At 44.9% G+C, this 144,179-nt stretch overlaps 2 protein-coding genes across 3 annotated transcripts; both read left to right on the plus strand.

The window, feature by feature from the left end:
• The first annotated feature begins 739 nt into the window (after positions 1-739).
• On the plus strand, positions 740-72,025 carry LOC148519378 (tight junction protein 2-like). Of its 2 annotated transcripts, XM_088476615.1 has the most exons (10): positions 740-879; positions 1,106-1,222; positions 36,834-36,887; positions 39,216-39,340; positions 40,634-40,736; positions 50,671-51,364; positions 51,449-51,552; positions 63,665-63,818; positions 65,209-65,272; positions 71,808-72,025. In XM_088476615.1, exons 2-9 carry the CDS (start codon positions 1,199-1,201, stop codon positions 65,259-65,261), a joined length of 1,311 nt encoding a protein of 436 aa, XP_088332741.1. In that variant the 5' UTR covers positions 740-879; positions 1,106-1,198; the 3' UTR covers positions 65,262-65,272; positions 71,808-72,025. The 2 variants fall into 2 exon arrangements, with proteins under 2 accessions (XP_088332741.1, XP_088332742.1); XM_088476616.1 differs by lacking the exon at positions 740-879 and having other exon boundaries at positions 908-1,222.
• Positions 72,026-108,044: 36,019 nt separating this feature from the next.
• Positions 108,045-119,225, plus strand: LOC148519379 (speedy protein 1-B-like). The gene is made up of 4 exons (XM_088476622.1): positions 108,045-108,137; positions 110,958-111,043; positions 116,784-116,943; positions 119,073-119,225. The coding sequence occupies exons 1-4, from the start codon at positions 108,045-108,047 to the stop codon at positions 119,223-119,225; spliced, it is 492 nt and encodes a 163-aa protein (XP_088332748.1).
• The last annotated feature ends 24,954 nt before the right edge of the window (positions 119,226-144,179 follow it).

Here is a 144,179-nt window from a genome sequence, read left to right on the forward strand (position 1 = left end):
GGATCCCCCTGGAGTCTATTTCGCTTGTTTTTATGTTTGTCCCCCAACTTTACACTTTTTTGCCCCGAAAACGAAAGTACTTTTTGGGAGTGTTCTAATGGATTTTTTTGGTTTTTTTTTTTACGCAGTTTACCTTTCGGGGACTGTCCTAACACTGCACAGGGGTTCCCGCAACCTTGCACCCCAAAACTGCACTTTTTTCCGCCTCCATTCAGAGGCAAATCTTTTCCGCCTATCTGAATGCATTGACTTTTGGCTTAGGCGAAAAGTCATTGCAATTGAATTGGGCGGAAAGTTTGCGACAAGCGAAATGACGTCATTGGCGAAAACTTTTCACCTGCAAATGAATACGGCCCTCTGTTTCTTATTATTTGCTGTTGGCAGACAAAACTATTCACTTCTACACAGGTAAATCATAATTTTACAAGGTGGTCGCAGTCTTCTGCTTACAAATGACAACCTTGATGACAGTTCAGTAAACAAAGTAGCAAACTCCAGTCACTGTGACATTGATATAAGTAGCAAACTTTTCCGTGTACAGTAACACGCCCTAATCCCAGATTGTGAGTGCTTTTTCCCACAGTTCCTTATAGAACACACAACTCATGCTGTCATGAGAGAGAAGTAGTGAGTCCAGGGGTTGGGGCACTGGGGGCAGAGCCGGAAACTGGGACGGCTGCTGTTAGTATGTGAAGTTGCTATTTGTTAGTTCTCTCTTACGCTGTTTTCCTTGAATATTTCTTCGGTCTATTAGCAGCACCCGGCTGCTCCCCCTCCTCCCTGCACTTTCACTGCCTGACTTCCCACAGCCTCCCCTGGGTTGTTCCCTGTGTGTGAGTGCTGCTCAGATCATATTACAGCGCAGAGAGCAGCGGCGAGGTGAGCACGTAAGACCTGGCTGGGAGCTGGGCAGGGCAGGTACATGAGGGGAGGTTGCTGCCTTCCTGTATAGAAAAGAGTTCCTTATGATAGGAGGCACATGATTTCCATAGGATAGTATCACTGCCGGGCTTCCCTCCTGTCCACACCCTGCTGCTGCTCCGAGCCTCTCTCTGCTAGGGGGAAGCGCACAGGTCTCAGTCCTATTATCTCACTCTATACACAGGTGCTGCCGCTGGAAGCAGCTGCTGGACTAGGAGTTACTCCAAGGGAGGACCTGGATTGTACTGACACCCCTGCCTGATTCCCCGTTCCTAAAATGGCTGTCAGAGCTCACTACCAGGTAAGGCAGAATCTGGGTCACCACTTATTTCTATATATATTATATATACTAAGTACAACCTTGGCAGATCAGAGTGTACACAGGAAGTCCCGCACGCACTGATAACCTTGCTTGGGCTCAAGTGTTCAGAGAAAAAACAAGATCAGTACATACACCCGACCTATAAAAAGTTTAGCTTGTATTTTTACTATAGTTCTGCTTTTTTATCTAATTGTGTACGATGGAATGCTATTGCTATTTTGAGAATTGCTGGTTTTTAGTTAGGGTGTATATAAATATCTAACATAGCTCCTTGTGTTCAGGGCAGCTTTGTTCTTGTGAAATAAAAAAGGTAAAAGTTATTATTTTGTGGGAAATAACATGACGGAATCAGCACTTTGGGGCCTATTTATCAAGGTTTTTTTTCATAAAATTATGTAGAACTGCAGTTTCTGCATAAATTTCTGAATTGTTGCACAATACAGGAGATTTCACGGAAATCTCAGGCAGAGTGCTAGTTAGCTTTGCAAATCGTAGTCCCCATTATTATCAATGGGGGCTACGATCTGACCCCTATGTAGTTTGGCCCCATTAGTTCACACCATCTTCAGATGCTGTAAACTGCTTTAAGCCTATGGAGGCTTAAGGTGCCCATACACGGTGCGATAAAGCAGCCGATCCGACGGATTGGTACGATTTGGCTGCTATATCATACCGTGTATGGGCATGATATCGGCCAGTGCGCGCACCCATGGGGCCGTGCCAGGGTCGGCTCCAGGGGTTGGAGCACCCTGTGCCGGCTCTTTACAGTGAGCGAAGAAAATGGGGGTGTGGCTTAATTACTATAGGCCACACCCCTAAATTACATTATTTGTAGGCGTGCCCATATGGCACGCCTCCAAATAACGTCAGGCTGGGGGAGCCTCACGAGCTGGGCTTCCCCAGTCATTTCCCGTCACTGATTGAATGCCGCGCGCAGCATCCATTCAGACTCCGGGGTCTGGCACCGCTGCGGCGGTGGGGGTCCCCAACCTCCTGATTTGACCACCCGCGGGCCACTTTGGCCCACAGGTGGAACCAGTGGCGGATCTAGATTTTACTTTTAGGGGCCTAGACAACTCTTTTGGGTCCTTGCAAATTTCCTCTACTCAGATACCAGTACTGCCAGCCTAACAATAACAACTCTCAGTAATACATATTACAAGCTCAATATACAACATAATATATGCCACAGTGACAGGAGCTAATACCAAACATAGACCTCTTATCCCTAAAACACAGTGACAGCCCATATAAGTATCCGTGCAACACATTGTGTCACGTGAAGCATAGACATCGTGCTCATTTCCAGCAAATGCCACATTGAAGGATCCCCCTTTCCCCACACACACATGCCAAAACCAAAAACAATCTACAGTAAGCATGTTTTAAAACAGGAACCTATTTTGTAGCATCACCAATGCTATCTGACATTCCAGTGGGATACATACAGTATATGCATACTTAAGATGTGCACATCATGTTATACCTTACATACGGTGTGCAGTCGGGAAGCCGGCGGACCTAATCCCGACAGCCGGCTTCCCGACTGTCATGGTCTAAAGACAGGCGTCGATATGCCGACGCCTTTCATTAGACATACCCCGGGAGCCTGACACCCGGCATTCCAATCGAAGGGATGGCGAGCGCGGATAGCTGCGGATTAGGTTTAGGGTTCTTGGGGGGGACTTGGGGTTAGGCACCCCCCGGAAGGTTAGGTTTAGGCTAGGGGAAGGGGGGGTTAGCGTTAGGCAACCCCCTGGGGGAATTAGGCTTAGGCGGTGGGGAAGGGGGGATTAGCGTTAGGCACCCCCCTGGGGGAATTAGGTTTAGGCGGTGGGGAAGGGGGGATTAGGGTTAGGCACCGATAAGGGGGGGTTAGGGGGTAGAAATAGGTTAGTTAGTACTTACCTTAGGACGATCGGGATTTCCTCCTCTGTCTGGATTCCAACCGCTGGACATGGGTCCGGCGGCAAATCATACAGATTCCTTACGTACAGACATCACCCTTAATACCCTGCATGATATATTATACACATTGACTCCAATTTCAGCCAACAGATACCATAACCCAGTATATATAATTTGCATCATGCAGGGCTGCAACTATATACCCTAAACCAGTGGTTACCAAACTGGGTGCCTCACGGCTCTCCTAGGTGTGCTACGGGTTGGTGGTCCAGTACGGAATATAAAATGTTTAGTCAGTGTGATGTGTGGCAAAACCTGTATTAATGACTGCCAATCAAAACAATATGTGGACAAAAAGTAGCGCAGCCCTATAAACCACCACATAACTGAACCTAAGGGTGACATAGAAGCACAATTTACTTCAGTTAATTTTTGTTGAGTTTCTCAATAAGAAACTTCTGGCCTAGGGGTGTCGTGGAAAAAATACTAATGCTCTACGGTGCCGTGATTTGTAAATGTTTGGGAACCACTGGTCTAAATAGCGAGCAGTTGAATTTCAAATCAAATGTGAAAAAAATAAAATGACCAACTGCACCAATGTGGTTGCCACTAAGCAAGTGATGTATGCATTGCTGGCCATAAGTCCTATAGCAGTAGAGAGGGGTTAATTAGAGTGGTGATAAAAACAGTTAAACATCACAAATCCATTACCAAGCCCTATCACTCACCTTATTTGTTGTACAGTCAGTGTTGTGTATGATTGCATTAATTCACTGGAATGAATCTGTCTGCAGACTTGAAGAGGACCCACCTCACCTCACCTCCCTTCAACCCCCAATACTCACCCTGCCCCCCCTTGGATCAGTCACTAAGTGGTCCTACCTGGCAGTGGAGGCCTCTCCCTCTTCAAGTTCTAAGCGACCTGCCATGTGTACTGTTTGGTCCCAGTCCCAGCTAGGTGGGGATGTCACTCAGGGGTCTATTTACTAAGCTGTGTTAGGAGAAGTGAAAAGTGATAAGGAGCCAACCAATCAGCTCCCAACTGTCATTTTTCAAACACAGCCTGTGAGATGGCAGTTGGGAGCGGATTGGCTGGCACCTTATCACTTTTCACTCTTCACTTTTCACTTCTCCTAACACTGCTTAGTAAATAGACCCCTCAGTCTCCCAATTCACATGCTGAGTTAATTTGCTCCAGCGGCGGCCATCTTTGCAAAGGGCGCAATGCCTCATGGGATTTGTAGTTTATACTTTACTGGTCAGAGTCTGAGCAGTAAAACAAAAACTACAAATCCCATGCAACACCACTTCCTTCTCTGGCCGGCCGGGTGCCTGACTCGCCTCAGCCCCGTCCCTAACTGCATGTAACTGGTGCGGCCAGGTCCCGATTGGCACCCGGAGCGCACCCCAGCCTCTGCTGCCTGCAGGATCAGTAGGTGGGCAGAGCTAGGAGATGTGTGTGTTACGGAGGACGATTGCCCTATATCGCCCCCCCCCCCCCCCACTGGATCCGCCACTGGGTGGAACAGTGGGACAGTACTGTCCCGCTGAAATCGGGATGTTGGGGAGGGGTGCGCCCTCTATGGGTGGCGCCCCTGTTGGACCGTACTGGTCGAACAACCCTTAAGCCGGCCCTGGGTCATACATCGCACCTCCAGATCTTTCTGCAGGTTCAGTTGATCTGGGGATGTGATGTGTGATCCCGTGCAGCGCTAGCCGGGGGGAGGGGGGTGCTAGCATATCGGCCACCCGATCACACCGTGTGTGGGGACAACCCGATATGCCGGCCGTTGGAACCTCCATCGCGTCATAAGGTGCATATCGCACCGTTAGAAGCAGGAGAGATATCTTCTGATCCCTCTCCTGTAGCCTCTGGCCGGTGGTGGATACTGACACTGGGCCTGATTCAGAGCCGGACGCTCTGACCAGAGCGCTCGCTCTGAATCAGGGCCCTCCTCCATTAAAATGGAGCGTCCCACAGCATATACGAGCGTCCAAAAAGATGGTCGCGATGGTCTTGACCATCGCGACCATCGGACTTGCGAGGGAAACCCTGTGGTAGGGTTTCCCAGCCACAAGCCCTGGAGTGATTTTGGCTCTCAGAGCCAAAATCACTCCCACTGACATCACTAGTGATGTCAGTGGGGCCGGCTTGAGACGGTAGGCGTTCCCATGGGAACGCCTCCGTCTGGCAGGCACGCCCACCAAAGGGGACGTGCTGTCAGTCACCATCGACAGCACGCCCCCTTTGGTGCGAGACCCGGAGCGACAGCTGGGCTGTCGCAGTCCGGGTCTCGCGCATGCGCACGACGGAGCTCCCTCCGTCGTGCGCATGCGCAGTGGGGAACATCGACCCACTTGCGAGCATACTGCCGCTTGCGAGTGGGTCTGAATGACCCCCACTGTGCGCATGTGCAGTATCATCCTCCCCTGGAGTATTTCACTAAGGGGTCTATGTACTAATTATCGTAGTTCTGCCGCAATTATTATGTACCTAATTCGCCGGGAATATTAAAATTTTTAATAAAAATACCCCGGCTATGTACTACGGGGATCTTGCAGGGACAGTGGTTGCGGTAACCGCTGTCCCCACAAGTTATATCCCCAGCATTTGTCAGCTTCCGGGACTGATCGGGCCCTACGGGAGAAAAAAATATCTCTCCTGCCCCTCCTCCATACGCAAACTGTAGTTTACACCATCTGAAGATGGTGTAAACTACCGGTGCTAAACCCTGAAAAGCTTAGCTTTTTGAAGTTTCTGACATAGGTGTCAGATTGTAGTCCCCATTGATAATAATGGGGACTGTGATCTGCAGTGCTAATTAGCACTTTGCCAGAGATTTCTGTGAAATCTCCTGCATTGTGTTATTAGTACATGGGATCGATACATAAAATTATGCAGAGACTGTAGTTTCTGTAAAATTTTATGTAAAAAACAGCTTGATACACAGGCCCCCTAAAAATTAATATTTTCATTAAAATATCCGCTGTGAAACAGACACTTAATAATTACAGCAGTTCCGCGATTATTAATACAGAGGTCCCTTTGTTTTTGTAAAGTTCTGAAACTCTGTTTATTAATGTGCTACCTGTACCCTAAATTTGCAAGGAAAATCTGTTTGTTAAATATAATTCAAAATACCATTATAATAGATTATTAGTAAAGCTTGGTACACACTAGGTACTGTTGACCTTTCCAACAATTGGTAAGTGTGTAAGATGTGCAGGGCTTGACAGCTCCACTGAGTGGGCATTAAAGTTTGCCCGCCAAGTTGAACTGTCAATCACAGCTGGGTCCCTGCAGCATGTGTATGGGTGATCAGCGGGTTGCTCGTACACACCAACATATGCAATCCAATTAGCCCCGAACATTGTTCGGGCGCTAATGGATCACTGTGGGGCTATCCAATTAGCCCCGAAGTCCGCCCGACGCTGGCACTTATCAGGGCTTTTTTCCGGGACCTGATGTGTCCCGAAAAATTATCTTTGAAAAGTGCCATGTTTTCGCGGTGAAATTATCACGGATCCCATGTGTTTTCTCCTGAATAAAAAAAGGGCGAAAAACTGGGATTACTGCCGAAAAATCCCTGTTTTTCGCCCCCCGAATATTTCGGGGATAGTTGGCTATCCCTCTTAGGGTGTAATGTTACTTTAAAAAAAAAAAAAGTGGAGAGTCCCTAATTTAGAACACCTGTGGTGATAATTGGTTTATGATCATCTAATGTTAACTACTTTCCTGGACCCCATACATCTCAAAATAAAATTAAGGTATTTTTTTCTATTTATTTAAAAAAAAAAATATATATATATTTTTTTTTTTTAGTACTCTTAAAAGTTTATAACAACATTTTAACAAAGCGGTTTTTAAAGTAACAGCTGGAGAATAAGATGTTAAAGAGTCACGATTATCAGTCTGTATTGTGATGGACTTTTTATTTATTAACCAATGTATCCCATCTGTGCCTACCGAGTACATCTGTGGAGACTTTCACATTGTGTCGAAAGTCTCCACCTAAGAATATTGCTGGCCATACACTGGACGATTGATCACACCATTTGGGCAGTTTCTACAGGTTAGGCAGACCAATCAGTTGAAAATAGTTGTATTTTGAGTCTTCTACGACCCCGATGCGCGTCCCCACCGTCGTCTAGTTGGATCGCAGATCAGATGGTTTTGCAGAGATACCTCAACTGATCGTGTATGAATTGACACACATTATGTGATGTGACTGATCAAATCGTATGGTCTTCTGTGAAATAGTTGCATTTTAAATACAAATCGTCCTGTATCTGAAGGGAAATCGTACAACTGATCTGATCAACTGTGAATCTCACCGTGTATGTCCACCTTATCAGTTGTCGGAGGTTGCGAGAGAGATATAGTAAGATCCCTCTCTTGCGAGAATGCCTACATAGGCATAAATGAGGCCAAACTCTGAAAAGCTATGCATTTTGAGTTTGGTACATAGGGGCAGTGGCGGACTGGGGCATGAAGGGCCCACAGAGGAACGCGATAATAGAGGCCCCCGAAGGGGTGCGGCCAGTCACTGGAGGGGGTGTGGTCAGCTATAATGGGAATATTTTATAGTCTTCTATTTTTATATACTAAAAATAGAATACTTTAAAACTCTCTCGCTCTCTCACTCCCCTGTGCATGGTAGTCCGTTATGGGTAAGGACGATTGTGGTGGGTACCGGGGGTCATGTAGGCAGTGTGTCACCACCCACAAACTGCACTATGGGTCGGTGTATCCTCTACGATCGCAGTCCCGATCGCAGCGTCTTTTCGCGCAAAAATTAATCGTCTGCGTGTGTTTAAGCAACTGCGTTCCTTGGTGAATCAGGCCCAGTGTTTGTTAAGGAGGGGGCAGTGGTCAGGGCTGGCTCGAGGCATGTTCGACCAGTGCGGTCGAACAGGTGCGCCACCCCATTGAGGGTGCACCGCTCCCAACCATGTCGATTTTCAGCGGGACAATCCCATTTTTCAGGGATTTCCCCGCTGCTCCACCCACGGGCCGAAATGCCCCGCCAGCGGTCGGGAGGTTGGGCACCCCCACCGGCGCAGCTGCGCGGAGGTGCCGGCCCCGGAGAAGAGGAATGGATGCCGTGCGCTGCATCCATTCATGCAGGTAGAGGGCTGGGGGTAGCCCAGCTACTGAAGAAGTGCTGGGCTCGCCGTCAGCCTGACGTTAAATGGAAGGCATGCCCCCAATTAGCGTCACTTAGGGGGCGTGACATATGTTAATTAGACCACGCCTCCTTTATGGGCACCCGCGGCTTTGCAGGGTGAGAGGGCGTCTGAGTCCCTCTCCGCACACGGCGCGGCAACACCTGGAGCTGCCCCTGGTAGTGGTGAGTATGGAGGAGTCAGGGAGGTAGTGCAGAGAGATAGTGTTTGGTAAGGAGGGGTCAGGGGAGTAATGTAGATATGTAGTGGTGAGTACGGAGGGGACAGGGAGGTAGTGGTAAGTATGGAGGAGTCAGAGAAGTAGTGGTGAGCCACCCAGTAACCCTTGCAGTGCTGGTAAGTTGTGGGTAAATGAGACCACTACACATGTACTAACATTATGCCACACTGTAGTGCCCCCCATATGCCACAGTGTATTCATTTTATACCACACTGTAGTGCCCCCCATATGCCCCCAGGAGCTCAGCACATGCTCCTCTGACACCTCTGCAGAGACTACTGAGATGGATTACCCAGTAGTGCACTACAGTGCTGAACCTAACTGCACTGTGCTCCAGTCCACTGCATGTAGCGTGCGGCTGGGTCAGTCAGTGGACGAGCTGCACTAAATAGAAAATGCAATAAAAATCCCGTTGCTGGGGTTTTACCGCATTTTCCATATGCACTATTGTGTGGGTGCCGGGGTTCTGATGCGGAGGGTAATGCCAGCTTTTGCTGGCGTTACACTATAAAAGCCTATGGGCTTCTACCGCATCGCGCTGGTATGAGGGATTCGATCAGATCCCTCCCAGCATGCCCCGCGGCCGCCGCGTCAATTTGTGCATACGCAGATGGACTCCCGGGTCCTATACCCAGAAGTCCACGGGGCGGCGCATCGCAAAAGGACAGCTCTTATCGGAAGAGCTGTCGTTTGCTGTACTGATCGCATATGTTAGTGCATATGCGATCAGTACAAGTCTGGCGGTAAGTACTGCCCTATGTTAGTGCATCCCGCCCACAGTCTTGATTACTGCCCGCCAAGCAGCTGCACTGCACCTGCTACAAACTAATTGCGCTGTAGGCCACACCCACCTTGATAGAGGGCGTGGCTACAAATCATCGGGGATTTTCCCAAATCCCTGGTGGCCCAATCCGAGCCTGCATAAGGGGTCAGACCTTTATTCCCCATTGGGAAGGAGGACTACGGTCTGCAGCACTAATTAGCCTTTTGCAGGAGATTTCAGTGAAATCCCCTGCATTAAGCTATTAGTACATTGAGGGGACGCATAAAATTAGAGGCCTATTTATCAAGTTTTTTTTTTTCCATAAAATTATGTAGAAACTGCAGTTTCTGCATAATTTTATGGTTTATGTACTAATAGCGTAATGCAGGAGAAATCTCTGGCAGAATGCTAATTAGCACTGCAGAGCGCAGTCCCCATTATTTAGGCTTTTCGGAGTTTGGCCCCATTAGTTTACACCACCTTCAGGCATTAAGCCAATGAAGGCTTACAAGCAGGAGAGAGATCTTCTGATCTTTTCCCACATCAGCTGGCGGCATAAACTGACACTGTGCACATATTCCCCGGAGGAGTCTTTCACATATGTGAAAAACTCCTATAAAATGCCGGGCTGCAACTCGCAGGGTTATCGCAATCACTGTCCCTGTGAGTCTTACTTACTACATAGCGGGAATATTTTCTGTGATACTTAATAATCGTGGTAATTCCGCGATTATTAATACGTAGGCCCCTAAATATTTTTATGCAAAGCCAGCTTGATGCCCCTGAGTTTTCTTACTTTATATTCTTTTATGACACCTAGGGGTATATTTACTGAAGGTCGATTTAAAATCGATCAATATCAATGTTTTGTTTCTGGGGCTAAATCACACATTAACTAATACTTAAAAAAAACAAATTTAAAAGTTGACTGTTAGTAAATGTGTTGTTTAGCCCAAGAAACACAACATCGATTTTTATCGATTAAAATCGATCTTTAGTAAATATAACCCCTTGTATTCTTAGTGAAATACAGTAATGAACCTTTGGGGGAGTTTAGCTCACAGGCTAAGTGCCCGGGAGATATTCAATGAATTCCTGCGACTAGCCCCGAGGCTGCATTTATCGCGGATTTCTGCTCACACCTTCCTGATATGTCAGCAGAAAGGTGCGTCAAGTAAGGCTTCGGGATTGGTCGCGAGTGCCTGGCACATAGAATCTGCTTAACGCGACTAATCTAGTGAATTCTTGCCTAAAAAATGTAATCGCCCCCTTTTAGGCTGAACAAGAGTTACATTTTTTTCTTCTTCACATATTAGAACAACTAATGGTTTTATATATGCTTGGATAACTGCTCAGTGATAGTGTTTTTGAAAAAATGATCACATTAAGAAATGCATACACACCATAACATTTATGCTTCTGAGAATTTAAATCAACTACTTCAGATTAAAATTTCACACCGCCAGTCAGATCAGTCATCTTCACCTGATCGTTTGAACTATTGTTGCTCGCACAGTTTTTTTTTTTTTTTTTTCTTACAATTTGAATAAAAATGGTCAGATTTAATTATTGGATTTTAAAGTTTTTAACGAGTTTTGAATTTCCTGTCAGATTATAGAAACTGAATCTACCCTATATATGATTCTCCACTGTGCCCCTTGTATGTGTACTATTAATGACAAAAATTTCTCAGAAGACTCTACAACATTACCCCCACCTTAAAACTCTGCAACATCTTAGTAACCTGCCTCTTGTGCTGCACTGCCACCTGTATAGTATTGTTCCTATAGACGTGACTGGTTCCTGGGATAATACTCGGAGGAGGTCTCAAGTGACTTGTAATGTCAACTTCTGCATTTTGGTCAGTCTCTGTAACCAGAAGGAATATTCGGTTACTCTTCTTTGTTGCATGCCAATATTAAAGTCACAATCCCATGAAAAACAAAATGACCGCAAGAGGCATATTGTTGTTAATAATTTTTCCATCTTATGTGGTTTTGATTTTCTTTTTCAGGCTGCTATTAATAATTTGATTCTGGGCTACCAGAAGGCTGCTGATCTTTGATGTAAGACAAATGTTGATAGCTATAGCTTAAAATAAAACATTGTAAAGATGCTATGTTAGTTTCATCCTACTTATGCTGTAAATGTGCTCTTACATTTACAGTTGCACACACAAATGAAAGGCTAGCATTGAACCGTTGGCGAGAATAAAGAGGTACTAACGTGTTTCTCCTATTAACTAGATGTTTGAGGTCATATATCAGCCAGTTTCCAGCATTGGTTGACCAGATTTCTTTTTTGTTGTTGTACTTGATCAGATACTGATAACACTGGAAAGCAACATTTCTTGGTGTTCTAGGCTAAAGCTGGCCATCCACTATACAATTATGTGTCAGATATCTGTCCAATCTGTCTGGTTGGAATGAAAAACCTGGTAATGTATGGGAGCAAATGACAATCGTCCATTTGCTCACAAACACTGGAAAATAGCCAAAAATGTTTGTTCAGACAAATTGGTTAAAATACACATTTTACCAATATGAACAATTTTTTTTTGTCCTTTTTTCAGTGTTTAAAACCAAAAGATCGATTGTCATTTGTTCCCATACATAACCAGTTTTTCATTCCAACCAGCCAGATTGGACAGATATCTGACAGAAAATTGTATAGTGGATGCCCAGCTTTATTTGGGTGTGCTGATTCCAATCTGAAATCGAAATTTACCTATCACATCAGAATTTCAAGTTGTAGACATTACCAACGTTTCAATTGTACATGTTTTATATAGTGTTTGCTATTTTACACAAGTGAAACTTAAGCAGCATTATTTTACTTAAACATTAAAAATGATCAAAAACACAGCTTGTGTTACATATAAAATATGTTTACACATTAGATGAATATATTTAAAATGCTTCGGGGACTTGCTCTTGCACTTATGTGTTGTATTTGTTTCCCTGTACAGAAACCAGCAAAAGTCACCCATCATATTGGGGTCAAAGCGACCTTGGTATCTTGTTTCCATTAAAGACATTTCTTGATGAAATCTTTCACCATGTTCATCGCGTCTGCACCTAGGTTAGGTGGGAAGAAGTTAAGGCATTGATTCCCAACCTTGGTCCTCAACAGTCCTGGTTTTAGTGATATCCATGATTGTGCACAGATGGTTAAATCAAAATAACTGAGGTACTAATTGTCACCTGTGCTCAACTATGGCTATCCCTAAAACCTGAACTGTTAGTGTACCTTGAGGACCGTGATTGGGAACTCCTGAGTTAAGGTGACGGTGGAGAAAATGCATTCTCAGGGACATTCTGCAGCCCATTTGCTTGTAAGTTGTAAGCATGTCTACTTGCTGAACATGCTGATCGGATCTGTTATTTCCAAGAAAATTCTTCACCACTAACACAAATGCATCACAAGCTGCCAACTCAAGTGTATTTAACTTAAATCTGAACTCTGTGGGCCAGATTCAAATAGAGGTGAAAAGCCCCGATTGGTGAAAAAGTTTTGCTTCTTGCAGCTTTTCGCCTGTTTCTTTGCGTCTTTCAATTCCGGGACCAATTCGCCTAAGCGGAAACTCAATGCACTGAAACAGGCGGAAAAGTTTCTCCAATGAATGGCAGGCGGAAAAAAGTGCAAAATCTATTTCTGGGGTGCAAAGGACAAATCTGCAAAAAAATAAAAAAATTACCTTAGAACACCCCAAGAAAGACGTAACTTTTGGGGTGAAAATGAAAAAAGTGAATGAAAACTAGCAAAATAGGTTTCTTGGGGGGCTGTATGGATGGGACAGGTGTTTTTAGGATTGCAGGTGCATGCAGCAGGTGAATTTTGTAAAAGTGCACTTTAGAGACACCAAAATATTCTAGCACCCATTTTCAAGTACCCCAAATCATACTTGCCAACTCTCCCTCATTGTCAGGGAGACTCCCTGAAATAGTAGCAATCTCCTTGTCTCCCTGAAGAGTCTAGCAATCTCCCTCATTTCATCCTTACCCCCATTATGTAGCTGTTATATTAACAAACAGAGATATATACATTCCAATGGGATCATTAGTGTAATTTCCTTGCATTGGATATTATAAGGCACAATGATCCCTATGAATTTCTGAAAAGTATTAGCGTGTTTTCATCAACAAACAGATATTACTAACTGCTTTTGGGCTGGTTTACATTTGGATGTAAGTCAGGTTTAGGACACGCCTCTCAGATTTATCAGTACACGCCCACTGTAATGCGCTCATAGGTGCTGCTTTCACAATCTCCCTGAAATGCTTTTTCAAAAGTAGGCAAGTATGCCCCAAATTTGACTGGACTATTTTCACCCAAAAATACAGTTTTATATCATTCTTCACCACTTTTTTACAAATATGCTTCTAGAAAGCTTTTAACACAACTTAAGGGCAGAAAGTACTTTTATTAGGGCTAATAGTACACATCTGTAATGGTTTCCAGTGTCATTGCATCTTATTTTGGGGTACAGACAGTTACCCCCAATCTATCCAGTACTTTCCGCCTGTTATGCATTCGCCTATTTGCGTTTTCGCCTGTTCTGTAATTGAATAGGGCGAATCGTGGGGATGCGCATGCCGTGAATTTGCATCTCAAACAGGCGAATGCAGCAGAAAGTACAATAGGTGAAAAGTTTCCGACTTTTCGTGTCTAATTGAATACAGGCCTGTATCTCTAATCACTTCACAAATCTGTGGTCCAATAAATACTCCTGCTTTTATCAGCATCAAATAGCACTGCTCAAATTTCTCCTTCAGATAGAGGAAGCCACTTCCATTGTGATGCATAGCCTTCACAAAGTTTTTTGTCAATCCCAATTTTATGTGGAGTGGTGGAAGATAAACATTTTGAGGATCTACTAGGGACTTGGCTTTCACATCATAATGGTGTTTGTCATCACGACTGTCCCAGGAGCACAAGAAGCACATGTTTTTGGTGTACACTAACTGCAGCCCTAAGAGCAAAGAAATCTCAAAGAAGTCACTGTACTAGCTATTGTATAATGTTTAAAACCTAATACAGTAGGATGCCCATAATTTTAGTTCTTGACGTGATGGGCCAATTTGGAGTTCGGAATCAGCACACAGAAATTCAATAATTGTTGTCTAGTGTAATTTTAATAATGATCACAGGACTATTCATAAGTTGATAATGTAGATTAGATGCTGTAACTTAGTGGCAGCCTAACAGATGTTCGTTTTCATCATCTAAACTGGAATATAAATATGGTAGAATCTGATTGCTGTAGGTTTCTTTTAACTTCATATTGTGTTACAAAGCATGAACCTGAGGGGCGTGACCTGGAGTAGCATGGCATAGGCAGCTTTTTGCCAGCTCTCCCGCGAATATCCTGTTTGTTTGGCAGTTCCTCCGTTGGTGTACCTGTACTGGTGGGGCATCCTCTCCTGCTTCCTTGGAATGCTGTGGTGGGCTGCTTGTGCGGTCCCTCTGCTGCTTCCCCTGTATCTGTGTGGCCAGGTTCTCTGAAGATTCTGTGTTCTGCATCCTGGTCGTTTCATCATCCTTATAGTCTGCTCATTTTTCTACTGAGGAAGCCTGCACTGCTCCATTGTTTCCTGTTTCAGCAGTCGTCTGATTTTTGCTCCTGGTGGATTGGTGGCTCCTGTGGTCCTTTCCATATACTACACCTCCTTAAAGTGAATTTGTAGTTCTCTGTGGTTATATATGGAAAACATGGATAACTCACTGCAACAAATTCTTCAGGCTATAACTGCTTCTACTCAGCGACTTCTCGATAAGTTTGATGATGTTAAGGTGAATATCCTTTCTACCTGTGGTATCTCTTGGAAGTATTGCGATGGAGTGGTGCGGGATATAAATTCGCTTTCTGAGTCTACAGTCCTCACGGCAACTGATTGCTTTCTGGATTCATACTTTCCAATGGATGTGATCGTACCAAAGTTTATACACTACTTCATTCCTGGATGTTTCAATGTAGTTGCGGTCCTTCAAAAGACTCGTTCTCAAATCATGTTAGGTGTGCAGAGACTGCAGGATTTGTGTTTTCTGTACCCTATGTACTCTCCTGCTAATCCTCGAGTGAGCTCGGACAGGATTGTCTCTGATTCCATCCTTTCAAGAGGCTGAGGCCTGGCCAGATTAGTGTGTTGAAGCCAATTATTATGCCTAGCCAATTGAGATGCTTTCTTTACCCCTTTCTCTTATCGCTGTGAATTTGTATATCTTTTTGTGTTTTCTGTCTTTCACATATCACTAATGTTCCTGTTTTTTTTATTTTCTGTGTTGTATATGTTTGTATGGGAGGAACTCAAATTTGCTTATAAAGTGGGAGAGCTGGGCCTAGGGTCATTCCGTTTATTGCCCTAGTCAGTTATGCTGTTTTACTATCCTTACCTTGATTTGGGGGGTTCTTGGGTAGATTAGTGTATTTGGATGAGGTAGGGTATTTAGGGTTCCAAGTTTGCCACAGTTGGGGTTAGGTTATACATGGTGGGGGGTTATGGGGAGGTTTGCTTTGGGTGTTTTTTATTTATTTATTTATTTTTTTTGAACTGCTGAACATGGTTTGTTTTTGTATTTCTCCTGCCTTGGCATGCGGTTATTTACTTTAGTTCTCTATATTGGCGGTGAATTTCTTTTTTTTAATATGCCCTTCCTTGGTTTCAGGTTCTATGCGCCCGAATGGCGCCTTCGGGTACTTGGCATACTTTATTTCTATGATGTGGGTTTGTGTATATCCTGTTTTGATTATTATTATCATAACTTTGTTGCACTGTCTAATGCTATCTAATGTACTGCATTTATTTTCCATGTCTGCAGCATTTATTTTATTTTGTTCTCTGTATATTTACTTAAATTTTTTTTTTTTTATTGTTTTGAACCTATTTGTGCTATAAACGAGCATACTGAGAGGTGTTCTAAAAGCTCTCTGCTCACTAAATCATATGTCTTGTGACTGATCACATGACCCTCTGCAGTCTGTAAATCATTAATAACAGCTAGTTCAAAAAGAACCATAATGTATTTTCTTAAGTTGAAACAGTGAATACTGTTAAAAACAATACAACAAAATAAAAAGAAAATCCCTCATTACAAAATGGCATGTGGAGGAGGGCTGATCAGAAGCTGCTATCACATTTTGGTGATCATGCTCACATCCCTTATGCACAGAGGTTCACAACCTCTGCTTTCGCCGGTGATGTGAGGTTAGTCCCTAGGAAAAATGAGTGTGTAGTGCAGTATCCAGAGAAAGGAGGTGGCATATTAGTGAAATTTAACAGTAGGTTCTAATGCCATTTCAAATCCAAGCATTCAGGGAAATGTATATTCTAAAAATCTCTTCCACATAGAACAATGATTCTTACAGTAAAGGCCCCATACACTGTGCGATACAACAGCCGTTCCGACGGAATGGTACAATATCGCTGCTATATCGTACCATGTGTGTGGCTATAATATCGGCCAGTGCGCGCTCCCGTGGGATCGTACTTCGCTCCTCCCGATCTTACATGCTGCACATAAGATTTGGTGATGTGATTTATGATCCCATGCAGCGCTATGCTGGGGGGGGGGGGGGGGGTGGCGCTCTGAATCAGGGCCGGTCGTTTTTTTTTTTTTTAGAACTGCCTCCTGGCAGCTCGCATAGCTGTGGGTGGCCACCCACAGCCACAGCTATAGCGAGCGGCCAGGGAGATGGTCGCGATGGTCAAGACCATCGCGACCATCGGGCTTGCAACGAGACCCTTGTGGTAGGGTCTCGTTGCCGCAAGCCCCAGAGAGATTTCGGTTCTAACAGAGCCGGAAGTTATCCACTAACATCACTTGTGATGTCGGTGGGGCCGGCCCCAAATGGTAGGCGTTCACATGGGAACGCCTCCGTTTGGGCAGCCACTCCCCCCCCGGCCCGCCCACCAACAACATCGACAGCACGCCCCCTTTGGTGCGAGACCCAGAGCGACGCATTACCCGTCGCTATCCGGGTCTCGCGCATGCGCACGACGGAGCCGGCTCCGTCATGCGCATGCACTCTGGGCCACCATCGACCCGGTTGCGAGCGCTCAGCGCTTGCGACCGGATCTGAATCAGGCCCAGTGTGCAGTTGGCCATCGGATCGGCCGTTACGTCGCTAAGTGAATATCGCACCATGTATGGGGGACTTAAGAATATTGAGAATAATCAGTAAGAATATTACTATATACTCTCTATGTCTCACTCATTTATATTCTTTCCAGTGGAGTGTAAAGAATGGATTAGTATTAACACCCCAAATCTGGCAATGGAAAAAAATATAATTATTTGCTCAGTACCTATTAAACGTTATTTTCATGGTTTATCCCTTCCCACCAACAACAATAAAAAAAAAAAAAATCACTCCTGAGCTCCGCCTTCCTACTCCCGCAGTGGATGAAGGGAGAGACATTGTGACGTCTCTCCCATGGTGCTAAGCGCGAGGAGCAGTAGGTCGGCGAATGCGCAGGGGCGGGTTTTCAGGTAAGTACAGTGGTGTGTGTGTCTGTGTCTTTGTGTAAAGGGCACTTCTACTGGGTACATTACATAAGGGGCACTACTACTGGGGACATTGCATAGGGCATTCTATAAGGGGCACTACTACAGTGGGCATGGTGTATAAGGGGCAATACTACAGGGGGCCTAGTGTATAAGGGGCACTACTACAGGGGGCCTGGTGTATAAGGGGCACTACTACAGGGGGCCTGGTGTATAAGGGGCACTACTACAGGGGGCCTGGTGTATAAGGGGCACTACTACAGGGGGCCTGGTGTATAAGGGGCACTACTACAGGGGGCCTGGTGTATAAGGGGCACTACTACAGGGGGCCTGGTGTATAAGGGGCACTACTACAGGGGGCCTGGTGTATAAGGGGCACTACTACAGGGGGCCTGGTGTATAAGGGGCACTACTACAGGGGGCCTGGTGTATAAGGGGCACTACTACAGGGGGCCTGGTGTATAAGGGGCACTACTACAGGGGGCCTGGTGTATAAGGGGCACTACTACAGGGGGCCTGGTGTATAAGGGGCACTACTACAGGGGGCCTGGTGTATAAGGGGCACTACTACAGGGGGCCTGGTGTATAAGGGGCACTACTACAGGGGGCCTGGTGTATAAGGGGCACTACTACAGGGGGCCTGGTGTATAAGGGGCACTACTACAGGGGGCCTGGTGTATAAGGGGCACTACTACAGGGGGCCTGGTGTATAAGGGGCACTACTACAGGGGGCCTGGTGTATAAGGGGCACTACTACAGGGGGCCTGGTGTATAAGGGGCACTACTACAGGGGGCCTGGTGTATAAGGGGCACTACTACAGGGGGCCTGGTGTATAAGGGGCACTACTACAGGGGGCCTGGTGTATAAGGGGCACTACTACAGGGGGCCTGGTGTATAAGGGGCACTACTACAGGGGGCCTGGTGTATAAGGGGCACTACTACAGGGGGCCTGGTGTATAAGGGGCACTACTACAGGGGGCCTGGTGTATAAGGGGCACTACTACAGGGGGCCTGGTGTATAAGGGGCACTACTACAGGGGGCCTGGTGTATAAGGGGCACTACTACAGGGGGCCTGGTGTATAAGGGGCACTACTACAGGGGGCCTGGTGTATAAGGGGCACTACTACAGGGGGCCTGGTGTATAAGGGGCACTACTACAGGGGGCCTGGTGTATAAGGGGCACTACTACAGGGGGCCTGGTGTATAAGGGGCACTACTACAGGGGGCCTGGTGTATAAGGGGCACTACTACAGGGGGCCTGGTGTATAAGGGGCACTACTACAGGGGGCCTGGTGTATAAGGGGCACTACTACAGGGGGCCTGGTGTATAAGGGGCACTACTACAGGGGGCCTGGTGTATAAGGGGCACTACTACAGGGGGCCTGGTGTATAAGGGGCACTACTACAGGGGGCCTGGTGTATAAGGGGCACTACTACAGGGGGCCTGGTGTATAAGGGGGCACTACTACAGGGGGCCTGGTGTATAAGGGGCACTACTACAGGGGGCCTGGTGTATAAGGGGCACTACTACAGGGGGCCTGGTGTATAAGGGGCACTACTACAGGGGGCCTGGTGTATAAGGGGCACTACTACAGGGGGCCTGGTGTATAAGGGGCACTACTACAGGGGGCCTGGTGTATAAGGGGCACTACTACAGGGGGCCTGGTGTATAAGGGGCACTACTACAGGGGGCCTGGTGTATAAGGGGCACTACTACAGGGGGCCTGGTGTATAAGGGGCACTACTACAGGGGGCCTGGTGTATAAGGGGCACTACTACAGGGGGCCTGGTGTATAAGGGGCACTACTACAGGGGGCCTGGTGTATAAGGGGCACTACTACAGGGGGCCTGGTGTATAAGGGGCACTACTACAGGGGGCCTGGTGTATAAGGGGCACTACTACAGGGGGCCTGGTGTATAAGGGGCACTACTACAGGGGGCCTGGTGTATAAGGGGCACTACTACAGGGGGCCTGGTGTATAAGGGGCACTACTACAGGGGGCCTGGTGTATAAGGGGCACTAGTACAGGGGGCCTGATGTATAAGGGGCACTAGTACAGGGGGCCTGATGTATAAGGGGCACTACTACAGGGGGCATGGTGTATAAGGGGTTCATTTTTGGGGGCTGAACGATGAACAATAATCGTCCAAGCGCTCTCTTGTTTGTAGTTCATCGTCCATTCTGACTGTCCAACATAACGATTTTCGTTCGGAAAATCGTTCATGTTGTACAGAATGAACGATGTCCATTCATTGTATGCATGATTAAAAAATCGTTCGTCGTTCATAAAAATCGTTGACAAAATAGTTTATTAATTTAGTAACCAACGATTTTTCTAAACGATTTTCGTTCACTTTTTCAAGGGAAAATCTCAACGAAAATCGTTGGTTTCTAAAATCGTTACGTGTGTATGCAGCTTTAGGCTAACATGGATAACCTCACTTTTTTCTATTAGTGTGCAGTCTGCATGAAACCAAGTGGGTGTTGATGCCCAGTACTTTGAAGTATAGGCAATTTAGATAAAGGGAAAAATAGCAGATTCTCCTATTCGTGTTATACCTTCTTAATATCTTTGGTGTGTATGTGTAGAGAAAAAAAAAATAAATAAATATATATATATATATATATATATATATATATATATATATAATATATAGAGTATTCTATAGTATTTCTGTGTGCGTGTGTGTGTTCTAATGACAGAAATCCCACCAACATGATTGGACACAGGATCTTACATGACCGTGCATTATTTCCCAACTTTCTCACACCTCCCAGCGTGACCGCACACCTGAACTACTTCTGTCACCAAAACCTCACAGCAGTGTCACTCCAAAGTGTAAACAATAGCATCACCCACAGAGAACCTACTCGGTGAAAAGCAGCACATCACTGCCTCACTAACAGAAATACACATTTCTGACAGATAAATTTCAACTGTTTTATTAATTAAAACGAATTAAAATAAAAAAGCCTATTCTGAACAATTTTTCTCCTATTCTGTTTCGGTTTCACCCTATTTCATCACAACAGGGGCTGTTTTATAAGATGAATATACCACTCTTGGGTGTGTAGTCGCACTCTGATATACAAATGCCTTGGCTGATTGAATGCACTAAGGTGTGCGTATATCAGAGCGTGACTGCACCATGCGTGACCATATTGTCTAAATGTTAGACACACAGGCCCTGCACTCGCCATAATAAAGCAGGAGTTTTAGTTCATGTTTAGATCAAAACATTTAAGCTTGCAGTCCCCTTGAAGGGACCCCAATTTTCTGCATGTACCTTCTCGATCACTCAGAATCATAAACTTTGTAGCTGCTACCATATCAGAAGGAAATCAATATATCTATAGCATATCAGTTACCTGATGGCTATTTATCCTTGCGCTTATATGTTTGTTAAAAGAGATTATTATTTTCACACTACATGCTGCTAATCCAATTAGCCAGTACCAGCTGGCTCAATTTAACCAAAAATAAAAAAAATGGATTGCGCCTATACGTGGATTTTATGTATAAAATAGTATATTGTATCCTTTGACTCATTCAATTCAACAAGGCTTCTCTCAATAAAATACTTATTTAATAGACAGACTCTTATCGTATCTAAAACACACATATCATATATCAAGTATGCAAATGTATTATATAAAAATTATTCATGAAAATAGCTTGAAATACCGTATATACTCGAGTATAAGCCAAGTTTTTCAGCACATTTTTTGTGCTGAAAAAGCCCATTACCCCCCACCCCCCCCCCCCAAAGATAATATACTCGAGTGATGCTCCAGGACCAGGGCCAGTTCTCCCGTTATGCAGCCGAGTAGGGCGCCACATATTGACGGCTGTCAGACTCTCATCGGCTGCTGCTGCTCCCCACTGCGTTAGCCATCTTCCGGCTCCCGCAGTGGGTAATGGGAGAGATGTCATGACGTCTCTCCCATAATGCAAAGCGGCCGGCGGAGCCGGGTAGCAGTGTCCAGGAGTGGGGTTTCAGGTAAGGTGTGTTTTTTTTTTGTTTAATTACCGGTACGTCTCTCTACTGCGGGGGCTGCTACTGGGGGCACTACCAGGGGGAAGATTACTAATGGGGGCACTACCAGGGGGGGATTACTACTGGGGCACTACCAGGGGGGGGTTACTACTGGGGGCACTACCAGGGGGGGATGCATTTCCCACCCTAGGCTTATACTCGAGTCAATAAGTTTTCCCAGTTTTTTTGTGGTAAAATAAGGTACCTCGGCTTATATTCGGGTCGACTTATACTCTAGTATATACGGTAATACCACTTTGGTTGCAATATTCAATTTAGTAGTATTTGTAAATGGTTACCCATAAAAATCCAAGTCTGTTATCGACAGAAGGGTACCCAAGGGCTGCTCCTGGAAGTCCTGATATACCTGTCTTGCCGCAGCGTATTGTCAGTCTGTAACACTGAACTGTGAGAATACCACCACCTAAAGCTAAAAGGCAAGTGACTAAGGAAGGGAAAGACCCTTTGATAATTTGTGCTTTATACACCACAGGTATTATTTCAAGCTATTTTCATTTATAATTTTTTTTTATTATAATACATTTGCATACTTGCTATATGATGTGTGTTTTAGATATGTTAAGTGTGTCTATTAAATATGTATTTTTATTGAGAGAAGCCTTGTTGAATTGAATTTGAGTCAAGTGATATGGCATACAGTATACTATACATAAAATCCACGTATAGGCGCAATCCATTTTTGAGAATTTTTTTATACCATATCTGTATCAAACTTTAAATATGCCTCCTGGTTTAAAGCTCACCCCTGCACATTGGCTTTTAAAGGTGAGGCAGTCTCCATGCATATAAGCCAGGGGTGGGGAATCTTTTTCTTTTCTTTTTTTTTTTTTTTCTGCCGAGAGCCATTTTCATATAAATAACATTATTCGTGGGCCCGATGCAGGCAACGCCCCCTCTGTGTGAGGTCACACGGCAGGGGCCACAATAGCCTTCGATTACAGCAATGCCCAGAGCATCCTGAGGATGCTCCGGGGAGCTGTAAGGGCAGCTAAGGGTGCAACAGGTGGTACTGCTGCATAGATTCTGGCTGCAGGGTGCCATTCTAGGCACCCTGCTAGTCAGATGAGGCTAGCAAAAAAAAAAAGCTCAGAGCCCGAGGTTCCCCATCCCTGAAAAAAGCCATAAAACTAGGAAAATAGCAGCTATATATATTGTACACAAACAAACAACATAGTAGCACAGACGGTATAATGGTTCGCTTTACTGCCTCACAGCACTGAGGTTGTGTGTTCGATTCCCACCACGGCCCTAACTGTGCGGAGTTTGTATATTCTCCCTGTGCTTGCGTGGGTTTCCTCCGGGTACTCCGGTTTCCTCCCCACTCCAAAAATATACTGGTAAGTTAATTGGCTCCCAACAAAAATGAACCCTAGTGTGTAAGTGTGTGCGTGTACATGTGATAGGGAATATAGATTGTAAGCTCCACTTGGGCAGGGATGGATGTGAATGGCCAGATCTTCTCTGTAAAGCGCTGCGGAATTTGTGTGCGCTATATAAATAACTGATAATAACATAGTATTGTATATTTGCAGTTTTATAGATACTTTAGTTTGTCTATGGAACAGGAGTGGGATTGCACCACGGAGGCTGAGTGATTATCTTATATAAGACTGGTAAAGACTTCCATTTTGACAGTTTCAAGTTGACAGAGTGTCAGTCCTGCTTTACGTTTCTCCAAAGATGGGAGCTTAATACAGATGTCTCTGGAAATCTGTGATAAATACATCTGTTTCCTCTTTGAAAACCTAAGGCTTGGGAGTTTTTATGGGGTGAGAAGGCATGCGTCTCAGGAATTTAGAAAATGAATTTGCTGACCCTACCTGCAATGGCTTGCAATTTAAGAATACAAACAAAGTAAGGGAAAATTGATACTACGGGTTGAATCTCTCATATCCAAATATTTCGAAATACGGATTTTTTTTCTAAAATGACTGAACCCTTTCCTTTTTGATGGTTCAATGTGCACAAACTTTGTTTAAGGCACAAAAATATAAAAAATAGGGATGTTCTGGTCTCAATACTGACAGGGGAATCCAGACAAGGGACTTAAGATAGGCGTCGAAATACTATGCCTATCTTAATCCCGACGCCGGAATGCTGAAGGATGCCAGCCTGAACGAGGTAAGTCCGGGGCGCCCTTAGCATTAGCCATGGGGTGGGGGGTGGAAGGAGGGTTAGGTTCGGGGATTGTAGCTCGGTTAGGTTTGGTGGGGCAGGGTAGTGGTTAGGCACCCCTAGGGGGGAGGGTTAGGCACCACTGGGGGGGGGGGGTTAGGGTTAGTCATGAAGGGGGGAGGCTTGGCGGCAACTGGGAGGGTTAGGGGGCGGGGAGAGTTAAGCTACAAAAAGGAAGGGTTAGGAGGGGGGGAGGAGGAAGGGTAAGTATACTTACGTGACCCATGTCGGGATAACAACCATCGGGATGCCGCTGTCTGTATTCTGACAGGAGGCATCCCGACAGCCGATATTACATACCCATTCCTTAAAAATTTTGTCTAAAATTACCTTCAGGCTCTATGTATAAGGCAGGGCCTCTACAAATTTTTGTAAAATCTAGGAGCCAGCTTAAAAGTTATTGGCGACTAGCACATACACAGTTGGAAGGGCAGTTATTGGCGAGTGGCATATATAAGGGGAGGGGGGGCAGTTACTGATGGGTAACACATACAGAACCCTGTACGGATAGCAATACCCAATACACAGGGTACCCAATAAAACAATGCCCCCCCACCCCCCAGGCTGCAACACCTGCAGTGGAATTGACGGAAAGCTCCCCAATACCACTATAGGACTTTCCCCTGACAGTCAAGTCAATGGAACAGGCTGAGGAATCTTGTAGGGGAACTACAAGTATCAGCAGGCACTGTAGAAGCCCCAGGGCAGGATTGCAGGCTTATCTACCACCTGCTGTGGGAGCTAGGAGGGCTATCAGCCACTTGCTTTCAAAGCCGGAGTCCTCGTCCCGTCAAGTTGATGCCGGAGGTGTTAGTCCGAGGAGCCGCGGCAGCCCCAGCACCATCCTGCAGCCAGCAAACTTATTCAGGTCCTGAGGCCTCTGGCAGAAAAACTCTACCATGTAGTCCTGCAGCAACTCAGTAATGCCAGACAGGCTTCATCCCCTCTGGCGGGCAGTGACAGCACAGTGGCTTGGCCCGTGAGTGAGTCTGTGTCTCCCCCCCCCCTCTCTCTTACACACTCAGACACTGCTAAGAGGCTGAGGCAGCTTCTCCTTCACCACATACACCTGCAGGATGGAGGTGGCGGAGCCAGCCACACTGATTAAATGTGGCGGGTACACACTCCTTCATTTATGCCCCGTCTACTCCTGTAAGCACCTTCGGACGAGCGTTTTTTTATTTTTATTTATAGTTCACTTTATTTGTAGTGTATCTGGATCTTGGAAAACTTAGTGGCCAGGACTAAAATCTTGGTCGAGCCCTGGTATAAGGTGTATATGTATGTACACAAACTTTGAGCCACAAAATTATTGAAAATATTGTATAAAATTCCTGCAGGCTGTGTGTATAAGGGGTATATAAAACATAAAGCAGTCTGTGTTTAGATATGGGTGTCATTCCCAAGATGATATTATGGTATGCACATATTCCAAATACAGAATATTCAGGTATCCAAAATACCCCTGGTCCCAAGCATTCTGGATATGGGAGACTCAACCTGTACCAAGCATTTGGACTTTGTATTAATTCAGCATAGATTGGTGTATATTTTGCTTCTATCATACTATAGCAGTAACCTAAAATATAGCCAATTTATTATTGGTTGTGATTAACATAGGGGAGTTGTAGCTGAGGGAAGTCCTGGGAATGGTAATGAAACTGATGAGAGTAGTAGTCTGCTGAGCTGTGAACAAGCGAGAGCACCAGTGCCCTTATAGGATTTTGTGCCCCAAGACCATTCCCATTCCTTTTGTATAATGTATTTAATGATCTTGTCATCGCCTCCTCCCATTATATAATTAATGATTCTTCAAAACCCCCATCCTTTATATTTTTACTCACAATGCTGCTCTTTCTGTATGTATTTAGTTAATCTGGCTGGGGTGGACTGGGCTCAGTCCTTCCAGAATTGCTTGTCTTCACAGGCAACCCCTGCTCCTCCACATCAGGCTCGTCTTCTTGGGTTGATGAGACGTCATGATGCCTCATCCCCCAGTATCACTACTGCAGCACTGGTGACCAAAGGAGCGGAGGCAGACAGGCACTGGGCTACTCGCGTATCCTTTGCGGCGGGCACCCTACATCTGTGGGCGATTTGGATTAGAGCACAATAGCCAGGCTGGCTGGGGGAGTGTAGTGGTCCTGCTGTCCCCTGGACATCGAGCTGTGGGCAATACCACTGGCCACACCTCAATTCTGTTCTAAAGGTCTGAGATCATTGGATGAACACAGTTGTGTGAAGAAGCTACTTATCTTAAATTTAAAAAGACTGTAATGTCTATGTATCTGTTCTGATCTGCATATTCTCTGCAATTTCTCTGCTTGCAACATTTCTGAGTACGTTCAGATTTCCATGTGGCCAATGCGTTCTGAATTATCAGCAGTCATTATTCCCCATTATATTGTTGTGGTCAGTGATGCAAATTTTATAACTGAATTAACAAGGTTTTATTAGCTAAAGCTAGCTACACACTGTCAGATTGTTTTGATCAGGGCGATTCTTCGGAAAATTGAAAGCCCCATGATATGTGCTACACATTATGCAATTTTTCCATAGAAGCTACCGATTTTGCACCACACCACATTAAGTTTGCATATGTACGCCCACAAGGATGATGACATAGTGACAGGAGAACATAGGAAATATGGGTAGATTATCGAGAATGCAAACACTGCTCCATATCAGGAATTTGAGGCCGAGATTTTCGGTCTTGACTGACAGATCAGATGATCGAAGGAAGATGTTTGTGGAAGTTTTCTGACTGTTTTATCGCTGAAACCATCGTTCATACACACTATACAATAAATTATGCCGATCACCTGATTAGTGGCAAATCGGCCCAATAATTGTATAGAGTATAGGCAGCTTTACTCTCATCATTTCAGTTGTTTTCATCAGCTGACCCGCATGTTCTGTTTTCAGTTATGATTCTAACTATATCTTACAGATATTCTAGGGGAATTCAATTGCTGTGAGTAGATGCATATGTGACTTCCTCATTACAGGCATGATTTTGCGCTGGACAGTAATCGGGCAAAGGCGTTCCCATATAGTGTGCATGGGAAAAATGTGTATATTCCCTGTATATAGAGTTGTAATCGTATTGTGGAATGCTCATCCACTGTCTGTTCAATGAGTTTACTACTTGTCATCATCAGTGCGCACTTGCACCAGCCTATACTAGTTAGAAAATATATGTCTGAAGTTCCATCTATTTATGCCTATGGCCAACTCTGCAGCAGGGCTGTAACTAGGGATATGCGACCGGTGGCACTGCGCAGGGCTCTGTGGGCAGCACCGTTGCTGTCTTAAAGCTCTTGCTTCTGGCTAGCAGGGTGCCTAATTGGAGCACCCTGCAGCCAGGATCGCTGCTGCAGTTCTGCCAGAGCGTCCATTAGACTCTACAGACAGGCAGTCTGAACAGCCGATCAAAGCGTCCTCCGGACGCTTCGGTGAATGCTGCACTTATTAGTGCTGCCGGCCCCACTCCCTCTGCACAAGGTGGTGACATCATGCACATGATGTTGGACACTCGGGGCGGGCCGGTACAGGGCGCATTTGAGCCTTGTTACAGCACTGCTCTGCAGAGCCCGTATTTCCATTTGTGCGCTCTCACTGAACCTCGACCTACATGCGAAAGCTCTGTTACAGTCCAGTTACTCCTCTTCATTTGTAAGTGGATGTGCAGTTGAAATATGTACAACTCTCCATCACGCCTTATCTTAAAAGTGTGTAAGCGCCTACTGTCCTGTTTTATTACAAGAAAACTGATCTCATCTGAAGATGACCGTTCTTTCCAATACTTCTACTGCCTCTCATACAGTTAGGACCTTTTCTGTTTCAAGAGATGAGGATCATAGATCGAATGGTAGTAGTAATAGTGTTTCTGTATGTTCATCTGTACTTTCAAGCGGAAGTGCAAATGTAAAAACCATCGGATCTCAAGTATGATTGCGCAAGTGTGTACCTAGCTTAACACACTGCACGCTGTTGCATCACCCCTCTGTGCATGTTACCCCTCTCACTACTTGACTAACTTCATTAACTTCTTTCCTATCTGTATTATAAACTGTAACATATTCAATCTGACGAAGTTAAAACACATCATTTAATCTGTGTCCTCTCTCTCTCGCTCTTTACATCCATTTACACCTCCTCTTGACACTGCCGAACAAACATACTTCCAATCTCTCATCCCTGCTTCTAATCCTAAACACCTTTTTGGATACATTTAAATCACTTAACCCGCCATCACCAAACCCAACAACAGTCATCCATGCCCAAGATGTTGCCTAACACTTCAAGGAAAAGATTGGTAAAACATAAAATGGTATTCCCTTTCTTGGCCAAAAAACCTCCTCAATTCCTTTCTTACTTTATCTTAATTTTTGATAATAATAAATGATCTACTACCTTTCCTCTTGATTGGATAGCCTCACAAATAAGTAAATTCCTGTCTCCTGTGCTTATCCCAACCTTCTCTTAAATCTATCCTTTCTACTGGTATATTTCTATCATTATTCAAGCATCAGTGATTAATATTCTAAAGAGAAAAAAAAAACCCTACAAAACAACCCCAAAAATGATTTTATTTTTAGGATGTGCAGCTGTAGATCTTGCTGCATAAGTAAAAAACTAATTTGAGCTGTTTTTGAAATTATTCAAGTTGTTGGTGTGTAGCCTTGTCCTTAACTAATTTTGAATGCTACCAAATTATTCATAGCCAGAATTTAATTTCCCTTTTCCACCATCTCAAATTAACTTATAAATAGAATATTGCATATTTCTTTTATGGAATAAATTACCTTTTCTGATGAATAGTACCACCAAGTATGTGGGTTATCCTAGGCATTCAATACGTTTTTCTACTTCAGGGTCCATAGGGTATCCACAGGATACCTTGGGGTATAGGTGTGACGTCAGTCGCAGGGCACCAAAGAGTTAAGCTTTCAGCCTCCCAGGATGCACTAGGTCCCCCTCCTATACCCCGCCCCCGGGCCAAGGCACCTCAGTTTAGTTTGGTGCCCGGCCGGAGTCGGGTGCACCTGTTGGAGTGGGGGCTAGAAGAGCCCCTGAAGCTTTTTCTTCATGCAGCTGTGGCTGCACATCTGGATGAACAGCATGGACAGTCAGTCCTGACGTCCATGCTGTCTTCCCTACACCCCGCCGGTACCAGAACGCCGGTACTGATCCGGGGATGCTGGTGGGCGTCTGGGGTCACAGCTAGCGGTGACCCCAGATGCTCCGGACCATGGCCGGATTCAAGGGGGACAGAGGTAAGCAGCGGGGTCCCGCGGTGGGTCCCCGCTGATCACATGGTCCTAAGTCCCCAGGCAGGGGGCTCCCTGGGGACTGGCTGCAGCGTGGAGCCAGGCGACCAACCTGCGCTTCCACTACCCCCTGGGACAGCGGACCGCAGCAGAGCGGTAGCGCTGCGGCGTCCCAGGGGTTAAATGCATGCCAGGGGAGTGCGCCTTCCCTGTCTCACAGCCGGCGCCTCCCCCGCTGCACACAGCCCTCTCTGCACTGTGCTGACTGGTCCTGTGTCAGCGCTCCTCCCCCAGGCCAGCTTCTCTCTGCTCCTCGGCGGCCATCTTCTCTGCAACGCATGGTGAACGCTGCTGGAAGTTTGGAAGGAAGCATCGTGGTCTGGGTCCCCCCGCATACCTCTCCTCCGCTGTGGCTCAGGTCTGTGTATGCAGCGCTGTGTCCTACCAGGCCCTGTGTCTGTGTAGTTGAGTGATCAGCGCTGTTAGTGCAGGAATTGTTATTTCTCTGCATTGTATGTGACTGTGCTAGCGCTGCCTGTAACTTTTCTTCTCTAAACTGTCAGCTTTATTACTGTCCCTGTTCTTTCTGCTAAAGCCCTTGCGGTGCGGTGCTGCAGGGTGGTCTCTCGCCTATTTAATACTTAATTGGTGAGAGAGGTCACATACGTGGTGCCATCATGTCTGAAAGTGATTTTCCCCTCCGGCTACAGTGTACCACGTGCAAAGTACCGTTAGCGGAGGGGGAGGGTAGCGCGGAGGGCCTTTGCCGGCAGTGTTTGTCCATGGCGCGGCCTATTACGGTTACAGCACCGGTACAGGAGCCGCCCTGGGCTTGTTTCGCTCAGGCGTTAACAGCTTTAGTGGGCCAGTTAGCTCCGCAGCCCGTGTTTACTCTGATGGATTTGTCCCAGCAGTCTGTGGTGTCGTCACCCATGCAGGGGTTCCCACGACAATTGGTGGTACCCCACAGTCTCCCTATTTCCCCGCTCCCGGGTTCTCAGGAGCCAGCGTGGGTTAACTCCCTGACGAGTTCTGTACAGCACTTGTCGGATGTGTTGCAAGGGGAGTCTGTGATGCGGCCTCATAAAAGGCCGGTGGCGTCTCTGTCCGCTCCTTATGAGGATGACGAAGGGACGTCTGATGATGGGGAGATTCTGGATCCTTACGATCAGGAACCTCTCCATACTAAGGACGCTGATGCTAAGTCCAAAGTATATATTCCTGGACTTATTCGGGCGGTCCGCACAGCCTTGGTGATTGAGGACGAAGTTCCCCCAGCGGCTAAATCTAAATATGCCTTTTTCAAAGATGTGAAGGGCGATGCCACAGTCTTTCCTCTTTCGGGTCAGTTGGTGGACCATTTAGAGGAGGCGTGGAAACAACCTGGCAAAAGATACCAGCCGCAGAGACGCCTGGCGGTGGCTTATCCGTTCGCGGATAATTATTTTGCTAAGTGTGAATCCCCTCCACAGGTGGATTCTCACGTGACCCGTCTTGTCCGTAGTGCCACATTGCCGATGCCATCCATGTCCTCCCTTAAGGATGCTACGGACCGCAAGGTAGAAATCTGCCTGAAGTCCGCTTATTCCCTTGCAGGGTGGGCAGCACGGCCGGCTATGGCCATTTGCTGGGTTGCCAGAGCGATGGAGCGCTGGGCGGATTCATTAGAGGCTTCTTTTGAATCCGACTGTCCGGCCGAACAGGCGGAGTTGATTGGCAATCTCCGTGATTCGGCCACCTACATCAACGAGGCGGCTCTAGACATTAGTACTCTGGTGTCTAGAATTTCTTCAGCAGCGGTAGCTGCTCGTCGCACCTTGTGGCTGCGATCCTGGAAGGCGGACGCAGATCCAAGAAAGGTCTGGAAGCGTTGCCGTTTACCGGAGAAGTTCTCTTCGGTCCGGATCTGGATAAGATTGTGGCCACGCTGGCGGCAGCCAAATCTGCTTGTCTCCCGTCGGCCGCTGCTCCTTCTGGTTCTGGACCATCGTCCTTTCGGTCATCTAGGGCCCAGGGCAGGCCCAAACCACAGTCGTTTCCTCGACAGGCTGGCCCTAAGAAATCGGTCAAGCCCCGGAAACAGGCATGGAGTACCAGACGTCCGGCCCCCAAGCCAGATGACAAGCCTGCGGCCTGACGGTCCGGGTCTCCCCTTGGGGGATCCCAGGGTGGGAGGCCGCCTGCTGCAGTTCTCCCGGTGTTGGTCGTTCACTACGACAGACACTTGGGTTCTGGAGGTGGTCTCTCACGGGTACGCCCTCTCCTTCCGGCACAGACCCCCGGCTCGATTCTTCACCACGGGTCTACCATCAGACCGGAACAAGGCTACGGAGCTGCGGAAGGTATTGCACACTATGCTCCAGGCTGGAGTTATAGTGCCTGTTCCATTCTCCCAGAGGGGCCAGGGTTTCTATTCAAATCTATTTTTGGTACAGAAACCCAATGGGTCATATCGTCCGATTCTCAACCTCAAAGCACTCAACAAGTCTTTGCGGGTCCCGAAGTTTCGGATGGAGACCCTACGGTCCATCATTCTGGTGCTGGAACCTGGGGACTACATGGTGTCATTGGACATACAGGACGCTATGGCGGTCATGGCGGCTTCTCTGCGGCTGCAAGGAGTCCGCATGTTGCCGTACTTGGACGACCTGTTATTGGTGGCAGGATCTCCAGAGCTCCTGTTACACCACTTGGACCTGACCATTGCACTGCTGCAACGGCACGGCTGGCTAATCAACTGGCAGAAGTCCACTCTAATCCCGTCTCGGAGGATTCTGCATCTTGGAGCCTTATTGGACTCGGGACAGCAAAAGATCTTCGTGACGGAGGACAAGATCTCTGCTTTACAGTCAAGGGTGCGCAGTTGTCTGCACAGCCGCCGGGTGTCCTTACACTCGGCGATGAGGTTACTGGGCTCCATGGTGTCGGTGTTCGACATAGTGGAATACGCCCTGTTTCACTCCAGACCTCTGCAGCACCTGATCCTGTCAAAGTGGAACGGGCTGCCTCAGTCTCTGAAGTTCCAGACGATTGTGCTCACCCCGGAGGTTCGCCTCTCCCTTGCGTGGTGGTTAAAGACGACCCACCTCAACAAGGGACGTCCGTTCTGGGTTCCAAATTGGGTCCTGTTGACAACGGACGCCAGTCTTCGGGGCTGGGGAGCAGTTTCGGGTCCACACTTGTTCCAGGGCAGGTGGACGCCGACAGAAGCGGAGCTTCCAATAAATATCTTGGAACTCCGTGCGGTCTTCAATGCTCTCCTGCAGGCACAGCGGTTTCTCCAGGGTCACCCGGTGCAGGTCCAGTCGGACAATGCTACCACCGTGGCCTACATAAACAGGCAAGGAGGAACTCGCAGTCGGGCGGCTCTCGTAGAGGTCTCTCGGATCCTGGTTTGGGCGGAGCGCAATCTTCCGGCCATATCAGCGGTCTTCATCCCGGGAGTGCTAAATTGGGAGGCGGACTTTCTAAGTCGCCAGGACGTTCATCCAGGGGAATGGTCCCTGCACCCGGACGTTTTTCAACTACTGGTGGACAGGTGGGGTCTTCCAGAAATCGACCTCATGGCGTCCCGGCACAACAACAAGTTGCCGGTGTACGGGTCTCGCACAAGAGACGAAGGGGCGTCTCTGGTGGATGCTCTGTCCGTCCGGTGGACGTTCAGGTTCGCATACCTGTTCCCTCCGGTCTCCCTTCTTCCACGGGTAATCCGGAAATTCAAACAGGAAGGAGGGACGCTCCTGTTGATAGCTCCCGCGTGGCCCAGACGGCACTGGTTCTCAGACCTTCAGGGTCTGTCCGTGGACAGTCCTCTGCGGTTGCCGCTACGACCGGACCTTCTGTCTCAGGGTCCTTGTCTTCACCCGGACCTGACTCGGCTGTCTTTGGCGGCGTGGCTGTTGAGACGGCCATGCTGAGGTCCTGGGGGTTTTCCAGCTCTGTGGTGCGTACCATGTTACGAGCTCGGAAACCGTCTTCCGCGAGGATATACCATCGCGTGTGGCATACGTTCTTCCAGTGGTGTCGACCGAGAGGTTATGCACCGCGGGAGTTTCGTCTGTCTCGGATTCTCGCCTTCCTGCAAGCGGGACTAGATCATGGGCTTCGCCTTGCTTCTTTGAAGGTACAGGTTTCGGCCCTATCTGTCTGGTTTCACCGTAGGATTGCTACAATCCCGGATGTGCGCACCTTTATGCAAGGTGTTCTCCGTATTCAGCCGCCCTTTGTTCCACCTGTGGCGCCTTGGGATTTGGCTGTGGTCCTGAGGGCTCTCCAAGGACCGCCGTTTGAACCACTGGGCTCAGTGGATATTAAATGGCTAACAGCTAAGACTGTTTTCCTTCTGGCCGTTGCTTCGGCCAGATGTGTTTCTGAGTTAGGGGCTCTTTCTTGTAGACCCCCTTTCTTGGTTTTTCATGGGAACAGGGCAGTGCTCCGCACTCGGCCCGAGTTTCTTCCCAAAGTTGTTTCCCAGTTTCATGTTAACGAGGAAATAGTTGTTCCGGCCTTTAACTCACCGGGTCTTTCCGTGGGTGAGGCCTCTTTGGATGTTGTGCGGGCCTTAAGGACTTGTGTTGACCGCACTTCTTTGTTTAGGAAGTCGGACGCTTTGTTGTCCTCTATGGCTTCTGTAAAAAGGGTTGGCCTGCTTCAAAGCAAACTTTGGCAACCTGGATCCGTATGGCTATTTCTGAAGCTTATCTTCATGAAGGCCTACCGGTCCCTCCTTCTCTGAAGGCTCATTCCACTAGGTCTGTGGGTCCTTCGTGGGCAGCTCGACGTGGTGCCTCGGCAGTTCAGATCTGCAAGGCTGCTACGTGGTCTTCTGTCCATACCTTCGTGAGGTATTACAGGTTTGACACCTTCGCCTCTCAGGATGCTTCCTTCGGGCGGCGGATTCTCCTTTCTGCACAGGAGCGTCCCCACCCTTAAAGGATACTGCTTTGGGACATCCCCAAGGTATCCTGTGGATACCCTATGGAACCTGAAGTAGAAAATATGAGATATGGTAAGAACTTACCCTTGTTATCTCTATTTCTACGAAGTCCATAGGGTTCCACAGGACTCCCGCCCTGTCGCACCTGTGCTGCAGATGGGCTTTGCTCTGGTCACCGGTTTTCCGTCTCCCTCTGGTGAGAATGTGATTCTTGTATGTGTCCAGATCTTTGTTCTCTCTCTTCCTTCTCCTCCTCCGGCCTATGGCTTGGTAACTAACTGAGGTGCCTTGGCCCGGGGGCGGGGTATAGGAGGGGGACCTAGTGCATCCTGGGAGGCTGAAAGCTTAACTCTTTGGTGCCCTGCGACTGACGTCACACCTATACCCCAAGGTATCCTGTGGAACCCTATGGACTTCGTAGAAATAGAGATAACAAGGGTAAGTTCTTACCATATCTCATATTTTCTCCTTGTATTTCCCTTTTTCTTATTTACTCCCTCCCTTATTTTACGGAATACATTGCAATAAAAACTCACTGCACATTTACAAGAGGATTACTCAGACTTCCTATGCAAAAGATCCAGATAAGTGCGCAGTGTGGGGGCTTCAACACTATTGTACTGAGGTTGTTGAATTGTATTCTGCTGAAAGATTTCCTGGGAAAATAAAAAAAATCCCCATTAAGTGCAGCCTGTGATTGAATCGCCCTGGGGGATCAATTACCCCGCAGTAAATTACCATGGCTAATTGAATTCCCCCATGGTGCTCCAACCAATCAGCTCTTAACTGTCATTTTACAGGCTGTGTTTGAAAAATTACTATTAGGAGCTGATTAGTTGGAGCACCATTTAAGAATAGTAACAAGTGATAACAAGCATATCACCCATTGGCCCCAAGGCTGTCAGGAGTAATTTTGATTCAGGCCAGTCTTCATAAAAGTGATACCAATTCAGAGAACTGTAATAAGTTTAGCTTATCACATAACGCCATCTCAAGCTGGCATCATGCTTACGCTATGAGTCTTCTCTTTCTATTCTCTTCTCCGGCGATGTCAATCAAACTAGACATTCAATGAGTGCACAAGGAAACACAGTTCTACTATTTTAACAGCTGCGTGCTGCACATGTGCATTACCAACAGGGGTTTCATGAAGGGGCCCAGTTACCGAATAGCTCTAATTTTCTGAATTGCAGTGGTAACTCATTTTGTACCGCTGCCGTATAAAATGTTAGTTAGGAGTGCAATTAGGAGAGATTGGTAAATATACCCACCCCTATGAATGTAGTACACTCTTCTGTAATTAACACACCTCTTCTGCTCTGTTAAAGCAAAGTACGAGTACTGAGTTTTGTCAGGACTTTTAACTAGCATTTGTATTTTTTAACTGGCACTGTGTATTTTTTAACTGGCCCAAAAGCTAGATGCATAAAAACTTAATGCATACCAGTGGTAAAATCTATTCCTTCCAGAAATGTAAGCTTTGCAGAGTCCTAATTATAAGTGTGTGACATTGGCATATGAATACATGGAGTTATAAGGAGTGCAGATGGTAACATGAAACATGCAATGATCCTAAAGGAATTCTCTAATTTGTTTTTATAAATTAATGGCACTTATTGTACAAAATTAGGTGTATTCTTTCATCTGGTCAGCCTACGGTTCTCACTGAAGACTGCAACACAACTATAATTAAAGGTAAATAGTGATGTGGTGTCACTCTAATTTTGTTTATAGAGCAGGCCTGAAGGCTGAGTTAGAACTAGACAGTGGAAATGTGAGTGGGGAGATAAGCTGCTATAACAAGCTATCGCAAACGGGTTCCGGACTATAGATAGACAGTACAAAGGTCGACGATGTCTAGATAGACACCAGGTGTTAGACGGTCAATAGGTCGACACACTAAAGGTCGATGTGTAAGAAGGTCGACAAGTACAAAATGTCAACACATGATTTTTTTTATTTTTTTAGGGTTAGGCACTTACCCCGATGGTTAGGGTTAGGCACTAGGAGGGAGGGTTAGGCACTAGAATGAATGGTTAGGGTAAGGCACCTACCCCGGCGGTTAGGGTTAGGCACCAGGAAGGAGGGTTAGGGTGAAGATTAGGGCTAAAAAAAAAAAAATCATGTGTCGACATTTTGTCGCTGTCAACCTATTGACTTTGTCTCTCTAGACACTGTCGACCTTTTTACTGTCTATCTGTTAATCCACACCCATCGAAAACAATTAATATAAAATGGTGTTTAAATATTAGAAAGGTGTGTTACATACAGTAGGAAGACATTTTATGTTCTTTCCTATCTTTTGGTTATGGTTTAAAATAAGAACCCAGGATGTGGGTGGATGGGTTATTTTATTTTTCTCTCTCATTCTAAATGTTTTTATGTCCAAATTCCACAGGAAGTGCCTGATAGACAAAATAAGCACATAAGGAGAAAGATAACCACAAGATAAACATACAAGGACACAGTTTATTATGAAAAAAAAATTCCATATAGGTTGGGAAAATTTGTTTTTTTTGTTTTAAAGTAATGTTAATGGTAAAATGTGTGGTTTGTTTACAGGGACCTGGAATGGAAGACACAGTTTGGGAACAGTACACTGTGACATTACAAAAGGTATAGTGTGTGCAATCAAAGCTTTTATCTAAAACCATACTCTGTACAATAACTATGCTGTTATTTCAGCAAAATGAGAGCTGGAACTTCTTTCCATTGTTATTGATTTCATTGGCAATTTCTTTCCAAAAACTATTCAGCTTTTTAACAACACTGTATTTTGTAGTGATTTACATGTAACAAGAACTACTCTGAGCAGAAAATGTGTTGGCAAGATACAATCATTCCTGCCATGCTGGCTTCTTTGTCTTAATTTGTTAACTTTTAGAGGTGGACGGTTCCATTATACATGTAAAAACATGCTTTGTGTAACGGACCCATTCACCTGGTGTCCGAATGGTTTCAGAATTTGACTGTGGCAACTGACCCCAACTTCAGATGGCTTTAGCCCACTGAGTCCTTCCTCTTCATATTGGAAAGAGGTCCAGCTTCTGAAGAGGGATCCATTCACGTCACACCCTCACTGTACACAAATGTAATGTCGTTCACACATGCACTACTGGTAGGAATGTGGTGGTAAGGCTTGCTGGACAGCTGCTTTTTGACACCATTCCGACACCGGAGTAATACTGAATTGCTCCCTGCTGCTGCAAATTGCAGCAAGTAAAAAATCTAATTTCTGCAGTGCCACCAACAATTCTAAAGAATAGTCCTTATGAAGAAAAAAGATATCTTGGGCTGACCATATATGGCAACTTGTGCACTAGAGTAGCATAATGGGAATCGGTATGAAATACCGACGGAGGAGATGCTGGCTGTCAGAAAACTTGACAGCGGCATCCCGATGTTTAGAATCCTGACGGGATTGGCGAGTACTCTTCCCCTGTCCTATTTACCCCTTAACCCTCTCTTTTTGTACCCTCATACTAACCCTCCCTATCCCGCATCCTCACCCTTAGTGCCTAACCCTCCCCCTTAGTGCTTAACCCTAACCTCCCCCCGGTGGTGCCTGAACCTAACCCTAACCTCCCCCTTCCCGCAGCCTAACCCTAAGTCCCCCTGGGGTGGCAAAATCTAACCCTCCCCCTCCATGGCTGATACTTACCTTGCCCCGGTCTCCTTACGATCGGGCTGCCGGGATTCCGACGTCGGCATCCCCAGTCATGTCGGGATTCCGGCGTTGGCATCCCAATCGTAGGGATATTTCCCATATAATGTATACAAGCCCATAGCAGCTTTGTGGAGACAGATAAAGTTTTAAATTTTGTATCGGGAGCACTGTTAACTCTGACGATGTCCCAGAATTTAAAAATCACTAGAATGCTTCGCAAGTAAAATGCTTGAGAATTTTTCAGATTTTGTTTTGGTTTGACAGCTGTATGACACTTTCCAAAGTAGCATTAGTATTGAGACTAAAAAGAAGATAGAAACCACTCCCTTTTAGACTGTGCTCTCTTTCTCTAGTGACTATACAGGTTCGGAGCACATTTAAAGCTTATTTAAAATGTCCCCTTTAACACTTACAAATTAAAGGCAGACATAAGGGCCCCATACATCGAACGACAGATTGCCCAATTCTCCGATCGGATTGGAAACTGCCATCGATGTTTGCCGATCCATCGGAGGATCGGCGAAATTCTACATGTTAAAAGTCACTGATTTGCAAATCACGATCATATTTTGATTGTGATCACCAAATTCTGATTTCACCGATCCTCCGACCATAGCATCTGGAGATCGCCGAATTGTGACAATCAGCCGCTGATGTATGGGGGCACTTACTCCATAATACATGAACACTAATGTATTCATCACCTACACACAGCAGCAGCCATTTTATAGGAGGAAGAAGCGTTTATGTAATGCATTGCAGATTATTCATTCACTATAATCTAATGAGTGAGGCATGCTTAAATAAACAGCATGATGTTTTTGTCCCTTCATAGTGGTTACTTTTGGACGAAACCCAAGGGCTCTTACAAGACTGAGTGTACTTTAGGAAATGTCCAACACAATTTGATTCCTACAATTTTTTTTGTGGGAATAAAGTAATTGTTGCTTTTAGGAGCTAAAGTCACAGATAAGATTGTTTATTGGAGTTCGGTTCAGCCTGACTTCACTGTGTGTGTGTGTGTGTGTGTGTGTGTGTGTGTGTGTGTGTGACATGACATGACATGACATGACTGTCATGTGCTGTTAGGAGTGACATCAGAGATTTAATTTTTTTTTTTTAAAGCAAATCTTCTCTTTGTACAATTGTATTAGAGCTAACACAGTTCTACATGTGTTACGTTTGTAATGTACAAAAATAAAGGTTTTGTTATAAAATGTTTTTCATTTTTTAAATAATTTTGTAAATTCAATAATGCTGCTAATTTTATGTCATAGGATTCAAGAAAAGGATTTGGCATTGCTGTTTCTGGAGGAAGAGATAATCCACATTTTAATAATGGGGACAATTCCATTGTAATATCGGACGTGCTCCCAGGAGGACCTGCCGATGGTCGCCTACAGTAAGATAAAAATTTATATAATTATGCATTTTGCTATAGGAAGACTTCTTTTTTATGTAGTAAGAAATTAGATACCTGTGTTTTTCTTTTTCTTTTTTTTTTGGCTATTTGAACTAGTGTGTGTGTGTGTGTGTGTGTGTGTGTGTTTGTTTTATTTAACAATAGAATATGTCCTTTTTTGAAAAACTGTACTGATTCCGACTTTAAATGTCCTTTATGAAAGCATACTGTGACCCCACCAAAGGAAACTGCACTGACGGTTCTTTTTTGAAAAATATCTATTTTAGTTTTCCATGAAATATAGTTATCTTTTTGATTTATCATCTTTTTAAAAAAAAATGTTGACCATTGTAGAAATAAAGTTTTTAAGCAGCCTTTAGACACAGGGGTTTATTTACTTAGCATTGTGTTGCAAATTCTGACACTTTTGTTCGCGTTCATGCCTGATATTTAAAAGGGCAGTGCTTTTACTAGTCGCGTCTTGCTAGTAAAAACACTGCCCTTTTAAATATAGGATGTGAACATGAACAAAAGTGTTGGGTTTTACAATCCAAAAATTAGCAAATAAACCCCCTAGATCACCACTTTCAGCTCTAAGGGAAAAGCATTTTTACAAAAGAACAAACTTGTTTTAGGTTGCAATAAAATGTGTGCTATACAGCAATATAGAAGACATTTTCAAGTGTTATGTAGTTGTAGCCTAGCCAGAATAATAATGCAAAAGTGCTAATTGCTGTTCTGAGGAATAAATAAGAATGCATGGTCCTTACATAAAGATAACCACACATGGTCCTTTTCTGTCGCTTGGTCTGAGTGACAGGATCACTGTTTAATTTGGGCAAACTTGTGGTTGGTTGAATTGAAGAAGATTCAGCATTTGGCTCTTGGGTCATATGGCTACATAACTTCCATTTTACATTATGGCTTGTTAATGGCAGAGAATGATTGCACACAAGCCTAGAGCAGTGATCTTCAGACTGCATTTTCCAACATCCCAGATAATCTAATCAATTTCAATTATCGCCGTTTGCACAGGTTGTGGAGTCAAACGTGCTGCAATATTATCCAGCTGTCAGTCATTGCAGTGAATTGCCCAACTATAATGCAGGCTCAGCAACTAATAAACAGAAAACCTACTAAAATATAAATGGAGAATTTTAGGTCATGTAAAAAGGAAACCCAAATGAGAGGAAATAAAGCATTAACAGTTTATATAAAACTATCTAAATATGTGAGGAATTTAAGAGTAAAAATTTATGAAAATTATATTTAACTTTTTTTGACTCATTTCAGAGAGAATGACCGTGTTCTTATGGTTAATGGAACCCTCTTGGACAATGTTCCACATTCATTTGCAGTTCAGCAACTAAGGAAATGTGGGAAAACGGCTATTCTGGTGACTATATTCCTATTTTATTAAAATATGCCGAATGTTTGTAGAGAATAAAACAGATAACTTTACATAGTCATGCCCAGCGTGAAAAATGTTACTACATACAAACATGCATATTTCTCTAAAAAAAATCTGTTGCTCATTTAGTGCTTTTGCTCTCCTTACATGAGCACACTGTATGAACCAGAGGAACCTTTATAGAATTATACTACAAGACAGTTTGGCATGTTGTAACTCCCTATAATATGCTGTTGCCCCAGTCTACCTTGGAATGGGCCTACTGTACATAGACGATAATTGTCCCCAATTTCCAGGATTGGTCCTGGTTTGTCTCTGGATATGTACTGCTTTTTCTACATTACAATTACTTTGTCCCAACTGTATGGCTAAAACCAGTGCGTGAGACACTTACTTTGTCATTTCTTCTGTCATTATCAATGTGGTAATAGCACTGTTATCCTAGTTTGATTTCTGGGTACAAAATGAGTTGTGAACTGCACAATATATTTTATTTAATGTTCTCATTTCTACATGGTACTTTGTATCCGTTTCATATAGGTGATTGGTGTTATTAAAGAAGTATGCATTATGTAGGCAACATGTTTAGTCAGTATTTTACAAATATATCTCTCTTCTCACTCTACTTGATTGAAAAGATGACATTACAGTGCATCCGGAAAGTATTCACAGCACTTCACTTTTTCCACATTTTATGTTACAGCCTTATTTCACAATGGAATAAATTAATTTTTGTCCTCAAAATTCTACACACAATACCCCATAATGACATTGCAAAAATCTCCAAAAAAACGTTTTACACAAATTTAATAATAATAAAAAAAAAACTAAGAAATCACATGTACATAAGTATTCACAGCGTTTGCCATGAAGCTCAAAATTCAGCTCAGGTGCATCCTGTCTCCACTGATCATCCTTGTGATGTTCCTACAGCTTAATTGGAGTCCACCAGTGGTAAATTCAGTTGATTGGACATAAGGTCCCACACTTGACCGTGCATGTCAGAGCACAAACCAAGCATGAAGTCCAAGGAATTGTCTGTAGACCTCCGAGACAGGATTGTCTCGAGGCACAAATCTGGGTAAGGGTACAGAAAAATATCTGCAGTTTTGAAGGTCCCAATGAGCACAGTGGACTCCATCATCCGTAAATGGAAGAAGTTCGGAACCACCAGGACTCTTCCTAGAGTTGGCCGGCCATCTAAACTGAGCGATCGGGGGAGAAGGGCCCTAGTCAGGGAGCTGACCAAGAACCCGATTGGCACTCTGTCAGAGCTACAGCATTCCTCTGTGGAGAGAGGAGAACCTTCCAGAAGGACAACCATCTCTGCAGCAATCCACGAATCAGGCCTGTATATTAGAGTGGCCAGATGGAAGCCACTCCTTAGTAAAAAGCACATGACAGCCTGCCTGGAGTTTGCTAAAATGCACCTGGAGGACTCGCAGACCATGATAAACAAACAAAATTCTCTGGTCTGATGAGACAAAGATTGAACTCTTTGGTGTGAATCCAGGCGTTATGTTTGGAGGAAACCAGGCACCGCTCACCACCAGGCCAATACCATGCCTACCGTGAAGCATGGTGGTGGCAGTATCATGCTGTGGGGATGTTTTTCAGCGGCAGGAACTGGGAGACTAGTCAGGATAGAGGGAAAAATTAATGCAACAATGTACAGAGACATCCTGGATGAAAGCACACAGCCAAGATATCAAAGGAGTGGCTTCAGGACAACTCTGTGAATGTCCTTGAGTGGCCCAACCAGAGCCCAGACTTGAATCCGATTTGAGCATCTCTGGAGAGATCTGAAAATGGCTGTGCACCAACTCTTCCCATCCAACCCGATGGAGCTTGAGAGGTGCTGCAAAGAGGATTGGGCGAAACTGCCCAAAGACAGGTGTGCCCAGGGGCGCCGATAGGGGGGGGAGCGGGTACAGATTACCCGGGCCCGGGCTTCCTGAGGGCCCGGCGGGGGCCCGGGTCCAGCGCCCGCCCCCCCCCCCCTTACAGCAGCCCAGCACATAGCATGTGCTGATCTGCAGTTGGAGACTGCTCATGGCTGCTGAGCAGCAGCCACAGCAGTCTCCTATGCCTGTGCGGGGGAGCGATCACACCGATCGCGCCCCCCCTGGCTTTGCGCCGGGCTGAGGGAGCTCAGAGCGCCCCCCCCTCCCCAGCGCGCAGCGCCGCAACTCTTTTTTCTTTTTTTTTTCTGTCACCAAGGGGGCGTGGCCACATTTCCCACGATTAGGCCACGCCCCCTATTACCGGGGCCCGCCACGGCTCTTGGCGGGCCTGGGTGTGCCAAGCTTGTGGCATCATATTCAAAATGACTTGAGGCTGTAATTGCTGCCAAAGGTGCATCAACAAAGTATTGAGCAAAGGCTATGAATACTTATGTACATGTGATTTCTTATTTTTTTTATTACATTTTCAAAAATGTCAAAAAAAAACAAAACTTTTTACACATTGTCATTATGGGGTATTGAGTGTAGAATTTTGAGGAGAAAAAATGAATTTATTCCATTTTGGAATAAGGGTGTAACATAACAAAATGTGGATTAAGTGAAGCGCTGTGAATACTTTTTGGATGCACTGTATATTCTAGATTTTTTTTTTTTTCCCTTTAAATTATTATGCACTGAAGTTATGCCTCCCTAATATAAAAACACGTTAACTAAATCCTAGGCAGAAACTTTTATCCTGAAACTGGTGCAAAGTATCTTTGATCTCTCCAATCCGCTATCTATAATAGCTATCAAGTGCAATTAATGAATCCATGTACAGGACATTCAAACCCAGAAATCACGTGTACTGGGACAGTTCTGTCAAATATCATATTCTTTCTGTCATCACTGATGTGGTAAGTTTCAAAGGCTGTCTTGCTTGGTTAATTAGCTAAACAGCTTAGGACAGTAGTTTTTCAACCTTCAAGTATTCCCAACAGGTCATGTTGTGAGGATTTCTGTCTGTGGAAGCAGGTGGGATAAATTCTGAACCAGCAATATAGATAAACTATCCTGTGCACGATTAAACAAAATAAAAAAACATGGCCTGTTGGTGGAACTTGAGGACTGGAGTGGAGAACCCCTAGCTTAGGAAACACTGTATGTCATTTGTATAACAAAGTTGCAGATTCAGTTTTGCGGTTGTATTTTCGATGTCTCTCATTCCTTTAGTTTGTCTATTTACTACTTTTATTTATATATATATATATATATATATATATATATATATACATGAGGTTACATGAGCTTGATTAGCGACAGTTGTGTAACATTTATAGCACAGTCTTTGTAAACAAATGATTGTATGAAGAATAAATCCTTTATACTAAAAGAGCCTTAGCAGTTGCAACATTCTGACATTAGCAGCTTTGTATTGCTGAGCTTTAAGGGATAGAATAATGTGAGGGAAAGAAAACTGGAAGGACTACACATGGTTGACATGGGAAATGGGAGTCCTCCTTGATCTGTGTAGTGGTAGAAAACAATCAGCAGCACCCTCTGCAGTAGCTGCTATGGCTGCCAAATAGGCGCTGCTAGGAGCTGTGTTGATGAATCATTCATTTTTCCAAGACCACATAGGTTTCACAAATGAGCTTTGCCAGTTTTTTTTTTTTTTACTTATTTCAATTGCTCCTGCATTGAACTCATCTACATTATACAGTATTTCTTCTTTCATCCACTAAGGGGCACAGGGGTGACACTAGGTATAGCCTGGAAAGGAGAGTCTGGGCACCAAATAGTTATTTGAAAATACCCACAAGACCAAGCTCCTATTCTCCATACCCCGCCCCAGCCACTGGACTTCAGTTAAAGTTTGGTGCTGGCAGTAGCTGGGCACCTTTTTCTGTGGGGGACTGTGTTAGATGGTCCCCCACAGCCACTTCAGCATCGGGGCCGCAGCACTGACGAATGGGCCAGTGACTTTGGCTGTGGACTCCTGACATCGGAGCAGACAAGGGGACAAGGTAAGGCAGCTCCCTGCAGGCAGGGAGGCACTGGCTGTGGCTGTTTACCGCTGGTGTAGGAGACCACTGGCGGTACTGGGTAGTGGGTGCTCCTGGTCTCCCGCACCGCCCACTAGACCACCAGGGTATTACAGTGCAGCAGGGGGCTGATTAATAGCAGCCGCAGCCATTACTTTGGGGGTCCAGCCAGATGGGGGAGGGTACGCTCCCTGTTAGTCACTTCCCTAACCCTGGGGCGTGGTCTTCTCACAGACAGCAAGCCCCAGGTAGGATCCTCTCCTCCCCTCTCTCCTCATCCGGAACGCTGAACGGCCATTTTCTTCAGCCTGCTCAGCACAGCGTGGGGAGAGAATCTGGGCTCCTGTTTCTATAACCTGCTCCCTGCAGCATTGCCCATATTTTAATGCATTGAGTGATGTGTGCATGTGAGTATTTCTACTGTGTCTGTGTGCTTGCTGTTATCACTGGTCACTTGGGAGACATCCCTGGCAGTACAGCTCTCAGCATATTTAGACATAGCACTTTAGACTATTTTTGCTACCTCCCAGCTCACTATGTTTTGGGTATGTGGGGATTTCTGTGACGATAAAAATGTCCAGATATAAGACTTCCAAGGAGGTGGGTGCTTTGGTGATTCGCACCTGTAAAAAAAAAAAAAAAAAAAGTGTTGCTTTACGGCCCTGCAACAGGTGATCTCTACTGCTGATTCCAGTCAGGAACCAGCATGGCATCTAAATGTTGAAAAGATAAGGCTCCCAGATGGAGGCCTGCGGCATGCAGGATCTCGGCTCCTCTATCTGGGGGAGCTTCGGACTCTAAAGTATGGGGAAGTGAGTGCTTTTATTATCTCTGGCGTTGAAATGTCTTCAGTCCCTGAGGAGGTTTTGAATCCAGTAGATGTACAGGCTCTTATTAGAGCAGTAAAGGCCATTTTTCTTGTTGAGGATGCCGAGCAGCCTCCTAGATCCAAAGCTCCTGTCTTTAAAATACAGAAGACAGTAATGGAATTTCCGTCTTCAGTGCAGCGAGAGGATCTTCTAGCTTAGGCATGGTCTCGCCCCAATAGACGCTTTCAAGTGTCCAAGCGCATTGCTACCTTTTACCCTCTCCCGGCAGTGGATAGGGCTAAGTAGGAGTCTCCTCCCCCTGTAGATGCTCATATTACTCATCATATTAGGTCGTCCCTTCTTTCTATGCCTAGCACTCCTGTCTATCAAGGATCCCATGGATAGGAAGTTAAAACATTTTCTGAAGTCCATTTATGTTAATGCGGGTGCTCTAGCTCGTCCTGCTCTGGCATCGGCCAGGGTGACTAAAGCTATTGGCCGCTGGGCAGATACTTAGGAGGACGGCCTTACCTCGGGCACTCAGAGGTGACCTGGTATATTTGGTGGGGCATGTTAGGGAGGTAGCTTCCTATCTCTCCGAAGCGGCTATTGACTCAGGGATTTCAAGATCTATAGTGTCGGCTTCTGCTATTGCAGCCAGAAGAGCACTCTGGTTGTGCACCTGGAAGGCCGCCTCAGATTCCAAGAAGGAGCTTGAAGCACTTCCTTGTTCCAGAGACATTCTGTTAATTACAAAATTGGACAAAATAGTGGGCACTTTGGCGGCATCCAAGTCCGATTTTCTTACCGTCATTTGTCGCTCCCAGACATAGGACTTCAGTCTCTCGTTCCTTTTGTCCGCATGGCAAAGCCAGGGGACAGCCGTTTCCTAGAAGCCAGGGTTCCATCACCAAAAGCTCTAAGCCCCAAGGTTAATAACCCGCTGGTCCACCAGATGTCTGGCTGCCAAGCCAGCAGACAAGCCTGCTGCATAATAGGGCCGCACTCCTCATGGGGGGACCTTGGGGTGGGTGGCCGGCTTATTTGTTTTTCGGCAATGTGTGGATACAGACCACTACAGATACTTGGGTTAGAGGCGTTGTGTCTCAAGGCTATGCTCTCACGTTTCGGCAGCATCCACCGTCCCGGTTCTTTTCCACCGGTCTCAGCCAGGAAAAGCAAAAGCTCTAGAGTTGTCTATTCGCTCTCTACTGGCCTCAGGGGTCATTTTCCCTGTTGCCTGTCTCAGAAAGGGTTAGGTTTTTACGCCAGTCTGTTTCTGGTGCAGAAGCTGGATGGCTCATTTTGCCCCATTCTCAATTTCAAGCATCTGAACAAATTCCTCTGGATTCCCAAGTTCCACATGGAGTCCCTGCCATCCATCATTCTAGCCCTTGAGCCAGGGGACTTTATGGTGGTGTTGGATATCAAGGATGCCTATTTGTGGTACAAGCCAGCTACTATCAGTTTCAGGTGTTACTCTTTGGCCTGTCCACGGACCCTTGTGTGTTTACGAAGGTCATGGAGGTAATGACAGCACATCTTTGCCGCAGAGCCGTCAGAATCTTTCCCTACCTGGATGACATGCTATTCCTGGCCCAGTCTCTGACAGTTCTCAGAGATCACATCCATTTGACGGTACAGTCACATGGATAGATGGATAATCAATTGGTGGAAATCCACGTTCTCTCCGTCCCAGATAATGCTCCACTTGGGAGCCTTGTTGGATTTAAGAGCTTAGAGTCTTCCTCCCTCCGGACAAGATGTTGACCTTACAAGCCAGAATCCGCTCCTTTCTAGGCCAGCATCAGTTGTCCATTCACTAGTGCATGCAGATTCTGGGGTCTTTGATCTCCACTCTTGACATGGTAGAGTACAGTCAGTTCCACTCCCGGCCTCTTCAAGGGGTCATCCTGAAACGATGGATCAAGTCGCACTCGACCCTCAAGGCACAGACTCATTCTTCCTCGGGAGGTGCATCTCTCCCTACTTTGGTGGCTCTAGCGCTCACATCTAGACAAGGACCGGCCATTTTGGATCCAGGACTGGGTTTTACACACCACTTATGCAAGCCTTTGGAGGTAGGGGGCGGTGACCTGTCATATGACCTTTCAGGTTTGTTGGATGCATCTAGAGAGCCAGCTCTCCATCAACATCCTGGAACTTCGTGCCATATGCAGGGCTCTGTCTCAGGTACAGCACCTCCTTCAGGGACATCCGGTAAAGGTATAGTCGGACAATGTAACCGCGGTGGCTTACAAAAACTACAAGTGCAGTACTCGCAGTCAAGGAGCCGTGCAGGAAGTCAGACACATTCTCCGTTGAACGGAGCATTATCTTCCAGCACTGTCCGCAGTCTCCATCCCGGGGGTCCAGAATTTGTAAGCGACTTCCTAAGCCGTCAGGATGGTCATGCAGGCGAATGGATGCTGCATCCAGATGTCGTTGGGACATGCAGGACATAGACATGATGGCGTCTCGTCAAAATAATCAACTACCGAGATACTGCTGCCGCACCAGGGATCCAGAAGCTCTCCTGGTAGATGCCCTTGCAGTTTCTTGGAGCTTCCCTCATTTAAATTTTCCCTCTGATCTCAATGATTCCTCTGGTTCTCCAAAAGTTCAAGCTGGAGGGAGGCACGATGATCCTGGTAGCCGGATTGGCCTCGGCAGGTTTGGCATGCACATCTGCTGGGCCACTCCATAGACAAACATAAACAAGCAATAGGGAGCGCAAAAGTAGAGTATTACAAATTCATTTAATATGGTATAATTACCAGGACATACAATTGAAACATAAAATGCTATTTAAAACCAGAAAGGGTGGGCCAAAAAGGGTTATTACTTAAGATATATAGTAGGAAGAAGTATAATGTAAAGGCAAATTTCCTAACATATAATGAAAATATAAAGTCCACCAAAGTCTCTAGAGATCCGGTATATTTTAGAAATCCAATTAGGTATGGGACAAGGATAATTGAATGCAGTTTAGCCCAAATGCTGATGTTATATTCAACCTCACTACCGTGAGTGCACCTCACCACCGCTGTAGATCTTATTCACCAGTAGCAATCCCGGAGTAACGGCAGCGGAGGGGGGCAGAACCTCGGGGAATTACGCTCCCCTAGAGATGTTAATAGCAACCACCTGATGTTGTGGAGCCAGGTCAGCAGGAGCAACACATCATCGGCCGATGTATAGAGGGAATGCACGGCTTGTGCTGAAACCAGAGATGGCACCTTTGTATCCAGAAAAGTCCCAGTTATTAGAGCGTATACCACTTGAGAGCTTTGGCGATGATGGACCAGCATATAAAGGAATCCTCAATCCTTGACACACCACTGTATCTTCCTCTGAGGCCGGATCTTTTATCTCCGGGTCCGTATTTCCATCTGTATCTGACCTGTCTCTCTTTGACATCCATCCTAAGAGCGTAGGGATTCTCCAGGAGGTTAATTCGGACCATGCTGAAGGTTAGGAAGCCGCCTTTGGCACATATTTTTCACCAGGTTTGGTGTACCTAATTTGCTTGGTGTGCGACTAGGGGTTTTAACCCCAGGTCTTTCTGACAATTCCGCATCCTTTCTTTTATGCAGGCAGGTTTGGATTTGGGCCTCTAGCTCTCTTCGTTGAAGGTCCAGCTTTCAACCTTGTCTGTTCTCTTCCAAAGGCTGATAGCACTGCTCCCTGACATGCGAAACCCCTTTCAGGGATCTCTCCACGTTCAGCCACTATTCTTATCTCTTGTGGCTCCCTGGGACCTGTTACTACTTCTCCGAGCTCTCCAGTCGGCTCCCTTTTATCCGTTACAAATTGTTGATTTGTGCTGGCTCACATGGAAAACCGTTTTTCTTATAGCCATCGCGTCGGCCCGGAGGGTGTCTGATTTGAGTGCACTGTTGTATCGCTCCCCGTTCCTTATCTTCCATTCTGACAAAGCTGTACTGTGGATTCACGTGGGCTACCTTCCCAAGGTGGTGTCACACTTCCACATAGATCAACAATATGTGGTACCTGCTTTCCAGACTTCGGATTCTTCTCGGCTGGAAGCTTCTTTGGATGTGGTGAGGGTATAGGCTAGACCTTGGCCTGCTGGCTCCACCTCACCATTCGCCAGACTTGCTCCTTGGCGAACCTTCCTAACCCTGACATGGTGACGGCCCATTCCACCCAGTCAGTGGGGACGACTTTAGCAGCTCACTGTGGGGTTTTTGCAGAACAGCTCTGTAAGACTGCCACGTGGTCGTCTGCTCATACTTCAAGCGTTCTGTGCTCACTGCAGCTCAGGAACGTCCACGTCCATAAGGGGACATCCTAGTGTCATCCCTGTGCATCCTAATGGAGGAGGAAGAAAATGAAGACTTACATTTATGTTGCTTACCTGCAAAGTCTCTTTCTTCGACTCATTAGGTCCCTGACGCGCCTGCTGGGGTGTGTTTCCTTGGTGACCTGTCCGGCTGTACTGTCCATGGTTGCATGGTTCTGTGTGTGTGCCGGACTTCATTTCCTCGCTCCTGCCGTGGGCTTGCATATTAAACTGAGGTCCAGAGGCTGGGGGCGGGGTATAGAGGAGAGGAGCCTGTGCTTGTGGGTATTTTCAATTAACTATTTGGTGCCCTGAATCCTCTCCAGGCTATACAAAGTGTCATCCCTGTGTCCCCTATGGAGTGGAAGAAAGACTTAACAGCTAAGCAACATAAGTCTCCTTTTTCTTATATTAATGAAATAAGATGTATAGAACACTTATACAATAACACATTGATTAGTATTAGATCATTTATTTAACTTTGCGGAACAGCAGGGTCCCTGGAAATCATTTAAGTATGTTGGCAATAGTACCTATTCCCAATTACCCAGCACATACTTTGTTTCTTTTCCTTTCTTTATCTCCTATTTTTCCCTCGCACTTCACTATTTTCTTTCAAGGTAAAGCTGGTCACAGTACTTTGACATTTACAATTTAGGCTGCTCTCATCTGGGGTCACTGTGTGGTCAGACTGTGCATTAGATGTCATCTTTTGATCAACAAATTCTAGTAGCAGAGCATCCACTAGGACTTGAAGTTGGTGGTTGTTTATTATTATTTTATATATTTTTTTAAAGCTGAATGTAATCTTTACAGGTAGTTAGAAGACCAAGAAGGGTACAAATGGTTGCCCCAAGCAAATCTGAGCCTGCCTTGGATATAATGGATGTCTACACAGAGCCTGAGAGCCGAACTGCTTACAGTGCATACAGTGATAAGAGTGGTTTTGGTGGATCCCGAAGTAGAGATCCAAGTCCAGACAGAGGCTACAGAAGGGACCAAGAAAGAGGTCCTTATTACGAAAGAGATCAAAGAGTTGCTGGAACCCGAGCAAAAAGCGTAGACCATGACCTTAATGTGGGTTATGGACTCGGGCAGGATTATAGTCGTGGCAGAAGTATAGATCGTGGTTTAAATGAGGACCAGCCATATAGGAGTGATCGCAGTCGTGGGAGAAGCATAGACCGTGGTCTGGATGAGGACCGTGGGTACAGAAGGGAACATAGTCGTGGTAGGAGCCTTGACCGTGATTTGGATGACCCACGTAGCTATGGAAGAGATGGCAGTCGTGGAAGGACCTTGGATAGAGATGACTTGTATGACCGAAATGCACGTTATAGTCCAGATCGTGGCTATGGCAGAAGAGCTTCACCTGAGCGTAGATCTGAAAAAGAAATACAGAAAAGTCATAGTCGAGATAGACTTCAGTCCCGTAGTCCTTCGCCTCAAGCTTATGGTGATTCAGGCAAAACTACTAATGTTCTCTTAACAAAGAAAAAATCAAATGAGGGTAAGCGTTTATTATCAGAAAATGTGTTTAAAATGTGATTGCAAGTTCCATCATTTATTGTTATTATTTATTTTTGTCTTGCAGAATATGGTCTTCGCCTTGGAAGTCAGATTTACATAAAGGGATTGACAAACACTGGGTTAGCAGCCAAAGATGGGAATTTGCATGAAGGAGATATTGTTCTCAAGGTAGTTTGTACATCTAGTTTTCTTACTATTTATTGTTATCATTGCATTCTATCTGATTGTAGACTGGATGTCGGCGGTCGACAGATTTTAGTAAAATCTAGGAGCAAGTTGAAAAGTTTAGGATCAGACCACTGTTCCGGGCCAAAATATTTGAAAACCTGTATAGACTACTACCACATATACTCCTTACCTAACCCACAATTCATAGTGTGCCACACACAGGAGGGCACCATATTTATAGTGCATCACGCACAGGAGTACCCCATAATTACAGTTGCCCACACACAGGAGTGTATTAAGAGAGCATAACACATAGGAGTGCCCTCAATTTCTAACAATATAATAGTGGAATGAAATAATATAGTCACCAGCTGTATAAAAGATCTTGACCTTACAAGCCAGAATCCGCTCCTTTCTAGGCCAGCATCAGGTGTCCATTCACTAGTGCATGCAGATTCTGGGGTCTCTGGACTCCACGTTCGACATGGTGGAGTACGGTCAATTCCATTCCCGGCCTCTTCAAAGGGTCATTCTGAAACGATGGATCAAGGCACAGACTCTCATTCTTCCCCGGGAGGTGCGTCTCTCCCTACTGTGTTGGCTCTAGCGCTCACATCTAGACAAGGGCCGGCCCTTTGGGATCCAGGACTGGGTTTTACATACCACTTATGCTGGAAGACACACTCTTCCTTCCCAGTCAGCAGTACTGCAACTTCCCAGTGATCACTCTCTTACTCCCCACTGGCAGTGCTTCAGATCCCATGCAGTCACTCACCTCCATAGTGCCAGTAATGATACAGCTCCCCTCGACCGCGCGGCCACTTACTTTCCTGCTGGTAGATGTGCAGCTCCTTGGTGGTCACTACTCCTCCATGCCAGGAGTAATGCAGCTCCCCGTGACAGTAACTCCCTGCTGCCGGCTGTATTGCAGCTTCCGGCGGCTCCGTTATTCTCTTCCTCACTGTGGTTGCTCCACGCGGCATGGTTACTCTCCTCCCCTCTGCTGAAACTGTGCTGCAGGGGGAAGGGCCGTATCTATGATCTCCCATGCAGAGTAGGGAGAAGCCACAGTAATTGAATGTGGCGGGCGACCATTCCTCCCCGCAGGCCGCAAAAGATGTGCAGCATCCTGCCCACTCCCCTAACTACCAACAGGAGCTCTCTGTAATGTTTTTTTTTTTTTTCTTCTTTACAATTCGCTTTTTAATACTTCAGGGTCCATAGGGCTCCACAGGTAGATATTGGGGTGTAGGTGGGGCCTGGAGGTCTGGACACCAACAACCGCTTTTCAATCCCAGGATGCTCCGATCCTTCCCCCAATACCCCGCCCACAGCCTGAGGGCACTTCAGTTTCATTGGTGTCCGACAGGAGCTGGACCACCATAATAAAAGAGGGCTGCATTAAGCAGTCAAAGATTTAATTTTATGATTTCATTTACTTTTTATTTTTTGCCAAATGGGCGAGCAGCACCAGACTGCAGACTGTCCTCTGGAAGTCTGTCCTGCCGCCCCATCAACCCTCCGCTGCACTGTGACACCGAGCCTGTGCTAGGTACTCCCGGCTGGGCTCCGAGGGTCTGCAGCCCGGAATCCAGGGGACCCACGTCTTAGTGCAGTCTTGCCTCCGGTCTCGGGAGATAGACTGGAGGAGCTGATGTGGACACTGGCTTGCCCACTAGACCACCGGGGCAGAACGATACTGGCGCAGAGGCATATTATATAGGCCAGGGGACCCGGTGGTTAATGTCAGTCAGAGGATAAGGCGCTCTCCCTGCAACCCCTCCCCAGCTCAGGGTGCCTTTCCACTGCAGTATCTGTGTTCTCTGCGCTACTCCTCCCTCACCCTCCGCCCCCTCAGAGACGCGCGGCAGTTATTTTATGCAAGCTGGTCTCTGGGAAACTCTGGGTCCGGTCTCCCTGTATACCTCTGCCACGGGCCAGGTTATACAGCGCTATATCGTACAGCCACTGTGGTCTGTGTAGTTGATTTTAGTGGCCATTGTAGACATGTAATGTTTTTTTGTGTGTTTGTATGTGACTTGTGCTAGCGCTAAACTCTACTTTCTATAATGTCAGTTTATATCTGTCCCTTTTTTCTACTATACCCTGAAATACTAAGGTATGTGGGGGTTCATTGTACCTCACATCTGCTATATAAGTGTGAGAACTATCACATACTATATACCGTGGTTGCACACTACATTGTGCCATATTACACATACTGCAAGGTGTTCATTGCACTGTATGTCATACTGTGTATTCTATTATTCTTGGGGCTATAGCTGGCAGAGGAAAGAATAACAAGCAGTCTGATGCTGCTCCTCCTACTCTGGTGTCTTGTAAGTCCTGCTCTGCGGGCTTAGCCCCAGAGGACCTCAATCTGGATGGTCTCTGCATTAATTGTTACACAGTACCAGGTCCATCAGCCCCGGGGTCTCTCCCTCAGGACCCACCCTGAGCTGCCTTTTCACAAATGCTGGCAAAACTTGCGGACGAAGTAGCAGTTCCCGTGGTAGCTCACCCTATGGGATGGCCATAGCAGGTACCCCCTGCTAATCCTTTGCCTCCCCCATGGATAGACGTACTGTCTACCTCAGTACAGAGTTTGGCTAATACCTCTACGGTTTTTAAGCAAATGCTGCAAAAAGATAAACCTTTACCTACTAAACGTACTAGGATATCTTCGCAATCCACACAGTTATCTGATTCTGAGATATTATCTGGGGAGGCAGAAGACTCAGATCTGTCTCACTCTGACTCCTTCTCAGGAGAAGAGCAGCCACCCTCTAAACTAAATATACTTGCTCTTGTGAGAGCTGTTAAAACTATTCTACAAATAGAAGATGATGAGCCCGCTCCTAAGAAAAAACATATACTTTTTAAGCGACAAAAGGTTTTACCAGCGTTTCCTCACTCGGACCAGCTTTCTGAACACATGAGTTCAATTTACAAAACCGTTCAGTTCCTTTTACCCACTTCCAGCTACTAATTGTACTAAATGGGAAGTTCCCCCCCCAACGATGGATTCCCATTTAACATGTCTGGTTAAAATGCCACCTTGCCCATTCATACTGCAACCTCCTTGAAGGAGACTACAGATGGACGTATAGAAGCTTGTCATAAATCTATATACTCTCTTACAGGAGCTATTACTCGTCCTGCTAGGGCTATGGCCTGGGTGGCAAAAGCCATTGAGAGTTGGGCAGAGGCCCTAGAAGAGACTTTTCCCCCTGATGCTTTGAGGGAACAGCTGTCCTACATATCTCACATTAAAGATGCAGCCTCCTACTTAGGTGAAGCAGCTATGAGTACGGCTCTCCTGACCTCCAGAATATCTTCCACTTCAGTAGTGGCCCGCCATATTCTTTGGCTATGTTCGTGGAAAGCAGATTCAGAATCAAAACGGACTGTAGAGTCTCTGCCTTATGCAGTCGACATCCTATTTGGTCCAGTATTGGATAAAATTGTGACTACTTTGGCGACTAACAAGATGGTGTTCCTGCCCTCTGCATATAAAACAATGCTGCGGATGTCATAATTTCGGTCCTTTTACCCTCAAGGCAAAGCCAAGTGTCAGTCCTTTCCACGGCAACAGACATCAGCCAAGGCCTCCAAGACTAGGGCCAAACAAGCCTGGGATACAAGATGTCCACCTGCCAAGTCTGAGGACAAACCTGCAGCCTGGTGGGGCGGGCCTCTCCATGGGAGGCCAACTTCTTCAATTTGCCCAAGTTTGGCATCAAATTACATCATGCCTCGGTAAGAGAAGTGGTCTCCCATGAATACGCCCTCTCCTTCCTGAGGTGACCCCCCACTTCCCAACAGTTCGTTTTCACAGGACCTCGATCGGACTCAACCAAGGCCCTGCTGCTCCAAAAGCTATACAGTCCTTAAGGGCTATTATTCTATCCTTTTCTTAGTTCAGAAGCCCAATGGGTCTCATCACCATATTCTTAACCTCAAGTCTCTGAACAAATTTTTCAGGGTGCCCAGGTTTCGAATGAAAATCCTACGTTCTATTAGCCTAGCTATGCAGCCTGGAGATTTTATGGTATCCCTAGACATTCAGGACGCTTACCTACATGTACCAATAGTGCCTTCTCATCAACAATATCTCCAGTTTGCTACACTGAGGCAACATTATCAATTCCAGGCTCTGCCGTTTGGCCTCTTAACGGCCCCTCGGGTCTTTACCAAGATCATGGCAGTTATGGTGGACTCTCTTCATTGACAAGGGCTCAGACTGTTCCCGTTCTTGGACGATCGCTTGCTGTTGGCAAGCTCCCCAGAGACTCTTCTCAGCCATCTGCAGGTAACCATTGCCTTTCTACAAATGAATGTTTGGCGGATCAACTGGAAAAAGTCTTCCCTGACACCCTCTCAAAGGATGGTACATTTTGGAGCCCTCCTGGACTTGAATTCAGAGAATCTTCCTAACGGTGGACAAGATTTCAGCACTACAGCACAGACTACGCAGTCTGTTTCACAATCGCAGAGTGTCTATTCAGTTTGCAATGCAGGCCTTTGGATCAATGGTGTCCATCTTCAACATGGTGGAGTTCACCCAGTTTCATTCCAGGCCCCCCCAATACCAAATCTTCTCCAGGTGGAACAGGTTACCCCATCTGCTCAAACCCCAGATGATGGGGCTCCCCCCCAACCCCTACCCCCAGAGGATTGCCTGTTCCTAGCCTGGTGGCTACAGACTTCCAATTTGAACTACGGTTGTCCCTTTTGTATCCCGGTGTCACGTCTGAAACTGGAGAAGAGGACGTGGTGGGCCTAAGTTGGGGAAAGAAGCGGAGACGAGGGGCCTGGATGTACGTTCTCCTCATCCACAGGTTTTGAGTGTTGGCGAGACCTGGGCAAAGGTGCAGAGTCTAACCCACAGGATTGTGTTCGCCAGTGACCCCCCCCCCCCAATTGGGATATGGGCTTAGCTGCACCCCGTGAGCAGGTCGCGGTCCTTTGACCAGGTACCCAAGCCCTGCAGGGATAGAGACACTACACCCGTGGCCCAGCGAGGATATGCCTGCTTAGGCACAAAACAGTCCCTTAAAATACTGTATAGAAAACACTTTGACACGAGGATCAAACGTCAATAAGGATTTCAAATGGGGAGCACTCACGGTTACTTGAGACGTCACCAGAGATAGAAGACACACGGGTAGAGGCGGTATACGTTGTAGCGCGGATGTTCACTGGAGACGTAAGGCACACAGATGGGGATGGTAACACTGCTGCATGGGTATTCACCAGAGACGTATAGGCACACAGGTAAAGGTGATAACACTGCTGCACGGGTATTCACCAGAGATGTTAGGCACACAGGTAAAGATGATAACACTGCTGCACGGGTATTCACCAGAGATGTTAGGCACACAGGTAAAGATGACAACACTGCTGCACGGGTATTCACCAGAGATGTTAGGCACACAGGTAAAGATGATAACACTGCTGCTGTACGGGTGAATAGGAACCTGGACCGGGAACTCACTAAAGCACGCTAGGAGACAACCGTTGTTCAGGCAATTTCCCATAACCTGTGGAACAGTTTTATACCCAGGGGAACCCTTAGACAGGTGCACAGCATCAGCTGGAAACGGACCTATCAGGAAGAAGGATCCAGTCACATGGGCCGACTGTCATGGCGGCGCCCATGTCCGGATTTGCGATGCCGGACACCAGCCCTCCAGGAAGCCACAGCAAGCGGGGAGAATACTCAGCTTCTCCCCCGCCGCCGCGCAGACCGACCGACCGACCACCCAGGGTGAAAGGGGAAGCCGGCGGTGCGGTAAGCGGGCGCCGATCCCCAGCTGAGCCCTGACACCCGGCCTGGGCTGTCCTCACCACGGACACAAGCCCCCGAGGGTGGAGAGCGGTAACTGGCTACCACCCCTTCCAGGGCCGATGGTCCCCAGTCGAGGCTGTGTTTCCAATCAACATCCTGGAACTTCAAGCCATCTACAGAGCTCTCACACTGGCTCAGAATATTCTGAAAAACAGGCCAGTACAAGTACAGTCCAACAACGCCACGGCTGTGGCCTACCACAAGCAGCAAGGAGTCACTCGAAGTCAGTCAGCAATGACAGAAGTGTCCCACATTCTCACCTGGGCCGAACGCAATCTCCCAGCCATCTCTGCAGTGTTCATCCCGGGGATTCTAAATTAGGAGGCAGGCTGGGCTGGGGGGCAGGGTGCCAGATGCCCCCCAGGCCTGTACAATTGTGCGGCACAGAGCCGCAGGCCGTAAGCTCACAGGCCATAAGCTTCCACCCGGAGTCGGCTGCTTCACTCGCTCACCCTCCCCGGCACCGCAATACCAGCCCTCTGAGCCGAGAAGGTTGCGCCCTGATGCAAAACCCCAGCCAATTAGCAGAGGAGACGGAGGCCGGGCTGTTTTTCCCCAAATGACAGCCCAGGTGGGGATTCTGGAGACCTGGACTCCCGCTGCATCTCCTTCTGGACTCCAAGGTACAGTTAAGAACTGGCTGCATGCAGTGACCCCTGGCTCCTCAGCTCTCATACTCCCAGGAGGTGGATTTCATGGCCTCCAGACACAACAACAAACTTCCAATTTATGCAGCCTGAACAAAGGACCCCAATGCGGCCTTCATAGATGCATTTTTGGTGAAATGGAACTTCCATTTAGGATATCTCTTCGCTCCAATATCCCTGCTTCCACGAGTGCTTAGAAAGTTCAGACAGGAGGGAGGCACAGTCATGTTAATATCTCCTGTCTGGCCCAGATGTCACTGGTACTCCAATCTTCAAAGGCTCACCATAGACACTCCTCATCAGCTCCCTCTACTAGTAGACTTGTTGTCTCAGGATCCATGTCTCCATCTGAACCTAGCCTGCCTGTCTTTAATGGCTTGGCTCTTGAGACATCCCTCCTAACTGCTAAGGGTTTTTCAGTTCTTTGGTCCAGACTATGCTAAAATCATGTAAACCAGCCTCAGTCAGAGCACACCATTGGAAATATGTATGCCATATTCTGTGGTAAATCCTAAGAAACTATGACCCTCAGGTCTTTAAGGTTTCTAGAATTCTTGCCTTTCTTCAAGCTGGATTGGATCTATGCCTCCGCCTAGCATCTCTGAAAGTGCAGGTCTCTGCTTTGTCTATCTGGTTTCAGTGCAGAATTTCTCCTATACCGGATGTTCACACCTTCATGCAGGGTGTTCTACGTATACAACCTCCCTTTGTCCCTCCTGTGGTTTCATGGGATTTGTCAGTCGTGCGCCAAGCACTTCAGGAACTTCCATTCAAATCCCTGTAATCAGTGGATGTCAAATGGCTCACTGCAAAGACTCTGTTTCTTCTGGCTATAGCATCTGCCCGTAGGGGCGCTTTCATGTCGCTCCCCTTTTTTGATATTTCATCAGGACAGGGCTATTCTTCGAACACACCCAGGCTTCCTTCCAAAGGTGGTTTCTCACTTCCACCTGAATGATGAAATTGTGGTTCTGGCCTTTAATTCACCAGACCTCTTGGCAGGTGGGGCCTCTTTGGATGTGGTCCGTGCTCTAAAGATCTACGTGGACCGTACTACTTCTATCAGGAAATCAGACTCCCTCTTTGTCCTATATGGAATCCACAAGAAGGGATGGGCAGCTAACAGACTCTGGCCAGATGGATTCGCATGATTATCTCACAGGCCCAATGCAGATGGACCTTCCTGTGCCGACTAGTCTCTGCTCATTCTACACTCTGTGGGTCCCTCGTGGGCAGCTCAGCGTGGTGCTTCAGCTGAACAGCTATGCAAGGCAGCTACCTGGCTTCTGTCCACACCTTTCTTAGGTTTTATGCCTTTGATACATTTGCCTCTCCGAATGCTTCCTTCAGGCACAGTTTCTCCTATCGGCTCAGGAGCGTTCCCGCCCTTGAACAACTGCTTTGGGGCATCCCCAGTGTCTCCCTATGGAGCCTTATGGACCCTGAAGAAGAAAATGAGTTATGGTAAAACTTACCTTGGTTAACTCTTTCTTTGAAGTCCTTTAGGGTCCACAGGGCACCCGCCCTGACGCTCCTAGCTTCTCTAGGTTTTCTTCTCCTGGTCACTAGTTTCCTTCTCTGTATGAGTGTGGATCCTCAGTGTACCAGTCTCCCGTCTCTCCTATCCTGCTCTAGCCTTGGGCTTGTTCACAAAACTGAAGTGCCCTCGGGCTGTGGTCGGGGTATAAGGGGAAGGACCAGAGCATCCTGGGATTGAAAAGCTTTGCTGTTAGTGTCTGGTCCTCCAGGTCCCATCTACACCCCACTATCTCCCTGTGGACCCTATGGACTTCGAAGAAAGAGAGTTAACCAAGGTGAGTTTTACCATAACTCTCCTTATTTTCAACTTTTCTTTAGTTCAATAGATAGTTCTGATCGCCAGGACAAAAATCTTATTCGCCATGGCGACCTGGCGCCCGGGATTTGTTGAGCCTTACTGGATGTAATGGTAAATTACATGCTTTTTTTTCTTATACTATTTTGTTTTTTAACCCTTCAGTAACCTTTAAAGAAAAATAATAGACCACCAGAAGCATAAATGAACTAGCTGTTGCCTGCAACTTTGCCCACAATGAAATCACTTCTGCCAACATTTCTTTTATTTGAAATGTTCTACTTGTATTGGTTTGCATAGGGGCCCTGTTGCAGGATTGGCCCACGTGACTAGCAGCGCTATACAGACTGGTGGCACCAGCGCCTTCACCCACTGCTCACACCAATGTCACTGTGTGCCCTGTATCCTATTCAAGTGAACGCGGGCCCAAAGCTCCCCTCTCTCTACCCAAACACCGACCGCGCGTATGGTGCCGCACCTATATCTTGAATTGATGATGTAAAAAAATTTTGTTTTTGTGATTGCTTACCTTTAATTTGACCGATCAAGATGAAACATAGTGTAGTTTATTTCTTAAGAGTGTCCACTTCAAAATAATGCAGTTTTTCATAAAAACCGGTACAGTAATTTTTGCAACAACTTACAACAAACAGACATACACAAAGTTCTTATAATATTAGTATAGAATAAACCATTACAATATCACTGCAACAAACTTAAAAACTTCATTGGTGCCTTTTAACCCTTGTACTGAATTCAGGAACACCTTTTTACCAATCTTTTAATATTCCTCTGCAGAGTATCTGTGTCATGTTTTATTTATTTTTACAGTACTAGAATATCTGTTGAATCTGATTCTCCATGCTCCTTTGCATATAATTCCACTGACTGCCAGGAAATGGAAGCTAAAAGACAGATAAGACACTAACTTATCTGTGTCTCTTATATAAATGGCAATGACCAATTGTCCTACTGCATAGCTTACTTTTGTATTTATTTTCTTAATTACTATGCTCCTTATGTTATTTTCCCTTGCCTCACATTTTATTTACTCACCAAAAGTGCTTAAAAAGCCTTCTATTTTTAAAAATTTTATTAAGTTAGTATAGAATCTATTAGCAAATTATAGAGGGCAGACAATCTAATGAACCATGTGAGAACTGTCGGGTCTTTAGTCATGCGCAGATTGACCAATCAGCCATAACATTAAAACCACTGGCAGTTGAAGTGAATAACTTTGATTATCTCATTACAATGGCACCTGTCAAGGGTGGAGGGTATATAGGGCAGCAAATGAACAGTCAGTTCTTGAAGTTGATGTGTTGGAAGATGGAATAATGGGCAAGTGTAAGGATCTAAGAGACTTTGACAATTGCCAAATTGTGATGGCTAGATGACAAAGCAGGTCTTGTGGGATGTTCCCAGTATGCAGTGGTTAGTACCTACCAAAGGTGGTCCAAGGAAAGAGAACCATTAATCTGGTGACTGGGTCATGGGAGCCCAAGGATAATTGATGCAAGTGGGGAGCGAAGACTAGCACGTCTGGTTCTCTCACAGAAGAGCTACTGTAGCACAAATTTCTGTAAAAGTTTAAAGTGCATAGCTACTGACCCCTGTACACCTGAACTTGATTATGAAACCATAAAAGGTCTGATGAATCACATTTTCTTTTATGTAATGTGGACAGTCTCGTGCATTTGCGTCATTTACCTGGGGGAAGAGATGGCACAAGGATGCACTGTGGGAAGAAGGCAAACCGGCGGAGGCCGTATGATGCTACGGGGCAATGTTCTTCTGAGATTCCTTGGGTACTGGAATTCATGTTGATGTTCGTTTGACATGTACCACCTACCTAAACATTGTTGTAGACCAAGTATACCCCTTCATGGCAGAGGTGTTGCCTAATGGAAGTGGCCTCTTTCCGCAGGATAGTGCGCCCTGTCACATTGCAAAAATTGTTCAGGAATGGTCAAGGTGTTAACTTGGCCTCCAAATTCCCCAGATCTCAATATGATTGAGTATCTGTGGGACGTGCTGAAAAAACAAGTCCCACCTTGCAACTTACAGGACTGATGCTAACGTCTTTGTGTCAGATAGCAGGAGGACATCTTCAGAGGTCCTGGGTATTCCATCCCTCGATGGGTCAGAAATGTTTTGACATCAAGAGGGTAATTTACACAAAATTAGGCAAGTGATTTTAAGGTTATGACTGTTGGTTTTTAGATAATTTTCTGTATTGCATCACTTTAGGGATTGTAATATATAGAATAAAAAAAGGCCAATTTGGTTATGCTGTTTATCTAGAACTAGCTGTTGCCCATTACTTCACGTGCTTTGAAGTTGCTTCCAACATTTTTTTTTTATTATTTGAAGTGTTTTCATTGTATTAATGAATCCCTAAGTTCATATTTATCGCAGTTTTTTTTTTTACAAACAAATAATGTGCTTATGGTACATTTCTACATATTAAACTCCTTGGAAAAAATATAATAGTGTTGGTAGGCATCTAAAAGGACATTCGTTTGTAATATACTTTACATGTTTTCGCTTCGAGAGCGAAGGCAAATGATAAACTTGTGCTATTGACTCGAGCATGCAACCTATAGCTGACCATGTACATGATTCGGAGATGGATGCAATGCCAATATTTTATGCAGTTGAGCGAATATCTGTAATCTGAGCTTGCATCTGAGTCGCACTGTCCATATGTCAAGTTTCATTTACATTGTCGCTCGCAGTGAGGATTTAAGTGATTGACAGGCGGGGACCTTTTGGGGCAGGGGGGGGTCTGATGGGGTGGCGACTCAAACGCAGACGTGTTGCAACCATTTTTGGGGCATGTCTCAAATTGCAACTACAATCTCATACTCCGTAAAAATGACTCCGGTGTCTCATCTCCTGCGTTCTACCGTACTTACTCAGAAGGCTGATTATTGACTGATCTGCGACCAATGCTGCGTCTTTGTACACAGTCGCATGAAATTGCGAAACCGCCTGTGGGTGTCTCAGTACAAATCCAGGCGGCTGCGACACTTTCATATGTAAATATGGCAAGCCCGTCCACTCTTTGCAAGGTATGGAAACTATATATAATAAAGTTGCAGAATTAGCAATTGAACTAATACATATTAGGTGCATGCCCGATTCCGACAAATCGTGTAAAATATGCCCATATTTCGATCACGATGCCGATGCGCGTCCCCGCAGGTCATACATCGCATCTTCAGATCTGCCGTGCTGTAGGGCAGATCTGACCATCTCAGTCACGATGCACTGGAATAGTTAGGAGGCACGATAGATCGTTTGTCACATTGGACAGTTTTTAACACCAAATCGTGTGTAGGACTGCCGGGGAGCTGCTGGGGAGAGTTCAAGGGGAAATCGTCAGACACAATGTCGGAACGTGAGCACATCACCAAGTGTGTAGGCACCTTTAGGGAGAACATATATATTTTATTTTTAAAAAAAATTAAAATGTCTTTTGTTCTGTAATATCTGCTTGAGTAACTTATATGCAAAATTAAATTGACTAGTCGGGAATGAGAAAACTCTTTAAGTTATTCAAGTTAAGTTACAGAATACAGATAGAATAGGAATAGAGTGCCCCTAACCAAAATACTTACCGTCGGGATGCCAGCGCCAAGAATCTGAGCGCCAGCATCCCGACTGCCGGGATATAAACTACATTACCGTGTGTGTGTGTGTGTATATATATATATATATATATATATATATATATATATCACATGTTTATATAAACATCTTTTTTTTTATTTCTAGATAAATGGTATTTTAACAGAGAATATGTCTTTAACTGAGGCTCAGGCGTTGATCGAGAAATCGCGAGGGAAGCTTCAGCTAGTAGTCCTTCGAGACAAAAAGCAGACTTTGATTAACCTGCCATATGTGGAGGACAGCGATTCCGAAATGGAAGGTAAGTGCTAAATGGTCTATTTGGTGATGTATAGTATTTATAAATGTTTATGTGTATTTTTGTCATGGTTTTTATATACATAAACAGTATTCGTTTCCTTAGACTAAGCTTAAGGCAACTAATCACTAATAAATTCATTTATTTATTTTCAAATACTCCTTTGCAGCTGCGGCTTCTACCTTTTTACCTGAGTGGGGCTGCCGCTTGTCTGGCCAGCTGGGTCCCGGCGCCTGCGCAAAGGATCTGGCAGGCGCCGGGACCGGCGCATGAGTGGCGGTATTGCAGCACATATGCATGACACCGGCTTCTAGGGACTGCATTGCCTGCAGCCCCTGGAAGCCGTGTAGGGCTGCCCGAAAGGTAGAGCAGTAGCTTCCACTGGAAGCCACTCTCTGCTAATCTCAGCCCATACTGGCAGTCCCAGGGGAGGAGACACCTCTGGGGCTGCCTGACCTGTGCGTGACTGGCAGGTGGCGTTTCCAATGGTAAGCCACCACCCAGTCACAATGTAGCCAGTGCAATCAAAGATGGCAACTGGCTCACTGAAGTGGTGGATTTTAATGGGAGGGGGTTGCAGCCCCTAGTAAAATCCGCCACTGCTCGTTTGTCAGTTTTGTGTATGTAACAAGTTGGACGTAAATACTTTTCCACATCGAAGTACATTTTACACCAGATGAAGATGCATTGTGATGTTTGTACACTATGTAGACAAAAGTGATTGGACACCCCTGACAAGAACACTTTGTAGGGAGGCCCATGCACTTGCAGTTCTACGGAAACAACAAATGTTTTTATCCGGACAACCATGCCACCTATCATGTGTCCAGGGCGATGCTGGACTGGTATACAGAAAATTCGATAACCCGGATGGACTGGCCAGCTCAGAGTCCCGATCTTAACCCCATTGAGAGATGAATTGGAGCGACGGGTGTGTTCTAGGCCGACACAATCTTCTTCAGTGTCACAGTTAGTCACTGTACATATGGTGGAATGACAAAACATACCGCCTGCTGTTGTCCAGGAACTTGTGGACAGTTTGCTAAGAAAAGCGTCTGCAGTAATCACTGCACATGGTGGACCTACAAAGTACTGACGTCAATAAACTCTTGTTGATCTATTTGCTGTTAGTGTCCTATCTCTTTTGTCTACATAGTGTAGCTATATATCTTCAAAACACTGACAAAGTCCTGTTTAACTGTGTAGGAAGTGGCTGGTAATCAATGTTTCCTGGGTGTCATTGACATTACGTTTCCCTACTAATAATATTATATTACATTTATGGCATAAACTGAAATGTAATAAAAAATTATTAAAAGTAGTTGGAAGCAGACCTATTAATATGTATTTGTTCTAGGTCATCTACAATTTTAATAACGTGTTTGATTTTTAGATGAGCCGTCATACACAAACAAGAGAAGAAATCCAAGATCCAAAGAGCAGTAAGCCAAATAAAGGTATTTACCCATACATTTGTATACCAGTATTTCCTATAGACATTGCCATTGCTCCCTGCATGTATTTTGTGAAATGAAAGTGAAATAGATTCAAAGTGTACAAAATGGAAAATTAAAACTGCTTTAAAATAATGGGAGAATTCTTACTAAAATATCAACATCCTCTTAAACAACATTGCTTTTAATATACTTTTAAAAAAAATATTTAAATTTGTCCCCAGCTAAAATTCCCTTTGATAATAAAAGCTGCTTATATATTTCATAAAGCAATAGCTTGATGTTAGTTTAGTCTGATTTTATTGAATTTTGGGGAAAGTGCATTATACATTGCACCACTTTATACATCCCATTATTCAGTCGCATTTTCATGGAGCACTCCCCCAGCAGTGACTATTTTCCAAGTTGCTCCTCAGAAGCAGATGTTTCTTACCAACTCATTCTACTTCTGGCAGGGGCGGATTAGTCATTAAAGTCACCGGGATGTTTCCCGGTGGGCCGACCGGACTGTGGGGCCGCCTGTTACCCCTCCCCAGTAGCTCATCACTAACCCCCGACCTTGTAGGATTGACAGCCCCAGCCTGTGAGCGGCCCCGCCTCCTGTAGCGCGTCTTGTGGCGTCACTAATCGGGGGCCTTCTTTGATGATTCACAGCCCAGCGCCGACTGTCAGCGCATCCACCATTACTTCACAGGCACTAGCAGCCCGCCGGCCCCTGTAGGGGCTGTTAAGTGCCAATAGCAAAACAAATGAAGAATGTCCAAAAGACATCTTCCTGTCACATAGCATTGACGGAGGCAGTGGCTCTTATTAGCCTCCGACGCCGCCCGCTATTCCAAACCCCGCTGTGCCTCATATTTACACACTGCTCAGTATAGGCTGCCTGCCACTGAGCGTCAGTGACAGGCAGCCTATACCGAGCAGTGTGTGAGCTCCGCTGTGCCTGTCTCCCTGAGCGCAGGTGCCTGTTCCCAGCATTTCTCCCCTCCTCTAGGAGCCAGATCAGATGCTGGGCTTCCAGTTTGTATTGTGAGGCTGTGACTGGTATGTACTCTTATGTAAATTTGTAACTGTATATATGAATATATGTACTGTACATATGGATATGAATGTGTGCTTATGTGGTTGGTATCTGTATATTAGTATATATATGTACCTACAGTGTGTTTGTGTATCTTAACTATGTGTATTTGTATATGGAAATGAGTGTCTCTATGTACCTATGCATATGTGTGTCTGCTAACTGTATATGGAAATGAGTGTCTCTATGTACCTATGCATATGTGTGTCTGCTAACTGTATATGGATATGAGTGTCTGTACTGTATGTGCCTTTGCATATGTGTATCTGCTAACTGTATATGGAAATGAGTGTCTATGTACCTATGCATATGTGTATCTGCTAACTGTATATGGATATGAGTGTCTGTACTGTATGTGCCTTTGCATATGTGTATCTGCTAACTGTATATGGAAATGAGTGTCTCTATGTACCTATGCATATGTGTGTCTGCTAACTGTATATGGATATGAGTGTCTGTACTGTATGTGCCTATGCATATGTGTATCTGCTAACTGTATATGGAAATGAGTGTCTCTATGTACCTATGCATATGTGTGTCTGCTAACTGTATATGGATATGAGTGTCTGTACTGTATGTGCCTATGCATATGTGTATCTGCTAACTGTATATGGAAATGAGTGTCTATGTACCTATGCATATGTGTGTCTGCTAACTGTATATGGATATGAGTGTCTGTACTGTGTGTGCCTTTGCATATGTGTATCTGCTAACTGTATATGGAAATGAGTGTCTATGTACCTATGCATATGTGTATCTGCTAACTGTATATGGATATGAGTGTCTGTACTGTATGTGCCTTTGCATATGTGTATCTGCTAACTGTATATGGAAATGAGTGTCTGTACTGTATGTGCCTTTGCATATATGTATCTGCTAACTGTATATGGAAATGAGTGTCTATGTACCTATGCATATGTGTATCTGCTAACTGTATATGGAAATGAGTGTCTCTATGTACCTATGCATATGTGTATCTGCTAACTGTATATGGATATGAGTGTCTGTACTGTATGTGCCTTTGCATATGTGTATCTGCTAACTGTATATGGAAATGAGTGTCTCTATGTACCTATGCATATGTGTGTCTGCTAACTGTATATGGATATGAGTGTCTGTACTGTATGTGCCTATGCATATGTGTATCTGCTAACTGTATATGGAAATGAGTGTCTATGTACCTATGCATATGTGTGTCTGCTAACTGTATATGGATATGAGTGTCTGTACTGTGTGTGCCTTTGCATATGTGTATCTGCTAACTGTATATGGAAATGAGTGTCTATGTACCTATGCATATGTGTATCTGCTAACTGTATATGGATATGAGTGTCTGTACTGTATGTGCCTTTGCATATGTGTATCTGCTAACTGTATATGGAAATGAGTGTCTGTACTGTATGTGCCTTTGCATATATGTATCTGCTAACTGTATATGGAAATGAGTGTCTATGTACCTATGCATATGTGTATCTGCTAACTGTATATGGAAATGAGTGTCTCTATGTACCTATGCATATGTGTATCTGCTAACTGTATATGGATATGAGTGTCTGTACTGTATGTGCCTTTGCATATGTGTATCTGCTAACTGTATATGGATATGTGTCTGTACTGTATGTACCTTTGCATATGTGTATCTGCTAACTATATGGATATGAGTGTCTGTATGTGTATCCACTGCTCTCTGTAAAATCTTCCCCTCTTCCATACAACCTCTTTAGTCTCTCCCCATTCTCCATTTATCCTCCCTCTCCTCCTACTGTCCTGTCCTTCCCTTTCCCTCTCACCTTCACCTGCTGTATACCCCTACTATGGTTCTAACTAAATTGACTTTAATATGTGCATTTGAAAAATGAAAAGGTAATCTGTACTGGGACAGGAATGGCTGTGTCTGATTGTATAGCTCTGCGTTATATGATGGGAATTAGTGCAAGGCTGTCCAAGTTGTGGTCCCACGTCGGAGCGGAGTGTTCCAGGCTTATTTGTTTGCTTCTACAGTACTTCTCTGATAATGAATCTCTAACTGATTTATATTACATAGTGGGTGAGCATGAAAGGCTGACGCTGCACAATCTGTAGGGTCTGACTTATTATTCTGGCATGAGATGGATTCACTCTGTATTAACCACTTAACTGACAAATTCTTTCTCCAAAAACTGCTCCGAAATTGTCGTGTTTTTTTATGATTGAATTAGGTCTGGAACAGCTTTTTAAAACTTATCAAACACTATTTTCTAAAAAAAAGAAAAAAAAATTTTAAGCGCTGTATACCATAAAAATGGCAATTTTTATGCTATATAGTACTGTTGGCCATCAATAGAAACATCGATTGTGACCACAGCTGCTGATGTTTTCTTAGCATCGGTTGGGGCTGCCATCTATATACGTGTGTGTGTGTGTATATATATATATATATATATATATATATATATATATATATATATATATATATATATATATATATATAGAAATATATGTGTGTGTGTAATAAATATATATATACACACATGTATATTTATGGCCAGGGCTCTGATTTATTCATGAGGTGGGGTTATCGTCAATGGGGAAGCGGCTGCTGATAGCGGGGGTGGAGTGAAGGAAGGACAGCGCTACCTTCCCTGCCTGGCGGCTGCTGCTAGCCGGAGTTTGAGGGAGAGAAGGACAGCGCTGTTTTCTCTACCCTGTCCTCTCGGCAGCTGCCGGGGGGGGGGGGGGTTCGCCGGCGCTGGGCTGCAGTGATCGGCCCACGGGGAGGGGCAAAGTGTGCAGAGGGACCAGGAGGTCCCTCTGTGATTGGCGGCTGCTAGAAAATGATTTTCCAGCAGCCGCCCATAGAGCTTTTCTGACTGGTTGTATCGGAGAAAGCTCAGTCTGGTATGGTCGTATCTGATACGACCATGCCAGGCAAGTGGTTAAGGGGCTGATTCAGAGATAGGCGCTATAGCACAGCCACTGCGTCTTTGTGAAATTATGCTAAAGCTGCAGGAGGCATCTTAAGCAAAGAGACACTCCATTGGAGGTTCTCTTATTCGCTGCTGCATCAGAACAACTGCGTGATCATCGGACAACTGAGTAACCCTCAGGTTACTCACAATGTCCAGCAAAATGACGCTGCCAGGGCCAGTGAAGCTGCGTCCAAGGACGCAGCTATTTGGCTTTGGCACACCCAGAAAACGGTGCCGACACATCCCCAGCAGCATGTCAATCATGATTGGCGGGTGGGATACAGGGTGGGTGGGATTCAGACCCGTTCACTAGGCTGCATTCACTCGTAGCCAGCCCGATTGTTGCAAACTGCGCATGTGTATAAGTTGCAGTGCACGTGCGCGAACCAATCACTGCGAGTGGGAGATGATCGCTCTCATCATACTTCCAGAGCGCTAGTTTGAGTGACAGAACAGGGCGTGTGTAGGTGGTGGCTGGGGATGGTCTGTGTAAACTGGGTGCGCTTGCACTAGCGCAGGCGTGGCTGGGTGTCTTTACACCAATTTAAGGGAGTGCATAATTAAGATGCAGCGTCAGCATACACGTCACTGAGCTGTTACACACAGGGATGCTCGGAGTGTCACCCGATGGTACCAATGTTTTCATACATTTCCTGGAGATGACGTCTGAAAGTGGACGTCTTTACTCCAGGCTGGTGGGCGTCTGACTTCACCCGGCGGTCGTACATTAAGACATAGAGGGCATCCTATGTCTTAGCGTTCGATTGCGGCATTTGCGAGCGCACGCAGCCTAGCGAACGGATCTGAATCGGGCACACAGTGAGCAATCTTGCAATGGTAGACCTGCACATGCACAGATCTGTAATCCCTCCTACTTTGCTATTGGCTCTGCCTACAGTTGATCTGGTGCCGCCTACTTGAGGTCTCTTCCAGAAATTTTTCCAGGGCCACTTTTAATCCCCAATCCACCCCTGACTTCTAGTATTTCTCCTGAGCTGATATCTGGGAAACATGTACTCCGTCTGGTGTATTTGAAGAATGCCAAAACCCAACATTATATAAATGTATACTTTTGGCATATCTCATGCTTTGCATAAAAAAGCATGTGTAATATATATATATTTATATATAATATGTGTATGTACAATCCAATAGGGCGGCACACTCACAACAAAAATAATAAATTGCCCCGTGCCCTCCACGGATGTTTTAAACATTGTTGTATATGATGTATTAAACATCGGAATTTATGTGTAACTCCAGTGCCCTGAACATTATTTATATACCAGAGTACTTCTGTATGTGTGTGTGTAATATAAATATATATATATATATATATATATATATATACAAAATATGCTCTATTTTATCAGTAATGTACGTGGTACCAACTGCATTTCAATATCGGTGCTAACAATGATATACTGCAAAATTGTGCATCTAGCAAACAAAAGCATGGGGATTTTGTTAATAGTCTGAGAATAAAAAATTAAGCTTGCAGTCTGTCGTCAAGTGACCCGAATTCTTTGCAAGTTCCTACACTAGCATATATGCCATTAAATTACAGTTAAATGCACTCACCTCTCAGGTACAGGGGGTAACATCTAGACAAGGGCTGGAGAGTGAGCCTCACCAAGCTAGGCTTTTTATAGTCTTGATTGGAAGCAGCCACTATAGTACTAGGCAAATTTTTAAAACCGAACAGAAATATGCCCGCACTTTGTTTTACTACCAACTGTGTGGCAGTATTAATGCCATATATATGTATACTAAACAGACTTTTTTTTTTTCGGCGCTAACAAGAATATACACAGTGTACTGTGTGTGTGTGTGTGTGTTAGTAAACAATAACTTCTGTGTTACCAATGGTGATGCAGTAATTGTTAAACTACAGTAGGACAGCCCAAGAAAAGGCATACTACAAGAAAAATGACAATGCAAGAAAATACACATACACCTCTTTTGATTATGAAGTACTTTGTCATAAGTGTCATGCAACAAGCAAGAATGTATTGAGTCTTTGGAAATCTGAATCATAAGTCTAATTGTTGACTGCATATTGTAAGAGCAGTATAGAGGGGATCCCAACTGCAGAATGCCGGCAAAGGATTTATGATAGGCGTCGAAATACCGACTCCTATCATAATCCCGACGCCGGATGTGTGTGCTTGTTTTACAATAATGTAATGTGTGCTTGTATTACAATAATGTAATGTGTGCTTGTTTTTACAATAATGTAATGTGTGCTTTTTTTTACAATAATGTAATGTGTGCTTTTTTTTACAATAATGTAATGTGTGCTTTTTTTTACAATAATGTAATGTGTGCTTTTTTTTACAATAATGTAATGTGTGCTTGTTTTGCAATAATGTAATGTGTGCTTGTTTTGCAATAATGTAATGTGTGCTTGTTTTACAATAATGTAATGTGTGCTTGTTTTACAATAATGTAATGTGTGCTTGTTTTGCAATAATGTAATGTGTGCTTGTTGTTTTTTTTCACATTGCAGGTCCATGTGATGGGTCTTCCAACCTCAGATCAATTTTGTGTTACCAAAGATATAGACGTAATTGAAAAACCCAGATATTTGTATTTTGTATTCCATTAAAGGTACATTGTTAACAAAAACAAACTAAATCAAAAGCTCTGTATTGTGAAAAATTATTTGCAACAATGTTTGTTTACTTTAAAGAGATTTAGAAGATTTTAATACAGATTTCTAAAATACTCTGCAGTTGTGGAAAAAAGTTAATTCTGAAAGACAACACACATTGCATTGATTCCCATGTTTTTCTTATGGTGATATATGCCTATACACCAGCCTTTTGATGTATTCATTGTGATGAATCTAGATTTAAGAGAATTAACTAAGGGCAAATCTTAACAAATGTTTTTTTTTGTTGTTTTTTTTTTACATTTTCAAACTTTTGCAAATCTTTTTTTTTTTTTGTAAATTTTATTTTGTTTTATACTTAATGTATTGCTCCTATTGTAGTTAATCGTGGTAGATTAGTAAAAACAATTCTCACACAAGTTAAAGAAAGGGAAGTCTAAAGCCAATGACTCATTCTTAAAGTGCAACTACTGTACACACCAGATTACTGTACATTAAACAGATTTATGTACTTGTAACTAAACATACGTTACATTTACAATTGTTTCTTCTGTATCCACAATTTTACCAACCTGCATGAAATAAGTCTTCTGGACAGATACTGCATATTTATGAATATCAATGACTGAGAACTTGCTCATGTATTGGCCGGAAGTGGTTGATGGCGACAAAGGGAAATGCAAATAATGGTGCCCCTTGAAAACGCACACTGAAAATTGTTCAAGCAAATCAAAACATCAATACGTCGGCGATGAATACCACATGCACACACTATTGTAGAATTTAAATTTTAAGTGAATGGTTGGTGCTACCTAGAACCCTAAAAGCTTTTGGGATTCTGATTTGTGTGAAATCATTATTTTTTTTCTTTTTATAACACGCCTTGTAACAGCTGTGACTCAAATGTTAGGCCACTTAAAAAGAAAAATGGCTATCTATATTAATAGCAGAAGGATGACTTTGATAAGTGACATATTTCTATCATGCTGCTGTCTGAGCAGGGCACATCATATACCAAATTAAAGTCACGGTCCATTGATTTGCAGAAAAATATTGCCATTGTAATTGGTTGATACATTTTTGGAGTTATGTGGCAAAACTTCTGCCCGCCATTTAAAATGCATCATTATTGTGCTCTTAAAAATGTGACCATTGGTGAACTCTCCCTGTGAACCTCCTGGGTGACCTGCTGGGTGTTCTGGAAACTGTGACCGTTATTTGCAGCCACATTGAGGTCCCTGCAAGCCAAGCTGATCAATCACTGACTGCTATGTTATTACATTATTCATTTTTCCACGCTTTGTTTACATCAAACATGCCTAGAGGCCGGTCTTGAGGATGTCGATGTGGTTGAACCCTTACAGGTCGCCCCCAGAGCGCGCAGTTCAAAGATCTTAAACCGTGTATAACAAGATCAACTCATACGCTGTTTGCTTTGGACATTACCTATTCACAACAATATTACTCTTTTTGGGTCCTATGGACCTGCAATGTGTGAACTGTGGTGCCCTACACTTCTTGGTAGAGGAGGTTAACAGCCATTTTTCACACTGCTGTCACAATGGAAAGGTATCGTTGCCCTATGTGGTTGTTCCACCATATTTAGCTGAACTCTTTATGGCAATTACCCTCAAATTACGGACTCCTCTCCATAATATTCTCAGTAACTAATATCCATAATATCCTCCATAACTAAGGTTACCGCCGGGATTCCCTAGTCCAGTGGTTCCCCAACTCGGTCCTCAAAACACCCTAATGGTCCAGGTTTTAAGGATATATATGGTTGAGCACAGATGGTAAAGTCAAGACTGAGGTGCTAATTAAATCACCTGTGCCCAAGCATGGTTATCCTTAAAACCTGGACTGTTAGCGTGCCTTGATGACTAAGTATGGGAACCTCTGCCCTAGTCTGAAATATTAGTCTGTGCTCGCTTCAAAGGACGAAGTTTGCTGATCTTAATCTTGTTAGCCATTTTCCAGATCCAGTATCTCTATATGACGTTAAAAGACTGCACTAATAATGAATGTGCTGGAAATTGTGGCTGTGGCTGACACACAGTAACTCTCCCTTCGAGAGAGCAAATCGGAAACTCTGACCAAAAACACAAGAGACGTAAAGGGCAAACAGTGCAATTCCTGTTACCCTTCAATAATATAACACACCAGATTAGCAACCTCATATTTATGAAGCAAAAGAAATACCATTTCCATTATAGAATGAGCAGTCATAGTTTATTATATAAAGAATTTCACTCATGGTTCAACTCTATGAAAGTCACAGAACATTAGTATACTGTATACAATTTAGTGTCAGCCATATAATAGAGGACATTTTAGTGATTGCAATACAATAGAGATAATTTTAGTTACCATCATACAAAACAGAGACCATCCTACAATATAGAAAGTATCCTATTAACTGACATACGGTATAGAGAGCATCTGATTGTTGTTCAATACAGAGCATTGAAGTGACTGCCTGATTATAGTCCCTCTATGTAAGAAAGACAATGTGGCAGCAAGTCCAAATGCAGCTCTCATTATAATTTGCTGACTGTCAGCTGCCAGACTTTGCCTGCAGAAACTTATCGCGCGTGTACCCCCGCTTATCCCTGTATTCAATTGCAAATGTGTGCAAACAGGATCCGGCAAAATCAAATTCGGCGACAAGTCCTGTCGTTTTTGGGGAAATCAGCTTGAGACCCCCCTAAAGATGCTCTGACATGGGGGTTCACTATGGGTACCCCCGAATAGCTCTGCAAAAGGTATTTTGGGTTTTTAAATGGTCTCAATAGGCGCTATTTCGCGTCTTTCAGCAAGTGGTGAAGAATAGCATTTAGCAACTTTTTTTGGGGGGAAAAAGTAGTCCCATCAAATTTGGGGTACATGAAAATGGGTGCAAGCATTAAAAAAGTGCCAAAAACGCACCTTCAGAAAGCACCTGCAATCAAAAATACACCTCCGCCATACTTGCAGACCCCCCCCCCCAAAGGCTATTTTGCTACTTTTTTATTTTGTACCCCCACTTCGATTTTTTTATTTTTTTTTGCCAACTTTTTCAAAGTGCTTTTTTGGGGTGTAATTCGTGGGTTTTTTTGTGTTTTTTGACGCAGTTAGCGTCAAAGGGGGGTGTCCAAAGGGTGCAGAGTGGCTGCCGCAATTTTGCACCCCAAAACCCCAATTCTGCACTTTTTTCCGCTGTGTATTCATTGGCGCATCTTTTCCGCTGGTTACAAGGTGCAAACTTTTCGCACCGATCGAAAAGTTTGACAAATTGAATACGGGGATTAGTGAAAGGCAGCGCAAATGACGTCATTGGCGAAAACTGCTTTTTGCCGCTAATTGAATACGGCCCAAAGGCTGTTGCCAGTCATGTTTCAGTGCTATCGTCTAATCCAATTCCTCCTCCTTCCCTGCGCTTAGTGTACAGGCCTGCTCATACCATATTTTCTCCACTGGCATTTGTGAAAGCTCATTGACAGCTGAATGTCTATCCACCAAGCGCTCTCTCCTACTGCCCCATCTCCAACCATACTGCAGTTACTCCCACATCTCTCCTACACCCTCCCCATCATTTATTTCTTTACCTTACCTTTTCCAGCTCTCTCTTCTCCCCCAGCTCTTTCTTTACCCTAATTGTTCTCTCCTTTACCCAAGACAAATTTTCTTCTTTAACCTCTCCCTCCTGTACGTCTTTTCCCCTTAGTGCCATTCACAAGAATTAGTGACAATTTTTAGGCATCAAATGGAGACACAAAGTACGGTAAGCTGTTTCTGGAGATATCAACATCCACTCTCCACCCTCATTAACCATTTAACTGGTTAATATTTTCCCTAAAACTTCCCCAAAATTGTGATTTTTTTTTTTTTTAAATAAAATTTTGTACATTATGTAGTTTAGCTAGCAGGCAATTGGTGACATGTTTCAAAATGTTGCTACATTTAAACAACAATATAACAAGCTACAAAGTCCATTCATGTTTATATGGAACAAATTAGATGACCTAGAGAATAGGTCCAGATGTAATAACCTTTGTGTTTGGTCTCCCTGAGTACCTTAAAGGCCCAGCGTTTAACCATTTTATCAGTCAAACTCTACCTGTACTGCTTGGCGTTATGGATGAGTGTTCAGACGGGATGTTGTCACCATCCTGGCGGTCGGCGCTCAGAATACTAGTGCTGGAATCCTGTCAGAAGTCTGTATTCTGGCTCCAGAATCCCGACCACTGTCGTCCCAACGGTGTTTCATTGTGTTTGTGGTACAAATAAGATGTAAATTTAAGAAAAATTGCTATCCTACACCACTCAGCACAGCTCACTCGCGTCAGATGTCTTGCGGTGCATGGCTTATTGAGGCTTTGTGTATGAGGACACATCTGTATATATCTCTTTCTAATAGCCGATCTGAGAATCTGAAGTAAATCGCATGAGAAAAAGACCTAAGATTTGAGACTCCCTGACCAGAACCCGGATGAGCTACAGTTAATTTAGCTGTGACGATCTTCGGTTTATTGCCATTCCATATGGATTTTAAGAAAAATTGTAAGTGGAAGGAAATATCAGACCTAGGGCCTTATTCAGCGAGGATTGCCTTTGCAGAGCAATCCGTGCAATAATGCAAATGCAGCAGGAGGTGTATGACACCCCCTGCTGCATTTGCGATCCCATCACTGTGACGGAGGTTGCAGGCTGGGATCACCATTGCGACCATCGATGGTTGGCGCCGGGCCTCCGGCCAGCTGAGTAAACCTCAGCTTACTCGGGCTGGCCGATTTGCAAGCCCAGGACACTGTGTTCATTAACTCCGATCCTGGGCTGGCCACTCCCGGAAAACAGGGCGTACACACCCCCGTTTCCGGGAATGCCAGCCACCCCCGCACTACCCATTAAATGCCTCTGCCTGGCAAGGGTTTGCGTGCGACTACACAGGTAGATTCCTGATCATCGGGAAACTGCTGAATCAGGCCCCTAGTCCGAGATACAGATAGATATTTGCATCACATAGGAAGGGTTAGGAAATATGATACTTTTCAACATCGCCACTCTCCCTAATAATAACAAAGCGAAGGATTTCCAATTGGAAAATAGTTGGGTTACCTTGGTAAAGAGAGTGGAAAAAATTGTAGAATAAAGATTAGCCAATTTAGCCTTAATGTTATTCCCCAAATATTTAAATTTTGGAAGTAACTAGACGGAAGTAGGAGAGGATGGGTGCTGAATTTAGGGAATGCAGAGAACCCGAGATGGGTAGAAGCTCTTAATTAATACCATAGTCTGCAAAAGATTCGAACTGGCTTATGTCTAGGTCCACCGGGATCGATTGGGCCAGGTCTGAGATGAACACCAACATATCATCAGCAAATAGTGCTATTTTTTTAACTCTGCCTGACCCTTTCGGATCCCATGGAACGCAGAATCGCTAGTGCTTCCAGTGCTATTGCCAATAGTAGTGGTGAGAGTGGGCGACCCTGTCTGGTATCACTTTCTATAGCAAAAGGAGAGGAGAGGAGAGGTAATTGATACAAGAAAACAGTGAAGGTTAGCTATAAAGTCTGAGGGAAAACCAAATCCCGTAAGTGTTTCAAAGATGTGGTCCCAGGAGACCAGGTTGAATGCCTTCTCTGCATCCAATGAGAGAAGGACATTCAAGCCATGGTCCTCCAGGGGTAGAAGCAGCTGAATACAGAGTAGTCGGTGAGTATTAACTATTGAATGCCGTCCTGAAACGAAGCCAGTTCGCTCTGCATTCGGTAATATTAATTTCAGCCAGAATCTTTCTCAAGAGTTTGGTTAGGAGTTAAATAGGCCTGTGGACTCCAGGTACTTTGAGATTATGTAAGAAGTATTATTATAATAATTGAATTAAAATACCTAGGGAGTCATTTATTATCCACTAGATAGTTGAATAATATTGTGAGAATTTATGGAGTGCCTGGCTGATAATTATGTATAGTAATCACCACTAAAGCTATCTGGGCCTGAGCAGGGTTTTGGAATTTGAAAGCTTAATGTTCCTTCGGGATAGTAATATAGGTGATAGATGCATAGATAAACTAAGGAATAGGTAATTTAATTCCAAAAATAAGCTTTAGCAGACAAGTCAATAGACTTATGTGAATATAAATTGGCATGAAAAGTTTTAAAAAGTTCAGAAATTTGCAAGTTATTACTCGTAAGAGTGCCATCAGAACGCCTTAAGTGTTTAATTGAAGTAGAAGGTTGGGCGCCTTGTAAGAGAGTAGACAGCAAGCAGCCAGACTTGTTGCCAAATTTGTAGCACTGGTAATCTCATTGGAATGAATAGTGATCACCCGTCTGTTAAAACTTTTTCACATTTTTTTCGAAAGTTGATTGTATTTTTGAGACGGAGCAGGAGAACTTTTAAATAGTAAGAAGGGTTTGTTGAGAAGATTTCTATAGTTGAAAAAATTGTTTTCTAGTATGTGCTGTCTAAGAAATAATGTCTCCCCCAATCACTGTGATGGAGGCTTGCCAAAACATGAGGGGAGTATCATGTGTCTACCTTACTATGGAATTTAAGCGAAGAAGCTACAGTAGATGGGAATCTCCACTGTCTTTAGGAACCCACATCTGCCATTGTGGATAACTGCATCCAGACTAAAGTATGATCCATGACAGACATGGATTCAATTTCTGTGGAGATAACTCTAGAAAAAAGAGTTGGACAGTAATATATAGTAAATTCTAGAGAAGGTATTGTGCTGCGGTAGGGCATGTGAATTAACGATGTAGAGGGTGTCTAGCTTGCCAAACATGTTAGTTGTAATTAATGAGAGAGAATAGGTATACCCATTTTTAGAGGGGGGGGGGGGGGGGGGGGGGAGTGAACTGACATTTTGGAAGTGGTTTGTCTATCCAAGTTTGCGGGGGAGATCATGTTAAAATCACCACAAATTATCAGGGAGGAAGAAGCGTGCGTATACAATTTAGATAGGAGAAAAGGAATAAACTGTTTACCATATTTGTTGGGGGTGTATACTTTGCAAAGCCCATATAGGATATTATCATTACATAGTTCTGTAATCAAATATCAATCGCTATAAGAAAAGGTAACTACCAAGTGAAGACTTCTCTGAGCCAAAATGACCACTCCGCAAGATTTAGAGGAAAAAGGAGCAGAAGCAACCACAGGCCAATGTAACATTAAGTTTTGCATTTTCAGCTTTATTAAATAAATACCCACTCTATTTAAATATAGCAGACTTTTTTCCTTTCGGCAGGGAATTTAATACCACTCACATTACAGGAACTGAATTTCAATCTGGGCATACCACTTGTACATTGGGGATAGAGTATGGGTAAGAGTGTGGAAGGAAAGAGAACTTAAAGAATGACTTGGGGAGGTGGGACACGAGGACAGTGGAGAAAAGAAAAAAGCACAGAAGAATAAAACAATTCAACCACACAAAGTATGTAAACAGGACCTCGCTTCGGGAGATCATCATCACAAAATTAGCAGCATATGCTTCTTAACCAAACCCAGTGAGACGAAAGCTCAATATCAAAAGCATAAGATGCAGGTGACATCACCTGAAATATTAATAAACGGTAAGAGATTGAGGACATGTAAAATATACAAAATGTGTATAATTTTCAAAGAATGCAAAATAAGCACTTATGTATCTTAAAAACGGTATACATTACAATAGAAAAGAATAGGCATAGGGTGGTCTTAGTAACTTGGTTGTAAACCTAACCATGGAATGTGGAAAAACCAGGCAGGGTCATTTCTGAAGTGATAAGCATGTTGTGAAATTATTCAGAGACACGTGTGGAAGGGAACCTGTTGCATCCTTAGCTGCAAGCTCTTCAGAAAAGCAACTGCATCAGCTGCTCTGAGGAAGCCCACAAAAGAAAAGCCATCAAATACACATACTTCAGAAACACCTAGTAATGTTAGCTTCAGTCTGTTTCCTGGCAACCAGCTAGCTGTGCAAGCAAGCATGGCTGCAAGGCCATCAAGTTTGTTGAGGGGTTCTGGTACTGGCCGGGGAAGGGGGTGTATCCAATTCCGGGGAGATGTAGCTATACCCAACCCACCCCCCACCCCCTTTATTTTTATTAAAAAAAAATGTGCTGCACGTTCAGCATAGGGGGATGGCCCAAGGGGGGACACCTCTTTGGTCACTACCGCTGCAACCGAGCATGTATAGCAGCATAGCCGCAGTGGCTCCTCTCACTGCTCGATGTGCCACTGCGGCTGTGCTGCTATACAGGCGTGACTGCAGCTGTAGTGGCGTTGGTTGCTGACCCAGCCCAGGCAAGCAGTACCTGCTCCCATTTCCTCTCTGCACCCCTGTGTGGCCACTCTGGGCTGCATTCTGACTCATGATCAGGGTGCCTCTGGCAGCAGGGCTCAGCTATTAGTGATTGGCAGTCTTTATTGGGCTTTCTCTTGTAATCAGTCTGCTGCTGTCTGCCCTAGTGAACACTTGGATTTTACTTTGTTTGGAATCCTTGTGTTTGACTCCTCATGTTAGATAACCTGAATACCTGTTCTGCTCACCAGTGCTATTCAGTATACAGTTTCGCTCTACAGCATGGACGTGCAGTCAGGGTAGGCCCATTCATACTCCCTCCCCTATCATACGGTATCCGGTCTTTAGGTCCACATTGTCTATATAGACAGTGTTTAGGTAGACAATGGAAGATAGACAGGGACTGAAGGTCGACACACTAAAGGTCAACTGGTGACAAGGTTGACAGGGACTGAAGGTCGACAGGTACAGAAGGTCGACTGGCAATAGGTCGACAGGGTCTGAAGGTCAACACTAAAGGTAACAAGATACACAGACATGAAGGTTGACATGGTCATTAGATCGACACTCATATAGTCGACATGCAAATCGTCAATACTCAAATAGTCGACATGAAAAATGGTCTCCACATGCCGACATGAATATGGACGACACATGCTGACACTTAGTCAACATGAAAATGGTCGCCCCCCCATGTCGACGCTCGTATAGTCGACATGCAAATGATCGACACTTTTTTTTCCCCCCTAATCTTTATTCCTAAACCTCCTCTTGGTGTCTAACCCGAAGTGCCTAACCCTAACCGTCGGGGTCAGTGCCTAACCCAGACACTGACCCTAAAAAAAAAAAAAGTGTTGACCATTTGACTGAGTGTCGACCTACTGCCTGTCGACCTTCATCCATGTTGACCTTGTTACTAGTCGACCCATCAGAGTAAGTGCCTAACCCTGACACCAACCCTAACAAAAAAAAAATGTGTCGATCATTTGACTATATGAGTGTCGACCTACTGCCTGTCGACCTTCATCCATGTCGACCTTGTTATTAGTCGACCCATCGGAGTAAGTGCCTAACCCTGACACTAACCCTAAAAAAAAAGTCGACCATTTGACTGAGTGTCGACCTACTGCTTGTCGACCTTCATACCTGTCGACATTTAGTGTGTCGCCCTTCTGACCCTGTTAACCTTCAGTCCCTGTCAACCTACATACCTGTCGACCTTTAGTGTGTCGACCTTCTGACCCTGTCGACCTTCAGTCACTGTCGACCTATTGCCTGTCGACCTTCAGTACCTGTCGACCTTTAGTGTGTCAACCTTCAGACCCTGTCTACCTTCAGTCCCTGTCTATCTATTGCCTGTCTATATTCCATTGTCTACCTAAACACTGTCTATCTAGACAATGTAGACCCATTGAACCATGCCCCTATCATACTCCCTGTCATGCTCCAGAGTTTTGATAAAAAAACGATTCAAATAATACAAAGAAGCAACAGTAGTAGCAGGGGGAGGAATAGAAGAGAAACAGTTTGTGATACAGGAAGGAGAAGCAATAGACACTGAAGCTTAGTGAGGGAAGTGCTATCCAGCATATCTGCTTAGCTCTAATGGAATATTTATAATACCTGCTCAGCTCTACAGAGACATCCTGAATACCTGCTCAGCTCTACAGTATAAGGAAACTATATTTGAACCTCTATACACTCCTGCCTATACCTTCTAATATCCTGCCTATAAACCTCTACGGATGACGCTAATTTTGCGTACGCAGTCATACAGTAAATAAAGACTCCAGACCTAGAACCTGTGGTTCCAAAGCACAAAGTATTATTCAAGTAAAAGTACAGTCAGTTACATGCTATGATCGAAGTACAATTTAACGCAAAGAAATTATACAGACCCAAGTACAGTACACATATGCAGCGCTCTGGACCAGATGTAGGCATCAGCAAGAAACCCCTCGTCAATCAGCATTCAGCACGAAGACTAGAAACCCAGGGTCAGAGCACACATATTTATACCCCCCAGAAATAGACAACACAATAGAGAAGTTTGTTGCTAATACCATTGGTCCTAAAGGAGAGGGCATATGTTACAAGGTATGTAACAAGTTGGTTCAAATAGACACAGTCCAGCCTCTAACAACTGGTGGTCTCTGGTTTCCTGCCTCATGCAAATCCTAACAGTTGGTCATATAATGTACATTTTGTTGCTTGAAGTCTCTGCGGTCCATAAGTTGAGAATGCCTGTTGCGATCTCTACATCGATGTTACTGGAATACTGTTGAGAGAGTACGCATCAGTACAATACCAAACATGGCTTACTTATCACGTATAAAACTTAGTTACAAAATAATCTTTATTTCATAGCAATTATAGTAAATGTGCATACTTGAATTTTATACCATAAAGCTTATGGAACCTTGTATGTGAATATGTAATGTGTGAGTATGTGGGGTTTGATGTAAAGATGCCAGTTAACTTGGGGCAGATGCGTGTGCATGACCTAGGCATTCGCTAATATGCGACTAGTTAACAGCGCAATTGTGCGTATTAATGTGTGTATGAGAAATGGTGAAAGATGCAATCGCATGATGCTAATAGTAATATCGCTACATGTACTAAAGTGTGAGTTTAACTAAAATGGCGCTTGGGCGGCCATTCACGAAATGGCATCTTGCGATCTCATTTCCAAGATGGCGTCTTGCGGCCAGTCGCAAGATGGCGTCGCTGCGATTCAATTTTAAACTGATCTTGTCTCAGCCAATAATCCAGCTTCGACAAGTACTACCCATCATACCTGCTCAGCTCCACTGCATTCAGCTTCCAGTGTCATCCCGTTCTTTCTGCTTACAAGGTACAATTACAAATGTAATAGGGTGAGATAGAAAATGTCAGAGTTTAGCAGTAAGCTCTCACACTTTTTAAACTTGGCCAATATAATAGAGTCAGAGAACATGCAAACTCACATGTTTTTAGACTCAAAAAACTATCACGATTTAAACTGTTATCCAGATATTTTCCCATTTTGAAGATAAAACTCTGACAGTTTACTGCTAAACTCTTACATTTTCTAAACTCTCACCCTATTACATTCATCCCCAAGTCTCTTATTTACCTGCAGTGTCCTGTTTTCCCTAGCCACACGTCTGTGATCTTGAACCTGCACTACTCAGTGAATAAGTCCTGGGGGCAACTGAGTACCTCTGAATACTGGCAGTTCCAGGAAAAGGGCTGCTGTAGGTGAATAGCTCTAGCTGGTTACACACTGATAGATATATCGCCTGTTCCATTGAACGGGCGATCTATCTAGAGTGCATCGCTGTATGTGTACAGCGGATATGTCTGTGAATGATGTCGTTCACAGAGATATCCGATTTGCTGTGCAGCACAGCAGATGGTCAATATATCTGAAAGATATCAGTCATCTGCTGGTGTGTATGGGCGAACCGCCGATCGCCTGTACACATGCTGTGGGGAACCAGCAGTGATTGACAGCTCAAGTGGGTGGGCAATTTAAATAACAAAAGGTAATTTCTCCAAATGCGCAGGTGACCTGCAGCTCACTGTCAATAATCCCAAGAGTATGCCCCACACCCTACACCCATAGAAAAGAATTACTAATGGGTAACCGTCTTGTGGGCGCTTTCACATCGGGAACCTGAAGGTGTAAAGTCAATCTTTATGAAGTCCACCAATGTTCATCAACAATTCACATGAATATCCTCCTCTGTAATCCAATCTCTTACTTCAATGATCCACATGCGTAGGGTTACTAACAGGCAGTTCTTATAAGCCTTGTGTCATCAGACACCATATAGTTGGGGTCCCGGGTCTCCCACTTCAAAGGTATCGCCTCCACTGCCAGGTACGTATCCTCACAATTGTTCACAGCACACCGTCCTATTAACGCCGACGCTTTTCAACCCTCTACGTTTTTTTTTTCAAGGCAATGATCTGTGTGCTGACTAATCACCACTAGCCCTATTTAAAGAAGAAAATCCCTCTCAGTTGGAACAGCTGTTACCTAACTAATTACACATCACCTAACTTAGCCCACTGCCAATCATCCATTCGCGTCCTCCCGTCGTTATGGTAAAATACAAATAAGCCGGTATAATACAATCATTAAGTGGAGTCCGCAATCAGCTGGTATCCGCTCCAGAAGGGTCCGTCACTATGCTCCGACAAACGTGTAGAAGCTGTTATTGCTCCTTTCCAAGACGGGTGGAAGTTGTCATCCATTTACATAAGTTAGCTCCGCAATTCTGTAAGGGTGGAGAGGCCAACTTTCCGGCAATAACTGACTCGATACTAGTAACTTTTTGGCAAAATAAATTAGTCACAGCTTTATTTTCAAAGAACACAATTACAACGAATCGCAGGGCAAGGAACAGGAAGCGGTGTGCAAGGCTCTCAAAGTTCCACGTGTTACCATAGGGGGCATGGGCGTGCTCAGCCCAACCTTGTAGGCACACGCCCATGCCCCCTATCACATTTACCACCTGGGGTGTGCTCGGCTCAACCTTGTAGGCACACAACCACGCCCCCTACCACGATTTCCACCTGGGGCGTGCTCGGCCCAACCTCATTGGCCCGCAACCACGCCCCCTACCTTTGGGACCAGCTACTATGCGCGTAACACACTCACCTGGCGCGTCGCCCATATGGTCCATGCCGCATTTTGCTGGTACCAAGGCGTGCGGCCAACTAATTGGTGAACATGCGAGGCATTCTGCCAATCCCCCACTTACCATACCTTGCGCACCGCTTTCCCCCGCTTACATACTGTGACAAATTAAATATACTGTGACAAATTAAAACAAAAAATCACATCTGCTACAAAGATAATCTTTTCAATTTATTTTTTTACTTTTTTCAATTATTATATATATATATATATATATATATATATACTGTATATATTTATTTTTTGAGAAACACTCATTGAACAAATTTGCAATACATGAAACATTAATCAGTCCAGCTCCCATGTAACAGTATTTGCCATGCTTTCTTTTTATTTATTTATTACATTTTTTATCAGACCTATACTTACCCAAAACTCCTACTTCTCTCACTGGGATGGGTGGGCGGGGGTCCTGGATGTAGGAGAATGGAAAGAGAGTTCTCTCTCCTCTGGCTGCTCCCTTTTAACCTCTGGTGCCTCCCCCTTCCTGAAACCCAGCCCTGCTGCCTCTCAATGGCCTGTGAGGCTAGTAAGGTTAGAAAGGGAGGAAGGGGGGGGGGAGGCTTACCTGCCTGCTCCCCCTGGCACCAATTTTATTGGCCCGTAGGCCGCCTGGCGGCCCTCCCCCTTATTTGGCTGCGTCCGCCATTTCTGGTGCCTTCGTTCCTGAAATCTGTGTATCCCGACATGTATTCCATCATATCGGGGAATTGCCACATAGTCCATCAATCCCCTGATTTCTACTCAATATGTATATTTCATGGATATTGGCTTTTTCTCCATAGCGGGTACTCCATAAAGGTGCGCAACCTTTTAAAAAATGGATAAAATACATAGATAAAATATATAATATCATATATTCCTCTGTTTCACTCGCATATAAATAAAATCAAATATGAGCCAATAAAAACAAGTAGCAACAATATAACATAAAACCAAGTGTATGATAAAAAAGCATATCATAAAAACCATCTGACCTCAAAATCTAAATTGAGGCCATCTGGTTGTACCAGTGGCGGTTCTAGGTGCGGGCTAACAGGGCCGTCGCCCGGAGCGCCGACACCTAGAGGGCGCCACTGAGTCCCCCACCGAAAAAAAAACCAGAAGGGAAAAAAAAATGAAAAATGCACCGTGGCATCCCCCCCCCCCAGCCGCTGCCACCGGGAGGCTGCATTTGCCGGGCGCCCGCTGATATTTGTTATCAGCAGGCACCCAGCTCCCTCCCTGCAGCGGCAGCCGAAAGCCGGAGCTCACTCCTGAGAGTACTATGGGAGGGACGTCATGATGTCATGACGTCTCCCCATAGATCCGAGGAGTCGCCGTCGGACCAGAAGGTAGCGGCAGCAGAAGCAGGAGCGCGGCTACAGGTAAGTATTGTGTTTTAATTTTGTTTTTCTTACAATCGGAAGCACCAGCACTGGGGGGCATTACTACTGGGGGACGACTATAGGGGGCATTACTACTAGTGGGCACAACTACAGGGGGCATTATTTCTGGGGACATTACTACAGTGGGAACTACTATAGGGGGCATTACTAATGGGAGCATTACTAATGGGGGCAGTACTACTGGGAGCATTACTAATGGGGGCATTACTAATGGGGGCAGTACCACTGGGGAGCATTACTAATGGGGGCATTACTACTGAGGGAACTACAATAAAGGACATTACTACTGTGGGCACTACTATAGGGGGCATTACTACTGTGGGCACTACTATAGGGGGCATTACTAATTGGGGAATTACTACTGTGGAGCTTTACTACTGGGGGAACTACTATAGGGGGCATTACCACTGGGGGTACTACTAATCGGGGCACTGCATGGGGGGCACCACTACTGGGGCCATTGTGTAAGGGGCACCACTGCTGTGGGCATTGTATAAGGGGCACTACTATTGTGAGCATTGTATTAGGGGCACTACTACTGTGGGCCTTGTGTATAAGATACACAAATTTTGGCACTATGTAAAAGGGGCACCACTTTGTGTCATAACATAAGGGACTACTGTGTGGTGTAATTTGAATTGGGGATAATGTATTATAAAGGTAATTACTGTGTGTGGCAGAATGTATTATACAGGTTATTACTGCATATAGCATAATGTGTTATACAGGGCATTACTGTGTGACGCATAATGTGTTATAAAGGGCATTACTGCGTGTGGCATAATGTGTTATAAAGGGCATTACTGCGTGTGGTATAATGTGTTATAAAGGGCATTACTGCGTGTGGTATAATGTGTTGTAAAGGGCATTACTGCGTGTGGCATAATGTGTTGTAAAGGGCATTACTGCGTGTGGTATGTGTTGTAAAGGGCATTACTGCGTGTGGCATAGTGTGTTGTAAAGGGCATTACTGCGTGTGGCATAATGTGTTGTAAAGGGCATTACTGCGTGTGGTATAATGTGTTGTAAAGGGCATTACTGGGTTTGGCATAATGTGTAATACAGGGCATTACTGCGTGTGGTATAATGTGTTATAAAGGGCATTACTGCGTGTGGTATAATGTGTTATACAGGACATTACTGCGTGTGGCATAGTGTGTTATAAAGGGCATTACTGTGTGTGGCATAGTGTGTTGTAAAGGGCATTACTGCGTGTGGCATAGTGTGTTGTAAAGGGCATTACTGTGTGTGGCAGAATGTGTTATACAGGGCATTACTGCGTGTGGCATAATGTGTTATACAGGGCATTACTGCGTGTGGCATAATGTGTTATACAGGGCATTACTGCGTGTGGCATAATGTGTTATACAGGGCATTACCACGTGTGGCATAGTGTGTTATACAGGGCATTACTGCGTGTGGCATAATGTGTTATACAGGGCATTACTGTGTGTGGCATAATATGTTATACAGGGCATTACTGCGTGTGGCATAGTGTGTTATACAGGGCGCAACTGGGAACTTTCGCCCTGAGCTCCACAATGTCTAGAACCGGCCCTGGGTTGTACAGTGCCATAGTCATAAATAAACCTCATTTTGGCTTTTGCCAGTTGTTTGGGCAAATCTCTGTGTCTAGGGTTACATGTAACTGCTTTAACTCCTAAAAACCTAGAAATGCCAGAGCTAGAACAATTATGATGTAGTTTAAAATGATGTGAAACTACAGGTGTCTCAAGACCGTTTTTTATTTTGCGAATGTGTTCTTCCATTCGAACTTTGAAAGGTCTTGATGTGCGTCAAACATAAAAAAGCTGACAGGTACACTCCACTATATATATTATATTATATTCTTCGTATTACATGTTAAAAATAATTTTATCATGTGATGTTTCCCATTTATAGAAATCTCACTGTATTTATTCTGCCCTTTATAATCAGCCTCCCGGCAGCCTATACAAGAGCCACAACGGTGAAATCCCTTGGAGGCTATCAGGGGTCTAGATTTTTTTTGTTAGTAAAGCGCTCCTAACAAAGTGATTACTTAAGTTTGGGCCCGTCTGTAAATACATTTTAGTTCATCCGGAAGGACTTTTCCAATTACAGGGTCTTTCTGTAAGATTGACCAATGCTTTTGTAAGGACTCCTTCAATATTTTATGATGGACACTGTAGTCGGTAATAAACGCCCATTCATATTTCCCAGTACGTTTATTCTATTTTTCCTTCCCAGAACCATCACTCAACAGCAAGTCTCTTTCTATGGTTTCTGTTCTCTCTACTGCTTTTTGGATGACTGAGGGTTTATAACCACGTGAAAAAAATCTCTCCTGGAGGTTATTAGCTTGATGTAAATATAATTTTTTGCCAGAACAATTCCGTTTTAAGCAAATCTGTGAGGATACGTACCCGGCAGTGGAGGCGATACCTTTGAAGTGGGAGACCTAGGACCCCAACTATGGGGCATATTCAATAGGCTGCAACAATAGCAAAAATCCCGCACCAGCGAGGTTTTTCCTGCAGGTGCCGGTTTTTTGCTATTCTATTAGGTGCATGTATTTTTTAAACACGCGCCAGGAGGTTTTTTTTCACGCATCTCCTGAGCAAGCATGATATATACTAATCCATTGCGATCGCTATGCCGTTGCAGCACTATATAAGGACGCCCACTTTACCTTACGCACATCTGTAATATTTAGCAAGACTGCGAAACCATCTGTAACATCGAGTACCATCGTAGCCTCACGCACACTTGCACAAGCTCTGACCTTACTCAGAAGTTGCTAACCTCATCGCACGCACTAAGTACTCGAGCTGCATACGGCATCGCAGTAGATAATTTATGCATGCCCCTGCAATGGCGTTCAAATGCACTGGCACGCCTGCCTTTCGTCGACCACGCCCCCATCATCTCCCACAAACGGCACTTCCTGTCAATCACTCTGCGATGGGTCTGTGTAGTCAATGTGATTGCAGTTCAGATTGCAGTGGCTAGTTTGTGCACGCGCACTGCAATGCATACGTATGCACAGATTGCAGCAATTGCGTGCGTAATCGCAGTTGCGATCCGTAATGAATCAGGCCCTAAGTGCACTCAGTTATTTCAGCTACTATTGCTTGTTTACTGTGATACACAAACTTAAGAGATCAAAAAGAGACATATACTGGGTTAATGTTGTGTAAAGCAATACGAATAGCTATTAACAATGTTTATGTCCTATACCCTCTTGACTGTTTATGTTAGCAGATTCTCTTATAACGCCTTAATTATGATATCAGTTATATTTTATGGAGGTGAAACAATGTTTGTTTGGGGGGAATTTCAGGAGGATGATATGTACTACATCAAATACATTCAGGCTGCCCTTGTCTTAGTCCAGCTCTGGCTGTGATCAGCCCTATAGACTTCTAACAATTGGTATTTGGTCTTGCAGTTACATATGTTGTTTAGAACTTATATACATAGCCTCGTGCAAAAAAAAAATTTCGAGAAAAAAAAGGAGGGGAAAATGTTTAAAATGATGTACCATATTCGCATTATACAGTCACGTACATAAATGCAAAACCAATAACACTACTCCGGCTAAGCACTAGAGGGTGCTCCGATCATGCCATTTCCTAAAATCAGCTCTAATTTATTCAATAGTGGATTGGATACAGTAGTGTTTATTGTCTGCAAGTTTCAAGTTTAGTTTTGTTGAATCATAGAGTAAAACTTGGTGCGTGATCTGTAATAGAAATGTGGATATAAGTGTTGTCAAAAGTAAATACTTGAATTCCATAGCAATGGAGACCCCTATGTTTCAAACCAGGGCAGTACCACATCATTGAGTAGAGGCACATAATGTCTGCTGACATGGAGAAGCTCTGCAGCAAGTAGTAGCTTCTTATCAGAAGTCGCTGGCTGTTGTTCGTCCATGTCTGTGATATTGTGAGAGTGCAGCGCTATGGTGTTAGAGCCCAGGGTCAAAAGCCCCCAGACTGGCGACTGCCCCGCCTCCTGCATGATTAGGTGAAAAGCAGCGGCAGCTACAGGCACTACCTAGGAAACTATAGAGCGTCCAGCATGAGAAACTTATAAAAAGAAAGATCATATGGTTTAAGTAGTAATAGATTCGCACTAAAGGGGTGTTCCTTGTGGGATGCAGTCAGGAAGCCGACGGTTGCAATGCCGGCCGCCGGCTTCCCGACTGTCAAATCCCGGCAAGGTGCTAGACCTACGCCGGGAGCCTGATGCCCGGCATACCGAACAAAGGTAAGCCAGGCGTGGACAGCCGAGGGGGGGGAGGGTTAGGTTTTAGGGCTCCTGGGGACCGGCACTACAGGGCGAGTAACGGGACGCCGTTACTCACCCACATCCCCCATCTTCATTGATTTGAATTAACCTAATCAATTCACCCAATTATAAACCAAGTGTATTATACCACTGACCAACATTATTATCAGTGTAATTTGCCCTGTTACACTGACTGTTGTACAGTTATTAGCTTTAATCATATTGGCTGTTATCTATTGCATTAATTTTAGTATATGTATATTTTCATTTACATATTCTTTAGTAAAAATGTTGATTATACTGTACATGGGGCTTTTCCTTCTGCATCAACATTACATTTAAACAGACAAAACTAACATCCAATACCCTTGTAAGGGTTGAGCGCAGTACCCCTATTGTTTCTTTATTATAAAAAGAAAGAGAAAAAAAAAAATCTAAAAGTACAGACGGAAAGGAAAATTATGTTAATAAATATAACTGGACATTTATAACAGGATTTTCTTTTCTAGGAAGCACTGGGTAGTGTTTCTAAAACTCCAATTTTAAGCCAATTGTACAAATGTAATAGGGTCCGAACTTGGCAAATCTAGGAAATCTATCGTGAAACTGAAGGGGCTATTTATTTGCTCGAATGCCCCTGCGGCTTACAATATATTGGACAAACCAAACGGTAAATAAAGACCAGAATCTCCTAGCACATTTACAATATTAGGAGAGGACTGAGCCCACTTCCTAGAACACCATCGAAAGAACCCATAAGGTCTCAAATTTCTAGGTATTCAAAGGGTAACTGCTGATTGGAGAGGTGAAGATCTTGTAAAGAAGTTGAAAAAAGCAGAAACCAAATGGATCTTTACCCTAAACACGCTGGAACCCAATGGGTTAAACATTGACATAGAACTAAAAGCTTTTTTTGTAAAATACCATTAAGGACAGTTTTTAGAATATCCCTCCTACATACTACTAATATACATTACTGACTTTCATCATTATTGAAAAGCATGGAAAAGACTCTAAAGTTTTCAAACAAATATCTTTTTTGTGAAAATGGAGTCTCAAAGAACATGCGGATGCCGCTCTTTTGAAGACTTCCGGTTTTACCCTTTCCTGTTTTGAAGAATAAAGTTTTAGTATTTAAAGCAGTCAAATGACTACTACATCCAACCTTGAAAAAGGACCGCCTTTGGTTCGAAATGCGTTGGATTGTGCTGAACGGCACTACCCGGTGGTCCAGAGAGAGATCGAAAACAAGCTTCTGACGTCATTGAGCGGCACCGCTGAGAAGACACGCAGCACTCGAGGAGAGCGGGAAAAACAGAAGACCTGATTCCAAGCGCCCAGCACATGTAACCAAAGACACTCCTTACCAAGTAAAGGTATTGTAGGGAAAGTAAGGGCAATACTAGCGATCTCTTCTCAATGTACCTCTCTGAATTGGAACAGTGAAATTACCGTTCAACTTTAACTACATCTAGAAAAGAGCTTATAAACATTATTTGTTCTGGATGTTTTATAGTATAAGTCTTTTCTTATGTGCTTTTCTTCAGTAGCTTTTGGTTTGCAATTTTAACCCATTATATTTATTATACTGAGCAGCTGTACATTAGTCAGAGCGCAGAGCACGTACACATTTTATTTTGACATTTGGCCCAATGCCTTCCGACTACACCTAATTTAATTTACTGAAAAGATAAGAATTTAAAAGAAACATATAAAGACTATAGGTTTCCAGAGATGTGGGCTGCATCGCCTGTATAGCCTGCAGAAGAGTGAAAAAAAAGTAAATTTAATGAATTTGTGTTAAATAACCATAAATATAAGATAAAGGACTTTATTACTTGTAATACAAGTAATGTATATTTAATTGAATGTGCATGTAGAATACTTTACGTCAAGACCCCTTAGATTACGTTTGAGCAAAAATATATACACAACATAAAATAAAAAAGATATGAATAATTAAACCAAAACCCATATTATTATTTTTAGAAGTATACATATGGATTTTGGGGCATCCAACACATCCAAATAATTGGATAGATAGTTACTGTGAGATCAGACTAAGCAAAGCAGATATGTAGTGGATTTTTAATTTGAGAACCATATCCCCAAAGAGTTTAGACATAATGGTTTGGTTCTTTATTCAATTGTTTTACTTATTTCCCTTTGCTCATGTTTTTTAAGAAATAGATAACCATCATCTTTGGCTGTAATGTGACCATCTAGTAATCCAAAGAATGACTTGGAATGCAAACAGGATGATTTCTATGTTATTTCTTTCATCATTGCACCTTCTCTGGAATGCAGGTTGTCATTTCCTCCTTCATTCATACTGGAACGTATGACAGGCTTCCTGTTCTTGTTGGCACGATGGCCAAAAAGGATCAAAATCAGCTGTTGGTGCTAAAATTTAAATGGTTATCTGTATTAAAGGACAGGACTTTCATTTGGCAACTCATACACCTTGAAAAAGTCTACATGTAATCAGTGTCAGATTAATATCCACATGGGCCTGGAGCTGAAATTTATGAAGATGGGTGTGACAAGTGCTGTGGGTGCAGGTGGATGTGACAAGTGCTGTGGGTGTGGCTATCTTCATGGAGGGCATAGCTAGTACCTACCTTAAACCACTGTATAGTGAAACTATAAAAAAGTCATTTTTTTGTGAAACTGTATTATCTGCCTTTCCTTGAGTGCTAGAATAGTTTAGATTAATTAAAAAAAATATAAAACAATTCCAAAATTGTTCAGTTCATCCCACAACCTTAGCAACTGCAGAAAGGGCCTGATTCAGGGATATACGCTATGCACACATCGGAGATGCATGCAAACCATCTAAATTAAAAATGAACCGCCTTCTTAGGTGTTGCCTTTTTAAAAAAAATAATGGTAATACTGTACCAGGGCGGTAAGCAATGGCAGTTGCTCAGTGGGGGCTGCAGCACAGAACAAAAATAGCAGAGGAGAGGCTGGATTCCCCGGGGATCAGCGCCATATGTGACAACTGCTGCAACTGGGACTCAGCAGTCATCTCCTCCCTCCTGTATCTGCCTGACTCCCAGACTCCTATTTGCTAGTTACAGAGGAGTCTGGGGGCGGGCAGATACAGGAGGGAGGTGCTGATTGCTGTGTCCCGGCTACAGCGGCTGTGATACACAGCGCTGATCCCCGGGAAGTTTACCTTCCAGACAAACACTTGGCACTATTAAAAACAAGTTTAAAGGTAAAGTTAGTGTTATGTTTCATCCGGTCCCCCCGCTGCTATTTTTGGCCTGCACTGCAGCCCCTACTGGCAGTAAGGGTTAACTTACTGCTTTGCAGATGTGCATGCGTGAGTTGGTTTTGGCTTTCCATTCTAATTTTTAATGAAAAAATACAAATAAAGTTTAAAATAAAAAATTGTTAAGATAAAAAAAATCTCAAAAAAACTCTTTACATATAAAATTATATCTAAAAAAACAGCGCCAAAAGAAGTAATGTGGCGGTGCAAGTACCACTACAATACTAGTTAAATAGGCTTCCCCATGCAATGGCCAGATAGCAGTGTTATCACTTACCAGTGGGAAGTTTAATGTTTATAGAAAAAGCCACTGACTAGGATATTTGTGTTTATTATTTATAATTTATAATATTATTACTGAAGCTTTTTGTGCTACCATTCATGTCTAAGGCAAAGCAAAGGTACGCCTTTGCAAATTCAACCCCTTGTACCTTAAAATCGCACTGGATTAAAATGTTCTTAATTTTCAACCTTTGTATGATCAAATATTTAGTATCTACAACCCAGTGGCATCACTAGGGGGGTGTGGGCCGCACCATGTGGCATCACTAGGGGGGGTGGGCCGCACCCTCTAGGGGCCGGCGCTCCGGGCGACGGCCCTGTTACCCCGCCCCTAGAACCATCACTGGCTACAACCTACATATTAAACTTTTTCTGTACTACCTCAAACACAACATAGCAATCTCTGTACATTGAGCTGCATATTTCTAAAGTATATTTGCAGAATATTCCCCGAACATGCATTTTGGTGAGGGGGGGCCTGGAAATATATAGCATTTCTAGGATTGAAGAAGGAGGGACTGCAGCAGATATGTCTGATATATGCCGTGGTCCCTCCAATTCCGCCTGCAAAGCACCCCCATAGAAATTTCTATGGGGACTGCTATGCTGTTGGATTTACCAAGCTCTGGATTTACCAAGCTCTGGAAAGTGAAGTTTATAGAAGTCTATGGGCTACCGTTCCACAGATTTTCATTTTCACATTGCAAATTTAGGCAAAATTATCATATCCTAACTGAATTTAAAATATGGGATGTAATAAATCGGACCTATATCTACAAGAACTAAGGTATTTCACTGCCAAGTACAGATACATGTTACAGTTCTATACCACCCTATGCTATGCCCAGATCTCCCACATACTGGCATATATATAGTTTCACACATACATTTAAATATGTTATTTATAATATAGGGGGTCTGTTAGGTATGTTTATATGTGTATACATACATACATGAGTGGAAGCCAGGCTTTCTGCCACTCGGGCCAAAGACTCGACTCGGTGTCCCCCCACCATTTAGATAGTAGTCATCTTTGGCTAGCTTGCATACAGCTGTCAGCATTGTAAAGACTGAAATGTATATAGGGTGAGGGAAACATTTTTTTTTTAGTTACATTAAGGTGCCAGAGCCTGCTACATTTATTCTGTGGTTCTGGGGTATTTACAATTTTGCAATGGAGCATGCAGACTCAACTGTCTCAAATCAGTGCCTAAGTATTGATTACAGTACTACACTATCTCACCCATTACAGAGTAATGCAGTGACACCCATATACTGCTGAAAGCTTCAGTGACTGCCTTGTAATGGAGATATTACAGTGATTGCTGTATAATACAGAGAGCATTGCAGAGAACGCCATATAATGCAGAGAACAACATAGTGACTGCCATATAATACAGAGAGCATCACAGTGACCACCAGACAATATAGAGAACATTGCAGTGACCGCCATATAATACAGAGAGCATTACAGTGACTGCCGTATAGTACAGATAGCATCACAGTGACCTCCATATAATACGGAAAGCATCACAGTGACAGCCTTATAATACAGAGAGCATCAGTGACCACCATATAATACAGAGAGTGTTACAGTGACCACCATATACTACAGAGAGCATCGCAGTGACTGCAATATAATACAGTAGGCATTACAGTGATCGCCATATAAAATAAAGTACATTGTGACTGCCATATAATAGAGGGCATGCCATATAATACAAAAAACTACACATTGACCACCAAATAATGCTGAGAACATCACAGTTACCGCCATATAATACAGAGAGCATCAGTGACCACCATATAATACAGAGTGTTACAGTGACCGCCATATAATACAGAGAGCATCGCAGTGACTGCAATATAATACAGTAGGCATTACAGTGATCGCCATATAAAATAAAGTACATTGTGACTGCCATATAATAGAGGGCATGCCATATAATACAAAAAACTACACATTGACCACCAGATAATGCTGAGAACATCACAGTGACCGCCATATAATACAGAGAGCATCACAGTAACCACCAGATAATATAGAGCACATCGCAGAGGCCGCCATATAATACTGAGATAATTACAGTGACCATCTTATAATATAGGAAGCATTGCAGTGACTGCCATGTCATACAGAGAGCATTACAGTGACTGTCATATAAAATAGAGAGCATTACAGTGACCACCATATAAAATAAAGTACATCATAGGGACCTCCATGTGAGATCATCGCAGTGACTGCCATAGACAAGTTGACTCTCATGAACAAGTTGAAAAGGAACTACTTTAGCAAATCCTTACAGACAATGCTGTTCAGTTCAATGACAATTAATTTCAGAGTATCATAAGACTACTGGGACATTAACCATACAACCTGCAGTCCCTATTACCCACAGCCCAATGGACTAGCTAAAAGAGCAGTTTGCTCTGCCAAAGATCTCTTGGAAAAATAGTCCATAGTTGGCTTTAATGTGATCATAGTGCTACTTAAACTGGGGATTACTCCAAGTGGTTTGTCCTCACCTGCACAACGCCTCCTTTCAAGATGTATCTACACCGCCATTCCACTAGCAAAACCTAAGCTTCAGCCACAACTCAACACCAATATACAGAATGCACTTAGCAGTTCCAGAATACAGCTTAAGACCAGCCATGATAAGTCTTCTCACTGTCTGAGCCACCTACATCCTTGATCAGCAGTTTACGTTCAAACCCATGTGGGATTTGACAGATTGGGTATTGTGTAATGATATTCTAACAGGCCGAATAGCTATGTTGTAGAAGCTGGCAGCACCGTATGTGAGCGAAACAGACTTCACTTTCTATGAGTGTTGGGCACCAGTTTTCATGGATAGAGCTCCCTCTGAGGAACCTCCTGAAAGAGCTCAGGGCTGTCCCATGTTCATACCCCACTGTGACTCATCTCAATATGATCATCATAACCCACTTGCCTCTCACTAGGTCTAGTTGAGTTTACAGAACTAATCCAAAACTTCAGGACTTTAGGCCTGATTCATCATGGATCGCAACTGCAACAGCGCACGCAGATCGACCGATGGTGCGTACTGCACCGCGCGTTCTTGAGTTGGCATTGCGATCGCACTGCGATCACCTACGCAGATAGAAAGCCATCACAGATCAAGGGGTGGGACATCAACGTTTGGTGGTGGTGATGGGGGAGTGGCCGGGGAAACGCAGACAAGCTTGTCCGTTTGAACGCCATTGCATGGGCGTGCATAAATTAGCCACTGCAACGGCATACGCAGCTTGAGTACTTCCTGCGTGCGATGAGGTTAGCAATTTCTGAGTAAGGTCAGACCTGTTGTAATTGTGAGTGAGGGGCCGATGTTACTCGATGTATACGCATGACTGTAAGGTATTACAGATGTGAGACAGCGGTAGTGGGCTTTGCGATTGCATTCATTAGCAGATTTTCTCAGCAGACCTGCATGTGTAATCGCAGCCGCGTTCGCAATAGAAATCCATAGTGAATCAAGCCCGCAGATCGGCTGAACTGTGATCACCTATGCAGATACAGGTCAGACCCATTGTAATTGTGCGTGAGGGGCCGATGCTCCCGAAGTATACGCAGGACTGCAAGGTATTACGGATGTAAGATAGCGGTAGTGGGTGTCTCTATGCTGGCTGTGCGACGGCTTTGTGATTGCATTCATTAGCATATTTTCGCAACAGACCTGCGTGCGTAATCGCAGCCACGATTGCAATCGCGATCCGTAGTGAATCAGGCCCTTTGTTACATAGTTCTCACCTGCATTGCAAGCATTTCTTCATGTTGATGTATTTACCCCACTAGGCAGCATCAATCACCTGTTACACTGTTTATCACTCATACACCAATGTGTATAATACATATCTGAAAACAAGGGCTGTAGATTTGTCTTACCCTGGTTGGCAGAGTAACATTATGTCAACCATTCCTCAGTTTTGGCATTAATCTTACAGTATTTTGCATGCATATGGAAAAGACACGTTTTAGCAGCACACTAGTCCACACAGGGGACTGTATAAATTATGTATAGTTTTATGTTATCCTATGTGCAGTTATTGGGTTGTTTCTTTATTGTTTTTTTTTTGTTTTGTTTTTTTACCCTTTCCAGACCTGCCCCATATGATTTCACCCATAACCTTTACACTAAAATACACCCTCAAACTATTTTATTGTGAGATGGTTATAATACCTAAATAGCAGTTCTCAGGACAGATTTAAAGGTATTAATAGGGGATAAAAAAAAATATTCAAAGAATGGAAACTGGCCTAAAGGGTAGCATCTGCTAGTTGATTTCCTATGACCATCCTAAAACCAGATAAAATCCTCATAACAATAATTTGACACATTTATCTATTAATATTTGCATTAAACAAATACACAGATTAAATTGAAATAAAGGGTTAGAATCCATTTTAAATGTACACAATACATTCTATCCAATATGACACAGGAGACTGATTTATTAAAGAACTACCCCCATTTACTTAGAGGAAAGGGACATCAATTGCTAACAGAAGGAGTAGAGCCAACATAGTGCACTGAAAAGTTAATAAACAATTTAAAATAATGTAATATTTACTGGATTAATCTGTCAGAGTTGCAATTATCTTATAAAGTCCTTGGGCCAAATGTAATAGGTTGCAATTTAAAGTAAAAATGCAACTTTTGAGCTTGAGGCTACTACACTATGTGAATCTATGCGAGTATTTCCTTATGTAAACTAACACCTTTTAATGCGACTAGTATTAAATGGTGTGAGTTATACAGAAGACATCACAGATCAGTGAGATCCGTGAAGGCTTCTGTCTGTGTGTTTTTAAAAAAAAGATGTGCACCCCCTCCCCAGAAGCATAACCAGCCCCGGGCTCTGTACAGCTGGTGCTGGTTCTAAAAATAAAGGGTTCAAAATGCCTAGGGGGCCCCTGTATATTAACTACCAGCACAGGGCTTTTCTGAGCCGGTCCTGGTTGTGGAAAAACAGGGGACAAAATGAGTAGGGGTCCCCTGCATGCTGGTACTTGGAGAACCACAGTTCTCTTGAGGTGACCTTTGTGGTTACATAATTGGATACAATGTTGCGGATCCCACCATAGACTTCAATGGAGATTTCTCACCATTGAAGTCTATGGAGGAGACAGGCTGACCGCACACAGCCTAGCTAGCAGCTCAGACGGAGACGCCCTCTGATGGGCTGGCGGCTCCTGCAATGACTGGCCACATGTGGGCCCCAGTCATTCGCACGGATACCTTTCTTCCTGTCCGGCATGGTTTTGGATGTTTGCATTTTTTTTTAACCCCCTTGATGCCTACAGGGACTGAAGAGGACATGAACATCGCATAGGAGGGTGAGTATGGATTTTTTACAGATACACCTATGGAATCCTACTGGACAAGGGGACATGATGTCATCAGGGATACTAGGTGAGTATGTGTGTCAGTTAGTGTGAGTGTGCAAGTATGTTTAAATAAAATTGTACTTTCACAGTGTCTTGTCTTTAAATATTTCTTTGGCTGTGGTACTAAAGGTATCAGCAGGCCTGTAATGCGGCACATGCTGTTACTTGTGGATCTCCAAATACCAGCATGCGGGGGAGGCTTGCTGGGATGTGTAGTACCACAGCTAAAGACAATATTAACACTTCTATTTTACACAACACATTTACAATATCAACCTGGCACCCACCGGCCAGGGGTGGCAGGGATAGCCCCGGGCTATCAGCCTAGGCCTGGGGTGCTCTGGGGAGGGGGACCCTTTTTGGGGGGTCCCACCTGCTCAGGGATCCCCGGTCTGGGCTGACTATTGATCAGGGGTAATGCTTTGGCCAGGGAAACCGGTGACAGGTTTTCCCTGCCTGTAGCATTAACCCCCCCACTAGAGTCTATTGGAATAGGTTATGGAAATTACAGGGGACCCCTACTCGTTTTGTCCCGTTTTTCCACAACCAGGACCGTCTCAGAAAAGCCCTGTGCTGGTACTTAATATACAGGGGCCCTCTACGCATTTTGGCCCCTGTATTTTTAGAACCAGGACAGGCTTTATATAGCCCGGTGCTGGTTATGCTTATGGGGAGAGGGTGCACATCTTTTTTAATTCTTAAAAGTGTTATATGTACACACAGAAACATGCACGTATCTCATGGATATGTGCATGTTTCTGTGTTACTCTGACCTGCTCAGGATAAACTCGCCTATCTGAACCTGGTCTAAAGTTCTGGTGAAGTTTAGGCAAGTTTGGCTTGCGAATTTGCAAATCACAACCTTTTACATTTGGAGAGTTGTAAATTTAGAATGGGAAAACATCTGGATGCGATTTGGCAACTGTATGTCTTGTATGCTTTTATAGTTTATAACTTGTGGCATTTGAGGTGGGATGTGAGGTCAGGATTATGCCATTCACAGAGATTTGCGTCTTCATCATGGATCTGCTCGCCCGCTTCACTGCAGAAGTAGATGGGATGCAGGAGTGTTGTCTACTCTCTTGGGCTCCCCAAAATTTGTGAGTCTCCCAGACATTCCAGGAGAGAAGGCTAATAGGACCATGCAATTGCTGCATGTAGCAGATAGTGCAAACGCAGAGATCCGGGCACACTGCCACTGATAGACAGGGGTGGAACATGGGAATGCTGGGCCCTATGGTAAAGGGGGAACGGTCTGTTTATGTCCTCCCACAGTGCACATGCATCAGGCCTGTGTATGTGTGATAACCCCCTTTTACACTGGACCCCAGGTGTGGTGTAATGTAGAAGTTTTCTTACTAGTCAGTAGTTCCAGTAAGTGGGCTGTAAATACAGGCAACAAAAGTGTTTTACCAAGGGAATTTATACACAATGCAAGAATTTCTTAACAAATAACAAGCTGACTAAGTCTCAATTTCACTACAATACATACAATTAGGCAATTCAAGAAACACTTCTAGACATACACTTTGAACAAGCAAATGACACTTGGATCTGTACATTTTATTAAACCGGAAAATCGGGAACCTCGGATCAGACTCGACCCTCTATCAGGCTGATGAGAAAAAATTAATACATATATTTCGACAACAATACATTAAGATAAATCAGCAATAAAAGTTAAATAATCACTCCCCGTTTTGTTTGTGCACAATCAAATAGTCAATAACTACAGTGTTTCCCCGATAATAAGACACTGGGCCTGATTCAGACCCACTCGCGAGCGGCTGTCCGCTCGCAAGTGGGTCGATGTTCTGCACTGAGCATGCGCACGACAGAGGGAGCTCCGTCGTGCGCATGCGCCAGACGCGACGAGCGAAGGATTTTCCTTCGCTCGTAGTGTCTCTTCCAAGGGGGCGTGCTGTCGATGTTGACTGACAGCACGCCCCCTTTGGTGGGCGTGCCGGGGGTGTGCCTCCCTGACGGGGGCATTCCCACGGGAACGCCTCCCATCAGAAGCCGGCCCACTGACATCACTAGTGATGTCAGTGGGAGTGATTTTGGCTCTGATAGAGCGAAAATCACTCCGGAGCTTGCGGTTGAAAACCTCAACCGCAGGCTCCGGCTCGCAGTTTCGATGGTCGCGATGGTCACGACCATCGCGGCCATCAAAATGCACGCTCGTATAGGCTGTGGGTGGTGACCCACAGCTATACGAGCGTCCAGGAGGACGCTCCATTTTTATGGAGGGCGGCCCTCATTCAGAGCGTGCGCTCTGCTCAGAGCGTACGGCTCTGAATGAGGGCCACTGTCTTATCTTTTTTTTTGTTAACAAAAACACCATAGGGCTTATTTTCGGGGTAGGTCTTATATTAATTTTGACAGCAGTGCCCTTATGCAGGCCCCCCCTTGCAGAAGTGTCCCATATGCTGGCCACCCCCTTGCAGAAGTGTCCCATATGCAGGCCACCCCCTTGCAGGCCCCCTTGCAGAAGTGCCCCTTATGCAGGCCCCCCCCTTGCAGAAGTGCCCCTTATGCATGCCCCCCATTGTGGAAGTGCCGCTTATGCATGCCCCCCCCTTGTGGAAGTGCCGCTTATGCATGCCCCCACCTTGCAGGCCCCCTTGTGGAAGTGCCGCTTATGCAGGTCCCCCCCTGTAGCAGTGTCCCTTACTGTAGTGAACTTACCTGACTCGCCGCCGTCCGGGATGTCGCTCTCACCTGCGCGCTGACTGGATCTAACATGATCCAGCAGGCGCGGCCGCACAGGATCCTCAGCACGCGGGTGACGTCATGACGTCACCCGCGCACTGCATGACTGGGAACGCTGGTCTCTGCAGCGTTCCCAGCTGAAAATGAGTTCAGGTAGGTCTTATTTTCGGGGTAGGGCTTAATTTGGACCGGGTTTCAAAATTAGGGGTAGGTCTTATTTTCGGGGTAGGTCTTATTATCGGGGAAACACGGTACCACTGCATGCAAGTGTCTGCCTGCTGTTAGCCCAATGCTTAAATTGTTGTAAACAATTTTCTCCTAAAAGCAGTACTGCAAACTAAAGTTTACTTTGACTAAAGGACAATGTTACTGTCTCCTGCCGTTTATTGTCCGTGTACAACCACAATTGTACATGCTGGGAGAAACAGCACAGATGAGTTTTCTTATATATAGCAATGTTATACCTGCCTTTGTTTACTTGTGATGGTAGTAGCGGGGTGAGGAATAATAGCTCTGCTGACTCCTAACTTTAGTGATTATCTATTAGCACTTATTATCTCTTATCCTGGCTAAACTTGTCCTTCTCATCTGTTGCTAAACTGGATTCAATAATCTCTGGCTATCTGATGCAGCATATTAATAGTTTTTTTGTATTTCTTTCAGGGAAGTAGAGGACTAATTTTGCCTGAATAGTTAGCCTGACACCTGACACAATGCAGATAGAGATACACACTGAATCCTTCCTGAGGGCTATCGAGACTCTCACTGCTTAGGGGGTTATGTGTGGTGATGATGGCTCCCTGCGCTTTGCTGTAGTTATTTCAATTTCCTGTGCAATTGATGATAGTTACTGAAGGCTATGCACGCTGTTATCACTAGTCAAACAAATGGGTCACCCCAGCGGCTGTCCCTGGACTGCTTGGGATCTGTACTTGACTGGTGGGCGTACAAATAAGGGCGGGTTTTAGTTACTTACTACTCCAACTCTGGCTCAACGCCGGGCTGGGAAAACCGCGCCTCCGTTCTCAGCTAACTCTGGCCAGTTACTGAAGGAAGGACGGCCTCCAATGCAGCTCCCCCCGTATCCGCCACCCAACTCTTGTCGCTGAGTCAGCACTTTACCCACAGAGGATACTGCTGAACAAATCCGCACTTTGTCCCTGTCATGCTGGAACTCTGGCCCCCGCAGACTGACTGTCTCCGCACTGCCAACAAGTCTCCTCCATCTCTGAGTTAAGAGATCTTCAGCACAGGGCTACTCTCCATGTTACCACCTCAGACACACTTCTCCAACTGTCAGTTGCCAGACCAATTTAAAACCTCTCTCAGGTACTCAGTGCAAGCTGGCCTTTTTCCTCCCGCCAGACTCGCTTGCTGGACACAGGCTTCCCCGTGCCGGCAAGTCTTCCCCTCTTTTAGTTCATGGAAGAGTCCACGTCTTGGGGACTCCCTGCAGTTTCCTTAGGCTGGGTGGTGTAGGAGAGACCGTCAATTCCCTCTTTTAGGGAAAAACCCAGACAGTATGTCCGCATCAGGGCCATGGGTGTCAGCATATCACCAATAATAGTCGCCACATTTTAAGAATACCCTAATGAACTTACTATTATTTTAACTTTATATAGTGTATAAATACATGAATTACCTTCAACTGGATATAGATTTATACACATTTTTAAAGTTGTGTACAAATATGCATTTACATGTAACCTATAACTAGTTAGGTGGGAGAAAGGGCTCTTTCTCCCCCTTGAAGAAAGGGCTCTTTCTCCCCCTTGAAATACACTGGGTTGCCACATATGTACAGAAAAGACCCATGTTCTGCTCTTTCAAGACCATAGCAAGGGCCACAGATGGGTGACCCAAAACTGCCTGGCCAGACTCACCATACCTCCTGCTGATACCCTCTATGACACCTGCAGGCAAAGCACCCATGTGACAGGAACCCAGGCGAAGCTAAATGCAGACTCTATCAATAGTCCTAAAGACTATATACATACATGTGCCAAAGTCTTCCACCACAATCACTACCTCAAGTCACATATTATAATTTGAGAGGTGTTCCTGTTATATATTTCATAGATATGTAATTGTAAATGTCACTATTAGTTGCCTTATGTAATGCAGCAAGTGAGCCGTGGTGGCCCTTAAAGTCTGGTGGTAGCCATGGCAACGTCAGTTAGTTATTTTCAAACTGGCCATGAGCTCAGGTGCCTGATGGTGACACATCTGCCTGACCACTGAGGAGCTGCACAACTTGGCTAATTATCTTAATTTATTACTATAAGTTTACATTTTTTAATTTTATTATATTACATTTTTAATATACAACTAATCAGTAACATTTATATATAATATACATTGGTGTTTAGTGGGGTATAGTGTATATATATATATATATATATATATATATACAGTGGTGGCCAAAATTGCGGACATGTTTTGAAATTTGAATGTTTTTCAACTTCGAATGTTTATAAAAACTGTTACACTTCATGCAGTGCAATGATTCATATATCAAATGAAAGGAAATTTAATGCTGAATTCAACACAATAAACAGAGGTCAAATATTTGCATTACAAGGGAAATTATGCAGTGAAATCAACACTTAAGGTGAAAATCCCTGTGTACTTATGATGTTACTGTCCTATCAGCATTTCGCTGGGTATCCTTTATTTTTCAAGACAGCAGCACAGCGATGTGTCATTGAGCCAACCAATGTTTGGAGCTCTTCCTTCTTTTCTATGTGGTGCCATGAGATAATTATAGCCTCAATTAATTGTCTTTTATTGGTTGGACGCCTCAGATGTACCAGTTTTTTCAAACAGAACCACAAATGTTCTATGGGGTTCAGGTCTGGGCTGTTTCCTGGCCATCACAGCACCTGTATGTCATTCTCCGTGAACCCCTTTTTGCATGTCCGTGCAGTGTGGCAGGGAACTGAATCCTGCTGGAAAAAAAAATGGGGCATTATCTGGAAAAAGATCCCTGATAGAAGGTAGAAGTTTTGGTTGTAGGATGGTGTCAATGTACTTTCTGCTGTTCAGTTTGCCTTCTATGATATAAAGGCGGCCTACAGCATCTGCTGTCATACATGCCCAGATCATAACACTTGTAGGATTATTTGTTGTCGCTTGAATAAAATCTGGATGTACCTCTTCCCCGATGCGACGTCTCACATATTTTCTCCCATCACTACCAAATATCGATATCTTAGTTTCGTCACTCCATATCACTTGTTTCCACTGACCTGTCCATGCAATGTGTTCTTTTGCCCACTGTATTCGTTTCTGCCGCTGCTTTTTATTCAGCAATGGCTTTATTCGGGGAATCCTACCTTTTAGGCCAACCTCCATTAGTCTTCTCCGTACCGTTCTTGCACTGACAAAAACACCAGTTGCACTCAGTTTACTGCTAATGGCCACAGATGACATCCATCTGTCCCTTACGCAAATTCGTTTTATTCTCCTATCATCAACAGCTGTTGTGCACTTTTTCTGGCCTTTTCCTTCTTTGTTTTGTATAGATTGTGTTTCCTGATAGCGTAAACAAAACTTTCATACTCCTGATGATGTCACATTCCCACCAACTTCTCTCGCAAATTGCTGCATACGAAAGACCATTTTCACTTAACACCACAATCCTGGATCACGTCGCTGTGCTGCAGTCTTGAAAAATAAAGGATACCCAACAAAATACTGATAGGACAGTAACATCATAAATGCACAGGGATTTTCACCCTAAGTGTTGTTTTTACGGCATAAATTCCCTTGTAATGCAAATATTTGACCTGTTTATTGTGTTGAATTCAGCATTACAGTTCCTTACATGTGATATATGAATCATTGCACTGCGTGAAGTGAAACAGTTTTTATAAGCATTCGAAGTTGATAAACATTCAAATTTCAAAATGTGTCAGCAATTTTGGCCACCAGTGTATATATATATTTATATATATATATATATATATATATATATATTACTAAAGGTTTCTACCTTTACCAACTACAGCTTTTATTTATAATATATTTTTGCTAATAAAATACTTTATTATTTAAGATTTAAACAAGTTCATAAGATTTAAACAAGTTCATTACACAGTGTAAATCAATTTAATATATTGAGATTTACACTCTGTTGATTTTAGTTTTACTTCTCTATTTATTGTTAGTTGTTACATAAGCCATAAGCCTTTCTTTAATACATTTATTCTGTTTGGAGTCTTGCTCTATTAGGAGTGACAGAGTACAGTAGCAGAGAATTGGACAGTGGGTGAGTGCAATAAGCCAGTCACTATATACTGTAGTAGGTTCCTTTTAACCCTAGGTTCTAGGGTTAAAGGAAGAGCAGTGGAGGGGATAGCACACGTAATGGACTGTCTATTTACTAAGCCTTGGATTGAGATAAAGTGAACGGAGATAAAGTACCAGCCCATCAGCTCCTAACTGTCATTTTTCAAACACAGCCTGTGACATGGCAGTTAGGAGCTGACTGGCTGGTACTTTATCTCTGTTCACTTTATCTCCATCCAAGGATTAGTAAATATACCCCATATATATCACTAACTAGAGAAATATAGGGCCTGATTCTGAGATTTGCGCAATGATGATATTTACGCAGAGTGAACATAGAGGATTCACTCACACAGTCAGTAACAGGAAGTCAACGTTTGGGGGAGGTAACGTTTGGGGGAGGTGTGTCAGGACCATTTAAACCCCGTTTCATGGGCGTGCATAAATTAGCAATTGAGATCTTCTTTCCAGCATGAGAGATCCCTGTGTGTCAGGAGAGCTGCAGTGTTTGATGTAGGTCAGACTTGACTTACAAGTTGCTTGGCTGGCCAATCTGCGTCAATGTTATCAATGGTTATGCTGTTGTATGTCATGCTCAGCTAAGCTCTGGAAGGCATTAGCATATTATAGCAACTGTGATCCGTAAGAGATTGAGGTTGCGATTGCATTAGCCGAAATCAGGCACACAGTGTGTAGATTTGGACCTAACCTTGCTATAGATACAGTATACATCTAATATTTGTTAGAAAAAAACATGCCACGGATGCTTTATGTTTGTTTAATAAGGTAGATTATGGCCAGATGATGATGGGTGTGTTTCTGGGTACTGGGACAGCCCCTTCTCCTTCCCCTGAGTGCGCCACTGGCATTATAAAAATAATCAGAGATAGAGGACACATGATAAAAATAGTCTGCTGCCCTCTCATTCTAATAATTATTGTAACACATACATGAGGCTGGAGCATGTAGGATTTTGGGAGGAATGGTTAATACAGATGTAGCCAAGCTCATCTATCCCACGATGCAAGCAGCATGGATGGCGCGACTAGTGTGCCCGCATCTATGGCGTGCGCGTATGCACTTGCGCATCATAGACTTCAATGGGGTAATCGCAGGTTGCGAGTGCTCGCAGACTGGCAATTTCTGTGCTTTGCCGCAATGCGTGCGCACGTACGGGCGTATCGCGGCAAAGATGCGGCTGGCTACATCTGTATGAGAGAAGTAGATGCTATAAACTGTTAGGAGGATTTTGAAGTTACATTATTACTCTCTTCCCCCTGCGCATAGTCAGCTAGGCCTGTAGTCCTGCAAATGTAGCTGCATCTCCATTTAATAGCGGCAGTTCCCCCTGCAGTATGTGGCCCTCATGTGCTAGGCGAACATGTCGGTGCATTTCCGCAATAAAATATGAATTGCAGGCGTACATTTATGGATGGCAGATCACTGATCTAATCTTTCATTTATAAATAAGTATTCAGTATTACCATATATAAAAGAGAATAATTTATCACCGCAGGACGAGCACAGAGATAATGGCAGCAAAGAGGAAAAGAGTGGATGTCGCTGGAGAGGAAGACAGCAGGATGTGTGCAGAGCTGCATGCAGCAAAGAGGAGAAGACTGGACGTCAGTGGAGAAGACCAAGGCTGACAGTTTCCCACGCTAACACCAGAGGAGAAAGCGGCCTTTTATCGACTGCTGGGTACGGCTTATTGCTTTACCATTTATTAAGACCACAAAAGACACTACTGCTATGCCGGGTATACACTAGACAATATGGATCGAAACAACATATCAGACACATGGGCCAGTGTGTACCCGCTATGTCGCTGACGATGTGCGCTCCGGCATGTAGTCAGTGACATTGCCCGTCAGACCTGCATGCTGGTCCGACAGGCGATCCTCAGCGGGGGCCATGTTGCTGAATGTGTAAGCACTTGCCAATGCCGGGCACCACTGCCAGGTCTCGCTGCTCACGATATTGCGCTGGGTACACATTGTTTAGTGTGTACCTAGCTTTAGAGTGACTTTACTAATCACCGCTGTACAGATGTAGGAACCCCCCTCATACCTGCACCCCCACATCTCAGCCTGAGTGTCCAGGATTGGGGTTAGGGAAAGGTTTGTCCTGTTCCTGGCCCTGTGATCTGTACAAAAAGCATTCCCATGCGAGTGTTGTATCTACAGCACACAAGCATCAGTCCCTATATATCATGGTGGCAGAGTACGCCCATCCCAGCACAATATGATTTCACCTTTAATATGATAAAATTGAAATTCCCTTGTAAAGTTTTGCCTAATATGCCACATTACTACATTTATGGCATAAGGGATAACTGTGCAGAAAAGTCAGCGTCTATTTCATCCAATAAGATTGTGACATTTTCTAGTAGTATATAAATTAAAGCAAATGTCTGATTGGCTGCTACAGGCAACATCAACTCTTCTTCACAGTTACCTGCAGAAAAGTTTATATAAATATTGCCCACTACCAGGGGCGTAACTAGAACTTTTTGGGCCCCATAGCAAAATTTTTAAGGGCCCCCCCTAACTTAGGTCTTACACAATAACCACAGTAGTTCCCCTAAAACATTAAATGCCCACTGTAATGGTGCCCCTTATGCAATGCTCACTGTAATGGTGCCCCTTACGCAGTGCCCCCAGTAGTGAGCCCCCTGTAGTTGCCCCTAGTAATGAGCCCCCTGTAATGCCCCCAGTAGTGAGCCCCCTGTAATGCCCCCAGTAGAGAGCCCCTTGTAATTGCCCCCAGTAGTGAGCCCCCTGTAATGCCCCCAATAGTGAGCCCCTTGTAGCTGCCCACAGTAGTGAGCCCTGTGTAGCTGCCCCCAGTAGTGAGCCCCCTGTAGTGATCCCCTGTAGCTGCCCCCAGTAGTGACCTCCTGTAGCTGCCCCCAGTAGTGACCCCCTGTAGCTGCCCCCAGTAGTGAGCCCCTGTAGCTGCCCCCAGTAGTGAGACCCCAGTAACTGCCCCAGTAGTGAGCCCCCTGTAGTGACCCCCTGTAGCTGCCCCCAGTAGTGACCCCCTGTAGCTTCCCCCAGTAGTGAGCCCCCTGTAGTTGCCCCCAGTAGTGAGCCCCCTGTAATGCCCCCAGTAGTGAGCCCCTGTAGCTGCCCCCAGTAGTGAGCCCCCAGTAGCGACCCCCTGTAGCTTCCCCCAATAGTGAGCCCCCTGTAGTAAGCCCTCTGTAATGCCCCCAGTAGTGAGATCCCAGTAACTTCCCCCCACGCGCGCGGGCGCGTGCGCACACACAAAACAAACAAAAAAATACTTACCTTATCCCCGCTCCTGTGAAGCCGCCGACCGCCCCGTCGCCCGCTCCTCGGCACTATGAGAGTGACGTCATGACGTCACTCCCATAGTGCACTGCGGGACACGGAAGACGGAGCTCATTCCTGAGCTCCGTCCCCGGCGTCCGCTCCTCGGCACTATGGGAGTGACGTCATGACGTCACTCCCATAGTGCATTGCGGGACCCGGAAGACGGAGTGAGCTCCGTCCTCCGGCTGCCGCCGGGGGTTTGAGTGGGAGTCGGGCGTCCGCTGGTAACACAATCTCAGCGGGCGCCCGGCATATGGAAAGTGCAGGGGGTGCGATCGCTGGGCCGGCGGGCCCCTTAAGCCGCCGGGCCCCATAGCAACCGCACCCCCTGCACCCTCCATAGTTACGCCACTGCCCACTACATCATATAACATGTCACCATTGCTGCTTCTCATTGCAGAGGAAGATGTCACCAAGAGGTTCCAGGAATTAGATTACTGCAAGGAAGTGTCAGACAAGGGGCCTGATTCAGACCCACTCGCGAGCGGCTGTCCGCTCGCAAGTGGGTCGATGTTATGGACTGAGCATGCGCACGACGGAGGGAGCTCCGTCGTGCGCATGCGCCAGACGCGACGAGCGAAGGAAAGTCCTTCGCTCGTTGTGTCCGATCAAAGGGGGCGTGCTGTCAATGTTGATTGACAGCACGCCCCCTTTGGTAGGCGTTCCGGGGGCGTGCCTCCCTGACGGGGGCGTTCCCACGGGAACGCCTCCCGTCAGAAGCCGGCCCACTGACATCACTAGTGATGTCAGTGGGAGTGATTTTGGCTCTGATAGAGCCAAAATCACTCCGGAGCTTGCGGTTGAAAACCTCAACCGCAGGCTCCGGCTCGCAATTTCGATGGTCGCGATGATCACGACCATCGCGGCCATCAAAATGCACGCTCGTATAGCCTGTGGGTGGTGACCCACAGCTATACGAGCGTCCAGGAGGACGCTCCATTTTCATGGAGCCCGGCCCTCATTCAGAGCGTACGGCTCTGAATGAGGGCCAAGGTCTTTATGTTACTGTTGCTTATCTATTACTATTTCCTTATATTCATACTCATTAGTGTGTAATAGGTGGAAAATATCTCCATTCTGACTATATAACTGCTGTTTCTATTCTAGTACCTACTGGCCATGGTGTTGGTGTATTTCCAGAGATCTGGCCTGGCTGTCAGCAAATACACCTGGCTCAATTTTTACAGCGCACTGTAAGTATTTTCTCTCTGTGATTAGTCAGATACAGCTGGAGATAGATCCCTGAAAAACTTATTAGCCAAGTTATAGGTTATTTACTCACATAAATACTAGTTACTGTATGTCCACATAATAAAGGAGACAGGGCCAAATGTAATAGGATGTGATTTGTCAATATATGCAGTAGGATTAAAATCAGAAATGTAGCGGGACTTTTTGCCGTGACTAGAGCAAAGTTGTATAAGGACACATGTGCTGGGCCTGGTGCATGCATGTAACTAGACATGTGTACAGACCCCTATTCTCCTCTGAGCCTGTGGTGGGCCTGGTGCATGCATGTAACTAGACATGTGCACAGACCCCAATTCTCCTCTGAGCATGTGCTGGGCCTGGTGCATGCATGTAAATAGGCATGTGCACAGATCCCTATTCTCCTCTGAGCATGTGGTGGGCCTGGTGCACACCAGTAACTAGACATGTGTACATACCCCTATTCTCCTCTGAGCCTGTGGTGGGCCTGGTGCATGCATGTAACTAGACATGTGTACAGACCCCTAATCTCCTCTGAGCATGTGCTGGGCCTGGTGCATGCATGTAACTAGACATGTGCACAGACCTCAGTTCTCCTTTGAGCATGTGCTGGGCCTGGTGCATGCATGTAACTAGACATGTGCACAGACCCCTATTCTCCTCTGAGCCTGTGGTGGGCCTGGTGCATGCATGTAACTAGACATGTGCACAGACCCCAATTCTCCTCTGAGCATGTGCTGGGCCTGGTGCATGCATGTAAATAGGCATGTGCACAGATCCCTATTCTCCTCTGAGCATGTGGTGGGCCTGGTGCACACCAGTAACTAGACATGTGTACATACCCCTATTCTCCTCTGAGCCTGTGGTGGGCCTGGTGCATGCATGTAACTAGACATGTGTACAGACCCCTAATCTCCTCTGAGCATGTGCTGGGCCTGGTGCATGCATGTAACTAGACATGTGCACAGACCTCAGTTCTCCTTTGAGCATGTGCTGGGCCTGGTGCATGCATGTAACTAGACATGTGCACAGACCCCTATTCTCCTCTGAGCATGTGGTGGGCCTGGTGCACACCTGTAACTAGACATGTGCACAGACCCCTATTCTCCTCTGAGCATGTGCTGGGCCTGGTGCATGCATGTAACTAGACATGTGCACAGACCTCAGTTCTCCTTTGAGCATGTGCTGGGCCTGGTGCACGCATGTAACTAGACATGTGCACAGACCCCAATTCTCCTCTGAGCATGTGGTGGGCCTGGTGCACACCAGTAACTAGACATGTGTACATACCCCTATTCTTCTCTGAGCCTGTGGTGGGCCTGGTGCATGCATGTAACTAGACATGTGCACAGACCCCTATTCTCCTCTGAGCATGTGCTGGGCCTGGTGCATGCATGTAACTAGACATGTGCACAGACCCCTATTCTCCTCTGAGCATGTGCTGGGCCTGGTGCATGCATGTAACTAGACATGTGCGCAGACCCCAATTCTCCTCTGAGCATGTGCTGGGCCTGGTGCATGCATGTAAATAGGCATGTGCACAGACCCCTATTCTCCTCTGAGCATGTGGTGGGCCTGGTGCACACCAGTAACTAGACATGTGTACATACCCCTATTCTCCTCTGAGCCTGTGGTGGGCCTGGTGCATGCATGTAACTAGACATGTGCACAGACCCCAATTCTCCTCTGAGCATGTGCTGGGCCTGGTGCATGCATGTAAATAGGCATGTGCACAGACCCCTATTCTCCTCTGAGCATGTGGTGGGCCTGGTGCACACCAGTAACTAGACATGTGTACATACCCCTATTCTCCTCTGAGCCTGTGGTGGGCCTGGTGCATGCATGTAACTAGACATGTGTACAGACCCCTATTCTCCTCTGAGCATGTGCTGGGCCTGGTGCATGCATGTAACTAGACATGTGCACAGACCTCAGTTCTCCTTTGAGCATGTGCTGGGCCTGGTGCATGCATGTAACTAGACATGTGCACAGACCCCTATTCTCCTCTGAGCATGTGCTGGGCCTGGTGCATGCATGTAACTAGACATGTGCACAGACCCCAATTCTCCTCTGAGCATGTGGTGGGCCTGGTGCACACCAGTAACTAGACATGTGTACATACCCCTATTCTTCTCTGAGCCTGTGGTGGGCCTGGTGCATGCATGTAACTAGACATGTGCACAGATCCCTATTCTCCTCTGAGCATGTGCTGGGCCTGGTGCATGCATGTAACTAGACATGTGCACAGACCCCTATTCTCCTCTGAGCATGTGCTGGGCCTGGTGCATGCATGTAACTAGACATGTGCACAGACCTCAGTTCTCCTTTGAGCATGTGCTGGGCCTGGTGCATGCATGTAACTAGACATGTGCACAGACCCCAATTCTCCTCTGAGCATGTGGTGGGCCTGGTGCACACCAGTAACTAGACATGTGCACATACCCCTATTCTTCTCTGAGCCTGTGGTGGGCCTGGTGCATGCATGTAACTAGACATGTGCACAGACCCCAATTCTCCTCTGAGCATGTGCTGGGCCTGGTGCATGCATGTAAATAGGCATGTGCACAGACCCCTATTCTCCTCTGAGCATGTGGTGGGCCTGGTGCACACCAGTAACTAGACATGTGTACATACCCCTATTCTCCTCTGAGCCTGTGGTGGGCCTGGTGCATGCATGTAACTAGACATGTGTACAGACCCCTATTCTCCTTTGAGCATGTGCTGGGCCTGGTGCATGCTTGTAACTAGACATGTGCACAGACCTCAGTTCTCCTTTGAGCATGTGCTGGGCCTGGTGCATGCATGTAACTAGACATGTGCACAGACCCCTATTCTCCTCTGAGCATGTGCTGGGCCTGGTGCATGCATGTAACTAGACATGTGCACAGACCTCAGTTCTCCTTTGAGCATGTGCTGGGCCTGGTGCATGCATGTAACTAGACATGTGCACAGACCCCAGTTCTCCTCTGAGCATGTGGTGGGCCTGGTGCACACCAGTAACTAGACATGTGTACATACCCCTATTCTTCTCTGAGCCTGTGGTGGGCCTGGTGCATGCATGTAACTAGACATGTGCACAGACCCCTATTCTCCTCTGAGCATGTGCTGGGCCTGGTGCATGCATGTAACTAGACATGTGCACAGACCCCTATTCTCCTCTGAGCATGTGCTGGGCCTGGTGCATGCATGTAACTAGACATGTGCACAGAACCCAATTCTCCTCTGAGCATGTGGTGGGCCTGGTGTACACCAGTAACTAGACATGTGTACATACCCCTATTCTTCTCTGAGCCTGTGGTGGGCCTGGTGCATGCATGTAACTAGACATGTGCACAGACCCCAATTCTCCTCTGAGCATGTGCTAGGCCTGGTGCATGCATGTAAATAGGCATGTGCACAGACCCCTATTCTCCTCTGAGCATGTGCTGGGCCTGGTGCATGCATGTAACTAGACATGTGCACAGACCTCAGTTCTCCTTTGAGCATGTGCTGGGCCTGGTGCATGCATGTAACTAGACATGTGCACAGACCCCAATTCTCCTCTGAGCATGTGGTGGGCCTGGTGCACACCAGTAACTAGACATGTGTACATACCCCTATTCTCCTCTGAGCCTGTGGTGGGCCTGGTGCATGCATGTAACTAGACATGTGCACAGACCCCTATTCTCCTCTGAGCCTGTGGTGGGCCTGGTGCATGCATTTAACTAGACATGTGCACAGACCTCAGTTCTCCTTTGAGCATGTGCTGGGCCTGGTGCATGCATGTAACTAGACATGTGCACAGACACCCGTTCTCCTCTGGGCATGTGCTGGGCCTGGTGCACACCTGTAACTGGAAGTTAGTTTTAAATTCTAAAAATATGTGGTAGATATAACTTATGTTATATTATATCTAACACCTCTTCCCAGAAAATACTATTTATTTCTGGGGGCGATATAATGACCCAATTCTTTTTTTAAAGTTCCAGCCAGAATCAAATATTTTCTGTAAATTATATATTTCAGGCTGTACTTCCTGTTGCTGCCATCCTGAGATGGCGCTAATAGAAAAGGCATCATGTCGGACTCTTGGTAAATGAGACCAGGGGGTAAATTTACTAAGAATCGAGATAGGTCGAGATGACCATCTCGGGTGATTTATTGATTTTTTTTCCTGCTTGCAAATTTACTAAAGGTAAAGTCGGGAGAGTTAGAGAGAGATTTCTCTCATCTCCCTCGCTAATCAGCGGCGGCTAACATTAGCGGGCGGTCTTTGGCTGGGACCCACGTGGAGGAGCCGCTCATTGGCTAAACGTGGGTCCCAACCAATGAGCGGCCGCTAATGTGAGCCGCCGCTGATTGGCCAGCGGCCCGGGACTGAAGTAAACTCGTTCCCACGAGCAGACATTAGCGCAGTATATCACCATACAGAAGCATGTTGTTACACTGTATCCAGGGCAAGTATTGGATTTCTGCGAAGAACATCGGGGGACATAAAGGTGAGTATTGGATCTTTTTTTTACAGGTAATTCGATGGGATACTTTACGTTGAAAAGGTGACATGAACATCTGGAAACAGGTGAGTATGTGTAAGTGTGTTTATGGATGCAATAAAGCTTTATTTTCACGGTGTGTTGTGTGTTTTATTAACCATTTCTTTACAGGTGAACTACAGGTACAAGTGGGCCTTTAATGCCCTGCATGCTGGTACTTGTGGTTCTCCAAGTACCAGCATGCGGGGGAGGCTTGCTGGGACCTGCACTGTAAAGACAATGATGAAAATTCAAATTTTTACACTACACCAAACACTATCAACTCACCACCCACCACCCAGGGGTGGCGGGGATAGCCCCGGGCTATCAGCCTAGGCCAAGGGTGCCCTGGAGAGGGTGACCTCTTTATTGGGGGGGTCCCCAACTCCCCAGGGATCCCTGGCCTGGGCTGACTAACGGTCAGGGCTGATGCTGCGGCTGGGGGCCCGGTAAAAGGGCACCCCTGGCTGTGGCATCAGTCCCCCGTTAGAAAGGGTCCTGGGCAGGTTTGAAATATATGGGGGAACTTCACGTCATTTTTTTTCTGCGTATATTTAAAACCAGCTCTGTCCCTGCTGCCTGTTGCTGGTTTGTAATTTACAGTGGAACCCTACACATTTTTTTCCCTCTAAATTAAGAACCAGGACAGGCTGGAAAGCCCAAGGCTGGTTAGTGTTTTGGGGGGGGGGACCTCAAGTAATTTAAAAAAAAAAAACATATCTATTTTTTACAAGTATTAACACACAAGCAGCAAGCACATATCTCACTGATATGTGCTGGCTGCTAGCTCGGGAGAGATTTGCAGAGAGAAAACACTGCAATCTCGGGTGAGTAATCTCCTGCAAAACGAGTAACTCGGGAGAGATATCTCGTTCTGCTTCACCATCGGCAAACTCATGTAGCCTCAAATCGCCTGTTGGTAAATTTGAAAGAAAAAAATGTATTAAATCACCTGAATTTTGGCGACTACCAGTGAGATAAATTACTTTGAAAATCGGGACCATCTCAAATCTTAGTATATTTACCCCCAGGTCTCTACCCTGTGATAAATACACCCTCTGCCACACCACAGTCTAGTCATAGCTTTGTATGTAACAAAACAGGAGCTTTGAAAGTCATGGTAGGTTCTCTGTAATAATGATACAAAGAAGATGTTATGTAAAGTTGGTGACTATAGGGCAGAAACCTGACTTCCCATGGTCTGTTTCTGTAGGTATCTTGCAAACCAGATGGAGGAGGGTGACATGCTCTACCGCCAATTGGAACGCCAGATTGCCCGCTATATACCACTCGTGAAGTTCTGGAAGGTGAAGGACGCCCTGTGGCACAGAATGCAGCACAGAACATTTGTGACTCAGGAAGAACTGGACGAGGTGTGTAACACGGTACAATGAGTGTTGGAGATATGTGTGTACAGGTGCGGTGTATGGCAGAGTTATGTACACACCAGCTCACTTATCAACAATGATCATTACAATGTTTTATGTATCTGAGAGAAAACATTTAATTCCAGTGTAACAAAATGAAGTTCTGGAGCATTTGGGAATAAAATATTTACTGTGCTTTGTGCAGGTTATGGATTATCTGCATCAGCTGCAACATCATTGAAACATTAAAAATCATGTTTTCAGTCTTTTTAGTCCCTGCTAGTTACAGTATGCTAATACCCAAATTCATCTGAGGATGAATTGTTTCTGGGAAAGACGCTCAAGAGCGGAGACAGAATCCCACTTACAGATAGGCTGTGCTTCCTTGTTTTATATTAATCATTGTAAGCTGGGGGATCCTCTGCATAGGAACTAGGCAACACTGTGGCACAATGGTTAGTATTGTTGTGTCACACTGCTGGGGATACGAGTTTGATTCCTGACCAGCCCTGTATCTGTGCAGAGTTTGTATGTCCTTCAGTTGCTTGCATGGGATCCCCCCAGGTACTCATGTTACCTCTTACACTCCAAAAAAGTACTGGTAGTGTAATTAGTTGCCGACTCTGTAAGGTCCGATGGGACAGGGATGATGTGAATGACAAATACTCTCTGTACAGCGCTGCATATTTGGTGGTGCTATATAAATAAATAACTATAACTATTAAGAAGACAAAGGGCCTGATTCAGACCCACTCGCAAGCGGGTCGATGTTTGGCCCCTGTGCATGCGCCGTGTCCGGCATGCGCGAGCCACAGCGAGCGAATTAAGTTCAGTCGCTCCGGGGCTTGCTACAAGACGGGGCGGCTGTCAATGTTGATTGACAGCTCGCCCCGTTTTGTAGGCGGGGAGGGGGGGTGGCTGCATAAACACAGGCGTTTCTTTGTGGGTGGCCCTACTATTAGAGCAGGCAGTCCACTCGGGCTTGCGGGAGCCGAGACCCTACCACAGGTTCTCGTCGCAAGCCTGATGGTCGCGATAATCGCGACCATCGCCAGGCCGCTTGCACAAGATGTGGGTGGTCACCCACAGCTTTGCGAGTGGCCTGGAGGCGGAAAAAAATTCAAAATAAAAAAATGCCCTGATTCAGAGCGAACGCTCGCCAGCAGCGAGCTCCTCTGAATCAGGCCCAAAGTCAGTAAAACAATGAACATCTATCCAACATTGAGGAACATTAAACAAAACCCTCTGTAGATGGGGAGCTCTCCAAGGGCCCCATTTATTAAATATCTGGTTTTAATTATAATTTCTTATCATGGCAATGAGAAATTATGTGCCGGGATGCATTAAAATGCACATGCAGGGACATGGGCTCTGGTAGGAGTCTGTTCCTATGATGTGTTAAAGTAAAGTGATTGCAAACTGAACCTTCTCCTGATAACTTCTGAAATTATTAGTTTTTTCCGGGGGATATCCCGCAAATATTCTTTGATAAATAGCCTCCTTATTATTTGCCAGCATCATGCTCTGAATGTCTATAGGTTAAAGCATTGGCTCACAGGGCTGGGCCTATTGTCACTGGGGAATAGGTCACACTTGTGTCAGTGAGTTACATGTATAAGGGAACATTTTCCTTATTATGCATGGTACCAATTTCCCAGCTATATATCAGGCTCTGGTATAGGCAGAAATACATAACTTTTTGCACATGTCTGTTATCATAATAACTCTCTAATATTGCAGCCAACTCTGAATGAGCCCCGGACAATAATCGGCAGTCAGGGACCCAAAAAAAAGATTATATGGCCCCATAAGATATACTGTTTATCTTTATTCTAGAGCAGGGATGGCCAAACTCGGTCCTCGAGAGCTACCAACAGTTCATGCTTTCCAGGTCACCCAGCAGGTGCACAGGTGTAGTCATTATTCACTGACACATTTTGAAAGATCCACAGGTGGAGCTAATTATTTCACTTGTGATTCTGTGAGGAGACCTGGAAAACGTGAACGGTTGGTAGCTCTCGAGGACTGAGTTTGGCCACCCCTGTTCTAGAGCATCTAACAAACTGCGAGCTGATTATGACCCTCAAAATCACTTGTGTGGCCCCCATCTAAATTACATTTTCTTCCATACCTAGGTGACGAGAGACGACCGTCATCCTGCATGGACGGGAGAGAGAAAATTCCACCATGGCTGGGCGATAAGAAAATATCCTGGGCATCCAATCCCGGCTTGTCATCTGTGTGACCCTCCTCAGCAGCCCAGATTCCCCTCCTGCTCACTGCTCTAGAGCTGCTACATCCAGAGGAGGAAGTTAATATCCTGAGAGCAACACAGGGTGACATAGAGGGTGACAGGGAGAGGCAGAGGGTGATGTGGGGAGGCAGAAAGTGGCAGGGGGAGGTAGTGGGAAACAGTGAGAGGCAATGGGTGACAATGAGTCCAGGAGGGTGACAGTGATAGGCAGAGGGTGGCAGGGCTAAATAGTGGGTGGATGGGAGAGGCAGCGGGTGTCATGTGGTGACTGTGGAGGCAGTGGGTGACCGTGAGAGGCAGAGGGTGTCAGTGAGAGGCAGTGGGTGTCAGGTGGTGACTGGGGAGACAGTAGGTGGCAGGAAAAGGCTGTTGGTGACAAAGAGGCAGTTAGGGGCAGGCAGAGGCAGTAGGTGGCAGGGAGAGGCAAAGTATGACAGAGAGAAGAAGAGGGTGGCATAGAGAGTCAAAGAGATGCAGGGAGAGGCATGAAGATGTAGAGGATGACAGGGAGAGGTAGAGGGTGGCACTGAGAGGCTGTAGGTAGCAGGGAGAGGGTGACAGGGAGAGGAAGAGAGTGACAGGAAGAGGCAGTGAGTGGCAGGGAGATGTAGAGGATGATAGGGAGAGGTAGAGGGTGGCATGGAGAGGCTGTAGGTAGCAGGGAGTGGCAGTGGGTGATAGGGAGAGGAAGAGGGTAGCATGGAGAGTTAGAGAGTGGCAGGCAGAGGAAGTGGGTGTCAGGGAGAGGTAGAGGATGACAGGGAGATGTAGAGGATGAACGGGAGAGGCAGTGAATAGAAGGGGTGGAAGTGGGTGAAATGGAGAGGCAGTCGGTGGTAATCAGTGACATGGAGAGGCAGTGGGTAGCAGGGAAAGGCAGTGGGTGACAGGGACAGGTAAAGGGAGAGGTAGAGGGTGATGGAGGCAGTGGATGACAGGGAGAGGCAGAGGGTGAAGAGAGATGTAGAGGGTGACAGGGAAAGGCAGACGTTGAGAGACAGAGGGTGTTGTAAAGAGGCAGAGGGTGGTACTGGGTAACAATGTGTGATAGAGAATGACAGTGAGAGGAAAAGGGTGGCAGTGGGTGCCTGGCGAGGCAGAGGGTGGCAGGGCTAGGTAGTGGGAGGATGGAAGAGGCAGCGGGGGTCAGGTGGTGACTGGGGAGGCAGTGGGTGAGAGAGGCAGAGCGTGTCGGTGAATGGCAGTGGGTATCAGGTGGTGACTGGGGAGACAGTAGGTGGCAGGGGTGGCTGTGTGTGTGAAATGGAGAGGCAGTCTGGGGCAGAGAGAGGTAGCAAAGGTAGAGGGTCACAGAGAGAGGCTGGTGACAGGGAGAAGAGGGCGGCAGAAAGAGTCAAAGAATGGCAAGGAGATGTAGAGGATGACAAGGACAGGCAGTGGGTGGCAGGGAGATGTAGAGGATGACAGGAAGAGGTAGGTGGCAGGGAGAGGGTGACAGGGAATGTAAGTGGGTGACAGGGAGAGGAAGAGGGTGGCAGAAAGAGACAAAAAGTGGCAAGGAGAGACAGTGAGTGGTAGAGGATGACCGGGAGAGGTTATAGGGTGACAAGGAGAGGAAGAAAGCGGGCGAGAGAATCAGAGAGTGGGAAGGACAGGCAGTGGGTGGCAGGGAGATGTAGAGGATGACGGAGATATAGAAGGTGGCAGGGTGACGGAATGGCAGTAGGTAACAGGGAGAGGAAGAGGGTGGCAGGGAGAGTCAGAGTGGCAGTGGATGGTAGGGAGCGGAATGAGTAACAGGGAGAGGCTGTGGGTTGCAATTGTTGTCTTGTGTGTCTCGTTTCCCCTTGTTTACCCTACTCGGGGACTAGCTACTTGCCGCCGTTGGCAGCGGAAGTCTGGAGGGGTTTGGCCTTTTTGCTGACACTGACGGACTTAATTCTGCTACATGGCAATAATAATTAGAATTCTTATGTCCCATAGAAGATCTTTGGTTTTACCTCCAGCCAAGTTTACTTGTGTTATCCTTGCTTTTCTCTCATACCCGCCCCCTCCCCCACTATCCTACTCTTTTCTCTTCCCACCTTATTCCTAGTTTACCCTCATGTGTCTTTATGTTGCTTCTAATTGGCACTGAAGCTTGTCTTGATTTGGGTTGGCATTTAATTTAGCAAAATATTTTTTTCTTTCGCAGATTCTCCTTTTAATTAAGTTTACATTTCAAAATGAAGTAGGCCCCTATGTATTACAATCAGCATTTAAAATGCTGTTGTAGTGTGATATTTTCGACTAAATTTGCATTGTGAATTTTGAAAATATCACATGGATGTGCTAACATCCGCATACAGGGACAAAGCTTGCGATTAAGCGCAGTCCCTGCGAATCTCATCCGCACACTTCTGTATGTAATTTTTCTGAAAAAATACAGATACAGGGAGAATGTGTCTGTGCATATGCCACCGCCAGGATACCGCAACCCCCTTCCCTCTTGACCGCCCCCTCGCATAAATAAATAACAAATTATTCTGCCAAATTCATGTCTCCGAGTCTTTATTTATATTATGGTTTACTTTTGAATGCTTTATAATTCTATGGTGTATGCACAGGACACCCCTCAGACGATTGAAGGTATATAGTGGGGTCTCAGGAACAATGCAGAATAACTGCTAATGTGTAATATTAATGACAGATCCCATATCATAGCTGTTTTGGGCAGAGAGATTTTCCAATCAAGCACCTAATAATTTTGCTTTCACCAGGTCTGCAGTAAGATTGTTTAAACAGCCTGATCTGGAGTCTCATCTCGTGAGGATTGGACATGTGTGTACCCAGCTTTAGAAGCTGTCATAAACACTTCATTACAACACTCTGGCTATCTTGCTATAATGCAGGATGGCCAACCCTGATATTTTTAATACCATGATATTAATGCAGCCCATGTGCAGTTGTGATCAAAACCAGGTCCGAGGGCCATAGCTGCTGCTCTGAGATTCTCTGAGAGGCTGATAGATCCTGTCAGAAGACACCAAGAAGTTCTTTTGGTAGCCTCAGCCTCTCAGAGAAGCTCAGGACAGAGTAATACAGATATGAAAGAGAGCTCAGATGGGAAAAGCAGGTGGGCGGATGAGAAAATTAGATCACTGCTGCAGAATCTATCCATGCGATATATCATGTGAGTTATACCAACTACAATACCGCAGCATAACAAGCCAAAATATCGATAAGTGTAAAATGTCGCCTAATGATGCTCATCCCTACTATAATGAAGATTGTATAGCATTGTCCTATTTAGTGGATACTTCAATTCACCGTGATATGTACGTAATGCCTCCGGAACAGTCAGGTGAAGGTACTCTGCAACTGTTATATTTGGTCATTGCTCCTTGCACCCCATATAAATGCTCAAGAAAATTAGTAAGGCTTCCCCTTCTGTAGTAAGATGTAATGTGCAGCGTCAGACACTGCGGTGATGTCTGGCAGCTCATACTGTAGCACTGAATTGGATTACCCACTTAGAAAGCAGCATAGCCTAGTGAATTTACACCTAATATCCATATCAGATTCCAAAATGGCTCCATGACAATTCATCAGTTGAAGCAGCCATTTTCTATACATCTACTTGCCGTGGTGTCAGCATATCAGACAAAATCTCCACAACAGTATAAATGATTTTTCTAATTAAGCATCTAATAATTATAGTATATTTTTTTATGTTACCTCAGCAAACCTCTGTCTTATTCCAAACAGTTAATTTGACGATCCTTAGAGATTCACTAATGATTCTCGTTGTGTGAGCCTCCATTCATAATGTTGGCTCAGTAATACATTTTCAGGGTACATCCCCAGACATATTATGATGAGTGGAAGGGATCTTGAAAAGGAACGGAAGAGTGTATATCTCCTCACAGAAGGCCCCAGAGTGTTCATTCCATGCAACCTCCTCAAAGCTTGGCTGTGGTAGTCCACAATTCTTTGCCCCGTAAAACGTTTCCAAATATTTCATACTAACAAATTTATAAAGATACATATATATTAGAGATGAGTGGGTCCGGTTCTCCAGGAACCAGACCCACACGAATTTCGGGGATCCGGGGGGATCAGAGACACAGCTCGGATCTCCCTGCCTGCCCTGGTTCCCTAATCGAGGCAAAACCTTGCGATCCCGCTGTCGGATCTTGAGGTTTTGCCTCAAGCGGCCATTTTAGAATGTCCCATTAAATTCAACTGGCTTAATGCTTATTTGCTGAGAGAGCCGTCTGTCACGGCTCTCAGCAAATCAGCGTTAAGCCCATTGAATTCAATGAGCACAGGAAGGTAGGAAGATGCCGCCCATCCCCCTTGCCGGACACCGCCAGTGCCCCCCACTGCTGACACTGCCGGCACTCACCGCTGCCGACCCCCACTGGCAGCACCCCACAGTGCCGACACCCCCGCTGCCGGCACCCTGCATTAAGGACACCACCGGCATGCATGCATTGCCGACACCGCCAGGACCCCCACACTGAGGACACCGCTGGCACCCCGCACTCCCTGCCTACTGAGGACACCATCAGCAAACCCACACTGCAGACACTCCCACACTGAGGACACCGCTGGCACCCCCGTTCTGCCGACACCCTGCACTGAGGACACTGCCAACATCCCTGCACTGCTGCCCCACATACTGAGGATGCTGTCAGCAACCCTGCACTGCCGCCACTCCTACACTGAGGGCACCCCCGCACTGCCGACGCTGTCAGCACCCCTGCACTGAGGACACAGCTGGCACTTCCACACTGCCAACACTGTCAGCACCACTGCACTTAGGACACCGCTGGCACTCCCGCTCTGCCGACACCACCGCATTGAGGACACCACTTGCACTCTCGCATTGAGGACACCGCCAGCACTCGGCACTGCTGTCACAGTAAGTGCACTATTGGTGTATCCAACCCACACCGTATAACACACTGTATCTGACCCGCACTGTATTCAACCCACACTGTATCCGACCTGCACTATATCAGACGCGCACTGTAACCGACTAACACTGTACCCTGCACTGTATTCAACCCACACTGTATCCCGCACTGTATCCAGCTCTCACTGTATCCAACCCACACTGTATCCAACACTATATCTGACCTGCACTGCAGCCAACCCACAATGTATCCACACTGTATCTGACCCGCAATGTATTCAACCCACACTGTATCCGATCCGCACTGTAACTGACTCACACTGTACCTTGCACTGTATCCGACCTGCACTGTATTCAACCCACACTGTATAACACACTGTATCCGGCCTACACTGTATCCAACCAACACTATATCAGACCCGCATTGTATCCCGCACTATGTCAGACCCGCACCGTATCCCACACTATTTCTGACCTGCACTATATCCAATCCACAATGTGTCCCGCACTGTATCCGATCCATGTGGGCCTCATTCAGCAAGGATTGCTATTCTGCTAGAACGCACGCACCGCAGTTGCTAATATTAGCGGTGAAATGCAAATGTTTGCAAACGCATTGCAATCACAGCTTACCATAAGGACGCCCACTTACCCTTACACACATCTGTATACTTGGGCAACATAGCGAAATAATCGGTAATATCGAGTAACATTGGACCCATACTCACAGTTAAGGCAGGTCAGACCTCACTCAGGAACTGCTAACTTCAGGTCACGCTATGAGGCCTCAGGCTGCGTATGGAATTGCAATGGATAACTTATGCACGCCCCTGCAACACCGTCCCAACGCACTGGCATGCCTGTGTTCGCCTGACAGCCCCCCTCCCATCACCACTCACAAACGGCGCTTCCCATCAATCATTCTGGGTCTGAGTAGCCTCTGCAAATGCATTTCCGATCGCAATTGCTAGTTTGCGCACTGCGATGCATACAAATGCGCAATGTGAATTAATCGTCTGATTGCGTGCGTCTTTGCTACTGCGATCCTTGGTGAATCAGGCCCTGTAACTGACCCGCACTGTATCTGACATGCACTGTACCCTGGACTGTAGCCGAACTGCACTGTTTCGGACTCGCAGGTACGGAGCACTCTTTTTAATGGTTGGGGAGATTTTGGGGAACTGCTCAACCAAAAGGCTGATTGATTGGGGCTTTACATGGGCCAGTCATCGCTGGCCCAGCACCCCCAGGAGGAAAATACAGATTGGGCAGTGAGAATAGGCATGTGCACTTGTGTAGGAGGCTTTCATGTCTGCTGTTGCTATTTACACATGGTTTAGGTTTTTTTTGTTGCTGCTTGTTAACTACAATTAATTGTTTTGAGCAAGTACAGTATATTCCATGCACGATTGTTAGTACATTTCTGTGTTGTATTGTTTTCTATTGAACATACTTGTGAGTTGGTTTGGTCTATGTTTTCATCAATTTTTTTTTTTTAAAATACAGAACCAAATCCAAAACACGCAAGGAAGGTTTTAGCAAAACCAAATCCAGATCCAAAACACAAAGGAGCTACAGATCCAAAACCAACACCAAAACCAAAACACGGGGGTCGGCGCATATCCCTTATTTATTGTAAAACAAATTTAAGATATTAGAGACTTGATAACAATGACTTGTATAACTGCAGGAAATATATGAAATGGGATAACTAAGAGCGTGAACATGATCTATGGGCCAAAGAGGCTTTGTGCAGTGTTTGTGCTCCGGGGTCAATGATGGTACAATCTTTAAGTTAACCCTACTCTGCAGTAATTGATAATATTTATTACCAGTTATGTATATGCACATATATTACGCAGCACTTTACAGAGAATCTTTGGCCATTCACATTCACAGTATGTATTCAATCTGTAATCTGTATGCAGCACTTCTATATTTTCTGCACCAGACCAATTTAGCCACCTGTCTCTGCTCTTTTTTTAAACATCATATTTTTTCTTAGATATTCTAACAAGTTTATGGAATGATTCAGAATTCCAAAAAACATCAAAAATAACAGTTGGAGCCTCCTTATTCATAATGAAAGATCTTCACTGTTTACACATTAAATTCAACCAACTATTTGCCCGAATAAGTATGACAGAAATGGGATGTCAGAACAGAAATACTATAGTAGTAGAATGTCTCCCAGGGTCCCCCATTTATCTGTCTTGTCCTCCATTCCAGCAGGTTTCAATGTAGGAGTTGGGATTTGGACCACTGCCTAACTATACTGCATCTAGCTCACATTGGTATCAGTACTGATTGTTGATAGTAGAGACACTCCCAGTGTTCCACTGACATGGCCGCTGAAGAGGCGTCAAACCAGACCCGGACGCAAAAAAGCGGCCGCACGCAATGAGTGATTTTTCGCAAACTGAGCATGCGTATAAGCCACAGTGCGCATGCGCAAACTGGTCAATGCGATGGGAAAGTGCTCGCCCGTAGCCCGCAGACGGGCTGCTATTTTGAGTGACAGATAGTGCTGTTTGTGGGTGGTAACAGGGCAACGTGCTTGTAAACGGGGGTGTGGATGTGTGAACGCAGGCGTGCCCGACCGTCAGAACAGAGTTTAATGGGTGTGTATAATTAGCAAAGTAGCGTCACTACACACGTGACTAGGTTGTATTTTAGCCTGAACTGCTCGCAATGTTGTGGTGGGAAAAGGCTACCACAAGCACTGCGAGCAGCTCTGACGGCTCTCGATGTTCCCGATTAATCCTTCAACTGCCGGAGATGACGTGTGTTGCGAGTGGCAAAGGGGCGTCTTTATACAGGTGCGAGCACATACTGCGGCCGCTCGCTATTACTTAGTGGGCGGCTTTATGCGATGCAGTGCGAGCGCATAATTTAATATCCGGCCCCTTTTAGCCAGCGAGCGCCCGCAAATAGCGTCCGGGTCTGAATCAGGCCCCTAGTCCAGAAGTGGGGGCAGTGCCTAAACAGATCTTTATGCCACCCTGTGACATCACACCCAGGGGACTGGGCCATTGGCTCCGGTAAGTAGAGGTCTGGCTGCAGGGTGCCTGCTCAAGCATCCCATGATGCTCTGGGCAGCTCTGTAATAGTACTAGTGGCTGCAGCGTGCCATTCCAGGCAAATGCAAGTGCCCTGGGGCGGCAATGGTGTCACCCACAGGCCCTGCCCTAGTTATGCCCCTGATGGGGGGAAGCAGGGGCAAACGTAGGATTTTTATAGGGGGATATATATATATATATATATATATACATACGCACACACATATATACATACACACATACATGTCACACATACCTTACACACACAAACATATGTCACATACATTACAAAAACTTGGGCATGCGCACGACGGAGCCGGCTCCATCGTTCGAATGCGCGAGACCCGGCTAGTGACAGACGCTCCGTCGCTAGGGGTCTCGCAGCAGTGACAGCTCGCCTCGTTTGGGAGGCGGGCAGGGGGCGTGCCTGCCCAAACGGAGGCGTTCCCGCCGGAACGCTTGCCGTTTGGGGGCGGTCCCACTGACATCATTGCTGATGTCAGTGGGGAGCTTCCTGCTCGATCAGAGCAGGAAGCTCCCTGGGGCTTACGAGTGCCCAGACCCAACCTTAGGGTCTGGTCGTAAGCCCCGATGGTCGCGATGGTCTTGACCATCACCCATGTCGGTCGCTAGAGCTGTGGGTGTTAACCCACAGCTTAGCGATCGACAAGGAGACGGTCGTTCAGGATGCAAGCGGCCGCCCTTATTTAGTGTGACCGCTTGCAACTAACGACCGCCTCTGATTGAGGTCCCATGTGCTTAAGCCCCGCCAAATGATTCAAATCTAATAAAATTGTGTCGTATTGGCTCCGCCTCCTACGTATTGACCCGCAAATCGGGGCTTAAGAACACGTTGCCTGCACTCTAGTCTGTCAGGGGGGGGGGTTCTGGGTACTGGTATAAGGAGGATTGGTGGAGGCTGATGAGCTGAGAACCAGGTTGGTGCTGTGAGTCTCTTTGGTGTGTACAGGGTGTCCGGCTATGATAGAAATTGCCCACTGATTGGCTGAGAGCGGTATGACTCTAAGCCAATCAATCAGCACTATATTGTAGAAAACCACGTGGGAACTGTCATCCAGCTCGCTGTACTATATCTACAGGTGACTGTGCTTAAGGGGTCTATTTAGGAGTTAGGAGACAGAGTGAAAAGTGATAAGAAAGTGATAAGGTGCCAGCCAATCAGCTCCCAACTGTCTATGTTTGATAAATTACAGTTGGGAGCTGATTGGCTGGCACCTTATCACTTTCTTATCACTTTTCACTCTGTCTCCTAACACTGCTTAGTAAATAGACCCCTTTATGTTTAACAAGACCCCTGGATTTCTAAATGGACAACGGGACCAACCACCTCCAAAGAGTAGGTAAGTATGAAATGTGTGTGATTGTGTGTAATAATGGTTAACACAATCGGTGTATGTACTGTCTTTTTGTAATATTTTCATTACAGTGGGGGTACAGGTGCCTGTTCGGGCATGCTGACAATTGTGGTTCTCCAAGTGCCGGCATGCCGGGGCAGGCTTGCTGGGACCTTGTCACGACCATGGTTTCTCGGCATGGTGGTCGACGGGTATTACCTGTTAGGTCACTGTGGCGGGGGGTGTCTGGCGGTGGTGCTGGTGTTTGGCGAGGGGCATTGGCTGTGCGTGGCTCTGCTCGGGCATGCTGTCACGTTGGGCTGGTGAGGCCTGGCAGTGCTTCTGTTCCGTTTGGCATGGGCGCCGCCATCTTGCCTCCGGCCATGTGATTTGCTCGCCCAATCCTGGTTTGTCACATGCTCTCTCTGGCCAGTCACGGCACAGCACTTGGTATTTAGGGAGATTCAGAGCCTCACTTCATTGCCAGTGCAACGTGTTTCTCAGCATAGCTGAGAGAGTTCCCTGTGCTCACCACCTGTTACCTGTGAAACGCTACCTGCCTGCCTGCTCCAAACCCCGCTAGACTACCCTGCATCCTCCGTTACCTTCCCCTTGCCTGAGTACTGCTGTTCACCCTGCACCTTACCTCCACTGACACTCTGCTGGATAATCCTTCCTCAGTCAGCACTCTCCATTAATCAGTCACCACCTGGACAGTTCCCCTTGTCTGTCACTATCTGGACATTTTCTATTAACCAGTCACTACCTGGACATTTCCATTGCCTGTCACTAAGGGCTAGTTGATCCTTGGCAGGGGGGGGGGGGGCAATTTTATTTTTGGGTTCCTTACTGTCCGAGGATTTCCAGCCCTGAACTGATCAGTTTGTGGCTGGATAATGCTTTCACTTTATCAGCATAGATCCATTGATATATCACATCTTGCACGCAACATTTTGCTCACTGAAATATTAAACTATTATGCAACTAAAACTACCATTAACCATGCCACTGTTGCTGTACATAAATAGTATATAAATAGACATAGGAGAATCCAGAGGAGTTTCCAGTTCCTCCTGTACTTACATCAACATCTTCTAAAACATCTTCTGAAGCTGGCAGCACCATGATCTACCATAGAGACAGCAACGCTGCCCACATAGGTAATTGGAACAATGCAGCCCCGCTCCCTGCACTGCCCAGTGAGTGCATTTTTATTGTAGTAAATAACAGGGGTGCACTTCTGCTAAACTAATGTAATTAAAAAAAATCAATAATGAGAGAAAAGTAACATAGAAGGCAGTGTGCAGCCGTAACAAAACAGCCCATTTGAAATATAACTGTCCTGCACTCCTAACCTACCTGTGTAGTACAATTCAAATCCAGAGATTTTTTTGCATTTTTCTGTAGCACTAGGAAAAAAGTCCCTTAGGGTTTGCAGCTGAGCGAACTCTCACTGTGTTTATAGAAACCTAATTACACAGCCATGAGTATAGGTCGGTGTTATGTCTCCCCCTAACAGAGATCACCTTTCGGGGGGGGACACCTAGGGGGGGGCCTGTGAAAAGTTACGCCCCTGCTGCCAGCACAAAATTACGTACTACTATGTGTTTTAACCGGAATGGGTATGAAGTCCCGGCGTCTGAATATCCCGATGCCAGCAGCCCGAAATGAGAAGATGGCGACAGGGAAGGTAAGTGTCCTATCCCTATCCGCTACGCTCCCAAAACCTAACCCTCCGCCCCATGGCTAACGCTAAGGGTACCTCGTTCGAGCTGGCGTCCTTCGGCGTTGGGTTTAAGATAGGTGTTGGTATTTTGACACCTATCTTAAGTCCCATGTTGAGATTTGGTTGTCGCTATTGAGACCAGTGGCATTGCAGCTGCCGGTCTCATAACTACATCCCGTTTTAACCTAATGAAGGGAACTGATCTAGTTAAAGGGATAAAAGGCACCTAGTAGTGGAAAGTACCTTAGCCAGTGAGTGTGCCACCGTCTGGACACTGCGAACATGAGGGAGGGGGGTTAGTGAGATCCACTACAGTGTTATAACTACCAGAGGAGGGAGGGCAAGTTAACACTGACACAACACAGAGATATTGGGAGAACAGACGTGTCACTTGGAGAAAAAACTGCCTGGGAAGAGGTCAGGCACATTTTGCTGTAAAAAAAATGTGCCTAGATAGCAGCCAGACCTCTTTAACCCCTGCTCACGTGGGCAGCACGCTTTGGTTCCAGCAAAATGGGGTATGGGCCATACGGGCTGCTCACCTGGTGAGAGTGTTAAGTGCATGGTAGCTGGTCCCAAAGGTAGGGGGCGTGGTTACGTGCCTACGAGGTTGGGCTGAGCACGCCCCAGGTGGAAAAAGTAGGGAGCGTGGTTGCGTGCCTACGATTTTAGGCCGAGCACACCCCAGGTGGTAAATGTGGCTGGGGGCGTGGTTGTGTGCCTACGATGTTGGACCGAGCACGCCCCAGGTGGTAACACGTCTAACTTGCAAGATCCTTGTACACCGCTTCCTTTTCCTTGCTCTGCGATTCATTGTAATTATGTTCTTTCAAAATAAAGCTGTGACCATTTTCTCATACTTGCCAACTCTCCCTCATTGTCAGGGAGACTCCCTGAAATAGTAGCAATCTCCCTGTCTCCCTGAAGAGTCTAGCAATCTCCCTCATTTCGTCCTTACCCCCATTATGTAGCTGTTATATTAACAAACAGAGATATATACATTCCAATGGGATCATTAGTGTAATTTCCTTGCATTGGTTATTATAAGGCACAATGATCCCTATGAATTTCTGAAAAGTATTAGTGTGTTTTCATCAACAAACAAATCTTACTAACTGCTTTTGGGCTGGTTTACATGTGGATGTAAGTCAGGTTTAGGACACGCCTCTCAGATTTATCAGTACACGCCCACTGTAACACGCGCTCATAGGTGCTGCTTTCACAATCTCCCTGAAATGCTTTTTCAAAAGTAGGCAAGTATGCATTTTCTTTTGTCAGCAATTACTAGTATCGAGTCAGTTATTGGTCGGCACAATATGGTGGGGTGCCGGAAAGTCGGCCTCTCCATCCTAATCACTTTTGGAGGAGCTTACTAACTGGTCCAAGCTAGCACTAAGAATCTCTGTATTTGATTTGATTTTACTCCACATGTAGGTTAGAAGCTCATGACAACCTTTTTCCTTACTTTTACTGCACTGCATCTTTTTACTGGTTGAAGTTTCATGGCCACTGCTTTTAGCAGTGACATGAGTGTCCGTCACGTGTATATTCAGGTATTTATGTGTTTCTATGTGGCTGACATCAGGAACTCAGAGCAGCAGTAGAGTAGACTGATGCACAGAGATTTTCTTGCTTCCCTTTTTACAAAAGAGTTAAGTTTATTTAATAAGTGTCTCCTTATGTGTGTATGTATGTGCACATCTCCTGCCTTCTTCTGGTCTCTCTTCTTCTGTGTCCCCATGTCTGCTCTCCCCCTATTATGTTTGTGTGTCTTTGTCTCTACATTGTGGGTGTTGTGCCTTTGTTTCATTGTGTATTAGATCTAATTTTCTTCCGTCATCCCATCTACCCAAGGTGCCCACTTAAAGGAACTGTTATTTGCTCAGGAACCACCTCAATGACACCCAAATTAACCAGTCATTTTATCATCAGCTGCACAGGTGCAGATTACATGTATTAAATAAATAAAAAAAAAAAAAAAAACCTAATTTATTAAAAAATGCTTTATTCAAAAGAATATGGCATATTTTTTAACCCTGTATGACATTGCTCTGGGCAACAAACTAATCCTGCAGCATACTTTTACGTTTCTTTTACTTCATTTCCACTATAGCATGGTATGGATTAGAAACGGTAAAAATAATTCTGGCAAATCTTTTTTATTTTTAAATTTTTATGGTCCACATAGTCAATTAAACATTTTTTTTTTTTTTAAAACAATTTTTTTTTATTTTGTTGAGATAAATCGTACAACAGACAAAAATCAAATACGAAATAAAACATTAATACAAGTGGAGAATATCCAAAGTACATATCCAAATTGGAATACTTAAACATGGGAAATAATTTCAAACTTCCAAACATATTAGTATAAAAAATAATTATAATAAAATCAGATACTAGCTTGCACAGAAATATTAACATATTTCTTAACAAAATTAAAAATATAATAGAAAAGAAAGAAAAGAAGAAGAGAAAAAAAAATAAAAAATTTGGTAGTGTGGGAAGAGATAGAGGTCAGCGGAGACCTGGAATATTGAGAGACTGCGATTGGAACCAAGGAGACCTAATTGCTTGAAACTTTGCCACCCCGTTATTTTGTAAACTGGTAATATACTCCAAAGAGGCAATAAAGTTAATCTTTGCTATAAGGGCAGGTAACGGAAGTGGGTTTTGGTCTTTCCAATGTTTGGCAATTAGGGATTTGGCTGCATTACATATGTGTATGAGCAGTTTGTCCTGGGATTTGGAGATCCCAGGTGTAGGAGCATTCAATAGGGCTATTACAGGATTTAGAGTTACTCCAATCCCAAGAACAAGGCAAATCAATGAACGGACCTGATTCCAAAAAGAGAGAATAAAGGGACAGGACCACCAGGTGTGGAGGAAGGTGCCTTCTTTTCCACATAGTCTCCAGCATAAATTGGATGTAGCCGGGAAGATTGCATGGAGTTTGGTGGGTACTAGATACCAACTGGAGTAAACTTTGTAGCATGTTTCTCTGATTGATATACTAATAGAGGCCTTCGCTGTGTGCAATCTAATCTCATCCCACTGCTCATCCTCCAGAACTAAAGATAAGTCAGATTCCCAAGCCAATTCATGGGGTTCGCGAGGCAGGGGATAAGGAGTCAAAATTGAGTGGTAAATTAATTAAATGTGTCGAAACCGGATAATTGGGTAAGACAGAATCTGCTTGCAATCTACAAAACCTGAAAGACGCCATCTTGTGAATGGCAGCAAGGCTCCATTTTAGAAAAAGAAAGCTTTCACAGCTCCATCTTGCCAAAAATACATAATACTAACACACAGCGCCATATTGCTAAAAAGTCGCAATTTAGCTATTCAGCATGCAAAGTTGCTAAAAAGTAACACGAACAGCGTTTTAATAATCTTCCCCAACACATACCGACAGTTTTCAGCACACATAAAAATGACTTCCCAACATGATAAAATCTCACAGCACTATTTTGTAAAAAAAATAGATAGTCAGCCTTCCCTAAAACGCATGCAGACAGTGTTTAACACATAAACACTAACTTATTAGCATTTGGAATCCTATACAAAGCCCATCCTGGAGAAAATCCCTATACCATAACACGACACAATATACCGTGGTGCTATGAGCATTTTTACATAAGAATATATGAGCTGGGGCAATTGTAATGTAGCCTAGCTATGGAGCAACACAATTGAGTCCATCCCCACAACCAAAACAAGCAGAATAAAAAGTGAGGCTCCGACTGCACTGCTGGGGGCCTCCACCCTGTATGAGAACTAAATTCACTGTATAAACACATTTTGCAATTGCAGTTTAAAAACATCAGAAAAATACATGTGTGCTTGTGTATATATATATATATATATGTGTGCATGTGGCCCATCATGCATGGACTTGTGTGTATAATATCACACACAGACTTATATTTGAAAAGTAGCAAAATTCCCTGCAACTCATACACACAATGTTAAACAGAACACAGTCAGCTTTTTAGTGATCCTTCCCAAAATCATACTGGCATGGCCACACACACACATAGATGCCCTTCCAGCTTAGTGCTGCTTGCTGAGTGCCCCACCGACCCTCAGATGCACAATGCAATTCAGTGCTGTTTCTCCCTGCATACATACATTGAAAAGCAATGGTCCCGTAATGCAAAAAGGATAATTATTACTTGGTTTAAACGCAATGTCAGTATATAAAGAAATGAATGTTTTCTGTAACTATGGCTTAGTAAATGACAATTGGACTGTGTTTGGTGCCATACTGATCTACTCTGTTTCAACAGCGTTCCGGTGGCATCGGTGAGAAGATCAGAACATGCGGCTATGAAATATGAATGTTAGAGAGAATAACTTCTTGAAATGTTGTATGCCATAGTTTAGACTAGATTTATTATGCAGCGGGAAAGTGGACACAATCAGGTTGTTGGAGGCTGGGTTGTGTCTTTGCACTGACCTATGAATTGTACCGTAACGGAAGAAGCAAGAAGAGGAACCAATGAGAACCTGCCAACGTATTCTATTGTATTGCTTATCCCAGTACGGGTATATATGTGAGTGCTCTGAAACAAGATGCCAGTCTGCAGTGTTCCTGTTATGCTGTTCGACGGAGGTTTCATTATTGATGCCGGTAACTGGTCCCAGAGCGCACGCGTATGTATTGACTGTACCTTATGACCTAATGTTTGTAAAATTTATTTTGTTAGATCATAGCGTGGTAACATCTGTACTTTTACCTGAATAATAATCTTTAGCGCGTTGGACCACTTTTCAACTGTCTTAGAGTTTTATTAATGGTATAATTAAACACAGCGCTAATTAGCGACATCTTGTGGTTTTAGAAGGTATAGGCAGGTTTTGTCTTAGAGGTTCTAGGCAGGTGAATCTTAGAGGTTTATAGGCAGGAATGTACTAAAGGTTTATTTACGATTCAACAGTTGGGGGCTTTGTAGGTTTATCACGTTATCTGATACACGGCCTTTTGAGAGACGCATTAGTCTTTCATTACCACAGTGTTGCTGAGAGCGTACTACCGGTTATTGTGTAGAGGAAGCGCTGATCAGAATCCAGGGACAAGAGAGGAAAAGTTTTTTTTTCCTCTGTTGATAGAACCTTACGTTTAGAGGGGTGCCGCAGTATTGAGTACGCGGCTGAGACGCATTTTTGCGTACGCAGTTAAAAAGTCATTATACGGTTGTGTGGTAGTCGCATTATTGTGTATGCGACTGGTCGCACAACAGCATATACGTACTTCCGGTTGTGCTGCCACGTGTTTGAACAGAGCCATTGAGGTTTACATTTTTTTCTATTACCAATATCTGGGTTAAACGTGTAATTTTCTGCGCAGGAAAAAAAGTGTGTAACAGTGAATACTTGTTGAACAAAGCTAAGGGTATCGTATGATCCTTAAGGGTTAGGTGCAAGGGTTAGCCTAGCCGCTCGGTAAGCAGCTTTACCGTTCTATACACAGTAGCAGGTGTACATGTTGTCTTTGTTGTATAGAGATGCGTGAGAGTAGCCGACATATAAACTCTCATAGGTTTGGAAGTCGCCTTACTAAATCTTATCCGGGTGTGGAAGTTGCCTTTTTCAAATCTTATCCAGGTGTGGAAGTTACCTTACTAAATCTTATCCAGGTGTGTGGGCGCCGCCGACTTAAATCGTCCACAAGTAAGTGAAAGTGTCTTGATTGTCTTTTACCGGCTTAAATCTTTATTGAAAAGCGTAGGAGTTGTCTGAGAATGGGAGCCACGCAAACAGTAGAGATGTTAGGCAATGACGTGCTGCTAATAGAGGCGCCGATCGGATCGGCCCGTCGTATCATGCATACCAAGTACGGTACTTATGCAATAAGGTATTGTGATTTATGGTTTAATATGATTGGTAGTTTTGATAAAAATGTGTTAGACAATGTCCGGGATCACATCAGTTTGATGCGCTCCCGAGAGAAAAAGGTTAAATATTTTGAATGTTTAAAACTGTGGCAGCACGAGGGAGAAATGTGGCTGAAGGAGGTACCCGCGACGCAAACAGGCGTCGCGGGCACAGTATCGGGCAATGCTCCGGTGACGCTAAATAGCGCCACGGACGCATTGCTTGATAGTGCGCACGCACTGCAAGGTAGCGTCGCAGAACGTAGTACAGATGGTTCATGCGCACCACCGCCGCCCTATGCGGATGGGGGTGTAGGTGCAGTCAATGTAAAAAAAAAACCCATAAAAATGTAACAAGCAACTTGTACCCGCTCTTAAGCAATTATAAAGAAAATGTTTATGATATGGATGATGAGCCTATTGTAATGTCTGCCATTTCCCATGCTGTGCAAATGATAGATGCTGCATCACCACAATCACGGGTGGTGCCGCCATCTCCATCGGTAACAGCAAGGGAAGTGTTAACACACTCTGCACCCGTAGAGGAAGCTGTTAATACCATACGTAGCAGCAGCAGATTAAACCCCCAGCCAGGTAACCAGGTCAAAGGTAGCAGCGCTACCGGTCTGCATCCCATTTGGGCAATAACTGTTCCGAATGGATATGCAGACGCAAACGGTATAGTGCCCACGAGGGAAGTAGTAATGCATTGTCCTTGGACAAGAGCAGAACTAAATTCCATCATAAATGATTTCCCCGATCCCAAAAAGGAATTAGCCAAATGTCAAAGATTTTTGAGAAATTTGGGTAGTTCACATGAACCCACTAATAAAGATTGGCGTGTGGTGTTAAGGGCCTGTCTGCCACGCAATACCGATGTGACAAATTTATCACGGATTGTGTATTGGATTGTGACGTCCCTTTAACAGATCAAGTAAACCAAGGTAACATTTCCCGCATTGATACTCAATTAGGTATATATTTTCCAGTAGTAGTTAACTGGAACAAAATTTTCACCATTAAACAAAAAGAGAGTGAGACTGCAGAAGATTACCGCGATCGGGGTCTGCAGGCTATCACTCAGTACACTGGGATAGAGGATATTAAAGATAGCACTCACCACAGGGGGATGATAGTTACGGTACTTGTGGACGGTCTGAAAGAGACTTTAAAAACTCGGGTTCAGACCTCACAGCCTGGCTGGCGGGGACTTACAATAGATACCCTCATAGAAACCGCCATTGAACATTATAAGAACATCTCCAAAAAGAGAGAAGCCCAGAGCGAGAAACTAATGGCTGTCAGTATACAAGCTCTGGAGGGAATGACGGTAACGTCACAGCCAACAGACACTTGCACACACACTCACTTCTGAACAAGTATGTGCTCTCACTAACCCCACTCAACAACAAACATAACTCTATCCCACTAACCCGATGCAATCACAGGTCCCAGGCTATCCACCAACTTCTTATCCCCCACAATACCCTTACCCTCCCTATCCTTACCCATATCCACCACCTTTACCCTCTGCGCAAACCTCACAACACCACGTCTTCACCCGAAACACGAACCTGTTTTAACTGTAAACAAACAGGACACTTAAGTAGAAACTGTACAGTAAAAGGAGTAGGGATCCCACATCAGGGAAGACCTAGATATCCCCATAAGGGATATGCACAGAGGCCAGCAAATGTTCAGCAGGTACCAGCTCCAATTGTATCCGTAAATGCGCTATTGGAGAATGGTAGCCAGGGGTCAGGTCATACCTGTAGTCTACAGATGGTCAGGTTAACGGGAAGTACTAGGGAAGAACCGGTCATGATGGTTGATGTAGCTGGTACTGAATATCCTTTTCTTGTGCACACAGGGGCGACCAGGTCGGTGCTAAAATCTCCCGTTAATTTGCAGGTGACCAACGAGACAGTACCAACAATGGGTGTAACAGGTAAAGTGGAACATTATCCTTTAACAAAGTCCACAGAAGTTACTATTGGGCCGTTGCATACCAGGCATTCTTTTCTCCTGGCTGCTGCGGCTCCTACTAACCTACTGGGCAGAGACTTGTTATGTAAGATGGGATGTGTTATATATTGCACCCCTGATGGTGTATTTTTAGATATCCCAGAGAGAATGGAATACGAGATGCGGGATCTGTTAGACACTCCTCAAAGGATAATGTATCACTCTACAGTTTTAAATGAAACTCCATCACAGGTAGATGAAATGTTGTCCCTAATTCCAGATTCCCTTTGGACTAAAGATGGACAGGACACTGGATTAATGGCAAACATAAGCCCTGTAATGGTAAATTTAAAAAGCGGAAGGCAAGTCCCAAAAATTCCCCAATACCCACTAAAACAGGAGGTAGAGTTAGGGGTGTATTCCATAATTGAGCGGTTATTGCAGCAGGGAATTTTAGTCCCTACAGCAAGTGTAGCCAACAGTCCCATTTTTCCAGTGAAGAAGGCTGGTGGGAGGGGTTAATAAGGTGGTAGAGAGCCAATTTCCCGTAGTGCCGAATCCAGCTGTCATCCTTATGCAAATTCCACCAAATGCAACTCATTTCACTGTCATTGATCTTTGTTGTGCTTTCTTCTCTGTACCTCTTCATCCTGACTGTCAGTACCTATTTGCATTCACATACAGGGGTGTACAATACACATGGACACGATTACCCCAGGGTTTCATAGACAGCCCCAGTATCTTTTCCCAGGCATTATGATTATTTACAGTCTTGTCAACCCGCCAATGGATCTGTTCTAATTCAATATGTAGACGATTTATTGCTATGTTCTGACTCATTTATGTCATGTTTGAATGATACTAAACTTTTGTTGCTTCATCTCTCACAAACAGGACACAAGGTTGCTAAGGACAAACTACAGCCGTGCCAATCCAGAGTTAAATACTTGGGACACTGCCTAACCCAGGGGCTGCGACATCTCACTACAGATAGAATCCAGGCTATACAAAACATGACACTGCCACGTAACCAACAGCAAATCCGTACCTTCTTGGGAATGTGTGGATATTGTAGAATGTGGATCCCAGGTTTTTCTATTTTGGCCTTACCTTTACAGGAATTAGTCTCTTCCTCAAAGCCAGATCGAGTCATACACACAGAGGAATCAGAACAGGCTTTCCTTAATCTTAAAGATAGTCTGACAAGAGCTCCTGCATTGGGAATACCTGATTATGAAAAATCTTTTGATTTGTATTGTACGGAAGCTGATGGATGTGCTGCAGGTGTCCTTACACAAAAACATGGGGATGCCAGTAGGCCCGTAGCATATTACAGTGCCCAATTGGACACTGTGGCGAGATCACACCCAACCTGTTTGAGAAGTGTAGCAGCAACGGCTCTATTGGTCAGCAAAAGTGAGGATGTGGTACTGGGCCATGATATGATTGTCTATACCCCACATGCTGTGTCTGCCCTGTTGAACTCTGCCCAAACCAGACACGTATCCTCAGCTAGATTCACCAAATGGGAGCTAGCTCTAATAGCACCCTCAAACATCACTATAAAGTGGTGTAATACGTTAAATCCAGCAACGTACTTACCATATGTGCATAAGAATGCACAAAGGGTGGAGGATGAGTCTCTGGTAGAAAGTGAGTTTTGCAAAGGTATTAATACGCATGATTGTATGGATTATCTTAACCAGACCTTTACCGCTAGACCTGACATACGTGACATACCTTTAGAGAATGCAGATGTGACACTTTACACGGATGGGAGTTGCCATAGACAAATGGACACAGGTGAGTTATGTACAGGTTATGCTGTTGTAGATGACACAGACATCATAGAAGCTGAACCTCTTGGTCCTCCTCACTCAGCCCAAGTGGCGGAGTTAGTAGCACTGAGAAGAGCGTGTGAATTGGCAGCAGGCAAATCTGCCAACATTTACACTGACTCTAGGTATGCATTCGGGGTGATTCACGATTTCGGAGCTCTATGGCGTCTGAGAAATTTTATGACAGCAGCAGGCACACCAGTCGCACATTCCAGACACATAAAAGGATTATTAAAAGCAATTCAGTTGCCCAAAATGGTAGCAGTAATAAAGTGTAAAGCCCATACATGTGAGGAAGATCCAGTATCATTGGGCAACAACACGGCGGATGAAGCTGCCAAGTGGGCAACAGGTTTAAAAACAAATGTACCCATAGAACAAGTAATGGTTTTCCAAACAGTTGACATGCAGAAATTAATTGAGATGCAAAATTTGTGTTCTACCCAAGAGAAAGCAACCTGGAAGTCTAAGGGATGTGGGCAAGAGCCCTCTGGACTCTGGAGGGACGGACAAGGTAAGCCGGTGGCACCTAAGGTGTATTACCCAAGCCTGGCAGAGGCAGCGCACAGACTGACTCACTTGAGAAAACAAGGTATGTGTAAGTTAGTGAAGGCATATTGGTGCGCACCGGGTTTTTCTTCACAAGCAGAAAAGAGAGCAATGTCCTGTCTGACCTGTTTGAGGAAGAACATAGGGAAAACAATCCCTACCGAACCATCCCACATTCCCCTGACTGACGGTCCTTTCCAGGTAATACAAATTGATTTCATCCAATTACCACCCTGCAGGAATCTCAAGTATGTGTTAGTTTGTACCGATGTATTTTCTAATTGGTTAGAGGCATACCCAGCGGCCACTAATACTGCTGTATTCACTGCTAAAAAGATTGTACAGGAATTTGTATGCAGGTATGGTATCCCTAGAATGACTGAAAGTGATAGGGGTACCCATTTCACAGGGGATGTCTTCCAGATAATGTGTAAATTGATGGGTATTGATAGCAAACTCCACACCCCATATCGACCCCAAGCCAGTGCCAAGGTGGAGAGAGTGAACGGCACTATTAAAAACAAATTAAGTAAGATCATGGCTGAGACTGGACTAGCATGGCCAGAAGCACTACCTTTGGTCTTACATAGCATAAGGACCACTCCTAGGCCTTCACTTAATCTGTCCCCATTTGAAATACTGTTTGGTAGACAACCTCATTTAATTATAAGCCAACAGGAAGACCTGAAGAGTCACAGCGAGGTCACTGTTAAGTATCTTATAACAATGAGCAAACAGTTGCAGCAACAAGAGCAGAAATTGAAATTGTTGTCACCCGATATGCCAGAGATAAACTGTCATGATGCAAAACCTGGAGAATATGTTATGATCCGAAATTTTTTACGCTCAGGTTGCCTACTAGATCGATGGGAGGGGCTGTACCAGGTGCTGTTGACGAGTGCCACATCCTTGAAGGTGGCCGAGAGAGATACCTGGGTCCATGCCACTTACTGCAGAAAGGTTAATCAACCGGTGGAGAAGCAGGGCAGAGTTGAAGCAGATAATGAGGAGCTGGCAATTGCGAACCTGTTCCGGGAAAATTAAAAGGTGACAGTGAGAAACCTGAGCTAAAAGAAAATTGTAGATCAGTGTCACAGCAAAAGAACCGTTCTGCTGTGTTCATGTGTGTACTCTTCTTTCAGAATTTCCATCATGATTGGTTTATCTGGAGATTCCTGGTTCTTGTGACGGAGGATAGATGGAGGAGGCGGGAGCTGATGCTGGTGTAATGGAGTGAAATCGAGAGGAGGAGTGCTATACCAAACCAGGGGAGTGCCGGTCCAATTTCAGTACAGTAAATTGTTGTGAAAATATGAACAACAATACTAAGGAAGAACTGTGTTACAATCCTAAGTTATGATGTAGTGTATAACAATGTAGCCTGAGTTTGAGTGGTCGTGCATGGATATAACGTTTATGTTGTTTTAAGTCAACTTAGGTAATGCAGTCCCAATCCCTTTCAAGGCTCCCCTTATAGGATAGGTGCATCCCCACATCTTTCCCATGATCCCTTAAGGATCCGCGGTGTGCGAATGAGGGCAGTTTTATGTCCCTCCCGGAGACGCATTATCTGAATGGTTCAAATGACCACACTGTGTCATACCATAATAACATTGAACTGTATATTCTCATGCATGGCTAAACAGATTCAGAATAGGTTGTGATAGCGCTTGATTGGCTATCAAAGGGTGGACTGTCGAAACCGGAGAATTGGGTAAGACAGAATCTGTTTGCAATCTAGAAAACCTGAAAGACGCCATCTTGTGAATGGCAGCAAGACTCCATTTTAGAAAAAGAAAGCTTACACAGCTCCATCTTGCCAAAAATACATAATACCAACACACAGCGCCATATTGCTAAAAAGTCGCAACTTAGCTATTCAGCACGCAAAGTTGCTAAAAAGTAACACGAACAGCGTTTTAATAATCTTCCCCAACACATACCGACAGTTTTCAGCACACATAAAAATGACTTCCCAACATGATAAAATCTCACAGCACTATTTTGTAAAAAAAATAGATAGTCAGCCTTCCCTAAAACGCATGCAGACAGTGTTTAACACATAAACACTAACTTATTAGCATTTGGAATCCTATACAAAGCCCATCCTGGAGAAAATCCCTATACCATAACACAACACAATATACCGTGGTGCTATGAGCATTTTTACATAAGAATATATGAGCTGTGGCAATTGTAATGTAGCCTAGCTATGGAGCAACACAATTGAGTCCATCCCCACAACCAAAACAAGCAGAATAAAGAGTGAGGCTCCGACTGCACTGCTGGGGGCCTCCACCCTGTATGAGAACTAAATTCACTGTATAAACACATTTTGCAATTGCAGTTTAAAAACATCAGAAAAATACATGTGTGCTTGTGTGTATATATATATATATATATATATATATATATGTATGTGTGTGCATGTGGCCCATCATGCATGGACTTGCGTGTATAATATCACACACAGACTTATATTTGAAAAGTAGCAAAATTCCCTGCAACTCATACACACAATGTTAAACAGAACACAGTCAGCTTTTTAGTGATCCTTCCCAAAATCATACTGGCATGGCCACACACACACACATAGATGCCCTTCCAGCTTAGTGCTGCTCGCTGAGTGCCCCACTGTCCCTCAGAAGCACAACGCAATTCAGTGCTGTTTCTCCCTGCATACATACATTGAAAAGCAATGGTCCCGTAACAAAAAAATGATAATTATTACTTGGTTTAAACGCAATGTCAGTATTTAAAGAAATGAATGTTTTCTGTAACTATGGCTTAGTAAATGACAATTGGACTGTGTTTGGTGCCGTACTGATCTACTCTGTTTCAACAGCGTTCCGGTGGCATCGGTGAGAAGATCAGAACATGCGGCTATGAAATATGAATGTTAGAGAGAATAACTTCTTGAAATGTTGTATGCCATAGTTTAGACTAGATTTATTATGCAGCGGGAAAGTGGACACAATCAGGTTGTTGGAGGCTGGGTTGTGTCTTTGCACTGACCTATGAATTGTACCGTAACGGAAGAAGCAAGAAGAGGAACCAATGAGAACCTGCCAACGTATTCTATTGTATTGCTTATCCCAGTACGGGTATATATGTGAGTGCTCTGAAACAAGATGCCAGTCTGCAGTGTTCCTGTTATGCTGTTCTGATGCCGGTAACTGGTCCCAGAGCGCACGCGTATGTATTGACTGTACCTTATGACCTAATGTTTGTACAATTTATTTTGCGCTCATTGTTAGATCATAGCGTGGTAACATCTGTACTTTTACCTGAATAGTAATCTTTAGCGCGTTGGACCGCTATTCAACTGTCTTAGAGTTTTATTAATGGTATAATTAAACACAGCGCTAATTAGCGACATCTTGTGGTTTTAGAAGGTATAGGCAGGTTTTGTCTTAGAGGTTCTAGGCAGGTGAATCTTAGAGGTTTATAGGCAGGAATGTACTAAAGGTTTATTTACGATTCAACAAATGTTACCCTTCCGGCCAATTGAGAATAAACATAACCGTTCAAAAGGAGTAAGCGAGCGTAAAGTAGATAACTTGGTTTGAGAATGAACAAAGCTACAAATTTGAAGATACTGAAAGTGACATGAGGAGGGCAGGCCATAGCGACCCTGGAAATCTGAGAAATTTGAAGGAGCAAATGCACCTTTAATGTGGATGAATCATTCAATACCACTATTACGCCACAAAGCAGCAAAATTATTGTCACAACACGGGGTAAACAAAGGATGATTCC

Source organism: Taudactylus pleione, unplaced genomic scaffold (genome assembly GCF_031769625.1).
Source record: "Taudactylus pleione unplaced genomic scaffold, aTauple2 ptg000190l, whole genome shotgun sequence".
NCBI classification, from domain to species: domain Eukaryota; kingdom Metazoa; phylum Chordata; class Amphibia; order Anura; family Myobatrachidae; genus Taudactylus; species Taudactylus pleione.

Excerpts from the sequence above, each read along its gene's own strand:
- LOC148519378 (XM_088476615.1), top strand. The coding sequence starts at position 1,199 with ATGGCTGTCAGAGCTCACTACCAG. Across the intron at positions 51,553-63,664 it reads AAGGAGATATTGTTCTCAAG|ATAAATGGTATTTTAACAGA; the intron begins GTAGTTTGTACA and ends TTTTATTTCTAG. Across the intron at positions 63,819-65,208 it reads CAGCGATTCCGAAATGGAAG|ATGAGCCGTCATACACAAAC; the intron begins GTAAGTGCTAAA and ends TTTGATTTTTAG.
- LOC148519379 (XM_088476622.1), top strand. The coding sequence starts at position 108,045 with ATGGCAGCAAAGAGGAAAAGAGTGGATGTCGCTGGAGAGGAAGACAGC. Across the intron at positions 111,044-116,783 it reads CTCAATTTTTACAGCGCACT|GTATCTTGCAAACCAGATGG; the intron begins GTAAGTATTTTC and ends CTGTTTCTGTAG. Across the intron at positions 116,944-119,072 it reads CTCAGGAAGAACTGGACGAG|GTGACGAGAGACGACCGTCA; the intron begins GTGTGTAACACG and ends TTCCATACCTAG.